This window comes from Anguilla rostrata, chromosome 18, assembly GCF_018555375.3.
Source record: "Anguilla rostrata isolate EN2019 chromosome 18, ASM1855537v3, whole genome shotgun sequence".
Taxonomy (NCBI): domain Eukaryota; kingdom Metazoa; phylum Chordata; class Actinopteri; order Anguilliformes; family Anguillidae; genus Anguilla; species Anguilla rostrata.
In genome coordinates this window covers 20,343,367-20,447,605 of record NC_057950.1, presented here as the reverse complement: position 1 = coordinate 20,447,605, position 104,239 = coordinate 20,343,367, and the positions used below count along the sequence as shown (strand labels likewise).

Here is a 104,239-nt window from a genome sequence, read left to right as displayed (position 1 = left end):
CCAGAGAATCCATATGGACCAATCCTTCACAATCATACCTGGAGATTACAATGGAAATGAATTGGAGAAGAAGCTATTCCATCTAATCTCCAACAATATTCTTATTATCAATTTGATGATACTCCAGAACCAAAATAGGTGGACAAAAGGTTAGCTTCCAGTTCAAACCTAGTCTACTTTGTGAACTCACCCAGAGCTAATGAAGAGCATCTATTTAGACAAGTGTGTTTGCTGAGTCTGTTCAGGTTAAGTACTGCGTGGATGAGGTTCACCATCACCTCTTTAGCAGGGAATTTAACCTGAAACCATTTCTAAGCACAGCTCCTTAACCACAACAACCCCTCCTGCCGTTTGACGGGACCACTCAGCGATAAGCACCGTGTCCGCAAATACTTCACCGAGAGAAAACGCCGCATTCGCATGGTGAAAGTAAACAGTGCGATCTACCCACGTGCCATCGGGAAATCCGGAGCTACATCAATTATCCAGTTTGACATGGCAGGGCTGTGATGGTTGGAGCATAACCAGGACCTCTGGGACCCAGGAGGGAGGTAATGAATGAGTCCCCTTCAGCAGCTCGGCAGGAGACACAAGAGTAGTTAATATTTCCTCTGTGACAGACCTCCTATGGGGATCAGACAGAACAGATGTACCCAGAGATTACTTCCAGACTGATGTCAGGCCCAGTTAATGGAGGTGGCAAGCACTTTGTTAATGATTCACACTTGAGTAGCTTTGGGTCAATGTTACCGAGGGGAAACAAAGAAATTAAAAAATTGTGGTATCACATTAGAATCAGATTAGTACCCCCAGTGGGGCAGAACCCTATTTTGTGACCTCTCTCTTTGCAACCAGGCAAAAACGAGCTTTTCATAAAACTTATGTTTATGGCGTTTCTTGGTAAGGAGTTGGGAGGAAGTATGACCTCAGAGGCTTCGCTCATGTTATCTAATCACCTTTCAGCAAGATGGGATCAGCTACATCTCCTTAACCTTTGTGTTGTCCTCAGAGAAAAAATTAACCCTTTTCTGAGTTTAACAGCAGTGGGAAAACCCCTTAAATAATTTTAAAAATAATAAATAATATTAAATAATTTTTTTTCAACATGAAATTTATTGACTTTTCCTGGAGTGACCCTACCATTAGAAAATGTTACATCACCCTTTTTGTGTTTTTATAAAAGTGGCACACCATCAAGGTACAAATTTTGTTAACCCTGCAGTTGAATGAAATTAATTTATGATGTTTTTAGTAGTAAAAACAAGTGGTGAAGACTGAAAAAAATACAGTCGCTCTGGACTGTGAAGTAGGAAAACAGGTATTCACCAATTTATTGATGAGCGACAGGTTATTAATACATGATAAATAATGATTCAGGTTTCAAAATCTAATGAAAGGCTTTTGCACAGGGGGTCTGCTGACGGCGGGTCACTTTTGACACTGTGGACATAGGGTGCATGGATAACATGGAGACAACCCAAGGGCTAGGACGTTCAGTTAACCTTCTTAGAAAAAAGTATGAATGACAGGAGAAAACGACAAGAGCAAAAAAAAAATAAACAACGAGAGTTGGTCTGTTTTAGGTTTCCACGACAACAATTATTTAATTAGCTGTCTCAGTATTGGATTTGACTCTTTTTTTTTCTATGACGTCATGAGTTACAGTTTCTTGGTAAAAATTTTATTGTGGTCTAATGCACCTTAATTATTACCAAATGGAAGGATTTAAACTCATGGACCTTGGCACTGATTACCAAACAGCGGGAAAGCATTGACAGCCCCCTAGTCAAGAATAAACTTTCACTGAAAGTTGAACAGGTTCTGATCAATTGCCAGGCTCTGTTTTTTTAGAACTGTACTCACATCATGGAAAGACAAAAAGTCAATCTCTACCGCTGAAATTGCAACTGCAAAGTCCAGAGGAAGGGAGTCAAAGCCCCATCTATTGGTGATGGACAGCCTCTGCTGAACGCAAGAAGCCTCATCCCACATATATACCCTCTATGTCTGTCTATGGCAGTAATCATACCCTGTCTATGGCTGTGCCAGGCTCCATCTGCCTTGCAGCATGACACATCTTCAGTGCTGAAGAAACATTCAGACTTAGTCGTACATTACAGTGCTTTATGTTGTCGGATATCTAGTTTTCAGATTACCTCCTTTAAGGAGCAGGCAATATAATTTGATCCGACAATCTCACTCTGTGTGACCACAGGAATGTCACCTGTGTTATCTCTTTCTGTCCCTCTCCCCTTCACAAACACCAAAGGAATGCCTTTGGGGCAATTAAGGTCAAACGACAGGTCTCTAAAATGTGTACAATGTCCTAGAATTTTCTGCCTTGAAAGTTTTCTTGCTTCAGTGTAGGCCAGGGACCCAGTCAGTTAAAGAATGCCCTTAAAAAGATCATCTTCCTTTTAAATTTGAATGCAATTTGTGACATTTAATTGACATTTGATTGAAAATCTTAATGTCTAAATAGATAATGGCTGTTGAGGCCTGCTAACTAATCAACATTATTTGGAGTGGTTACAGTTTAAAGCAGAAACTAAGGCGGTGGTATTTGGATTTGTTGCATGGAAGATACTTTGTCTGATGGTGAAGATTACAACTGGCATGCTTTAAAAATGATTTGTCTACAAAAATTTTCTCTTGGCTGTTAGAAGCAGAAGTAAACGTCCATGTTTTTGTTTTTGCTGAGCAACATTACGTTCTAACGTTCATATTTGGTCTCATTATGATAATGATATCATAGTGCTTAGCCCAGCTTCCAACAACATAAGGCCAATTTTATACGGAAATTTGCCTTCAGAAAAGACATTTCCTCTCTGTCCCTCCTCCCACACCTCCCACATCTGTGCTTAACTTCTGCCTGTTGTGGTAGACATTCAGGGGTTGATTTCTGAGGTTGCCATCTGCGGATTCAGAATCAGCAGCTGGGCCTGGTGGGGTGTTTGGTACACTCAGGATCTGACGTTCTTACAGCTCATCTGGCTTTTTTACATTTTCACCACTGGCTTTTAGGAATATTCAGCTATCTTTTGGTTTTTGGACTAATCTTGTATGGGACTATTTGTGGAGAAAGCTGTGGTTTGGTATTTTCCTTTATTAATATTTTTTGTGTGACTGTAACCTGTCCATCTTTGTAACATTTATTTGTTTAAGGTAGCTGACCTTTGTCCTTAGATTAGACATTTTTAGGCCTTAGGCATTTTTTTGTTTGTAATTTAAAAATTTCTTCATTTTAATCCAGATGTGAGTTGTACATTTTAATGAAGGTTGATCCAACAGGTTTCTCTGCCTATCAACACATTTGGGGACATAATTGATAATTAATATCTTTAAAAATAATTGCCAAATTAAATCAAATAAATACATTATATATGTTGGATAAGTGAGAAGTTCTACCTGTTGATACACTTGTTCAGTGTTCAGAGTGTTGGGTGTTAAAACCACTGGATTCAGAACATAAACGCAACCCTCACTGAGCTGACAACGTGCATTTAGGAACAAAGACTAAAAAAAAATTTTTGTCCTTTTGGTTGGAAAAGGCTGCATAACCACACAATCAGATAACAATGAGTCCACTTGTAATGTGTGAGCTTTAATTTAACTGTCAAGCTTGTTAATTGTGCAAAGCAATTAGAAACCTTTTTGTGATGATTATCAAATTTTTAAAAAAAGCTTTCTATCTAATCTTTCAGGTATGTTCAGTGTGAACCTGTAACTTGATGATTCACAGTGTCATTTTTCACAGTATGGATGCATGGTATGCACCAATTGGCTGGCTTTCCGCACATACAATTCAATTTGTTAAAATGTGGTGGTTCCGTTCTCCCAAACCCCAGATGATCAGCAAGAAGTCTGTTCCACCCACATAAAATAAATTTGTATTAACAAACAAATGCCTATTCAGAATATATTAATGAACAAATGCATCTTCAATATACAATAATGAACAAATGACTTCAGTTTAGAAGGAAACTGAAACATTCCTGAACAATCAGAAACTGAAAAAAAGTTTTATAAATCGAAAGACTCGTTTCACATTGGAAATAGAAACGATTTACAGTAAAGATATAGGCCTATAGAAAAATATCCTTCAGTTGAAGGGGATATCTTAAATTCCAATGATGCTGCGTACGCGTTTCTTGATGTGTTAACAACCTATTTTTACAGATAAAATGCCAAATTAAATGAAAATGACAAAACATATTTAAAAAAGCCTCTGACACGCCCTAGCTATAACATTTAAGAAGCAGTATGTAAAATTATGTAGCTGTATCTATTGTTAAAGTTGAGATAAATTGAATACCCTATGGGCAATATACAGTTTTAAGAAAATGGCTGTCAATGCACAGTCCATATCCATCGGTTTGTATTTTTCATCATATCTGTGATATCCTCCTTCAGTGTAAAGGTTTTACATGTAGCCCATGGGTGTATGCTAAAAGCTGGTGATGTGTTTGTTCAGGTTTACCATATTGTGTGTATTGAACGGGCTAGATGTGCTTCAAAGGATATGTGAAACTCTAAAATTCACAGAGGATGTAAGAGGTCCCCCATGGGGACCACACCCAGTGCCGAGTCCAGCACCCCAATTTAGCTCAACTCTCCTCAGATTGCAAGCTGACTGTATTGATGTCTTTAGCGGAGGTAACAAAGTGGGCTGGCACCTTTCGCCAGTTATAAAACTTGGATGGGAAAGTGTAAACAGTGATCACTTTGACGCCTGAATCATCAAAAATGGTTAAGGTGATGGCTGCATAATTTGGCAGTTGTCAGCGGTGTTTATTTTAAAATGGCAGCCCTACCTTTTTAGTCAGTGTGCCCTGTTTTCAGTCACAGCAGCTGGTAGCTGCCAATTACTTTGTTTTGCACGCTGAGAGGAATCCGTCTATATGTATGAGCAAATCCAGCCATGCTCCCTGCATTGGTCTGCTCGCACTGTGATTGCCAATTCAAGCTGTAAGTGCACAAGGATTTCATAATATATAACCCCGACACTTCACCTTTTCGTTCACAATGTTTGATTTTCTTGAAGTTACAAAACGCTGACATAAACTGTGCTTTTCAGGCCAAGCCCGCAAAATGTATTCATTTTGAGAAATAGCATCTGTCAGTTTTCCAGCATTCTAATATAAAGTGTTAGGGGTCAGAGAGAAGTGCATTATGACACAGAACTTCATCCCTTCTGCAACATAACACAGCGAAAAGGTCGTTCTGCTTTACAGGCACTAAAGATATTTACTGCACTGAATGAAAATCACTGTGAGGGAAGTAACTGAAGTTGCACAGAGCACAGGCTTGCATTCTGTCTGCAAGCTAAGAGGACACAATGTCAGATTTCAAACTGTAACCACATAAATCCACAAATATATCCAAGTAAAGTGATCCGCAAATCCGTGTGTAAATTTATCCTGTCATGCACAGTAATCATGCTGAGAAGGAGCTGATCACTTTACTTGGATATATTTTTAGTCCTTTTAATTCATGGAGCCTATTTAGAAAAAGGAGAACATATGCTTAAAATTAACATTTAGGATATCTGTTATAGTGAGATTTGGTCAGGTTTGTTCAGAACAAGAAGTTTATATTATATTATGTGGTTAGTTTGTTGAATCAGTCTCATAAAATAAAGTTTTAGCAAGGTGAGATATGGACGAAAAGTCTGGAGATACTTGTTCCTCAGAACAGCTGTTGAAGGGGAATAAACCAGCTTTGTTTACTTCACAGACGGTGGCAGGTGATCAGATCTCTGTCTCGATGATCAGACAAGGTGCTTCGGGTCAGTTAGACAGTCTTTGCCCTCAGAGCAAAGTTGTTAAGTTTTTGTTGAGCTTTTGCACTCAAATATCACTGATGCGACGGACCCCACGTGCGTTCATTAAAATCAGATTGGTAGATTATTTTGGGCACCTGAACATTTGATTGGCTCTTTGTATTGGAGCTGTCCATCAAATACTGTTTAATGTTTAAGCATACTAAATTGGGCCCTTCATTTTCTTCTCAAAAAGAGGGTGTTCCTGCCCCCAAACTGGTGCCTAATTGATCAAACAGTGAGCTTATTGCAGGGTCACAAGCGGAAGGCACAGGCACAGAGGAACAGGCATTTCATTATGCCTTGGTTGACCGGAGATGATAGTTGTGAACGTGACTCAGAGGAGGGTCAGTCCCATGGTCAGGAAGCCAGAGGCCACAAATGTCCTCTGTGTAATTACATTTTTACACTGTTCATAATGTTACTACAGTTTCATACACACACTATACAGCCAAAAGTATGTGGATGCCCCCATCTAATTAACGGGTTTGGCTACTTCAGCCGCACCCATTGCCAACAGGTGCATAAAATCAAGAATACAGCCATTCAGTTTCTATAGACAAACATTGGCAATAGAATGAGTCGTATTGAAGAGCTCAGTGACTTTCAATGTAGCACTGTCATAGGGAGTCACATTTTCAACAAGTCAATTTGTCAAATTTCTGCCCTGCTAGAGCTGCCCTGGTAAACTCTATGTGCATTGTGGGAATGTCTAGGAGTGGTGTAAAGCACACTACCATTGGACTCTAGAGCAGTGAAAATTTGTTCTCTGGAGTGATGAAACACACTTCACTACCTGGCAGTCTGACGGATGAACCTAGGTTTGGTGAATGCCAGGAGAACAATACCTGCCAAAATGCACAATGCCAACTGTAAAGTTTGGTGGATGAGGACTAATGATCCGCCCATTGGTCTCATCTTCTATTAGAGCTAGCCTGTCCTCTGCCCAGCCTGTGCTAGCCTGTGCCCATGCCTAGCCTGTGCTCTGCCCAGGCTGTGCTATTCTGTGCTCTGCCAAGCCTGTGCTAGCCTGCCCTTTTTAAATCCACTCGAGCTCCCAGAGCTTTCATTTTCAACAGCAACCACACGGTGCATCTGTTTCTTCCCCGCAAGTTTCTGCCAGCTCTGAACGACAATAAAACAACAGAAACATCCCCAAGCCGAGGCCAGAGAACCCTCCAAACCCTCATCAAATGTGCTTTGGGCTTTGCCACCAAGTGCAGGCTGTTCACACACCTTATCAAACAGGCTGCTGGCCTTTAGAGACCAGCGCATCTCCCACAGACTGTATCTTTCGCTAATCTGCTCTTTTTTTGGGATGGCTGAAGCTAAGTGGATTAGCATTTGGCTGCGGTTCCTCTTGGGAAAAGCAGGGTGTTGATAGGGAAGCTCTGACCGACTGTGCTCATTAGATTTCATGGTACTTATTGCGAGGAACAGGCTGCTCACTGGTGCAGTGACCACAATCCCAGGATGCCATCGAATCACCTCTGCTAAATAAAACCCCATCTTTCCTCCTCTGCTGGTCCCCATAGGATTCATTTAATAGCAAGACATGACATTCCAAGGGACTTTTTCCCAGAAGTCAAGTTAACTTAAAGTACATACCTGTTCACCTGCTTAAGGCATAGTAAAAGGTTTAAGTATTTTTAAATGTATTTTTTTTTAATATCCTCTGTACTGCCTGTATTTAAACTAAAAATACACACAACCTTATATTTCTGGAGAATATCGACCAATATTCTAATATTAGCAATACAAGTGCCTATATTTGCCATGTAAATAAAGCATTTTTTTCATTTGAAATTTGATTGATGAACAGACAGTAATGTTAACTTCTGTGAATTGATAAAAGGTGTATAACCAATTTCATACCAATTTCAAACAAATGATGCTACACTTTGTGATAAATATCCAAATAATTTATTGATAAAAGTGTGTTGATCAATTTCCGTTTCTTGTCAATCAAAAGACATTGAAATATGTTGGTATAAAAAGGTGAGAGAAAACTTCTGTTGCTCAAGACAGCAGCAGCTGGGTGTTATCTCTGTAGCCTATCCATCCATAAACATGCTGAATATCTTCTATTACTGCACATCATAATCCATTTACTGAGAGCTAATTCATTCATCTTATTGATTAATGTCTGTTTAGCAGTGGCCCAGCCAACGTCACTGGGTGACATCAGATGTCCAGCTGGAAACTAGCAGATGATGGCCTTGGTCCTTCGTACTTCGAGGTCAACAGAGGGACAAATTTGATACCACAGCAGCAATAAGTGGCACATCTGTTGCAAAAGTCATTTTTTGTTTAAATCTGGAGGAGAGAGAATGTCATGTAATCGTGCAAGAGAAAATCATTATATTATACCAGTATAGCTTATTAATTGAAAACAACTACTGTTCCACATTACATGTAAGGCACTTATCATTAGCATACACTTGTAGCCAGAGCAACATAGACAGCTAGCATGTTTGTACAGTATCCATTTAAACAGCTGACATATTCAGAGGAAATTCAAGTAAAGCTCATTTCTCAAGAGTATAAAAACACTGACCCACATCAGAATCAATCCTACTACCTTTGGATCATAAGCCCAGTTCTCTAACCATTATACTACACTGCCAACTTTTCACAAGTGCCTTTTCATTTTTTAAGTGGGTTATAAGGCTGTAAATGTAACATTTTCATGTTCTTATCACTTAAAAACACACAAACACATTCTAACAGATTCCTCAGTCACTGCACTCTATTGTGTATACATGGCAGTCTTAGACCCACATATGTGACTATGGGATTTAAAAATAGCCTTTGGGAGTTTAAAAAGTTGTGCATTCAGGAAAAAAGAGCATCAGGTCAGTACAAACCAAACATATAGCTGCTTTCCATCTGTCTCCTGTGGTAAGCTACAATATTTAGTGCATAGGTGAACATTATGTTTCACCAAGTAATAGTTCCATATGAAAATAAATCCTTTCAATGGATGCTTGTTAATTAGAACAGCTGAATATATCTAATAAGATGAGAGAGGTCATCGCTGATAACCGTTCACTTACTATAAATGTTGAACACATTTTTCTTGTAATTAAGATTAGCAGAGGTCAGTATTAAGCTGATGAGAGCAGACGTGTGCTGGTGTGTACAGTACAGCACATGGGGTTAAAGCTGATATGGTCCACACTGTGGAAGAAGAAGACGAAGAAGAAGAAGACGACATCATATTGCTGGACCACAATGCGCAATTTCACTGTATTGTGAAACAGTTACAATATCATTATTTTGCACTTTTATAAAGGAAGTAAGATCAGATCTCCTGCTGCCTGCCCATATCTGTTGTTGAAGGGAAGTGATTTAGTCCAATAGCAGTTATTCACCGGCAACGTAACAGCACTTCTGTTGAATATATGGCATACATGGGGATCATCTCATATATGCACAGTGTTTGCTGATTTCTGATATCTCACCAGCTCAGATCCCATCAAGTTAATCAGATTTATCAGACATATCAACCAGGAGTCCAGAAACGACCCCTTGTCCACATGTTGAAACCCAATCCATGTGGGATTACCCCTGGTGTGATCTATCTCCAAGGGAACCACAGTGCAGTCATAGAGCTATAGCATTGGTTTGTCTACTGGCTTCTCTTGACTATTAAAACTTTTTCAATCAGTCGTAATGCAGGCAAGATACTCGTCTCAACTGTGACAGCTCTGAGCTGAGAAATTAGAAAGGCACGCAGTGAACAGCCTTGCTTGAGATGGGACGAGCGCTGGCGCCCGGATGGAGCAGCTGGCGCCCCATTCATTAGCGCAGAATAGCGAAAGGCCCACCGCCAGCAAGCACACAGCTCCGCTAATGGAGGCAAAATCTCAAATCAATGCTTCACGGTTCAAGCAGTAAAACGGCATACTGCGTTTAAAAAAAAGTGTCAAGGTCGTACGGCGCTTCCTCTCGACCCACAAACTGGAGCGATCGCAACGCTGTGCCATCATATGAATATACTGTCATTATAAAAGATTTTACACAGCCTTTTGAGCCTTTTAACCTCGCTCAATCTGTGAGTGGATCGACTCATTTAAAGGGCCACACGCTTGGCCTTGTACTCTTTTTTGGCCAGCTCCTAAACAATGTAGAGACTAAAGACATTTGTGCGCCTGAACACAAGGCAGTTCTGTGACATACCTCTGTATCACCCTACGCCGACATACTGTTCACCCGTCCGCGTTCATATCTTTAACTCCAATTCTGCAGCCAAATTCACTGAGGCCTTTTTAGCAAGAGACCTTTCTTCAAAGCTATCCCTAAACCACACTGAGGACTTAATTACACACTTTAATTAAGCGTGTTCACCTATAGTTGGCTCTATCGCTCCTCACATAGATGGCAAGTCAAAGCCAAGAGATCTACAGTGGATTAATGAAAGTACCAGGGCTCTTAAAAGGGAATGCAGAAAAGCAGAATGTAACTGGAAGTAAAATAAATAAAATACAGACTAATCATGATATAAAAAAAGAAACTAATGCATACTTGGTTGAAGATGCGTGAGTGGAATTCTTTTCTGACCTTATATCAAGGGACTGCTACAATTCAAACACCTTGTTTAAAGTTGTAGACTCAGTCATCTCTTCTCTGTCCAGCTCTTCAATTGGAGCTACCCCAGAAAAGTGTGAGGAGTTTAATCCATTTTGTCCAGAAGGTTGAAAATATTAGTCAGATAGACGCTTACGATATTGAAATAGCCATTTTATGTGATAATTCTGCTGTTTCAAAATGTTTTCTACTAATTTCTACTCAAGTTTTTAAATGATACCATCTCTCATCTGAGCTGCACTACATTTTTTATTTCTGACACCGTAGAGCCCAACATATTATCTATCACTAATTATTCGTTGGCCACAGGCAATTTCCCTTCTAGCTTTAAGAATGCCATAGTTTTTCCTCTCCTGAAAAACCATGCAAAAATTGCCATTCCTTTCGAAGAATTATTATTATTATTTTTACCCAATTAATATCTTATCTGAATAACATTAACAATTCCAGTCAGGGTTCATGACATTACATAGCACTGAAACAGTCCTCCTCAGAGTGCTGAAGGATCTCCCCTTGACAGCTGATGTGGAAGAATGTTCTGATTAACTCTACCACAACCCGCTTTTATTAATCTATGGTTTTATCTTTTTATTGTCTTGCGGAGCAATTTGTAACTCTGTTTTGATAAGTGCTATACAAATAAAATTATTACTAGAGTAATGGTAGCAGCGTAGTAAAATGGTTGAGAACAGTATTACCGTTTGGCCAAAATGTTATTAAGTCCTGAGGTGTCATCGGTGATGTCTTTTTTCATATTGACTGAGTAAAGTGACAGAAACTACCAATATTTCAATGTTAACCAGAATTTTCATAGTTCTTACTATGACATGAATAACTGAAATAATATCACTCTATTAAACAAAATACCGAAGCATGCAAACATATTCTTTGGAATATACCTCTTTTTTTATACGTACATACATATATACATACATATCTGTATGTTCCATTTTTCATAAAATCTGTGGTTCATAATTCATTCACTAGTTTGCGGTCACAGTGAAGCCAAAACCTTACCTTTTCGAGTCACTGCAAGACTAATTTTTTATCTTTCAGTTATGAAGGACATGAATAGGTTAAACTGTGATTTATAGACAGAAGAAGGCACCACCACAACTATGTCTTTATAAAGAATTCTAATAAAATAATGAAAATGTTTGCCAAAAGAAAAAAAAAAACACAATGAAAAAGCAAGTATGTCTCCCAAACAACAGAGCTAAAAGGATATTTCATGCATGTCTTTTACAGGGTTTATTCGGGATTTAGGAATATTACCAACCATCATATTTCACGGTTCATGTAAAAATCCTATTCAGAATATGAACCAGGATTAAGACCATGAGCAGCTTAAAAAAGAATAATGAGCATAATCAGGATAAAGACCATTACCTGGAATACTGCGTTCATGTAACAACATTCAGAGAAGCGCTATAGATCTCTCTTACCCCCAGTATCATAACCGGAGAACTACTCTGACATGCTTGACTGATTCATCTCCAAGGGTCGGAGAGTTAATTACCCGAAAACACAGCAGATGTGTAACTGCAAGTTATCTTGTGTTATGCCTTCCATTTCAAACCATTAAATTTTACTGATATGGTTACATTTGCAAAGATAAAAATGGCATATAAAAAAAACTTTTAGAACAAATAATTATTTTGAAATGGTGACACTGATATATGCTAGTTACCACATAGCCATCTGTTTGTGGATGATTCAACACCAAACAAATTCAATGAAATCCAACAAATACACTAAAAAAAATGTAGTGTTCTCATAATCAAACCATCTGGCGTAGTCAGGTATTTCTAATCTAGAATTCAATTTCTGCTAAGAGAACAAAGTCTGCGGCATGTTGGGGACATGCAAGACTGACATGACCGGTCAGACGGCCAGAGGTCTAAGCCCTAATGAGCCTCCCTCTGTAAATGGACTGGGGAAACTAGCTCCCTTGGTCCAGGGCTATTTTACAATATCAAAGCCAATCGGGATGTGGATCCCACTTCAAATTGCCCCGTCTCCCTGGAGACCAGCAGACATCCGGCCCTGGCCGCCCTCTTCATTTGTGCTGCCAACCAAGCAATTATGATCCTTCCCATGATCCTCCCACCCAAGGTCTTGTCCTACTGTCGTGACTCTTCTGTAAGAAGGACTGAAGAGTTCATTTGAGGGGGGATGTTCCCTCAGCAAATGGGAGTAGTTCTTTCAGGAGAACAGTGATGGGGGGGGGGGCAGAGAAATGGAAATGGGATTCAGGCAGCGGTCTATGGGGACAACTAAAAAAAATGGCCTCAAGCAGCGCAGAGATCCACCACTTTGAAATGTAAAACTGAATTGACTGGGAAAATGTGACGGTGGGTGACTTTTAAAAGTTTAAATTTGTACCTGGAAACGATTCGTCATTCTATCACACGCCACACAGTTTTAACTTTTACCTCAGAAACCAGTATTAATTTTTTTCCCTGACTAAAAATAGTCTTTCTTGTAACCTGGGATCTGAAAAGACAAATTTAGCAAGATATATGTAGCATTATAAACACAATAAGTCTCTCTATGTATGCATTTTGCCTTTTGTGTGGTTAAGTATGTGGGAACTGTTGATTTTGATTGAATTGTGTGGTTAGTGTTGCAAATTGTGCTTTGTTTGTCTTAAATGGGGGCCCCTGTAGGGCCTGCAATTCTGAGGGTTCAGGTAAAGTGAACAGCTCCTGGCAAGGGCTCCAATCAGGTACAGCCCATGCGATCATGTGATCAAGAAAAGCCCAATTACCACATGTTTGCAGGGCAGTGAACTCCTGATTGAAGTGCTACTTGCTGCAAGAAACATGAATTACTCTCCCCGGACTTCACAAAAGGAAAGAGTAAAATCCAGAAATGGCATGATTCGTTCTGTGTGATGCACTATTAATTTTGATCTCTCAGAAAATCGGCATACATGTTTGTAAGAATTATGCTCTTTTGGAGAATTAATATCTCAATTACAGAACATGCACTGCTCAAGATAAGACATTGTTGCTTTTCAGTTTTTATCAACTGAACTGAAGCATTATGAACTTCATGGAGATATTTAGATATGGGTGTTTGATGAAAAGTCAGAGACCAAAATATGAACGTGTGCGATTTCCGTTTTGATTTGAAAGCCGTGGGTGAAAGTAGGGGTGTCATTAAATTGGGGTATTTGGGGCAGGTGTTTCTGTCAGGGAGTAAGGCCATACACACTGTCAACCACACAGCGGGACAAAACAAAACATCTAAATCAGGTGCAGGTTACTGGGCAACTTTTCCATTTTTAAACTTCACATTATTTCCATTACATTTCAGAGGCAATCTACAATGTTACCATTGAAAGTACTGTACCAGATTTAGCCAGGCATCTTTTAGAAGTTGTTCTCATTGAGTCTGTGTTCTGACGTCAATGCTTTGGAGAGAGTGAAGCATAATTTTAAGGGATCCGGACATGCAAATGAAGCAGCAGGGTTTCTTCCCAGGTGCAGCACAGCTGTTACACCCTTGAGGAAGGAGCATAACCTAAACTGCTCCAGTACATATCCAGCTGCATAAATGGATTATACATTTATGTTAAAAAAGTAAGCTATTCTTGATGAGAGTGTCGGCTAAATGCCTAAAATGTAAATAGAGATTTCTGAATGACTTAATACAGGCGATAAAATGTAAATACATATGAAATGAAATACATAAATATGCTAAATTTGATCTAGGACCTCATTCATCATTCTGAGTGTTAACCACACATAACCTTTAGCTTGGCATTACTTTAAATCAAATGACATTTACAGAATGCATTTGATAGTCCGTTGGAATTTTGAATTTTAAATACCTGCTCAGTGTTCTTTTGTTCGTTATTCCTTCAGTACTTTCAGAGTTTTAAATCTTTGATGATTTTGCTAGTAATCTGTATCAGAAAGATAGATGACTGATTTGAAGCACTCATCTCAAAGTGAAAGTTTAGAAACATTTAGAAACATTTCACACTGCCCACACATTATTGGTTCTAAACAACCATCGACTCATCCTAACACGGTCGGCAAATCTGTACTGCCATCTTCCATTTTCAACAATACTCCAATGCAGAATATAAAGGTACCGCATCAAGCAAGCTCTCATTTCATTTCCCTGCAGTTCACACACACTTAGCACACAGCAGACTGATGTCAGCACTACGAACAAGAGCCATTGCATTTGTATATAGATTACAAGTGTCTGTGTGTGCGAATAGTCTTCTGATCCATAGTTACTCCCAGACCGTACTTCAGTGCGTAATGTGCGCTGGCATTGCTCAAAACTACAGGGCTCTGTGATTACTTCTGAATTTTCTTATGCATCAGCGGGTGTCACATGATCTTCAGAGGTCACATGATTATTTCAGGAATCTCCGGGACTTTCTGAAGGCAAAGACCACGAAGCAACAAGTCTGGAGGGGGGAGTGAGACGTACGCGGAGTCCCCACGGTAGTGAGTTTGAGGGGGCACATTCAGTGACTGCTGTTCCTTTATAAAAGCCTCCGTGGCCTTTGAAGCGTGTACTCTGTTCCATGCTCCTTTGAAACGGCACTAGGTTCTCCTCCGAGGAACTCAGTGGGGGAAAACAAAAGCGCTCAATTACTCCCTGAACTGTCAAACATTTAAGGGAACAAATAACTGAATTACGGGGTTAGTGTCTGAAAAGGCAGCAGATAAGGAACGAGGCTGGGTACCACCGCGGAGCTGAAGCCAGCCTCCCTCCCTCCCTCCCTCCCTTCCTTCCTTCCTCCCCTCCCTCTCTCCAAAAGGACCCTGTATTCAAAAGAGGCAGTAAAACGGAGCAGATAGGGACGGGGGAAGCGATGCATTCTGGGAGCCGCGCTGCCGGCAGGCTGGGTGGAGCTCTCTCTGCCGTACTCGGCTCTGAGCAGGCTTCCTGGCCCGCGGCCGCCGGAGCGTTTCAAAGCGGCTGCCGGGAGGAGGACGGCAGATGCGGAGCCCGTCTCCGGCGCGGCGCGCGCTCCGGCGGCGAGGCCGAAACGCAGAGCGCCCCTCTGCAGCAGCGCTCGCTCCAGCGGCGAAGCGTGGAGACGAAACAGCAGAGTAAACCCGGCAGCTCCTCAGCCCAATGCGCGCAGACAAACAGAAAACTTTTAGGATCCTCAGGGTACTGTAAATAAAGGTGTAATAGAACAGTAAGAGGAAGTGGCTGTTCCTCTCAGAGTGAGTAAAGGCAAGAGTAATAGAAGAGCAAGAGGAAGTGGCTGTTCCTCTCAGGGAGAGTAAAGGTGCAAGTAATAAAAGAGTAAGAGGAAGTGGCTGTTCCTCTCAGGGAGAGTAAAGGTGCAAGTAATAAAAGAGTAAGAGGAAGTGGCTGTTCCTCTCAGAGTGAGTAAAGGCAAGAGTAATAGAAGAGCAAGAGGAAGTGGCTGTTCCTCTCAGGGAGAGTAAAGGTGCAAGTAATAAAAGAGTAAGAGGAAGTGGCTGTTCCTCTCAGAGTGAGTAAAGGCAAGAGTAATAGAAGAGCAAGAGGAAGTGGCTGTTCCTCTCAGAGTGAGTAAAGGCAAGAGTAATAGAAGAGTAAGAGGAAGTGGCTGTTCCTCTCAGGGAGAGTAAAGGTGCAAGTAATAAAAGAGTAAGAGGAAGTGGCTGTTCCTCTCAGAGTGAGTACAGGCAAGAGTAATAGAAGAGCAAGAGGAAGTGGCTGTTCCTCTCAGGAGAGTAAGGTGCAAGTATAAAGAGTAAGAGGAAGTGGCTGTTCCTCTCAGAGTGAGTAAAGGCAAGAGTAATAGAAGAGCAAGAGGAAGTGGCTGTTCCTCTCAGAGTGAGTAAAGGCAAGAGTAATAGAAGAGCAAGAGGAATTGGCTGTTCCTCTCAGGGAGAGTAAAGGTGCAAGTAATAAAAGAGTAAGAGGAAGTGGCTGTTCCTCTCTGAGTGAGTAAAGGCAAGAGTAATAGAAGAGTAAGAGGAAGTGGCTGTTCCTCTCAGGGAGAGTAATAAAAGAGTAAGAGGAAGTGGCTGTTCCTCTCAGAGTGAGTAAAGGCAAGAGTAATAGAAGAGCAAGAGGAAGTGGCTGTTCCTCTCAGAGTGAGTAAAGGCAAGAGTAATAGAAGAGTAAGAGGAAGTGGCTGTTCCTCTCAGGGAGAGTAAAGGTGCAAGTAATAAAAGAGTAAGAGGAAGTGGTTGTTCCTCTCAGGGAGAGTAATAAAAGAGTAAGAGGAAGTGGCTGTTCCTCTCAGAGTGACAGCACACCGGAGCTGCTCTGCTCTGACACGAGACCGAGACCCCAGACGTGTCCCACAGCCAGCACTGAGGCCCACACAAACCTGACAGGGCTCCATCCAAAGTGGACATTTCCTGCTTTGATTTCAGTTTTAAAGTGCTCCACAGCCCATAGGGGAAACAGGGCACGGCTCAGCAGGGAGCTGGTGAAGTTAGCAAACCACAGGGGCTCAGTCACTCAAAGAATCGCACACAAATACGAGGAGGGAACAAGGGCAGGGCTCCAAATAAACGTCCAAAATGTGCTACTGTGCTTAAATGCTAGCAAGCTAGCAATAACTCAGGGTCACGGTGATAAAAGTAAATACACTGAATAATACTGTTAATAATATCTTATCTGGTCGAAACAGTTTTCAGAAGCACCACTCCTCTTATGCTCGACCTGAGTTAATGGCACATAAGTCTCTCCCTTTTAAATGAGGCCATATTAATTCCCTCCATTTTAATGCCCTCCAGCCAAGCCCCTCATTTCCTCTCCTGCTCTTAGGAATAATAAATCCACAGACCCTGTCGGGGGGTGGGGGTGGATGCTGGACAGGTATGGAACCGTGTATGTACCATGACCACCCCTGCTACCGTAGTGAGGAGTTTAGATTCAAAGAAACCCAACAGACTCTTGCATCTGCACATTAATCACAGACCCCAACAGAGCTCGTGTGCAAGCTGCCGCCCCCACTGAACTGCCGAAATCGTGACTCATTCACTCGATCACCAGGCTCACTTGTAACATTGCATTTAATGACACTAATTGCCATCCACAGGCTTTAATTAGCCTTCTGCAATCTGACCACAATGGCATTGTGGAGTGTGAAAATACAGAAGAGATGCATGAGGGAGAGGAAAAATCAGTCACATGATCTGCCGCAGACGTGACTAACGGACAGGGTGAGTTTAATGCCCCTGGGGTAAAAGAGAGAGGCCAGGCCTGCCTCCCCTTCTGTCAACAACATGGCCGCTATGTCACTTCCTCCAAAGCGCCACTCCAGCTGCCCCCGGCCGTGCTCTCGAGAAACACTGCGTGTGTGTGTGCGTGCGTGTGTGTGTGTGTGTGTGTGCGCACGTGTATAGGACTGCAGCGGTACTCTCTCTCTCACACACACTTATTTACTTCATCACTCACACAGAGCTCGGTCCACCTCACCTTTCAGAACCTCCAAGAGGTCAGAGCCCACGCAAGCCGGCTCTGGCGAGACTTATAATGGCACAGGAGCCGAACACACCACTCAAACACCGCTCTGCCACTAGTGATTATAACGATTGGTGGGGTGAGGGAGGTCAGAGTTCAACCACACACCTGCCAAGCTAGACTCAATTTACAGCAGCAACAAAGGGGTTATTCCCTTTCCAGCACCAGTTCCCCTCTGCCCTCGAGCTTAAGGCAACAGACATCAGTCACAATCCCGAACCGCGCAGGACCTAACGTCCAGAGAGGAGTAAGCGCTCTGGGCCTTTCCTGAAGGCCACCAAGAATGTAATCCAACACCTTAAAACCAGTGACAAACCAAATAAAATGTCTCCATGTGATGCATGATAAGCCCATTTGGGATAATTAAGGCAGCACATTTTAATTTTAAGAGCCAGAAAAAACAACCCCTCCCCCCCCTCAAAACAACCCCCCCCACCACCACATTTTTCAGCCCCCAAGAAACACAAAATGCAAAAATGCATGACATGGTACTATGATTAAAAAAAAGAACTTGAGCACACATTTCAGATAACTGTAACAAGTCACGCATACATTTTGCATGCAATTATTCTCATCGCTCAGGAATTCTAAAAAACATAATGTTTTTGTTTGTTATGAACATCTGTGCAGTGGGAGATTCTGGGGACCCTGATAATCAATCCCAGATATCAGCCGCAGAAACAAGCTGGGATACTTATTCTGTCACATTAAAGTTCAAAGGATAACAACATATAAATGCAAAGGTGGCCTAGACAAGGTAAAAACACAAACATTACTGTACACTGACCAGATGGCTGACTTTATATTCTTAACACTGAAAAGCCTGTCTGTCAGATTGTAGAAGTTCTACCAAGAGTTTCTTCCACCCATGAACTCAGCCCTCTCATTTCACTAATTGATTCTACTTACTGGTTGAATAATTGAGCTAATTAACAAATCCAGGTGATTGGAACAAAATACTGGGGAGGACTTCTAATTTCTGAGTGAAAATAAGGGGATAATTGGCATCTGGTTAGTCCACAGTAATATCTGTGGTAATAATAATTAGGAGAAGGAAAACAGCTGTTTTCTCAATGATTTCTCTTTCTCCATTTCTTCTGCTTGTGAGTCTGAAACCCTTCGGCCATAACCAGATTTTTCATTAATGTGATGTATTTCCACAGCCACTCAAATGAGTGGCTCTCACTACATCATAGCACATGACTCACAGAGGCAAGATGAATACAAAATGGCAGCCAACACAGCGAGTTTGGTGCAGTGATCTTTATTAAGGTCTCAAACAGATCCAAACCAACAGGCAAATTTCCTAGATCAAACCACAGTCCGCTGTGTTTTATCCTCCTTTTCATGTAAAGTGCATCTCTGATTAAATCCGTTCAGTTCATTTTTTATATACAATTTTGCAATAATTATATTACACATACAGTGTAGACACATTAATAATTATATAACAGTATATCCTCAATTCTTACAATATTGCACAAATTATACAATAGAAAGACACGTGAGACTGCAGCAGGATCTTGTGTAAGGTTGATGAACAGGAAAAATGACGTACTCCCTAAATGCAGTAATACAGTATGGGATCAGCAGGGGTGCGATATTCTAAGCTGCTAAAGCATTTACGGAGGATTAGAACATCTCGGCTGGATGTGGAGGTTGCGTGTTGCGAGTGTGTGAATCTGACAGTTCTCTATGTGTGAGCCATGAGCACCTGTGTTAGCCCTGAGAGCGTGAGGACTCAATAACATTGAAGCGAAGCATTGTGGGAACCGGACACAGTATCTTAACCCAGTACTGCCTTAACGTGTTTTACACGTCACAGACCGGAACAGGACCCGCTCACCCCAAGCAACCCTTTCCCCTTCTTCTCTCTGTAAACCTTAAAACATGAATCCATATTAATAAGCTCCGTGCTGATAGAGAATGCATACAACCTGCGGCCCTCCCCTCTGACTCTGTAATAAAGCTGTGGCTACACTGGCACAGGAGCACATTGCTGTCTGCCAGACACAGGGGCACACCAGTCCGGGCCGGTTGCCCACGGCTACGGTGTGACTGACAGGCTCGGGGGCGGGGTCAAGCCACACACGCTGGGCTAAATGAACGAGAAAAACAAAGAAGCTGGCGAGGAGCATTGCATGATGGGGCCTCCTGCTGCTTCAGGTGTTGCATTTAACCGGACAGTTTGGCTGCTTTCTCTCTAGTTTAAATGGGAGGGAAAAAGCAACCGCACATCGCGGGGGAAATAAGAAGGGTGTGAATCTCACGCTGGGATCGGACGAGGAGAAGCAAGAGATTCATTCGGATGACGGAACGTCTCTGGCACAGTCGGGGCTGTCTGATGTCACCTGACCTCTTTCTGATGGAAACTTCCGCACCCACTCCTACACATACACACATACACACACGCACACGCACACAGGTACACTCGCACACATACACACACAGCAGGATGTGTAAAACCCAAGCTGAGCTCATTTATCACCTTTTTGGGCCAGTCAGCAGGCGTGTGGGTGCCCCCTGCAGGGCGGGGATAATGGAACGCTACAGCCGTCTCATCATCAGAGCCACCATAACCCACAGCTGCCCTCCAGCTCATGGTGTCTGCCCCCTCCCAGTCCAGGCCCGCCCCCTTTCAGTGCAGGCCCGCCCCCAGCACATGCAGACCCGCCCCCTCCCCATGTTGAGTTTAACACCAAGTTCAAATCAGCCTGGGATTGGAACACTGAGTTATGCATATAACATCTGAGTAAATATCTTTTCATATTGAACAATATATCCAGCACGAATGGAAATGGAATTGCAATTACTCAATATTTCAAGTTCCATTTGATGTTCAAAAATGAAATTTCACCATTTTCTGTTTTAGCTAAATACAGTACATAAACTCTTGTGACATGGTGTGACCCTAATATACATCTTTCCATGCATATAGATACTGCAGCATGCCTATAGTATATGAATCTTAATATTGCACATGTCTATTTCAGATACTTTTTAATTAGCTGGATTTGGCAATTACCGATTAATTATATGATTTGCTTGACAGTTAACATTTACCAGAGTAGTCAATTAGAACAGGATCAGAATATTTCCTAAGAAAATGGCAGGATACAAAAGTGATTATGTATGTTTATGCGAATAGAAAGATGCAGTCGCTAAAGGTTTACCTGAGATAGTTTTGTTAGTATCTGTCACTGCTTATACCGGCAATATGAATAACTGTAGATCAAAAAGTTTTGTTCAGTAATAGTGTATTATTTATGGAGCACACAAGAACAAAATGGTGTTATAAAAATACTTAATTCCAATGCCACAAACACCCTCCCAACCTCAGTCTTTCATGCATAGCTTCACAAAAGTAACTGTCAAACTTAATCTTCAACTACAATCTGAGCTGGAACAGAAACCAGAGCACACACAGTGCATCTCCAGGACAAGGATTTAAAAGCACTGCTTGAAGGTCTCTGTTCTCATCCCTATCCCTGTCCCCTGCATTAATGTCAAATCTCACCGTGGCTTCACAGAAACACTTTAACACTGAGTCATAATCATATCTTCCTCAACCAGTTTATTAAACAGTTCTGTAAATGCCACCCAAAATGTGCAAAGATTACATAGCAAAGAGGTACTTCTCATTCATTAGATCAACGAGAACCCACCCTTTCCTACACACATGTAAACCTAGCATTCTTGCCATTAAGAATGAAACACACACACGCACATGCACAGGCAGGCACGCACGCACACACACACACACACACACATACACTGCAGGTCTCCACAGTCTGACACTTGGCAGGAAGGCTACCCAACACCGGTCTCAAACCACCATATTGAAAACAGCTTCGCACATATCCGATTGTAATTTCTTTATGAACTCGTCTGGGCAGAAACATCTGATCCAAAAACTCTTTTCAGAGCCTTGCACCACAAATGAGTGGCCTGGCATTGTAAAATAAAACGTAAACCAGACCAAAGATTCTATATTATACATGCATTTCTACAGGAAAGACTGACTCCATTTTAGAGCAAGAAAGCAAAACATATAAATACATAATTTAAATAATAAATAAAACTAGTTTCACTTAAAATTTTGGAAAATAACTGGATGATCTCATTTTTGTCAGCCTCGGGCCTAGGAAATATGGCCTGTATTTTCACAGGATCCTGACCGTTCCTTTTACAGTAACTCAGAGCTACACAAAGCCATGATTAAATCAAGGGCCTTCTAATAGTGCTACACTCACAGCTGAGGAAAATATAATTCCACAAAATAAAGTTTCTCTTTCCTCGCAAATTTTCATGTCTCATAATAACTTATGCAACTTTAAAAACAAACTTCACGACTTGAAACAAGAAGAAAATAAATTCAGGGCAAGTGGAAGAGGATTGTGGGAGAAGTGCTTGATGCGTGGGGGAGAAGGCAGGGATCCCCAGGGCCGCATCCTTAAAAGCGGGCTTGGGGAGATTCGGGGAGGCGCGGCCCCTCCCAGAGGAGGCCCGGAGTGCTCCTTCATCCCCCTCGCTTAATTGCTCCTCCTAACGGCTCCCTGAAGCCGACTCTGCTAAACAGGGTCTCCCCTCCGCACTGTCAGCTACGCCGGCGTGCCGACACCAGGGAGTCAGCGAGCGCACGCGGGGCTGGACGCGCTCGCCGTGTGGCCCGGAGAGCGCTCAGAAGGAAGCGCGCCTCGGGCCGGAGGCGGAGCCGAAGGGGATTCACGGCGCGGTGGAGACGCCAGCGGCGGTCAGTTGGGTTTGAGAGCTTTCGGAGACGTCGGTGGTGACAGAGAGGCGGAGAGGAGGAACGGCGAAAGCCGGCTCCCCGTTCCCTCCGGAGGTCCGAGTATCCCATCAGGCCCTGCGCGGTAACCGCTACCCTGCGCCCCGTGCAAAGAGCGCTGCAGTATTTGCAGGATTTGGGCGTGGTGTCGCTGACCTGGGCGAGCGAGGGAGTTTTAAACGCGGTGAGCGAGCCGTGGCTGCTCCACTTGAGGGCCCACTGTACCCGCGCCGGAGAGCCAGCTTCTCAAAAGCGCTCGCTCATTGGGATGTGAGCCGCAGCCTCTCTGCAGAGAGGAGAGAGAGGCGCGGGCCTCCGCTTTACTCCACCGCGGTCTTCAAATGGCGGAATGAGAGTAAAATCACCCCTAAACGCGCAGCGGCTCCCGAACGCCCTCATCCGAGACGGAGAGCTCGCGAAACGGAGCGGACGCCATTCAGCCGAGCGATCTGCCACTCAGCCCCTCCATGCGGGCTCTGCGACTCTCAGCACCCTTTAAAGGATAAACGTCAGGCGTTTCCAAAATTATTTCACTGCTACGGTTGTCAAATTCTGATACTTTCTGACACGCGATGCTTTATAAATATTTTGCGTCCCCACGCACTCGCTCCTGTCCATAAACGGTAGTCACCACTAACTCCTGGTACGGAGCTACATGTGAAAGTCTGCAAGCTCATAATTAAAGCAACTACCGTCCCCCGATTTCATAGTAAATGACAGGTGGCACACATTGTTCTTGATCTGTAACATTTCTCATGCTTTCAAGATTGAAGAAATTCCTAATTTTCAGGGACAGAGAGCCATCAGTCCCATGTGTCACAACCTGTCCAGGGTGAAAATATTTCCAGACTTTCAGGACCGTAGTAGTCCTGGGTACTGGTGGTGAGATCCAAGCTGGAAATAATAGAGGGGGGGGGGGCTTACCTAACTGATCATTGTCCTCCAGCACAATCTACAATTAAGAAATTAATTGGGCAAATAAAATCAATACCAATTAGGCCATTTATGCGAGCGGTAGCGATCTTTTACTTCGCATTACACGTTTGGCCTTTGCCAGAATCCACTCATCTGAGGTTGCAAATGAACGGCCTCTGTTCCCCACACCCGGGGAATACTGATGATTTAAAGATCTTAAACAATTCCACAGAAGCACAGATGGGCTGTTCTCCCCCTCGTCTTTACTGCACACTGTGCTGACAACCAACACGCTAGTCAGCAGGGTTTCATCTTTTCACATTAGCCATGTTATTTTCAACAATTGCATATATTTTTATTTTAAATTAATCTTATAACCTATAAAAAGACAAGAAGGGGAAGGTTACTGGTGACAGAGTATAAGTAAACCTGGCATTACCTGTCAGTGGATGTCACTATTCACTATTGGCAGCCTGTTAAACCAGGTGTAATGAATGAAAACAAGTTGAGAGGGGTGAACATCGGCCCCCCTCCACCCCCTCCTCACCTGGGACAGGTGTGTTTTCCAGGGCCTGTTCTCTGGCTCTCTGGCCTCAGAGGGGCTGTGGTGTGGGAGCACGTGGTCTGGTGGTGGTACAGAGGAACAGGACGTCCCGCTCGGGCGAGCGAGGGAGGGCGCGAGTCGCCATCGCGCTCGTCGCGGGGAGTCTGCACCGCTGTCCCCTCCAGGAGGACGCCAGCGCTCCGACGGCAGGGTTGCCAGGTGGGACACACTTCAGGTGAGAGACTGCCTGGCAGGTCTGACGCTGTGCAGCGACAGGGCCCAGGGAGGGTCTTAAAACGGAAAGCCAAAGAGAGGCCCGCGCCTCTTCTCTCCGCAGCCCTGGATTAAGGACTCATTTGTGTGCAAATCAAGCACCCTGCTGGGAGCTCTTTCACCACTCTGAATCCCCTCGTGATACCCGCGGTCTTATCTAGCCATTCCTTCCAAAACTCTTCAGTCTCAGGAAGAGAGCGACAACCTGCGTTCTCCGCCAGAGTAAATTCAATTTCTTACAGCTCCTGTGTTTGCACAGGGGTTAGGGTTGCTTCTGTATGAGACGTCGACAGGGAGGAACCCCCGCCTGTGACTGACAGGTCAAAAGCCTGGCTGTGAAGTGAATGCAGAGCAGAGTGGGATTTAAACCGAAACAGTGTTAATCTACCGTGCTCAGCTGTATTTAAACTGAAACAGTGTTAATCTACCGTGCTCAGCTGTACTTAAACAGAAATAGTGTTAAGCTACACTGCTTAGCTGCTGATTGGCTGTGTCCGGTGACCACATGTGCTCTCTGCAACCCACCTGGGACAGGTGCTCTAAATCCAACCCGACCAGCACCCTTCACACAAATGGCATGTGTGTGTGTGTTTGTGTGTGAGTGTGCGTGTGTGTGTCTGTGTGTGGGTGTTTGTGTGTGTGTGAGTTTGTGCGTGTGTGTGTGTGTGTGTGTGTGTGTGTGCGCGCATGTGTGTGCGTGTGTGTGCGCGTGAGCATGTGCATGTGTGTTTATGTGCGTGTGCGAGTGTGAGTGTGTGTGCATCAGGGGATCTTTGGTGTGGGAAGACGCAAGTGGCTCGGGGTAACTAAACCTCTGGTGTTGGGCAGACAGCACTGGGATTCTCTGGAACCTTCCGGGTGCGTTTGGGACGGAACTTGTCCGAATCGGGCACGGGGCAGGGAGGGGCTGAAGCAGGGCAGACCCCTGGAGGGAGGCGGCAGAGTTTTGGGCTCTTCACCCCTACCCTCCGACCTGCCCCGGGTTACTCCGGCGCCCTCTGGTGGTGGGGCGCGGAGAGGAGCCCTCCTGTGGAGGCGGGGGGTCCACGGGACGCGGGAGGGGGAACCACGCTCTGCTGAGATGCTGCGGGCTGCAGCGAGCGAGAGCCGGGCCCCTGAGGCCCCGGGGGGGTCCCCCGTTTCTCCAGTTTTGAGGTGCGGCCCCTGGAGCAGGTTCTCGGCTTCCGCCCGCCCAGCTGGCGAGGCGTCGGGTCTGGGCTGAGGGCGTGGCCGGCCCCGGGGCGGGGTGTTGTCACGGGCGATGGAGGCGGGCTCACAGCGGTCCTCTGAGGGGGCTGAGCTTGCTAGTCTTTGCGGGGTGTGGGGATCGCTGGGGCAGTGCTTGGCAGGCTGTAGTATTTGAGGCTGAAGCAGAAGAAAGAAAAATGAATTATTTAACATTCCTTATTCACATCCTCACCTGTGTCACCAGCAGGTCCGTACTGCCAGAGTCCGCTCTGCACCCACACATACACACACATTACCCAGCATCCAATATGAAAATGGAACGGTGCAATATCCTCTAAATGTACGGCCTTTTATAGTTTATGCTATATATAGTGTGATATCTGAAAGAAGCAATCATTTTTCTGCCTCGTATCTTCATGATATATTTACTGTACGTTTCACTTCTGCTGGGGCGGCGCAGTAGCCATGTCTGAACAGTAATTCACAAAGATAGTTCAGTAACTCCCCATTATCACACAATGCTGCACTCTGTACAGTCATTCCTCATTAAGACACACAGAAGCAGTGTTCATTAACTCCTCATTAACACAGAGCAGCAGTGCAGCTCCCTAACTCCTCAACACACAGAACAGCAGCGTTCAGTAACTCCTCATTAACACACAGGGCAGCAGTGTTCAGTAACTCCTCATTAACACACAGGGCAGCAGTGTTCAGTAACTCCTCATTAACACACAATGCTGCAGTGTGCAGTAACTCGTCATTAACACACAGGGCAGCAGTGTTCAGTAACTCCTCATTAACCCACAGAGCAGCAGTTTTCAGTAAATTCTCATTAACAAACACAGCAGCAGTGTTCAGTAACTCCTCATTACCAAACAGCAGCAGTGTTCAGTAAATCCTCATTAACACACAGACCAGCAGTGCTCATTGCAGGGGTGTCCATCTCTGTCTGAGCTGCTACACAAGCAAAGGAAGGAGGGTGGAGCTCATAAAGGGCGGGGCATTACACACAAATGTCTAGTCAACCATTGTTCACTGAGTGATAAAGGACAGAGTGAACCGGCATCAACTCAATGAACCAGGCCAAGCCAAACTCCTGAGAACTCGGACTCGCTTCCACCCAATTACCGAAAGGCCACCCCTAATGGACAGGTTGAGGGGGACTCAAAAGCGCTCTGACATTTAGTGTACAGGGTCACACAGAGACTCCTGATGTGGTGCACTTCAAAGGGAATAATCCCAGCAGACCACTCTTGTCTATTTGCCAGAACTGTGAGTGGGGAAGGTAGCACCCCTGTAGGAACACTGAGGGTATTGTGCAGGAGAGGAGACAGCCTGGGCCCTGTGTTCTGTTCTGGTACCAGTCATTGGGTGATACTGGCTCAACAGGTGACATTAAACATGACAGCTTTACCACCAAAAACACCGACTCAACTGAATGCTCACAGCTCCAGACAACACATGAGTTTCATATTTCTGCTTCTGTTTCTCTAGTCTTCCGTTCAGTCAAATCTAAGATCTGATTGGCTCTTTGAGCTCCACTTCCCAGACTGTTTCCAGAGTTGCTTGAAAACAAACAGACAGGGGCGCATTATAGGTAACACTGACCCAGGAGATTCTGGGAGCACAGGTAAGCGTGTTTAAGGCCTCAAATATATTTTTTAGCATCTGTACTATGGAATTCACAGTCTTGACTTAGTTTTTCCACAATTTTAAATGAGTAATCACATGTTTTCAAAAGTTCCTATGGCTTCAATTACGTTTTAGGGCTCAACTTAGGGTTAGGGTTATGAAAACGATAAGTCTGAGGGTCGAGGCAAGTTTACGGCTGTGTTCAGCAGGTTAAAGAAAGGTTAGGACATTGGTTCTTTTTTGATTTTGGACGAGCCAAAAATTTTGTATATACTAGTACAGGTACCTATGACCATACCAAGATATGGAATATATACATATTTGTTCAGGGAAAACATTTTTTTTTTAAGGCCTCAAATATATTTTTTAGCATTTGTACTATGGAATTCACAGTCTTGACTTAGTTTTTCCACAATTTTAAATGAGTAATCACATGTTTTCAAAAGTTCCTATGGCTTCAATTACGTTTTAGGGCTCAACTTAGGGTTAGGGTTATGAAAACGATAAGTCTGAGGGTCGAGGCAAGTTTACGGCTGTGTTCAGCAGGTTAAAGAAAGGTTAGGACATTGGTTCTTTTTTGAATTTTGGACGAGCCAAAAATTTTGTATATACTAGTATAGGACCTATGACCATACCAAGATATGGAATATATACATATTTTTTCAAGGAAAACATTTTTTTTAAGGCCTCATATATATTTTTTAGCATTTGTACTATGGAATTCACAGTCTTGACTTAGTTTTTCCACAATTTTAAATGAGTAATCACATGTTTTCAAAAGTTCCTATGGCTTCAATTACGTTTTAGGGCTCAACTTAGGGTTAGGGTTATGAAAACGATAAGTCTGAGGGTCGAGGCAAGTTTACAGCTGTGTTCAGCAGGTTAAAGAAAGGTTAGGACATTGGTTCTTTTTTGATTTTGGACGAGCCAAAAATTTTGTATATACTAGTACAGGTACCTATGACCATACCAAGATATGGAATATATACATATTTTTTCAGGGAAAACATTTTTTTTTAAGGCCTCATATATTTTTTAGCATTTGTACTACGGAATTCACAGTCTTGACTTAGTTTTTCCACAATTTTAAATGAGTAATCACATGTTTTCAAAAGTTCCTATGGCTTCAATTACGTTTTAGGGCTCAACTTAGGGTTAGGGTTATGAAAACGATAAGTCTGAGGGTCGAGGCAAGTTTACGGCTGTGTTCAGCAGGTTAAAGAAAGGTTAGGACATTGGTTCTTTTTTGATTTTGGACGAGCCAAAAATTTTGTATATACTAGTACAGGTACCTATGACCATACCAAGATATGGAATATATACATATTTTTTCAGGGAAAACATTTTTTTTTAAGGCCTCATATATATTTTTTAGCATTTGTACTACGGAATTCACAGTCTTGACTTAGTTTTTCCACAATTTTAAATGAGTAATCACATGTTTTCAAAAGTTCCTATGGCTTCAATTACGTTTTAGGGCTCAACTTAGGGTTAGGGTTATGAAAACGATAAGTCTGAGGGTCGAGGCAAGTTTACGGCTGTGTTCAGCAGGTTAAAGAAAGGTTAGGACATTGGTTCTTTTTTGATTTTGGACGAGCCAAAAATTTTGTATATACTAGTATAGGTACCTATGACCATAACAAGATATGGAATATATACATATTTTTCAGGGAAAACATTTTTTTTTAAGGCCTCAAATATATTTTTTAGCATTTGTACTATGGAATTCACAGTCTTGACTTAGTTTTTCCACAATTTTAAATGAGTAATCACATGTTTTCAAAAGTTCCTATGGCTTCAATTACGTTTAGGGCTGCAACTTAGGGTTAGGGTTATGAAAACGATAAGTCTGAGGGTCGAGGCAAGTTTACGGCTGTGTTCAGCAGGTTAAAGAAAGGTTAGGACATTGGTTCTTTTTTGATTTTGGACGAGCCAAAAATTTTGTATATACTAGCATAGGTACCTATGACCATAACAAGATATGGAAAATATACATATTTTTTCAGGGAAAATTTTTTTTTCTAAGGCCTCAAATATATTTTTTAGCATTTGTACTATGGAATTCACAGTCTTGACTAAGTTTTTCCACAATTTTAAACGAGTAATCACATGTTTTCAAAAGTTCCTATGGCTTCAATTACTTTTTAGGGCTCAACTTAGGGTTAGGGTTATGAAAACGATAAGTCTGAGGGTCGAGGCAAGTTTACGGCTGTGTTCAGCAGGTTAAAGAAAGGTTAGGACATTGTTCTTTTTTGATTTTGGACGAGCCAAAATTTTGTATATACTAGTATATGACCTATGACCATAACAGATATGGAATATATACATATTTTTTCAGGGAAAACATTTTTTTTTTTAAGCCTCAAATATATTTTTAGCATTTGTACTATGGAATTCACAGTCTTGACTAAGTTTTTCCACAATTTTAAATGAGTAATCACATGTTTTCAAAAGTTCCTATGGCTTCAATTACGTTTTAGGGCTCAACTTAGGGTTAGGGTTATGAAAACGATAAGTCTGAGGGTCGAGGCAAGTTTACGGCTGTGTTCAGCAGGTTAAAGAAAGGTTAGGACATTGGTTCTTTTTTGATTTTGGACGAGCCAAAAATTTTGTATATACTAGTATAGGTACCTATGACCATAACAAGATATGGAATATATACATATTTTTTCAGGGAAAACATTTTTTTTTAACCCTCTGGGGCCGAGAGCTCCGCCAGCGGAGCTCGACAAGATGAAATTAACTTTCGTTTCTATTTGGATGATTAACTTCACGTGCTGTTATCATACAGACGCAAGAAAAACAGACAGAAACCTTAGAATCGCGACTTTCCAATGCGCCCATTGGCAAATAATATAAATTGTTTTAAATGTTCCAAATTTGATTAATTAGATCATGTATGCTTCGCTAAACTTTACTCATTACTATGTGAATTTCGCTCAGCAGGAAGTCCGCCCAAATCGCATTCACATGTTAACAACATTATAATTACTCTCCATAGAAGGAGACTAAAGGAGGGGCGATGCAGATCCATGTGAGAAATGCCAAGTTGCGAAAGCGGATAGATGTCACAGAGTGTCGCCTAATTCACTTCTTGTGAGGTGAAATTTCGTTTAATTTTGGAAAATGGTCCGTCCGGAAGCCGACACTGATGAAGAGCGTGTGTCATTTCGAACAGCGAACTGATCCAGCTGAGGATCAACTTCATGCGTAAGTATATTTCTTATGATCATATTGGTAAATATGTGTACTGTATTGCAACGTATCTGTGTGTTTGTAGGAATATCCAGCAATGTGTGCGTTTGTAAATTCCCACACTACGAACGATTCGAACTATTGCATCTCAAATTTATAGGCTAGGCTCTCTGCGTCTGGTTGTGTTAGAAGTATCAGGTAGACTGTATGTTTTTCGATCATATGCGTAATAAATAGCTCATGCCTGGCGTGTAGTGGCGTGGCTAGGATTCTAAAACTGATGTCCTTGCACAATCGATATTAGCATACTCTAAGTAAGTTCGGGAAATAGCAATAAAATAACCACTTAGCTAAACAGACCTAGGCTAGTTCAGATTGAGGCATTGTTATTGATGAGTTGCGTGTAGTTTAGTTGGAATATCACTGTTTATTTAGTTAAGCTAATGTTTTTTCATGATAGCTTGCATTATTTGTAAATGTGTGCTGTATTACATTCTCTGTGTGTTTGTAGGAATATTCACTAATATGTGTGCTTGTAAATTCCCACACTACGAATGATTCTAACCATTGCTTCTCAAAATTATAGGCTACCTCTCTGCGTCTGGTTGTGTTTGTTTGGTTCTTTGTTTGTATATGATGTCATATTTCATAAATTTTGTTTTCATTAGTTAGTGGTTTGTCCCTTTTTTGTAAAGCACATTTAATTTTCACCTGTTGAAGGAAATGTGCTATATAAATAAAGTTTGATTTGATTTCACATTTCCTAACAATTTTGTTTTTATTATATTTGCAGAGATGTTGATCAGGAAACACGGCCTAGTTCACCACTAGCTAAGAGGCCAGGCAGACGTTGCAAGAGTACACCAGTCTCATCTCATCTTCCATGCAGTTTACTTCAATAAATGTTCTAAAATCAAAAGTTGTCTTTGTTTCTGTCTTCTAAATGGCTCACTGAGTCTTTGTCTTAGTGGTGGGGTACCCTTAGACCCCAGAGAGTTAAACCCACCACACAGCCACCTGCAGCTGAACAAGCCCAGCCTTGCCTGGGCCACAGCTCCACCTACTGGTCAGCACTGCAACTGCAGCATTTCCTCACAGCCCAATCTTTCCTTCCTTTAGCTGAATCCAGCAGCTGTCCTCTTTTCCTTAAACTCCGCTCTTCCTTCCTGTCAGCAGGGCGGGTGGAGGTGCGGGAAGGGAGTGTGGAGAGGTAGGGGGGCGGGGCCGGCGAAGCCAAAGCTTTTCTGACGAGTGCTTCCTTTCCGGGTCTTTCCGGAGAGCCGGGGTGGGTGCGGTCGCGGGGGTGCGGTCACGGCGGTGCGGTCGCGGGGGTGCGGTCGCGGGGGTGCGGTCACGGCGGTGCGGTCACGGGGGTGCGGTCGCAGTGATGCGAGGCTGTGAGAAGGGGCCCCTGATGAGGGTTTGGTAATTAACCGACAGCTCGAGGGACTGAGACCGAGGCTGCTGTGCAGCTGATGACCGGTTCTGAGAAGGGGGTCACCTTGGTCCGCACGCCCCCCCCCCCCACGGGCAGAGAAGCGTCGTCGTGACGCAGGCCGTCTCCCGGGCGACCGTATCGCACCTCTCCACAAGCCTCTCCCGGCGTGCAGACGACTCCCGTTTTAACTCCTTTAAAATCGGCCCCCAAACGCAGAAGCATTTCACCACAGCGGACATCCGAAGGCAATCTGGACGATGCACGCGGCACTAGAACTAACTGTGATGACGATTAAAAAAAAAACAAACAAACAAAAAGGATTAAAAGAAACAATAATCCCTTTCATTGCGAGGCACTGGAGTCGAGCGCGAGCGGTTGTGATGAACCTGTGGGGAGTGTCTGTTCCCCGGGGGAGCAGAGCTGCTCTCCACGCTGTGTGTTTGTGCGGGCCCGGCCGCTTTCAGCGCACGGCTCGTAAAAGAGGCAGCCGAAGGAACGCGGCGGCGAGGGGATCCGTCGCGTCGCGGGTCGCCGAGCACGCCTCGCTCAGCCTTCGCTAAAAACGATCCGCGCTTTTATCGCGCCGCGCCGCGCGGTCTGCGGCTGCAGCCGAGACGAAGAAATTACGCTCGGTTCTTCAGAGATCACCTTCGCCGCGGCGTTAGGAATATTTCCAAAGACAGAGCTTGCCGTTGGTGTTCATTACCGATTTAATTGGTATTTAGGCAAACATTCAGCTAGTTCAATTTAAATTGGATTCATATGGCAAGCCGGGCTGTAAAATCGACAGAATATAATGCAATGAGTAAGATGATGGCACTTTGTGCCGTGTGAACGGACACAGAACACTGCGCAGAGACTCCACCAGGGCACGAGAGACCTTCCCTTCACTGATGGGTAAAACTGCACTTAGAAGCACTGTGTGCATCCACTGTAAATCACCCAGAGAGAGAGAGAGAGAGAGAGAGGGAGAGAGTGAGAGAGAGAGAGAGAGAAAGAGAGAGATAGAGTGCAAGCGAGAGAGAGACAGAGAGAGAGAGAGAGATAACTGAAGAGATGCAATAAAGGGCAAGAAGAAAACAAAATGAAAGGATGAAGAATGTACCCAGGCTGCAGTCGTTAAGGTGCCTGAACTGAAGAATAGAAGTGAAGAAAAGAAGAGCAGCACAAAAGACAGAAATGACTGACAGAAGCCAATACATGACACACCTGCACTGTACCTGAACACAAGAGAACTGCAAGACATTCAGGTGCATCAGAAAGCAAAATCACAAAACACACTGCGCATGCAGTCTCACACACACACACACACACCCAGGCCATGCGGCAGGCGTTGGACGGCGCATGCGTCATCGTGCAGGAGGGGGCGGGAACGTTAGAGAATCTGAAAGAGTACCGTACCACGCTTTATCGCGGAAGTAATGCACTAGCTGTTCCACTCCTTGCCAAGGGCATTATGGGGCAAGCAGAAGGAGAAAAACAAGGACAAATACAGTCACACACAGACACAGGCGCCATGAGACAGACACACTGACAGGACACACAGACCAGGGAGAGAGAACTGAGCCCATTCTGCCACACACACACACACACATAAAAACACACGCACGCACACGCACACACGCACGCACGCACGCACGCACGCACACGCATACGCACGCACACACACGCAAACACACACATGCACGCGCACACATGTACACACACACGCAGTCTCTCACAAATACATGTAATGTTTCTCTCTCTCTCTCGCTCACACACACACACACACACACACACACAAATAATCACTCTCTCTCTCTCACACACACACACACACACACACACACACACACACTAGGATACAGACACAAGCATGCATACACTCACTCACAGAGCTGGATAAATCGGTTGCCTCTGATACAGCAGATCACTCAGTTCTTTGTTCTAACTTTGTGAAATCCCTTCCAGTTGTTATGCTTGTTTACCCTCTTACCTTACTGAACCTTCTCTAGCGTACGAGTTTTCACAGCTTATCTCATTAGGAGTGCCCCAAGGCTCAGTTCTGGGTCCATTGCTATTTTTTTGTACATACACCCACTCTATAGGTCAATGGCTCTCATGGCTTGTATCACTGTTTGCAGTAATTTACCTTCTTCTTTCAAGAATCTCCTCCTGGGTGCTGATCGACTGTCTTTAATTGCCCTACCAATCTCTTTCTGATACATCGTCCCATTCAGCTGGCCTCTTGCCATAAACGAATGTGAAGTGAACATGAGTTTGGACCTTCTACTGAACACTAACATTGTTCTTAGACATCTCACTGTCCAGCCTTGGGTTATTTCACGCCTTGAATATTATACGAGTGCTATACCAAAAAACATGTTAATCAATCCAATTAATCAGCTAATGCTTTGATCATTAAGCAAATTACTCTCGGCTTCAAGTCAACAACACTGCCCGCATCAAAAATGAAATCAATTACCAACTCAACAGCAGTCTGGATTGCATTAAATGGCTGAGTAATTACCATGGCTGAGGATAGGGACTAAAATCAGCCTTACAGCTAGCCTGGATTCCACGGAATATTTATATTAATATCAATATTTAATTAACTGATTTAAAGTTTCCAGAGTGATCTAACAATTAATTCACATAATGAAGGAAGAATGAACAAAATAATTATTTTAATCAGCTGGCAGCATAGTAGCAAGTAATTAGCCATTTGCTGAGCCTCCCGTCATATTGCCTGCCCTCTTCATCCGTTACAGACCACTACAGCTCGCCAGGGCCTTCCCTTTCTTTACCGCCATGGTTCCCATCATGCTCTACCACATGCTGCTTCGGTTCCCTTCATAGCTGTTGTTCTTGCTGACAGAATAGGATAACAGTGACGAGGAGGGGATGGGAATAGAGCCAGATAGTCTGAAGCAATGAGCCTTCAGTCTGCATCTGATGATGGCAAAGGATTCTGCTGTTTTGACCAGAGTGGGAGGCTCAATTCACCACTGGGGGGGGGGGGGGGCAGCATAGACACTGAAGAGTGACCATTTGAGAGGGGGCGTTTGGGGGATACGCGCTCTGAAGATAATGACTGAGCCTAGATGGTTATCAAAGTCATCATGAAACCCTCCAGTTCTGATTTTCACCCACCCCCACACACACACACACGCACACAAACACAAGCGCACACCCACACACACACGCGCGCACACACGCACGCACACACACGCCATGCACTCATACACCTGCCATGCACACACACACACACACGAACGTGCACACACACACCCACACACACACGCACACACACGCAGTGCACACACACACACACACACACACACGCAGTGCACACATGCACAGACACACACACACACACACAGCAATGCTTGTTTCTGAGTGTGTGGACAGTGTGTTAGCATGGTTCAAAGCCATTAGACATGACTGTTAATGAAGTTTCTCCTCAGCCCATGGATCGAAACTATAACTGCAGTCTGCAGCAAACATTCACAGTATATACTGTTGCTCGACTGCAGGTAACATCTTAAAACAGTCCTGCAGACCTTTGAGAATTTTCTGGAGGCATCTGGTCTACACTGCAGGAATCTGGCAGATGTTTTTTTAAACATCTGCCTTGTAAGTGTGTTTAACATGATAAGCAAATGGCACTACAGCTAAGCAAAGCTAACAAATAAATGCCATCGTTCCTCAAGATTCACACTGTTATGGACAGTGACTGTAGTCTGGCTAAAGGCTAAAACCAGGCCAGGCCCTATCGACCTGGCTTTGAGTATGGCCATGCTAAGCTAACAGGCGGCCTATGACTGCTTTAGTAGGCTCAGTAAAGCTAAAACCAGGCCAGGCCCTATTGACCTGCCTTTGAGTATGGCCATCATGCTAAAGGCTAAAACCAGGCCAGGCCCTATCGACCTGGCTTTGAGTATGGTCATAATGCTAAAGGCTAAAACCAGGCCAGGCCCTATCGACCTGCCTTTGAGTATAACCGTAAGGCTACAGCCCAAAATAAGGCCAGGGCCTATTGACCTGAGTTAGGCTGAGTAATGTTCTGAATCCAAACAGCACCACAATAAAGGCATAATGTATAATCTGTGGAGTTACAAGCTGTTCACATCCGCCCATGACAAGGCCGACTGCAGAGCCCATAAATTCCGCGCTCCGTCGGCGGGTGATGGACTGGCGCTCTGCTCCGGGACTGACGGATCGTCCCGGCTCGCTCCTGCCTGCTCGGGAATGAGGAGGTTCCCTCTTCAGTCAGGGGAAGGACACCGGTCACCTTCCGTTTGGATTTAACTGTCCGAGGCTCGGGTTCGAACCCAGTTCCCTAACCTCTGCTCCACCCTGCCCCCGGGCTCTGAGACAGGGGGGATAAACTGAAAGTGGCGTAGCGGCCCATACTGCTGCACTGGGGTACAATGCAGAACGAGAAAGACTAAATCTCACTGACAACTCACAACGCCTCCGTCCCGGCATTGAACAAAGGGGTTGTCATAAAAAAGGGGAATATGTATGCTTATCATTGACATGTATTATTGTTATTATTATTTTTATTATTATTTTCTTATAAACACAGTGTGGGGGGGGTTTCAATACTCGATCAGTCAACGACTGACAGGAAGATGATGAATTAATCCTATTCTGTATTTCCACCGAAGCAGTTCATTTTAAAGCCGGCTGCACATCTGACATATCTCGAGGCTATAGCATAGCGCCCGGTTGTCATGTCAACGGGAGGAGAGGATGGAGAAAGGGAGCAGGGAGAGAGGGGGGGGGGAAGCGTTTGGGGTTTGGGGTTAGTGACTCACTCTGTCTGCGGTGAGCCAGGCTGGCCCGCGGTGTCCCGGGACACAGGCCCTGGCGGGGGGAGGAGGGGGCAGGCAGCGCACCCTGTGCAGAGAGAATGCAGAAGACAGAGCATGACACGCGCCAGCACACGGACAGGTTAGTGGCACACGCACAATGGCAGCCCTGCGGAGAGGACATATCAGCACACGCACACACACACGCATGCATGCACGCGCTCACACGTGCACATACACATGGACACACACGCACACATGCACATACATACGTGCACACGCACACAGGCACGCACACACGCACATACACATGCACATGCGCAAACGCACATACACAAGCATGCACGCACACACACAAGCATGCACATGCGCGCACACACACACACATACACAAGCACATGGACACGTGCACATGCACACACACATGCACACACACATGCACATACATACATACATACATACATACATACATGCATGCATACACCATACCAAGGTCAGATACGCATTTGTTTTGATTCAAATACTTTTCTACGCTTTACTGATCATGTCTAGTATATTGGAACCAATGAAATAGTCTCAAAAATTGCAAACCCCACCTTCTGGTCATATTGGCAGGCTCAATTACACCAGGCAATATCAACAGAGCACAGAAAAGTATTTGAATCCAAAACAAATACGTATTTGATCCAGGTCTGCCATGCACACACACACTCACACGCAAATACACAAGCATGCACACACAAGCAGCCACACACACATGCGCACACACACACCAGCAAATGCACAAGCCTGCACACGCACATGCAGGCACAACCACACACACACAAATGCACAAAAGCACATGCACACGCACACACACACACACACACAAGCATGCACACGCACATGCACACACACACACACACACAGACATTCACACAAGCAGACACACATGCAGGGGCACATACACAAACATATGCACATATGCACACACATACATGTGCACACACACACACTTGCACGCGTGCACACGTACATGCACACACACACACACACACACACACACAAATCAGCAAATACGACAAGGACACAACCCCATACACCCAGCGAAAGGGATCATCGGTCGGCCGGAGCCGGGAGAATCCCGGGGAAGGATTCCGTTTGTTCAGTCTTCCTCCCCCAGGGCAGGACGGCGGGACGGCGGGACGGCGGGACGGCGGTGCGAGGCGCTTAATATCCGCCCCGCAGACTGAGGCATAGAGCCGCTCCGCTATCAGCAGCGCACCCCGTCAATAACACCCAGCGGCCGGACCGCTGTTCCCCAGCGCCGCCGCCGCCGCCAGCCAGCCCCGCCCCACCCACGGCGCGCGCCTTATTGGAAAATGGCCCTGTTTGCCGCTGTGACAGAGATGACAATCAACAAGTAATCTCTCCTCTGGATGTTTTGTCAGCTTCTTAAATTGACCAAATCTGCTCCGTGAGAGTGGAGGTGGCGGGTGCGGTGGGTAGGGGGGGTGCGGCGGGCAGGGGGGGCTAGCGGTGGGGAGGTGGGGGTGCGGTGGGTGGGGGGGGCTGGGACGGGGACGGGTGGGGAGGGGGACGGAGGAGGAGCTCCCTGAAGAGCCCAGGCTATTTCCCACCTCCTCGACCCGTCACCCGAGACCGGGAACGGGATCCGACGCCTCCCTGTACAACACAATTACATTCAACACGCTCCCCTCCTCCTCAGGAGCTGGTAGCCATGGTGTCATGTGCAGGGAGTGGGCTTTGAAGGGGGGGGGGGGGGGGGCATGTGCAATGAACAGAAAGCCCCCACTCACTTCAGCGACAGGCAGACAGTGATTGAGCTGTCAACGGCGCTTTCAAACTCCCCTCCCCCACGGACAACGTGTAAAAAGCTTTAATATTAGGACACATTCCAGCCTGGCCCTACTGTTACCACCACAGCTGTCCTGCATTTTTACCAGGTCATAGTCACTGATATACCGTACAATCAAATTACACAGGCAAAACAAAACATTAGACCCAAATAGGACGGAGTGTAGCACAGTGGGTAAGGAACTGGGCTTGTAACCGAAAGGTCGCCGGTTCGATTCCCGGGTAAGGACACTGCCGTTGTACCCTTGAGCAAGGTACTTAACCTGCATTGCTTCAGTATATATCCAGCTGTATAAATGGATACAATGTAAAATGCTATGTAAAAAAGTTGTGTAAGTCGCTCTGGATAAGAGCGTCTGCTAAATGCCTGTAATGTAATGTAATGAAAAATAATTCAACCGTTAAACAGTAATGCCCCAGTTGAGATTTGAACCCGTAACCTGTTGCTGACACGCTCGGTTTCCGTAAAGACTATATTGCGACACCCAACAACCCCTCCCCCCATTTTCTGCAGCTTAACGTAAATGAATTCCAAAAATGATGAATCTCTGAAATTTACGACTCTCCTGCTTCATCACCAGGTCTGCAGGCTGTCAGTCACTCCAATCAACACACCAGCAGTAAAGGATGGGCCAGGGAAAAATAAATAAATAAATAAACTGTCCAGATGGGTAGATTCACAGCAAATAAGCAGACTGTAACCCTCTGAATGAGAAAGAGGGGTGCAGTCAGCTATGAGGTAAAGCTGGACTCACTGACTCGCACCGGAATCAAGCTTTGACCCGGCTCATGTCCAGGTTTGTGCTCAGATTGAAGCTTGTTGGGAACATGGACACTGGGCTTTGAATTCTGATCTCAACTGCGTATGGAGATATTAGCGCTGTGACACAGGACAGTGCGCGACACCTAACCTCATCAGACACGCTAACCTGGGACCGCTAAGCACCAGCACTGCTAAGCACCAGCCCCGCTAACCACTAGCTCCACTAAGCGCTAGCCCCGCTAAGCACCAGCTCCACTAAGCACCAGCTTCACTAAGCTCTAGCTCCACTAAGCACCAGGTCCACTAAGCGCTAGCCCCGCTAAGCACCAGCACCGCTAACCACTAGCTCCACTAAGCGCTAGCCCCGCTAAGCACCAGCTCCACTAAGCACCAGGTCCACTAAGCGCTAGCCCTGCTAAGCACCAGCACTGCTAAGCACTAGCTCCGCTAACCACTAGCCCCGCTAAGCACCAGCACTGCTAACCACTAGCTCCGTTAAGCATCAGCTCCGCTAAGCACTAGCTCCACTAAGCGCTAGCCCCGCTAACCACTAGCTCCACTAAGCGCTAGCCCCGCTAACCACCAGCTCCGCTAAGCACCAGCCCCGCTAACCACTAGCTCCGCTAAGCACCAGCACTGCTAAGCACTAGCTCCGCTAACCACCAGCCCTGCTAAGCACCAGCTCCAATAAGCTCTAGCCCCACTAAGCACCAGCTCCACTAAGAACCAGCTTCACTAAGCTCTAGCCCCACTAAGCACCAGCTCCACTACCCGCTAGTCCCGCTAAGCACCAGGTCCGCTAAGCCGATCTATGTTTCTGCTCACCGGACAAAGCCCTGTGAGCCCAGCTCCTGCTCTAAACCCTGCATACAGGCATCACACTCAGTCCCATCAGGCAGGGGACAGACTGGCCTCTCCCCCTCTCAAAGAGCAGAGCACAGGGGAGAAAGGGAGGGGGAAAAGAGGACAGAAAGTGAGGGAAAGGATGAGAGATATATAGAGTGAGAAATTGGAGAGAGACCAAGAGAGAAAAAGGGTGGAAGAGACAGAGAGAGAAGCAGGGAGCGAGGGAGAAAGTGGGAGCGAGAGAGAAGATAAGAGTGTGAGGGAGAGATCAAACAGAATTACAGGTAATGCCCAGAGAGACGCTGTGAAAAACACAGCTCTGACGCTTTAGAGAAAGAGTTTGGGGGGTGCTCTCACCGCAATTCAGTATATTACACAGCACACTGTTTATATTACACAGTACACTGTTTATATTACACAGTATACTGTTTATATTACACAGCACACTGTTTATATTACACAGTATACTGTTTATATTACACAGCACACTGTTTATATTACACAGCACACTGTTTATATAAACAGTATACTGTGTAATATAAACAGTGTGCTGTGTAATATAAACAGTGTGCTGTGTAATATAAACAGTTTCTGGCCTGTTTCTGCGGTTATTTTCCCTTATCTAAGACAGTCATTCGCACATTACCTTCCCTCTGTGAGCAGACGCGTGCTGCAGACTGAGCAGCCATTTCTGAGAGGCTGTACGTGCGTTTCCCTTCCACTGTTTCTGCTTAACGCAAGAGGACAAAATGGCTGCACTGAAAGCAGGTGAAGTCCAAGCCCGGTTAAGGGGCTGTGGCACTTCAGCTCCTGGGCACCATTACAGGACGGGGCGGGGCTGGGCTCCCTCTCTGGCACCCAAAACAGGCCCTGGGCATCGCTCCTCGGCGTAGTGCGAGAGAACTTTACTGCCCCCTTCAGGCGTACGCGAGGACTCCCTAACAATCCGAGCCCTCCGGGGTAAGGAAAATAAATTAGTAAATAAAAACTTCCTTCGAAAATCAATAAAAACAGATGTGAGCACAATCAAAGCAACAGATGAGGCGCAGTAAAGCGGACCCGCGCTCGAGATTAAGCATGCAGGTCCGCTGCTTCTCTGTTAATAACACAGTGTGTGTTCGGAGCAAAGCTTTGATAAAAATCAATACGTGTGCGCGCACGAAGCAGAGCCTTTTTAAGAAGCAAGCGGGACGGATGCCTTTCCTCGGCGAAACGCGCTGCCCATTCGCCGCGGTGCACCCGACCAATTTCTGTTCCGGCACCGCCGCTTTGGCGTCCGACGACACGTCGGCTGCGTCCACCGATCACCGACCGGCCTCGACGCTGGGCTCCGCCCCCCCGCAGGCTAATATCTCGTCATCAGCGCCGTGGCATCTGATTCACGCCGCCCCCTGGCCAGGGTGCAGCGGCACAGTCGCAGAACTGGGCTTGTAGCTCGGTCCGCAGTTTCAATTCCCAGACGAGACCCTGACGTCGCACGCCTCAGCGAAAACGCTCGGGCTGAATAGCGTCGGTAAAAATATCCGGCCGTATAAAAGAGACTGTGTGCCTAAAATATAAGTAGAGGAAGTCGCTCGGGATAAGAGCAGCTGCTAAACGCTGAAAGGTAAAATATAATTGAATACGTTTTTTTTTTTAGAAAAGGGTAATTGTATCGCAGCAGTTCCTGTCGCGCTGGGAACAGCTTGTCCTGAAAACAGGCAGACAGTAGAGTCTCTGCCTTCTCAAACACGCAGTCCATCGATGCTGTCCTAACTCCAGAATACAACGTGTTCTGTGGTGTCAATTCATGAAAATACAACACATTCCATTTACCTTAATTACGTATTGCAGGGAAAACAGCTGGAATTCAAGGGCAGTATGGATGATCTTGGTGTCACGGTATGTTATAACCTGAGACAGAATATTAGAAGTACTTGATTGATGGCTGAGACATTGGGGTCAGAGGGAGTGATCCATCTTCTGTTAAACTCAGTCTGCGGCATAATGCAAGAACCTTCCCATATCGAGCTCTCACACTGCTTTCCCCTTCAGAACAGTAAGGTTTACTTGTACAAACAGGGGAGGATCAACTCACAACGGAACACGTCTGCTGTCAGGTTTACATGGGTGTGCAAAATTACATATCAGCACACCGGATGTGTGTGTCTATGGACTGCACAACATACATACCGCTTAATTTGTACATTTTTCTAGCCAAGCGAGCAACCTTCGAAAAGTCCTCTGAGAATGAACCTACTCTGTATTTGCTGAACATTTATGTAACCCTTTGCTAAGCACAAATCGTGAAAAGTTTTTGAAAAACACCAGTTCATTTCAGCTATTCAAAGTCACAGACAATCAAGATACTATAACACTTAGAAGCACTTAGACCAGATGCTCATTCTGCCAAATTCACACTTCCTTAAGATTATAAACAGTCTGGTATCCATTTTCCTTTCCAAAGAAAAGTTGCGGTGAGTAGAAACAGCTGGCCGGGTTTTTCACTGGAGCTGAACTCAAACGAACTCTTACAGGAGACACAGACAGAACTCTACACACCTGCTGTAAATCAAAATAACTCATACAGGAGACGCAGACAGGACTGTACACACCTGCTGTAAATCAAACTAACTCATACAGAAGGACACACAGACAGGATTCTACACACTGGCTGTAAATCAAACTAACTCATATAGGAGATACAGACAGAACTGTACACACCTGCTGTAAATCAAAATAACTCATACAGGAGACACAGAGAGGACTCTACAAACCTGCTGTAAATCAAAATAACTCATACAGGAGACACAGAGAGGACTCTACAAACCTGCTGTAAATCAAAATAACTTATACAGAAGGACACACAGACAGGATTCTACACACCTGCTCCAAATCAAAATAACTCATACAGGAGACACAGAGAGGACTCTACAAACCTGCTGTAAATCAAAATAACTTATACAGAAGGACACACAGACAGGATTCTACACACCTGCTCCAAATCAAACTAACTCATACAGGACACACAGAGAGGACTGTACACTCCTGTAAATCAAACTAACTCATACAGAATGACACACAGACAGGACTGCACACACACCAGCCGCAAGCCCCTATGATCTGCAACCACTTGTGCAGGTAGCACTGTTAATACCTGTGACAACTAATCAGCAGACAAGAAACAACACAGTGCCGTTTTACATGTGTATTCAGCATTATCATCTGCATATTGCTACAGAGCTCAGGTATACATATTTCATAAGAACAAACAAACAATATATCCAAATGGCCAACGGTCAGGAACAAGTGCCGAAGTCAGTAAAAAGCAAACACAGGAGGAGAAGTCGGGGCAGGCTGTTCGAGGCAGGGAAAAGACGTCATTCCTACGGGAACAGAAGGTACTAGAAGCATAACTCACAGCATGGCCTCTCCACGGAGTCTGTGTGGCCTTGTCATGATGCAGTCTCCGCTCTCCCCTGGACACTGGCGCCCTCTGCTGGCACTGGCACCTCACGGCATGGACGGGCACAGACTGTGGAAAGGGAAAGGGAACGGCTTGGTTTTTAAAATTATTTCTGTATCTACTCCTTACACAAAAATACCGCACTGTTGGGTGAGTTCTGAAAGCCAGCGTGCGCAGATGCAGACGAGCGTTGTGGTTTCGCTGGTGGGCGCGCCCGTTAGCGCGTTTGTGTGCATAAGCTAATCGCCTCAGACGCGTTCGGCAGCTGCGCTGGGACATGCGACGGACGCAGGAAACCCTGCGTAGAGGCACTCCTGAGAAACCGCAGCGAGGCTTATCTATTAGATCCCCAATTAGCTTCAGAGACGCACTGATGTGTCATTATTCCTGAGGTTCTGCTGCATTAGCACAGCGATACGGGAAAGAGAGGATCAGATAAAAACTAGTGCGGAAATCTAATGAGATAATAAGCCGCAGGCGGTGACAAATCTGCAGACACGCACGCGTGCACGCACATTCAGATTTCCTCAAAGGACAACCAGACCACAAACAAGAAAAGCTTGTTTAATAATATTTCATAATTCAAAAAAGCTGTAACAAAGGTCAATTTGTAACATTATCAGCCAAAGGCCATGTGCAACATTACATCTGTCACATCTACACCTATCCCTGTCACATCTACATCCATCCCTGTCACATTCACATCTATCTGTCATATCTTCATCTACCCCGTCACATCCACATCTACTTCTTTCACATTCACATCTGTATCTGTCACATCCACATCTACCCATCACATCCACATCTATCTCTGTCACATCCACATCTGTCACATCTTCATCTACCCCTGTCACATCCACATCTATATCTGGCATATTCACATCTATATCTGTCACATCCACATCTACCCGTTACATCCACATCTATATGTCACATTCACATCTGTCATATCCGCATCCACCCATCACATCCACATCTATCTCTGTCACATCCACATCTACATATGTCACATTCATATCTATGTGTGTCACATTAGCAACTTTCATATCCACATTTACCTCTGGCACATCTATATCTGTCACATCCACATCTGTCACATCCACAGTTTCTGCCAGAGTGGCGCATCAGAGCTGAGCCGGATGCAGCTCCAGCCGCCAGCGCCCAGCTGGCTAATTTTAGCGCCCGCGCCAGAGAGCGGGGACGCGTAATAAAGGTGTTAATTTTTAAACGCTGACAGAAAAACTTCCACTGCGACTACGGCGCAGACATAATTACACACTGTTAACACCCTCGGCCGATAAACGGCCCCTCTGTACGGAGCTCGGGGCCATTATGCGCACGGCGCTCCGGCTCCCAGACTTATTTACCCCATCAGAAAGGACACAGTCCTATATCATCACGCAGCAAATGAATTGGAAAATTGAAGCGTGGGGAGACGGATTCACGGAGCAGGTAATTCACCCCCCGCCGCCGAGCCCTGCGTTAGGGAAGCCAGCAGAACGTCTTCGTATTTAGATCCGTCGTGCAGAATCAGCATACGCCCACGCCGCCACGCTTTACTCTCCTAACTTCTGTTCAAAAGAAGGCAAATGTGACTTTGGGTACGCTGTTCTTCAGTGAAAGAAACCACATAAAAATGTTGGAATGTTGATTTAGCTACAGCGGCGTAACTTGCAGGTGTTCGCACATCTTAATTTAACATGGGGGTCGCTCATAAAACAAGTAGAACGCTAAATGAGACAGCAATTACAGCCTGCCCTGGAAAAGCGAATGCGGCGGCGGGAGAGACTACACGCGTGTGTGAGGAACGGTCACGCGTGTGTGAGGAACCGCGTACGAGCGCGCGGTCCGGCGCAGGGGGGCGAGGCGAAGGGCGGAATGTTCCGGGTCGCTCACCGCCTGCTGGGTCAGCTGAGCGATGGCTTTGTCCTTCCTCTTCAGCTCCTCCCTCAGCTCCTGCACCTCCCTGGTCAGCTCCTCCACCTGCTCGAGACGGGAGCGGCGCCTCCGTCAGAGAGACCGCCTCTCGACCCCGCCCACATCCCTAATTCTTACGTGCAAGGGATGAGGAGGGCAACGGGAAATCGAAAGGTCTCAGCCAATCAAAAACTGCCAGAAACCATGTCACATAGGTCTCAGCCAATCCCAGTAAAAGACTCATTAGCGGTTAGCAGCATAGGTTAATGATCTGTTCTGGGATTGTTCTTTTCTCCCTGAGTAAAAGGAACCAGTGCTGCTTCAGTGAATAATGAGATGTGCAGAAGAGTTAAGAGACTCCACTCCATTTTACTTTTTTTTCTCACTTGGGACTTGACCCAGGCTGGTGGTACTAACATCAGCATTGCTGTGATTGCCTTTATTACCTGCTTGTTTCCCATGATGCAGCCTGTGATAAAGACAGCTCCATGTCATGCCCTGCGCAACAGGAGATTTAATGTTTGATCTGAGCAAACATCGTGTTATCCTTTCTTCCTCAGAAAATCAGGTGGAGAATTAAGACAGACATGGGAGTGCAGGGTGGGGAGGTGGGAAGGGATGGGGGGGGGGGTTTGGGGGTGGGAGGGTGATGCTTACTGAGCCAGCCAGCCAGTAACAAGCTGCTCTTATGGGTGTCTAACTCATAATATATTTCACCCGTATCCTCAGATATGTTTCAACAAAAACATTCTCAAATATTTGTATAATAAAGAATTAGATCACACAGGCATATTCATGCCCATGGTGACTGAGGGAAAAGATGCAGTGAATAAAAAAAAAAATAAAGAAATTCTAAAGATGAAAGAAGCACCTTCAGAGCTACACAGTTTGAAAGCAGAAAAGAGGCACTTAGGTCTTTGATTTGGCTCTCGCCCTCTAACACCGAAGACTTAACCTGGCGAGGACCTGAGACTGCTTGGGTATTTGATTGAGGAGTCGTTGACAGGTCTGGGGACGTGTAAAAAAACGAGTCACCCTGGCCCAGAGCAGCGTGCTTACAGAGCGAGAGAGAGGTGTGAAACGGAGCGGCCTCGCTTCTCTGTGCGGTGTGGGGGGGGGGGGGGGCAGAAGCAGGCAGGTAAATAATAGATGGGCGCGGTGGAGCCGCTCCATGCAGCTTTAATGAGGCCGGTCCGAGCGCTCCGGGAGGCCCCGGGGTCCGACGTGCCGCCCGAATGCCAATCGCGTTCGGCCTCGCCGGCACGAGGGACCGGCCGACCTGCAGGCGCGCGTTACCACGACGACCTGCTCTCCGAGGAGGTCACCGTTAACAATGAATGCCGACCCTTCTCACATCTCCACCAAGCTCAGAAACGCTCAAACACACCACTCCTCTCCTGTACAAATAATAATAATAATACCTTTACTTCTACAGGAACAGCAATGGAGTGGAGAAAACTCAGCTCAACCACCACCAATGGGCAACACCCGCCCCCAAATCTCAACACCTGCCCCCAGAACTCCTACACCCACCCACAAAACTCCAACACCTGCCCCCAGAACTCCTACACCTTTGAGAATACAGCATTAGATGTGGCATGGGTAGTGCTAGCAAAGCCCTGTTAAATGAACAGTTGAGCGCTAACACTTTTATTTTTAGTTTGCTGATCACCGATATAAAGTAGACTGGCTCCAGGACTGTGCTGCTCTCGTTACTCGTAGGGCGGCAGCGTAGTATAATGGGTAAGGAACTGGTCTTGTAACCTAAAGGTCACAGGTTGTACCCTTGAGCAAGGTACGTAACCTGCACTGCTTCAGTACATATCCAGCTGTATGAATGGATTCTATGTAAAAGTCGCTCTGGATGAGAGCGTCTGCTAAATGCCTGTAATGTAATGTTACTGTATGAGTCTGTCAGGGGCATGCTGTCCTTCCGGCCTTCCTCCTGCTGCGGTAATCACGAGCTTTATCTCTCATCAGCTGAGTACATCTGTCTGTACCGCAGGCCCCAGCTGCACACAGGCTATTAGCCACTTATGCATCTCATCTCGGCTCGTACAGTTTGTTCTCCGTTAAACGGAGTCTAAATATATGTGGAATTAAATGAACCCATGCAAGGTCATTCACCTCCAGCTATGCAGGGGGGCTCTCTCTCTAACCCGTGCGTCAGGGACGGAACATTCTAGAGGCTCACCTGTAAGGACGTGTTTGTGCCCTCGCTGGATTCTGGACTCGGGACTCCTGAAAGCAGCTCCTCCTGCCCCACGCCCACGTCCTCTAACTGTACGAGGAGAGACAGACAGGGGGGAAAGGAGGGTCAGATCAGCCCGGGTCCTGGAGAAGAACTGGATTAACCCCTTAGTCCCCCAGTGGCCAGGATGCCGGCATCCTGAGATCACCACCATTGTCGCGTAGTTCCCATTTAACAAACACCCCACGCCCAGTCTCATCTGAAAACAGCGTGACATATTGGACAATAGTATCTATCAGGGAGTTCATAAAAATTATTCCATTATAGCAACAACATAAAGCAACAGCCCGAATATATGTCAATACTGTTGTGAAAAATGCTGCTCACTAGCAATAGCAAAATAAACAAGAGGAATTCTTGTGTAATTATACCACATTATTCTACTATCAATAACTGGGACTAAATATGGAATAAATATACAATATTACCACAGGTTTTACACATAGAGATGTGCCTTTCAAGATACAGTGGTCATTTATTGTCTTGAGCAATCCGAGAAATAAACATATTTTATTGCAATCTCATTGTACATAATGTGGGGTGTTAGTATCTACATGGGCTGTACTTCGTATAGGTATCGGTTAAGGCACTGTTCCAGTGTGTGGATGGGCCCCAAGCTCAGATATCTGTTAAGGAACTGTTCCAGTGTGTGGATGAGTCCCACCAAATTCGGCTGCTCCAGTGCCGACCGTGGCAGCTCTGAAATGCGACCCACTAGTGCTGGAGCCGCCCAAGGATGAGAGGGCTTCGGCATCTCACTCACTGCCCATTCCGTTATTAACACAGCATTGCAGCTAAAGCAATGAAACCAGGAGCAGAGGTTAAAGGTCATAAACCCCGCCAGTCTTGATTAGTACTGTCGTATTGCTTGTGATTATAGTTAGGTTTCTTCCATTCCACCTCATTACTGCAGGTATTTAAGCAGTGTAGCAGCCGCACCTAAATGAAAAGCTCCAATGCCAAGCATCCAGCACTGAAGCTCTGACAACTGCATTATGGGAAGTAGTCTGAAGCAGAGAGCATGGCAACGGAGCTTCTCTGAAAGGGCCCTGGATTGTAAAGAAAGTACGCTTGCTTAGATGAATAGGTGTGTGTGCACCCGTGTGTCTGTGGACTGTTGCTGACCACTAGAATGCCAGACCTGTACGACATATCCACAGGGCAGTGAGTGGAATCTGCTTGCTAGCAGCCCACAAAACAGCACAAAATACTGTGGCATTAAAACCACACACACAAACACACACACACACTCACGCACAAATGCACACACACACACATGCACACACACACAAGCGCGCGCGCACACACACACACACACGCACACACACACACACACACACACACACACAAATGCACACACACACAAGCGCGCGCACACACACACACATGCGCGCACACACACACACACACACACACACACGCAGACACACGCAGACACACACCACACAGGGCAGCACAACTCAGGGGCACTCCCCACTGGCTTCAAGCAATTTAATGAAACCAGCCTCAGGATGACAATTTCCAGAATCTTCCTGAGAGAATAAAAGAGAACAAAGGGACAGTTGGAGAGAGACACACAGGCTGTTGTGTTTTTCAGTGGGGGACAGTGAAACAGCAATTACTGCTTTGGCCAGAGTCCCCCCTCCCCGCCAAGCCTGGGAAAGCAGAACAGCAGGCAGATATCACTCCTCTGCTGATAGAGGCAAGGACAACGCCTGCAGTATTCATTCACTGGCCACCAAGCAGCATCAGCAACATCAACATCAGCCAAAGTAAACTGATGCCCAATATTACTACTATTATTATTACTATTATTACAACACCTTTCCGATAAGAAAACAAGCAGCATCACACGCACTCAAAGTGTTTCAGTGGGATCTATTTGGTAATTTTCCCAAACCAACATTCTGTCTAAATATTCCCTGAGCACTGATAATATTCTCTGTGCACACTGATCATATCCCCTGTGCACTGATCGTATTGCCTATGCACTCATCGTATTCCCCACATGCACTGAATGTAACCCCTGCACACTGATCATATTCCCTGAGAGCTGATCATATCGTATTCCCTGCATACTGAGTGCATTCCCTGCACACTGGTAAGAAAGCTACCGGCCCACCTGCATTTGCACAGAAACAAAAGCCAAAAATAAATGAGACACATCGTGCCCACACACCTTCCAACCATCTCTGCATTTCACAAAAGTTTTATTTGCGAAGTTCACCACAACACCGGCACTTTTAGTCAATACTTCTGCAAGAAGCGTCTTTTCCCTCGCCCGAGTTCTCCAGACTGAGAGCAGCCCAGAGCTCGTGTTCTCCTCTCTCTCTGCGCTGCTCAGTATGACAGGACAGGGAGGGCGGGGAGAAGCTCCAGAGGACGGAGACACGGCCGCCCCTCGCACCTCGAGGCTGACGCTCCACCTGCCCAGCCGCAGAACAGAAGGGGAGGCCTGCTGGCCCGCTGCCAGAGAAAGCAGTTCTACAACCCGCCCGCAAACCCGCCGAGTTCTCCTGGCTTCAGAGCTGTGAATTATTCAGAGGAAGCGGAGAGAGATCATGGGGTGAGGAGAACAGGCGGGGCGGGGCAGCAGATTTCGAGGTGAGTGTCGGGAGGTGCGGATACTCCCCCCCCCCACAACATTACCCTCCGCCGGCTCCACTTCGCGGCCGGCCTGCACCTCTGCAACGCGCCCTGATTGGAGGGCTGAGACCGTCCAATCAGGGCTCATTAAACCTGAACGACTGCCGTTCTCTTTGAAACACGGGACACTCAGAGCCACTCATCTGAGACAGAGGGTCCCAAACAACTCCCCTCAATTACCTCTGCTTTTGTGATTAAACATTATTTAAATACAAATCTTGAAGTTTTTACATTTAGAACTCACCTGATTCCACCACTCACATCACACAATAAGCCACCAAATTTAACCTCCATCTATAACTCTCACTATTTAACGTGGAGCACATTACAGGAAATGGAGGCATTAGCAGTCTGATTGATTAGTCAGCCCATCCATGAAACGAAACAGTCTTTTTCATTACACCCATAACCAGGCAGGTGCCCATTTCAGACCCAATAACAGCTCATTACAGCTCAGCAGAAACAGTCAGGCTGTAGGACGCAGCTTGGGAAGCTCTGATGTAAGGGGGCTGTCGTGTGATTGGCTAAAGTTCTCATCAGTGGGCGGAGCTTCAGCTGCCAGTGTCAGCACTCAATGAACCTCCTCACTTTCCAGTCCCCTTCCACCTCACCTCTTCTCTACCTTTTCTCCCCTCCTCTTCTTCTTTCTCATCCCCTTTTCTCTCTCTCTTCCGGCTCAAGCCCTGTGTAATGGCAGAGAACAGCTCAGTCCAGCTTGTTCTAAGACCACATGCCTGTGTCTAGGATTCGGTAAGGGTGGGACCTCTCACAACCCACGGGACATCCCGGGGAGGGTCAGAGTCAGGGGCCCCCGCTGCAAGGCCCCGCTGCAAGGCCCCGGGAGCCCGGCACGGACGGGGGTCAGTTCCCGTTCCTCCTAAGGTCCGGGTGAAGCGGCAGGACGTGGCCCCGTAGCAGAGAGGGCGGTAACGACCGCACAATCGGCTCGTCCGCGATCGGAGGGGGGGCATCGATGAACGCCACAGACTCCGCGCTACACTCACTCACCATGGAAACGGCCCCGCAGGCCAGAGGCAGCCGCGCAGGCAGGCCCCGGCGCGTCAGAAGCGCATGGAATAACTGTGCCCGCATTAGACAGCAGCCATTTCCAACACCTGCATTCGGCAGCCAGGTTAGCGAGCTCTCCACACATAATTAAGCACAATAAAGCCCCCGAAATAGCACAATAACAACACGGCGGGAGCTCATTCCAGCTCATCAGACAGGATCACCGGAGAACACGCTTCACAACAGCGCGCCACATCCGGCTGCTGCTCGTCACGCAGGAAAGGGAGAAATGAAGACCCCAGGACTCAATTAATGCAGGCGGCGGTAAGACCAGGCAGGTGTACGAAACAGTGTGCGTGTGTGTGTGCGTGTGTGTGTGAGTGCGTCTGTGTGTGTCAGTGTTAGTATGAGTGTGAGTGCGTCTGTGTGTGTCTGTGTGTGTGTGAGTGTGTGTGAATGTGAGTATGAAAGTGAGTGTGCCTGTGTGCGCGTGTTTGTATATGTGTGTGTGAGTATGAGTGTGAGTGTGCCAGTGTGAGTGTTTGGCGCGCATGTGTGCGTGTGTGTGTGTGTGCATGTGTGTGTGCACCTGTGTGAGTGTTTGGCGCGCATGTGTGCATGTGTGTGTGCACCTGTGTGAGTGTTTGATGCGCGTATGTGTCTCTAACCTGCAGCAGGCTCTTCAGTTTGAGTAGCTGGGATTTAACGGAGGTGCAGTCCTGAGCCATGAGTCTGAGGGTCACCTGGTCCAGCGCCCCCATGTGGCCATCCGGCCTTGCTGCAGGCCCCACGCGGCCCAGCTGGAGAAGGGCTCTTCTTCAAGACAGAGAGAAGAGAGAGGGGGCGGGCCATCAGACCCATTCCTGCTTCCTGTTTTTCAGAGTCATGTGAGCTTTACCTACTGAACTGCCCAGAGACTACCAGGGATGCCATGAAATATCAATATATTAAATACTGATCAGCACTTCATTATATTGAGAAATATTTGAGGCATCAATGCAGTAAAATTATAGTAAAATTAATTTTTTCAATTTTTTTTTTTCAATTTGCTTTTGCAATGTAATACAACGGGCGACCACACAGAGGCGACATAACACTCGCTGCACACCACAAGCCACCACCTGCAAAACCCTCGTCCACTGTTGTCAGTTTGACATAATTAGACAGATACAATGCCTTAGTCTGATCAGACTATAAAGAGGCTAGAAATCTTTTGTCTTGACTTGTACGGTAGTAGCTTATAATGGGCAGTGGGGCTAGCAAATGTTTTGAATAAAATATGAGTTAAGTGCTTTCTGCTTCCTAATCCGGCTCTGATGATATGTACTCTATGTTTTTACTTGTATTCTACGTTTTTTTTTACTGTATTTTATGTTTTTCCTTGTATTCTATGTTTTTACTTTTTATTATATGTTGTATTTAATTGCCTTGGGGGTTTCTGATCTTGTGTTATTACTGTTTTCACTGCTGCACAACCAATTGCCCCTCTGGGGACAAATAAAGTTCTACCTGACTTGGCTTGACTTGACTAATCCTGCCCTGATGGTATTTACTTGAGAAAAAGGGTAGTTGAATGCAACAGAGTTATGTTTGTTCTCTTCTATGCAAGAGTAAGTCTCGCCAAATCAGCAAAAACAAAAACAGAGCACTTGAGGGGCACAATGTAGGCTAAATGTCTAAGTTATTTCAATAAAACATTTACATTATGTGAGATTCTATTGCCTTTCGTCTTATTATGATTATGAGTATTATTATGATCACTATTACAGGCTGTTCAGCAAGTTTAAAAACTGGTCTACAGCCTGTATTTTGATTAGAAATTTGGCAGTCTATTGATAATCACTGTGAAATCTTCCCAATTACTGATGCTTGAAAAAGGCACCAATGCCAAGCCTGGAGCCTGCAGAGGTGCAGTCTGGTGCTCTTAAAGTTTGGAGTTTCATAAAACGGCGCGTGCTTTTCTGAGATTAAACTATCAGCGAGGGGATTGCAGTGCAGAAACAAGTGAATTCTGTTCTTTAAAAAACGTAACTAATAAAAGCTTAATAACACCCAGTTAAAAACAGACGGCGCTTTGATGATCCTTTAATAACAGGGCAGGTGAGGTTTGGGTTGTGGTAGTCGGCAGTTCTCTCGCCCCACAGAGCCGCCCCACCTTGGCTTACCTGTTGTCATTGTGGAAGTGGTCCGGTCCGGACCAGCGATGCTGTCTCCTCCTCCAGTGGCCCTGCCTTCCACCCCTCTCCGAATTCTCAAAGTGGGACATCCCGTCAGGGTCTGTGGGGAGCACAGCAACAAGGTCTACCTTGTCATACCATAAAGCACAAGGGTTGGGGGGGGGGGGGGGAATTAAGTGCATGAATCAGGTTAGGATAACAACAAAGGCCTGCCCATATCGAGACCATCAAATCCAGTGCAATAAGGCCTTTTTATACCACACAATCATGTCTGCTCTATCTATAAATGACTCCAATAAATGAATATGCTTCAGACCCAGGGAAGCTCTCTCTGTACTCACAGACAGGGCAATGAACAAAAAACACAGAATCAGGACATAAAAAGGCTTCATTCCATCTCATTCAGAGTAGAAAGCCCCTTCAGAGGAAGAGAAGTTCTATTCTGGCGCACTGCTCTCAGTGCTCCTCACAGAAGCTCAAAGCCCTTCTGGCACGTTAGCCTTCGCTATCGCTTGCTTATGCGCTCCGCGTAAAGCAGAGCGTGAAGCTGCCCCAGCAGCCAGAATGAGCCGTCAGCGCTAATGAGACGCTAACACCCTGTGCTCTCAGACCCAGACTGCAGGTCCCAGGAGTGCGCATTAACACCGATGCTCCAGTACAAGAGTCCTCACTATGCATATGCGCACAGACACACACACACTCACACACACACACACACTCACGCACTCACGTACATACAGACTCACACACTCTCACACACATACATTCTCACAGACAATCTCACGCACACACACGTACACACACACACACACAAACAGACACTCACACACAGACACACTCACACACATACACTCTCGCATACACACTCACACACACACACACACTCTCTCACACACATACACTCGCACACACACACCCACACACTCACTCACACTTTACATTTTTACATCTATAATCCATAATCTATCATCTATGTTGTAAATAGTTTCATTATGTAACCTCTGCTTTTTCAATGCAAATGTCTGTATTTTTCATGCCAATAAAGCACTCTAAAGTTTGAAATCTGAATTTGAGAGACGGAGCTCGCCCACCCCTACATTCTGGTACAACAAGTGCAACTCCAACACAGCCACCCACTTTCCTCCTGTCAGTGTCATCTCTGGGGACCTGTGTCCCCTCTGACGTCAGAGAAACAAGCAGCTTTAGTAAAACAGTAAGAGGCAGAGGAAGCAGTTAGACTGCCTGTGGCTACCAGAGACCATTTGTGACTATCTGTGTCTATCTGTGTCTATCTGTGACTATCTGTGTCTATCTGTGACTATCTGTGTCTATCTGTGACTATCTGTGACTATCTGTGTCTATCTGTGACTATCTGTGTGTATCTGTGTCTATCTGTGTCTATCTGTGACTATCTGTGACTATCTGTGACTATATGTGTCTATATGTGACTATATGTGTCTATCTGTGACTATATGTGTCTATCTGTGACTATATGTGTCTATCTGTGTCTATCTGTGACTATCTGTGTCTATCTGTGTCTATCTGTGTGTATCTGTGTCTATCTGTGACTATATGTGACTATCTGTGACTATCTGTGACTATATGTGTCTATATGTGACTATATGTGTCTATCTGTGACTATATGTGTCTATCTGTGTCTATCTGTGTCTATCTGTGTCTATCTGTGTGTATCTGTGTCTATCTGTGTCTATCTGTGACTATCTGTGTGTATCTGTGTGTATCTGTGTCTATCTGTGACTATCTGTGACTATCTGTGTGTATCTGTGACTATCTGTGACTATCTGTGTCTATATGTGACTATCTGTGACTATCTGTGACTATCTGTGTCTATCTGTGTCTATCTGTGACTATCTGTGACTATCTGTGACTATCTGCGTCTATCTGTGACAATCTGCGTCTATCTGTGACTATCTGCATCTATCTGTGACTATCTGTGTTTTTATGTGACTATCTGTGCGAGTTCCGCTTGCTGTAACTCACCAGGAGTGGAGGAGCTTCTGGTCGCTTGTATCAGGACACGGAGCCAGCTGCACTGTTGTTGTTTGTTTTTGGGCCTGGCCTGTCAGGGGAAGTGGGGGCAAACAGCAGGTCTTCCCCTTCCTGTCTCTCTGAGAGAAAGACCCGAATCTGCCCCCGGCTCTGCCCCGCGGGACACCCCCTTCCCCCTTCAGTGCCCCGGAACTTTGCTGCTATAAATACTGGCGGCATTCATTCCCAAACGGGAGCGCGGGGGGTGACTGGAGAGCCTGGCATTCCTTTGGCTTTCAGATCTGCGCATGCACGCTAGCACAGCATGCTAACACACAAACACGCAAACAAGCTTTCCCACTGCACTCAGCAACATCTGTCTGGGTGACGCAGCACTGGCTATATCTCAACACAGGGCCAGAGCATGTACGCGTTAGTGTGTGTATATATTGTTTAATAGCCAGTTTGTTTTGTGCAGAAGGGCTGAGGAGGAGGAGTCACAGAGAGGAGGCGGGACCAAAGCTCACCGCTTTGCAGTGAGACGTCCTCCGTCAGATCCACATCTAACATGAGGTCATCATCTTCTAGGTCACATGACTCCAGGTGGTCCAGAATGTCCTGCACAGGGGGTGGGCGGTGGGGATAGAGAGAGAGCCAGAGAGAGAACATCATGTTAAGAAATGTCTGGGTCCAGTGTTTTCTCCTGCTTGCCAGTCTGTCCAGTGATGGTTCGTTTTTGAGATCAGCGATCAACTGATAAGTGACCAATGAAGAGATGTGAAAGTTGAGGGAAAAGGCTTTCATGTTCTCAGAACGGACTTGAACTAAACAAAATGCAGCCAATGAAAACACAGTGCCATTATTATTCACTTCTTGGAAAAACAAACCAGCAGAATCACACATAAAGAATAAAGCAAATAGTGATTAAAGGGGAAAGAGTTGGTTGCTGTAGTGAGACCAGACATGGTCCAGGGTTCAAAGAATAAGGTCAAAACTTCAAAAATAAAAAAAGAACAGTAACTTTTTGTAACAGCTTTGTTTTTGTAAAGTAAACATTACAGCCCATTGTACTCCACCCACTGCACACTGCCACACCTACTATACACTGCCACACCCACTACACACTACCACACCCACTGCACACCACCACACAAATCACACACTTCCACACCCACTACACACCACCACACCAAAAAACTATGAGCACAAGTTCAACAAGCATCACCCACAGACAGACCTGACATTTAAGCACAGCTGCAGGATGCTTGCCTAGGCCGCGTTTAAAATTACTCCGCTATTGTGTTACACACAGTGCGTTAACAGAACTAATAATCATAACCGGAAAAACCATAAATATATAGTACGTAAATCTGGATCTTTATGAGCAGAAAAAACCTTCCAGCGAACAATAAATTGTCTCCTTCGAAAAAAGACGGAGAGAAATATTGAGCTTTTATGTGCCGTCTGCGTGGGCTCTTCCACGTTGGTGATTTACTCTGGAGCGTCTCAGCGGGCTCTTAAGAGCAGCCTCAAAGGATTACTCTCACACCAGCTCAGTGGACACACAGCTTTACCTGCCCCATCCCAACGCTGCTCACAGATCAAATACAGCCATCGGCTTCAGCAGCACGGGCCACAAAATACAAATAACTATTCCGAGGGGCATCTCAGCCGTCAACCAAAAGCGTTTTTATGTGTTTTTACTGGGCCTTCAGCGTCTTCAGAACAGCACTCCCAAAACGAGAGGGGGAGACCACGCTCGGAATTCAGGCTCTCACCGGGATAGCCCACAAAATGCCTCGCTCTTTTCAGAAGCATGCATTTCATTACACTACATGCAGGAACACACAGCTGCAAATTAAAACAAAGTGGAATGTATTCAATGAAAAATATGTTAAATTAAAAATGATAAACTGTGTAGTCCGAGTTGTCAAGCTGCCTTTTTAAAACTATTCTCTGCATCAAAACTTCACGGCAAAAAAATAAATATAAATGCAGAGCAACTTTCAGGGCACACATCTGCACTGCAGAAAAACGAGTCTTTGTTAGGACTTTGGGAATCGAGATTCTGCAACAGCACAAACTCACACCAAAGCAGCAGTGCATTCTGGGAAGGCATACTACCTGGAATGGAATTTGGAAGTTATTATCGTGTTTAATTGAGCATAAACAGTGACTACGTGCAGTGCAGCCCCTATGGATGATCCATGCAGTTTAGAAAGGAAGTCAGACGAGGACCGGATCGCGGTCAGCGCCCTCTACTGTCCGAACAGCGCAGAGTAAAGCCGCAAGAGCCAAGCTAATGACCAGGCTGTCAAAATGTTGGCTTAAACAGAAATGAAATAAATGAGTGAGCTGGAGGGAGTGTCTGTGTGTGTTTGATCTGGGAGAGTGTGTGCAGGCTAAAAAAAGATCTTTCCAGGTTCGGTGTGCAGACTTGAGAAAACAGCGATGATGCAAGGCCGTGTAAAATCAATAAAACATCATTCAGGTGGACCCAGCGGCCCATCATGCACCTCAGGGCCTTACAGCACACCTGCAGCTGGCCTTGTTTTTTTTTTTGGCCTAGCATACGCCCTTCTCCAGAGAACCCTGCTATCCTTCTTTTATCCATTACCTACCCAACTTCTACCCTAAACACAGAGGAAAATGCACAGGCTGAAAGAGTATACTTCACTGATAGAAAACTTCTGAGACTAACTGAACTCTTATAAACTGATTTGAATTAGTACTGAACATTTTACCATTCTACTGTGTATTTACATAGACAAAATGGAATGACAGAGGGGGGGGGGGGGAGAAAAAGAGAACTGGGGTCTCGTAAAATTTATAGCAGGTGAAAGGTTTTTTTCCCCCCACCAGTTGGTAAATAAGAATTTTATCACCACACTACCCGAGCTGAGCAGAGCTGAGTCATGCAGTCATTAAAAAAACGGACTGTACACCAGTAGAGTCAGCAGCAGCGGCGGCGGTGGTGGCTGCCACAGCTGGAGCAGGAACACCAGAGGTCCCTGCAGGCTCTCTGTGTTTGAGGCCAGGCCTCAGTGTTCTCTGCCGTGACACAGGAGCTGATTGGACGAGACAGAGGGGGCCCTGAGGATGGAGATGAGCACAGGGCGCTGTCTGCGTCTCCAGGCTAAAAACAGACTCCAGGTCTCTACAGTGGAGACACACTGCCACCTGGTGGATAGCACAGGGATATACTCATCTTCACTCAAAATATCTTTTTTTTTTAAGGAAAAGGTGTCACACCCGATTTCACGTGGAGACAAGACAGCTAATTATTTGGCTACATAACGCTGTGAACACGACTGAGCAATCAAACATGACCGCATTTGACAAGAGGCGAAACATAGCACACTTCAGCAACTGAAACGGCTAGCAGGCATCAGTAATGCTAAACATCACTCCTCCACTTCACTGGCCTGACATAACGCAAGCAGTCTCTTTCCCCCCAACACACCAAACACAGGATAGCCCAACCCACCAACCCTGATCTTCCAGAGCCGCCTTCCCTAAAAAATCAGCAAAACAATCAGAGCCAAGAGACCAGATTAACTTTTTAATGATCAGTTAGCTCTGAGAAAATATTTAAACCAGCAGACCCTGTGGCTCTCTCGGACCAGGGATAAGGACCCCACCAGACCCTGTGTCTTTCTGCTAATTGTTTTATTTGAATTTAATTACATCATTGTAATTATTTTATTTCACTTATTTTAATTATTAGATTTTATTTCAATTATACTATTGTAATTATATTATTGTGATTATTAAATTTTACTAATTTAATTTTAATTATTTTATTTTCAGTTAATTAAATATTAATAATTTTGCTATTGTAAATACACTATTTTATTGCATGATTTATTATATTTTACGTATCTCCTTTTAATTTGTTTAATTGTTTTAATTATTCTATTTTCATTATTTTATTTTATTTGACTTATTTTATTATATATTATTCCCCCTGAAGCTCCCCATGGGGAAATAAAGTTACATATATGGCTGAGTTTCTTCCTTTCCCTACAAAGCATGCCTGTGACTGCACACCTAAAATTTTTGACATCATTAATTTCACATAAATCTCTGCAGGTCCAATAAAAAAAAAACAGTTTCTTAAAGTTTGACTGGTGCAGACAAAAAACTGTCACATTGGTAGAGACAAAAAATTGTCACATTGGTACAGAAAAAAAACATTCAACATCCCTCTAAAAATATAAACAAATCTGGTCAGAAAGTTATATCAGGTGCAGAAGACTGTAGGTGCAAATCTGTGTGTGCTATTCATGGATCCAATATCACCAACACTAAAGCTAGAGATGAGCTCAAATAACATCAAATCCATGAACACATGAATGACAGATACTCTCTGTCATATTTTCCGGCTAGCTTTTCTCCAGCAAGGGGTATTAGAGAAGCATGTCTAATGACACTCAAAGTGTGACGTAAATACACGGCTTATACATAGCGTGGTATTGCCTGTTTTTGTGTGGTTTACTGTACGCACTGTGCAGCTGGGTAAAGCGTTATTTTCTGTGTAAACTTCCCAAGCCTCTCCTGCACTTGACTCTCAGTGAGACTGAACTGGTTAAATAAAAATAAGACGGGCCGCAGAAGGTAGCAGAGAGGTTCGCGGGGGAAGGACGCGGGAGCAGGGCAGCGCTTTGTCAGCAGCGTATAAACACCGCCGCGCAATCAGCGAAAGCCACGCGGCGTCCGGGCCCGTCTTCCCGACCCCCCGCCCCGCCCGGCTCCATCAATCACGCCCATTGATCCCGAACAATGACAAAATCAATGGAGCCCGTAAAATTTACCGCCTTTTTATCGGCGGGCGGGCGCTTTTATCGCTCCTGTTAGCGGCGAGTCCCCCGGAGTCTCCTGGGTCAGCGTTTTCAGCGCGCCCTGAAACCGCGTCCCTGCCCCTCCCCCTCCCCTGGGATTACATCATCTTCGCCTGCGGCGCGCCTTCCATCGCCGCCGCGCTTAACGGGCACGTGGCCTGACCGAGGGGCTCAGTTCTCTCCGTGGTTTTGCGCCGCCTATAATCGGCCTGCTGTATGTAGGCATGTCCACAGGGGGGCGCCAGAGGCTCACAAGCGACTCCTGACAGTTCCTCAGCGTTCCTCGTAGGCTCTTGTCAGGGGGAGTTTGGTCGCCTGTAGTGACACACCAGGGTACGTGAGAGAGAGAGAGACTCGCGCTGTGAGGGATTAGCGTTCAGCTGCTTCCCCCGTCAGTTTCATCCCCACCCCAAAAGAATCCCCCATAATCAGGTCAGGGAGGCTCCAGGCTCCAGCGTGAAGGAGGGGTATAATATTTACCCCCCCAGCAGACACCCCGGTCCTGGGGAAGGCCAGGCTTCAGAGAGGGCAGACGACGCTGGGGCCAATCGGAAGGCCAGGCTGCAGACAGGGCAGACGACGCTGGGGCCAATCAGAAGGCCTGCCTGACAGCAGGGGGTGGGATGTGCTCTCGCCCTCCTCCCGCTGCAGCAGATGGGCAGCGTGACTGCGGCAGTAATCTCGCCATGGAAACGGAGCCAGGCTCACGCATGCCATCCCAAGGTCAGCGAGTCACACAGACGAGGAGGAGGAAGACACAGCTGCCCCGCCCATTCAGGGATGGCAGCATTCAGGGAGTCCCCGCCCTCTGAGACATGGCAGTGGATGAGATTCCCCTGAGCAGGGATGTGATTGACTGCAATGACTGTCAGTCAAAAGAACGGCCAGTTAATTTCTTTACAGATGACACCAGTCACCAGCTAATCTTTGAGCCCCCCTCACACCACCAAGGGGAGATACAGGTCCCCACACATCGAGTGCTTATCAAGCCTAAATCCAAATGCACATTTGTACCCCCCGTGAATCCGAGAATACCTGCGCTGGGGTACAGGGTCTGTGAAAGCTTACTACAGAACCAGAGAATACCTGTGCTGAGGCACAGGGTCTGTGAAAGCTCACTTTAGTGTAGCACAGAATTATAAGTTTCAAAAGAAAAACCTGTAGCACTCCGATTGTTATTTTGTCCACGAAATGAGACCTCATGCCATAATAAATCCATCCATGAGATTGTTGCTGCTATTGATCGCTCGGATGTCACGTCTGGTGACGGTGTTCACTGGACCGCGGTGCATGGCTGAGCACCTTATTTAAATCAAGTATTCTTTTCCCCTGGAGACTGCTTTACATTCCACACACCAAAGGTTTGTGATGCGATGAGCTGCAACTGGCGACTATTCGGAAAACTCCAAGGTTTGAAAGATTCTACAACTGACCTGTTCATATCAAAGCAACGAGATGAGATGTTGCTATGGTTCCATAGCAAAAATTTTACCCTCTTCCTTGTTCATAGTTAGCCTACTTCTTTGTTAGTTGCAATAATCATCTGGAAAATATCTATAGATCAATATAGCAAAAAACAGACAAAAGCAGCAGTGATAGTGAGGCGCTTTCTGTAGCAGCAGTACTGCTAATAAAGCAAGGCTTAGTAAGAGCCTAACATCCAGTCCTTGGAGGTGTACCCAATGTGTGCTGTCACCAGTGCAAACACCACCACCCCCCACATGCCTCTCATCCGCACTCCCCCCCTCGCCCTGTAGTCCACACCACCGCCCATTAAGAAAAATGTTCCAGGGGAAACAGTGGAATGGCTTATGAGCAGGATCTCTGTGCACCAGTATCCCCTGAAAAGCAGCATTAGGATCCATGAAAGATCCATTAGTAGGACGGCAAAATGTGGAAAAAAATCTGAGCTGAACCACAACAGGTCAAACACTACGGTGACAGCCGAGGCTGTTTGCTCCTGTGCACAGCACGCAGACCGCACGTAAACCACAATCAAACAGGGTGCATACGGCGTGCAGAGACCGTGCACACAGGTCTCTTTAGGACATGCCGATTACCGGGCCAACCCTGGGATCTGTGCAAACACTTTCAAACTCGGTCATCTGGCTCAAAAATGCGGCAGCAGCGCTGCGTACAAAGACTGGAATCCACGCCTTTCAAAAATGAGTCAAAAGGATTTTCCCAGAAAGAGAGGGAGGGGCTCTGCAGCACAGAGCTGTCAATCTAACATCCGTCCGGGCACGAGTCCCAGCGCAAACAAGACGGTTTGGATACCAGGCACAGACCTGGCATTGCCCCAACACTGGAGACTCCAGATACATTACATACAGCTGTAGAAATGGCAATGCGTCCAAAAACGCAACATGTGGAATCACACTGGTCAAGGCTGGGTGAAGCAAAACAATAACACACAGACAGACAGACAGAGTAAGATGAACAGACACAAACATTTCCCCCCCAAATGTGTCGTAGTCCTGAACAGTCTCCTGTTCGATATCTGCCCCGTGAGGTCAGTAGTTGTGTATACACCTCCCAAACCTCAACACAAAAGATTATCTCAAATCTTGGTCATTAATCTCTTTAGCCACTGTACACAGCCTGCATCTCTGACTTCTGTAAGACGGACAGGCTAATCCCAGCCAATAGCGTGTGTGGGCCAGTGAGGGAGGGGATCACAGACCTGGCGGTCTCAGCCTCTAAACCGCCCCTCGGGAGCTTTTGTTCCCGCTAATCCTTTGTTAGCGCCGGTGTTTGGCAGCAGGGTCGGTTAGGAGAATAACATGAGATCAGCTGAGAGGAAAGAGCGGTACGACACTCCGCCCCCCCGCACTTCTCCCGCTAACCTGCTCCCTGCTGGCGCTGCGCTCCACCAGGGCGGTTTAGCTAGCGCTAGCAAAGCTAGCAAAGCTAGCACTGTGGCCAGTGCTCCCAGAGATGTGCAGATCAGCCTGTCTCCAGTTTGAGCCTTCTCCCCACGGATACCTTTTGGCTTCCGTTTAGACATTGGCTGCTGTTGTTGGTTCTATTTGAGTTTACACCATACAGCACTGTTTCACCACACCTCACACATCCGCTCACCTACACTACTGATGATACTGACCTTCACACCCCACATTTCTCCCCTTTTTTTGTAAATTTAGAAAATTCAAAAATTTGAATTTGCTTTTTTAAATGCGTCCGTGTGAGTCTCCCTTTGTGCCATGGCCGTTGAGCTTCAGCCAAGCTGTGACAAACTCAATTTCAATTCATTTCCTTAACTGACTGAATTGAAATTTAATTCATGGATTCACAGCTATTACTATATGTTCAGTGCAATATAGTGAAGTCTCCCTTCCCTAAACACTGAAACATTCTAATATGACGCATTTCCTCAAAGGTCACAGTAGTTTCCATAGGTGTTCAAACCAAATCACCAGAAACTCCTAACCAGAGGCTCCTGTAATTAAGGTAAATGAAGGCAGGAGGCGGCCATCTTGGTCAGTCCACATTAATACCTGTGACTGAGCCCCTATCTGAGGTTAGTTTTTCTGGTTGTGGGCGGCTCACCGTGCTGTTGATGTCCGAGTCGTAGCTCCCACAGGGGTGGGTGCAGCACAGGGGCTCCAGGCCCTCCTCGTCCCACATGTAGGTGCCCCCCGAACTGTTGGAGGGGGAGAGCTCCAGGGAGGAGCCGTGGGGGAAGTCCACCTCCGGTGACAGGGCCAAAGGGCCTGGGTCATCCCTGCAGCCTGTGGGAGAAAAAGAGAGAGGAAGACAAATAGGGAGTGTGAGAGAGAGACAGAGACAGAGAGAGAGAGAGAATGTACTTTTCTCACACTCCCTGATCCACAACACAAGTGCATTCGTCATCCATCAGGAACACTTTCTGTTCCATGCAATTTATGACATAACTCTACACAACCCTGTAGAGTCTTACTTACACACATCTGTAGTCTCTCTCACACAACCCGTACAGTCTCTCTCACACAACTCTGTAGTCTCTTCGTCACACAACCCTGTAGTCTCTCTCAAACACGTGCCTGTAGTCTCACCTGACAGACTAATCCCCACCCAGTCCACATCGTCCGGCAGAAACTCGTCCAGGGGCATCTGGGTGGGTGTAACCTGCCGTCTATTGTCAGGAACAATGTCATCGCCCTGGGGGTGTGGCCTGGATGGCTCCTCCCCGTTGTGGGCGGAGAGCAACAGCATCCCGTCGCCCAGGTTGTCGAAGTCGTCCAGGAAGTCCTCACTGGTGTCGTTCCTGTCCAGCGAGGAGGCAGAGGAGAGGGACATGTCCTCAAGCCCCTCCCCCAGGCACCGCAAAGGGGCAGGGCCTGTCACCACAGCAACGGGCCCCAGATCCCCCTGAACCCTCTCGCTGACGCCCAGAGGATCAGACCTGACGGGCGACACCACAGAGGAGTCTCCGCCCCCCTGTCCCACCTTCGGGCCGCCCGGTGGCTGTCCTGGGGCGAGTGGGCGGGGCAGCTTGGCCAGAGTTGGCCGGCTCAGTCTGTAACCTAGCAACGAGGGCTTGCTCAGGACGCAGTTGGGCATGAGCAGCTTCTTTATGGGCGTGGGGGGGGTGGAGCAGCCAGGGGCCACGCCCGGCCTGCCCGCGCCCGGCAGCAGCGGGTGCTTGAGGACGGGAGTTTTGGCGCGCAGCTGGGTGTCGGCCAGCGGCTTGGCCAGCTCCACCGCCCTGTTGAAGGAGAAGGAGCGGGGGATGGGCAGGCCCGTGGGGGACGGCAGCTGCCTGACCAGCGTCAAACTCTGCGAGCGCACCATGTTGTCCAGCGGCAGGGTCTTCAGGCTGTCCTGGGACCGGGACAGGCTGTCCCGAGAGCTGCTGGGGGTGGGGGTGGAGCCGGAACCCGCCCGGGGGCGGGGCAGACCCGAGCCGAACCGCCCGCCGGCCCCACCCCCGGCCCCACCCCCGGCCCCACCCCCGCCCAGCCCATTCAGCGCCGGCTTGGAGGAGCCAGAGGGGGGGTTTGGTCCCGGTTTGAGGCCCACTCGAGGGGGAGAGACTTTGGGGATCTGGCTGACAGGCTTGGAGCTGGCAGGGGTTGTGGAGGAGGCAAACCTCCCTGCCTTGATTGTGGGGGCTGAGGGTTTTTTGATCTCCCTCGTTGTCGGTAACTGTTGCCGTTGGCAATGGGGGGCGGAGCCATCATTGCCCAGCCCCGCTTGTTCATCATGGGCGGGCGGGGCAGCGAGACCCCCATTCTCTTTCCTCCACCTCATGGAGAAGGAAGGCAGGCGGAGGATCCCGTTCTGCCCCCCCTGGGGGGCGCTCTTTCCCTCAGGCGCAGGGCCAGACTGGACTGGCTCGTTTGCCACGGCGATGGCCCCGCCCTGGGGACGGGCCCCGAATTTGGGCAGCCTGGAGACCATGGTGGACTTGGTGAAGGCCTTCTCATCCATGAGCCTCCCGCAGGGTCATGGGTGGGCTCAGACCTGGAGCTACAGAGAGAGGAGAGAGGGTATGTTACAGACCAGCCAATGACAAGCTTCTGTACAGACAGAGGAGCGGAGGTGTCTTACAGATCAGCCAATCACAACCTCTACCACTCAAAACCCCAAAGAATTATCCTCAATCCTGTCCTTACTGATTCTCAAATGATCAATCAAAGCAGCGGATTGCAGTTCACTCACATCAACGGGCTTCTTGGGTCTGAACTGGCAGCGGATTTTAACACAGAGCCTGTGGCTCTCTGAGGACCAGCGTTGTGAGGACCCCTCCTTTAGACTTACTACCAGAGGCACAGAATGATCACAGCTATGATTAGCCAGCGGCAGCCCAGCGGCTAGCTGTGCCCCTCACTGCCACACGTACCAGAGCCCAGAGCAAATAATGAGATAAAAACTCTCACAGTCACTGCCTTCAGAAAAACGTTCTCATCTCTGCAGGGGGAAAAAAACCCAGGAAACATGATTGTTTGGACTGTTATAACCCAGAAACACACAGAACTGAAACACAATTCCCCGGATTTCATCCCAAAATACTTATAAAATTGTTCAAGGAAAAATAAAAATTTTAAGTTCCGTGTCAGAGCATAAAATGGTAACAGCACGCTATCTGAATTTCACACAACTGGTTTGAGCATGGCGCAGTATTTTAGAGGTCATATAAATGTCAAGGTCACGTGAGGAGTCCAGAATGTTGGCTGTAAAGATACGGGAAGCCGCAAGGCTAGGAAACAGATAAAAGGGCGGTGCTGAGCAGGGATTACACCAGACAATGAACAACAGGGACCCTGCACTCACGCTACAGTTACCAGCATGTGACTGAGGGACTGAGACCGAGTGGAATTCTGTACTGTGCAGAGACCAGAGGGGAGGAGGCCATGCTGTCTGCACTGGAGGAGTCAGCTGCAGGAAACTCAACAAGCCCCAACGTTTCCGACGGGATGAAGAATAGCAGAAGCATTTCCCCTGGATGGAATGACGGGATGAAGAATAGCAAAAGCATTTCCCCTGCATGGAATGACGGGATGAAGAATAGCAAAAGCATTTCCCCTGCATGCAATCACAGCACGGTTTTAGAAGCCACTCTGAAAGACGCAATCTACCCGTCGCCGAAATGTAAATACAACGATTTTCAATTCAACTATAAAAACTATTTTAGTGAATGGGAAATTCATGGGGTATAGTTAGCCTACCTAAAATGACACAGCAAACTCTGAACGTCTATTACCTTCGAAGTTCCAGCTGTACAGGGTAGCAGGAACTTTCTGGCAGGTCTACAGTTTCTTATTTAAGCCCAAACCTCACAGAATCAGTGATCACTCAGCTTAATGCATTTCTGAGGGGCAGCAGCACACTTCTAAAGCCAGTTTCTACTGACAGGAGTGGAACGGCCGATGCTGAACGGATGCATTTGTTATCGATGTAGAGCAGAGCATTGTGGGACTGAAATTCAAACAGTCCTGCAGAAAGCTGCCCCTTCCTTCCCTGACCCCCTCTTACCCTCATAACTGTCCAGCACTCAGCCAGTTAAACATAAATACAAACTTATTAATGAAAAGAATGTGACTAAACAGCAATGCCCACCAACCATATCTATACATCAGTCTGAACATCATTCCCCTCTGCAAAGGTCCCACATAACTCTCCCTCCCTCCCTCTCTCCCTCCATCATTCTCGCTCGAGTGGACAAAGCCTTCCCCTGCAGACTCCATATTTAATGTGTTTAAAAAACCATTTTTATTTGAGTGTTTTAGACCACTTCTGAGTCGGTAAACAAGACCGAATTTAAGCTTCCATTCAAATAGACATTTAGCCTAAGCAGTTCAGTGATTAGCCTAATGCAACACACAGTGTTTACTGCGAATGGGACATATGCTACACTCCAGCGGTGTAAAATGTACTCTATATCAGAATTAACTGTACATTCCCTCTCTCTTCAGTAAGTGCACTGAGGGCCTCTCTGATTTCTGTTTATAAGGCACGGGTGGGAGACCAGTGACTGGTGAGGAGCCGCTCCGTGTTTCTCACCCGCAGCGCGGGCCCTGGACAGCACAGCTGGGGCCCGCCATCTGTGCGCCACGCTGACCCACATTCCGCCAGGGCGTCCCGCAGCCGGGAGCCAACCGGAGGCGTGACCGCCCCCCGCCCCCCTCCCCCCCGGAGCCCGCTGACCCTCCTCCGCCGCGCGTAATCAGGTCACCCGCTTTAATCCCACCGACCGCCACCGCGCAGAAAACTGCCTCAACACAGACTCCAACAGCAACATTTACCAACAATCAGCCAAAGCAAGAAAACTAAAATATCTGCTTCAAAAAGGCCACTCCACACCCACTTCAAGGAAATTCAATTACTTAAATATCATCCTGGCCATAACTGACCTCCTGCACTAAGAAATGGCGTAATCCACAGAAATGAGTTCAATAACAGTCTGTGTTAGGAAACTAATAGCATTAGCTAAATGATTCTGCACTAACGGCCAATCGTAAGCTTTTAGCTTCCCCTAAAAAACAGCATGCAACTCCACTGCTGTACCTCTCATTCCTTCCCATAATGCCTTGCTACACAGATGCAGAGACAGATATCCAGTAAATCTCTCATTAGACATCAGACGGCCAACATCAGGGCCTCCTGCCTCTTAGTCTCTGTTCTCCAGCAGTAGCCATCCATTACCCCCAGACAAGACAGACATTTTGAGAAGAAAAGCCGGGTGTAAGTTAATAATGTTTACTGGAAGCCACCAGTCAGTGCACCCCCCCCCCCCCCCCATGGGCTATGTTATGCTGTCAGACAAGGGTACGGGACCCGCCTCTCTGACAGCGGCCAGCCCAGACTCTGAGAATGTTCCGGCATGCAGGGGAGAGAGCACTGATCATAGGAGCGCCCTGTGACTCCCGACAGCGGGCTTCCAGAAGCATCCGCGAGAGCGCCGCTACGGCAGACTGCAGCCAGATGTGCGGGTCCGCCGGCCTCTCCTCTCCCCCCTTTCGCCCCTCTCCCCAGTCTGCCAAACATGTTCCGCTGTTTTCCAGGAACTTCCACATCTGCCTTTTCCTGGAGCAAGGGGTCATCCTCCCATTCCCCACCCCGGTTGGCACGCACACTCACACAGACACGCACACAGCACACACAGACAGACACACACATTCGCACAGACAGACACAGACACACACATGCGCACAGACAGACACACATACACAGACATATATATGCACGCATACACTCACACACAAAGTTTTTCATGCCAGCCTATCGCTGACTGTCACATGATGCAGCACCTCCCAAACTGCTTCCCAGGCCAAGAACCCCGCCCAGCTAAGAAATGACCCAGCAGCACTGACCCCTTTTCCAAATAATAGCCCTCTTGTGTTTGAACCACTCTCTTTCCTACACCATGTTTTTCCTGAAAATCAATTGGTCATAATTCATCAAACTGGAAAACTGCAGTAGCTGCTACCCTTCGGTACAGCACAGAGATGACAAAGTAATAAAACAAACAAAATCAACCACAGGTAAGAGGACCTGCTCCAGTAAGCTTATAGGAAAAACACATTTCTGAAGCTTGTAGCTCACAGGAGCATAGCCAGGTGATCTTTCCACAGAAAAACCTAAATAATTTATATTTGATTCAGGGCAAACATGGCTATACAATCTATTCATGAATTCATACACAATTTTATTGGTGTGCCCTACATCAGAAATCACTGTATAAAAAGTGCTATATAAATAATGTATTATTAGCACACCAGCAAGCGATTAATATGAATAGCTATATTCATGCAGCACAATGCCCCAGTTTTTATTTCTGATGTTATAAAGCTCATATTTGAGGAATACATTTGATATAATCTGGCACTGTTCGGCAGAAGGTAGCAGAGTCTATTGCGCATTCATAAGAGCATGCCATTGTCCTTCTGACAGAAGATGATTATGCATAATTCCCTTTCACTTCACTTGCTCTGTACACCACAGGGTTCCACACAAAATGTTCCAGCTTAACCCATATGGAAATTGAACAATTGCAGTAAATAATAAGATATATTCAAGATAATGCAACATTTCCCAACAGGCTATAGCTGGCCTGATACAGTCAGGAGGAATACACACACACACACACACACACACACACACACACAGAGGAACTAACAAAGTTCGCAATTCACTATGGCGGTTCAACCTGCAATCCCAAACCTGCAGGCTTCCAGAGCAGCCTGACTCGGACTAGCAGGACTCAGGAGAGCCCTGTCGCCCCCAGAACCCCTCCCCCCACAGGCCACTCACCGCCACGCCCACAGCTGCCAATCACCAGCTCCACATCCATCCAGAAGGTCCTAAACTGCTGCAGAAGTTATGCACAAGGCCTACGTACCAGAGGCGGGTCATTCCCACTTCTGTTCAGTAACACAGCGTCGTCATGACTACCCTCAGCTTCCCTTTCAGGATTTCCCGTTCGCATGGAGGCGTCCGGGGCTCGCTGGTGCTAACGGGATTAGCAGCCTCCCCCTGCACAGTGTGGTTAGCGTCCTGGTGCTCGATGATGCTAACGGGACTAGCGTCCTACTCCTCCTGCTCTCTCCAGCTCTGAGACCCCCAATGGAGAGGCCGTCTCCCAGAGGAGGGAGAGAGGGACAGAGCCTCGCTGCCTGTAACCGTCTCCTGTGGTGTTATAGCAGACCCGCGTGGCTCGTTAGACAGCGCTAATTTCATAAGAACAGGAAGGGAGAAACAAACGGGTGGAAGGCACCGGGGTTTTCAGCTTCCTCTCGCAACACCAGCGGCCCTGTTGTAGACTGGGAATGTCCTGCTGCCTAAACATAAAAATCCCCAACGCAGCTTAGCGTTAGCATTATCCTAGCGTCCTTCCACCTGCAAAGCTGCCACCTCTAACGCAGCGGGCTGAGGTGTTTAAGACACCCACCCCTGTGTCTTCTGCTCCGGTCTGCCTAACAACGCTCAAAGGGCTTTAAATATTTCATGGGGCCTCTCTGGTCTCTTTCTGGGCAAGTTCTAGCTGTGGGGGGGGGGGGGTCTGGAGGCAGAGAGGCCCCCCTGTCATGGAGGGGTATAAAATCACCAGACCTGAGGCAGACGTTACAGAGGAACAGAGAAGCCCCAGACCTGAGGCCAACATTACAGGGCAAATTTATAGCATCAGGTGGATGTTATAAAAATGCAAGTCCATTTCTACCAACAATTAAACGACTTCAGTGTCAATATGCATTCATAAAGAGACCCAGAATGATTCCCAGTCACTCCCACTTTTCCCAAAGTTGCATTCTCTTTTCAGTACTTTTGATTCATGACTGCAGACTTCAATAATTTTCTGTTTAACTTGTTTTAAGCTTCTGAAAGCGTTTTTAAAGGCATCGTTTCTCATCGATTGCTGCCGAAGTCAGTGAACTCTGCCTGACCTCAGACTGCAGGGAGGGACTGTGCTGGTGTGTGTGTGGAAGAACGACAGGGAGACAGAAGGCGGAGCTGTTATTGATGGCCTGCTCCCCCTCGCTGATGGAGCTACAGATCAATACGGGGTGGTGTGGGTCTCTGAGTCGCCTGGAACAAGGCATATGGATCCTCTGAACACGTATACCATTACAGACAGCCCCGCCCACTGTACACTCAGCGATCGCATATCACAACAACTGTACACACAGCTACCACAACACATAACTGTACATACAGCTAGCACAACACATAACTGTACACACAGCTACCGTAACACAACTGTACATACAGCTAGCACAACACATAACTGTACACACAGCTACCATAACACAACTGTACACACAGCTAGCACAACACATAACTGTACACAGCTAGCACAACACATAACTGTACACACAGCTAGCACAACACATAACTGTACACAGCTAGCACAACACATAACTGTACACACAGCTAGCACAACACATAACTGTACACACAGCTAGCACAACACATAACTGTACACACAGCTAGCACAACACATAACTGTACACAGCTAGCACAACACATAACTGTACACACAGCTAGCACAACACATAACTGTACATACAGCTAGCACAACACATAACTGTACACACAGCTACCGTAACACAACTGTACATACAGCTAGCACAACACATAACTGTACACACAGCTAGCACAACACATAACTGTACACAGCTAGCACAACACATAACTGTACACACAGCTACCGTAACACAACTGTACATACAGCTAGCACAACACATAACTGTACACACAGCTAGCACAATACATAACTGTACACAGCTACCACAATGCATAACTGTACACACAGTTACCATGACATACATCATGACTGTACATGTTAATTGAATCAGAGTCAAATTTTCTCACAAAAGGATTTTCTGATATAGCCTACATAAAATACCAGTTCATTAGAAAGAAATAACTACATGAATCCAGATTGCATGGCCTAAATTTTGTCATGACTTGAAAAACTGGCTGGAAAACATGTAGATTAGTTTCTGAATTGACTTAAATGGATATTCCACAATGGCTTATACTGTAACCATGAGTGAACATTAACTTTCAATAAAGACTGACACAATATCAATAAACAAATTATGATACTAATCCGAGCCTTAGATACCATCTAATGCATAACTAACTGATTTCCTCTCATGCATTCAGTTTTACGGAAAGAGCAAAATAGCGGTTTATGTAGCCAGCCACTTAACTAACACATGGGTACCACAGATTGTCTTCGAGCTACCCTTTTGCGTACTTTTCAAGTGTTCTGCTTTTGTGTGACACAGTGCACACTGCATACTGCTTTAACCTTGAATGTGTTTGATTGGCTGTTTGACAACCCCTCTAGCCTTTTATTTGTAACCCAGTGTCCTAAGTTGTTTCCAGCGTGTTAATAATGCAGGTCAATAAACACATGTTGAGTTTTGTTCAGTTCTCGTCTTGCGCTTTAATCAGGCTGGCTAAAGTCTACATGCAAAGATCCTATCTTTTTAGACCAAGATACAAAACTGAGACAAGAAAGAAGAGAGATTCGGGCACTATTAGCCTGCAGTGTGCAAAGCCAGAGAGAACCGATGAGATACGAACATACAAGGGAACTCACTGTCCGGCCTGCTGCCCGGGCCCTATAACAAACTCCAGCACAGATCCATGAAGTCAACAGAGCTATTTTAGCAGCTGTGTGTGATCGGCTTTCCCACACCATCAATGAACTCATGCCTCATGTCCATATGACCAAACAAAGTAAGTGTATTATTTTCAGCATAATAATTCACAAAGACCTGAGGGAAACAGGACACTGATACAGACAGAATGGCATCTTAGTAGCTGGTCTTGGCAGATTTTTATCAGAGATCCCTTTCAGACATCGAGGTGAGGTCGAGACAGATCCCTTTCAGACATCGAGGTGAGGTCGAGACAGATCCCTTTCAGACATCGAGGTGAGGTCGGGACAGACCCCAGCCTTTCTAACAGGGCGGATTCCATCCTTATCAGCGAGTGGATGAAGCCGGCAGACTGAATCCACTTCAGCAGGAATGCTCTGTGCTCATGGGGCAGATCAACTGACAAATGAAGCCAAAAGTCAGGCCCGCCAGTTTGAAATGGCTGCCTTTGAACACATCTAAGTATGTTTCTACCAGTGCAACTTCCACAGAAACAGGAAAGGGAGTACCACACCAGCATTTCCACACAGCACGGTTTTTTAAACAGTATTCCCTCTTTTTTATTTTTCTGCCCACAAACTGTCATCACCAGAGCTGACTGAAAGGGAGGTGTGGTTCTAACTGGAATACCGTGGGCACTGGGAGGAGCTAATGCAGGGGTAACCTGAGGAAAGCTGAACTCCTGGTTACTGTGCACTCCCAGTGACAGTGCACCCCCAGTCACAGTGAATGCCAAGACACAGTACACTCTCAGTCCCAGTACACTCCCAGACACAGTACACTCTCAGTCACAGTACACTCCCAGACACAGTACACTCTCAGTCACAGTGCATGCCGAGACACAGTGCACTCACAGGCACAGTGCACTCTCAGTCACAGTGTACTCCCAGGCACAGTGCACTCCCAGTCACAGTGCACTCCCAGGCACAGTACACTCCCAGTGGACGCTTCACAAGGTACTCCCAGTGAGCAGCAGAATGCCTAGCCTGGGAATCCTGAGGCTGGGTGTCCCTGTAATGCAGATGATGAAAATTTAAATATGATTTCCATCTCTCTGCCAGAGGCCTCAGACAGTAGGTGAGCCACGCCTTTCAACGCTGATTGGTCAATACCACCATCATTCCACCTCTGAATGACATCACCTATACGCAGCAGCCCCTGTCGATTCTTACAGTAATACAGACAACTGCAGACAGAAACTGTTGCACACACAAACAAGTCCTGCCCACTGGTACAGTGTGTGCGTGTGTGTGTGTGCGTGTACGCAGTGGGCCTGCCCCTCGTCACATTCCACTGCAACAGGATCAGTGGTATAAGTGACAGTTAAAGCTGCAGCTAATCATCAATCTCATTACCAGACACGGTGAGACGGCTAATCGCGTTTCTCCACTGATTTACAGCCAAACCGGGGAAGCTGGATCTGCCGGTCCCTCATACGGCTATCTGGATACCAGCACTTCCTCACAGATTACCATTCACACTACTGACTACCAGCAATTCTGCCCTTAAGACTGCCCCAGTGACTATTACTGCCCCACAAACTTCCCCTGTTACTATTACTACCTCACAAACTGCCCCTGTAAACATTGCTGCCCCATAAACTGCCCCTGTTAATATTACTGCCCCACAAACTGCTCCTGTTACTATCACAGCCCCACAAACTGCCCCACAAACTACCCCTGTTAAGATCACTGCCCCATAAATTGCCCCTGGTACTATTACTGCCGCCAAACTGCACCTGTTAACACTACACCACAATCTGCCCAAGTTACCATCATACCATCTCTTTCTCAGGAAGAGTTAAAACTAATAAACTGCGGTAAACTGGGGCACAGCAGCCTAGTCAGCACATCCTCGCATTAGACAGCTATTCAGCATTAAATAAAATACACAAATAGAGCCTCCTCAGCCGCTACAGTGACTGTGCGGTGTGGGCGAAGCAGGTAGGCAGTTTGACAGTTGTGGTATAAGAGTCTCCCGGGTTCTCCAGTAATCACAGTGATCTAAAACTGGACATCCACCACAGCTAGTGTCAAACTGTCCTGAAACTGGCAGCTCCTGACTGTGCACAGCTGCATAATTACACACACGGGCTTCCGTCTGCCACTGTAACTGCTGTGTGTGTGTGTGTGTGTGTGTGTGTGTATGTATGTGTGAGAAAGAGAGAGAGAGAGAGTGAAAGTGAGAATGAGAGTGAATGAGTGAATGAGAGAGAGAGAGAGAGAGAGAGAGAGAGCTGACACTCCCTACAGACCTACACAGCTGGGACCACACTGCAGCAGTAGCTCTCAGCTTCTTTGAGCTTAAAGCTATAAATTAGTGATTGTCATGTCAGCAGGGAAGGTTTGCTCCACGCATCTCTCACACACCCAGCCCTGCAGACATAGGTCCACAGCAGACACTGTATCAGTGTAAACCCGCGGGTGTCAGACAGCCATGCCAGCGACTTCCTGCAATACAGACCTACAGGTGCAGTGCACTTTGGCCAGGTTACTGTTACCAGGGCGTTTCTGGCACACAATGAACTGTGTGCTACTGGCTTTGCACACTTGTAAAATATTTTATAATACTCACGTACATACTATGCAGACAAGTGTGCTTCACTCAAAGGCCTACAAGCTGCAGAGGGACAAGTAAACACCCATCACCTGGAACCATCTAACGAGAGTGAGTCAGCAGCTTCTAAAGACTACCCCTCTAAAGCCTCTGCCAAAGCCATGTCCACCAACAAGAATGAACAACTCATAGCAGGTAGAGTTCACATACGCCAGAAAATGAGCATTTACAAGTAAGAGTGAGATCAGCCTCCCTAGCTGGAAGCCTTGATCTTGAGCCCAGCAAGGTAATCATATCTCTTCATTCGAAGCCAGCAAAAGACCCCACCTTGTTATGTAAAAATACACAAAAAAATAAAACACACACACAGTGCGTTGTGAGAGCACACAGACTGAATGTATAGAAAACGCACCACTTGTATTACTTCACCTGAATTAGTAAACTCAAAAAGTTCTGAATAGACTGAACTCGAATAAGGCCAGATTGGACAACCTATGCTGACAAAATTATACAACACAATGGGTGAAGATTCCCGAATTTACCGACCTCTCTAACGGGTCTGACCAGGGTCCCATTTATGCAAACCGCACCACTTTCTTATGGGACAGGAAATCTGCATTATGTTAAAAGTCGTCTAAATTAATTAATTCAGAAGAAAACATTATGGTTACATAGCTTTAAGATCTTATTGTTATTACAGTGTCTGTAGGCTTAAATCACAGAGAATAAACATTGGTCTTGGCACCAATTATTTGCTAACTCTGAATCACGTCCCCACAGGCTTTCGGTTTTACATCAAGAGCCGTAGGCCTTGCCTTTCCAAGCGCAAAGAAACATCAGGGCAAAAAGGGCAGTTACCAAGCGTTTTTACCACACTAAACACCGCACAATAAACAATATCCACCATCAATGTGCCCCTTTTGAAACCGGACTGTGACTGAAACGCATCAGTGGGTTAATACAAAAGAAAAAGAAGAACCAGACCTGTGTTCAACAACTCAGCACTTACTGTACAGTAACGCAGCTCTCTCATGCACAGGGAGCAGTGAAGGATGCACTGGTATAAAATAGGCCTATGTCATCAAAAGTGTTGTTTGTTAGCTCTTCATTTAAGTCCAGTCATACCATAACTGAAATAATGGCATGCCGAACATTAAACAGAAGCTGATGATGAATATCGATAGTTAAAGTTGCCAGCAGGCAACTTCGCTGAATGTGCCTTTTAGTACTGACAGTGGTTTTTATATCTTACATATCATGACTAGCGAAACTAGCGAAATCCATAGATCACAGTGTGATGCATGATACAGCAACACTGGCAGAAAGGCCTGCACAGAGAGTTATTTTACAGAATCACAGAGTTACACAGCGAAAAGTCATTTTACTCGCTTGCTTTTTGTTACTGATAGAAACGATACGATATAACATATGGGTATCTAAAATATCTATTAAATATAAGACATACAGCGGCTTACCTCAATAAAGTATTTGCAGACAATCGTGCTCATCACATCACAGAAGCCAAGGAGAAGAGTTGCAGTAGTTCCTTGGACAGAGGCTAGCGGTTAGCTGACCAGCCACAGAGAAGTACGGTTGTTATATGCGCTTCAGTTCTGCAAGATCGCTACCCAGCTAACGAGCCGTTTGCAAAAGGCAGCTCATCCTGGGAGGCCAGAGTTTGTTGTCCACAATCCGACCGTTTTCGGCTATCTACATAAAGCGGAAAAACAGCCTCGAACAGCGTACTTACTCGCTACCGTTACTGTTAACTCGCTAAACAATCCAGCACATACTGTACTCGCTGTAGCTACACGGGCACTTCCATGCGATCTTAATGGACAAGATAATAATTATGAAAGCAACGGAACACATCCAATTTGCTGCATTGTTCCTTAGACAGAATAAACGTATACAAGTCCAGTAATTAGGTCACACGGCGATAAAGTAAGCTGTGCCTAGTTCCACCGTCCTCTTTCTCTCTATCAGTAATAGCGTTAGCTGCGAAAGCTAGCTAACCTCACCACAGGGCGGAGCAGTCAGCATCACCTGCATTTCAGCCTCTTCATTTTTCCATTACGGTACAGCTAGCTAGTTTTCTCCACATTTTTTTTGGCGCTCATCGCTAAAATGTCACCCCTGTCTCCCCATTTTGCCTATCATAAACTTCACAATAATCACAACCTTCTAAGTAAATAACTGTTTTACAATCTTCCTCCACCTTGCACCGGTGTGTCCCAACCCATCCACTCCCAGTCATTCACACACAACCACAGCTGACGCTGACGTCACTGCAACATGCTTCCGCCCCGTTGGAACGGGCGCGTTCACTCGGCTCACACTTACGCGCACGCAATTTAAATATATTAAGGAATAAATCCTTAATTTCTTGAATTCCAGGTATATAAATGGGAAATTTAAATCGGTGGTAGTAAAGACTTTTATCCATTTAGTTGGTTAATATAAAATAAGTAAAGATATTTAGCAATTATAGATACGCATCTGGATATATCCCTCAATCTCTTAAATAAAATAGAATGCATTCGAAAAGCAATAAGTAAATGTGCTGTTTTATCGAGCTACTACACCTGATACTTCTTTTTCCTCGCTTCTCTGAGTTCATGCACACAGATCAATATCCATTTCTGTATTCACAGAGGGTTTTTTTTTTTCTTAGAAGGAATTTGTATAGGTCTATTACAAATTAATATCATTGTTGTTGCTGTTGTTTTAATCCACAATATTAATTTACTGGGACTTTGAGGTTGATGGGTATGCTTATCAGAATACATAGTTTTAGATGATAATATTATTTTGGTCTTCAGTTTGACATTAAACAAAACATAGGCGTGGCTCTTTCTTATTTTAAGATGCGTCATAATTTTAAAGCTTAGTTTTTCATACTCAAGATATATGAATACCTAATCCATTCATGGCAATGCATTTTAGACCACAATTGCCTATTTATCTTATTCATTTAAATCAATAGATTACTCTTGTCAAAGGACCCTTAGAGCTATTAATGTCAAGGTATACAAGAATATTAATCGTATTCACTCTCTCACCACAGACGCATAAGCGCATGCACACACACACACACAGAGAGAGAGAGAGAGAGAGAGAGAGAGAGAGAGAGAGAGAGAGAGAGAGTCCCCAGTCTCCTGTGCGCTAATCTGCTCTGGTCTGGGAAATGCTCTGACAGCAGGCCATGCAATTTTAATCATTTGGGAAACTTGAGCGCTTTCTGCTTAGGGAAAAACAGACTAAGTATAAGAAAGATAATCTTATTCAAATGAAAGAGGAGTTTGTTTTTAAGAGTGAAGGGTTATTTAAGGATCCAATATGTAAGTGTACTTATAGAAGCAAGATGAAAAAAGTTTATTGGATCCAACTTTCATATCCTGTTTTTCTCACGTAAGATATAACTGTAAGTGTTAACATTTTCAAGACCACAAGGTGGCAGTGTTTAATTATTTCCAGCCCCAACAAGTCATAGATATCTATACTAGGTTTGCGTGTGTTATTGTTTTTTTAATGCATTCATTATTTTTGTCTGCATGGTCCCTTTCCAGAGAAGCAAAATAAATATTACTGTGAGGGTAATTCATCTTTCCTCATTCATCGCTACTACATTCAGAAATATATAGATCTATCAAAGTCTTAATTCACAGTACTACAAATATTTTCATCATCATCATTGCATCATCATTAGCACTACCACTGCAGTGATTTTTAGAACCTGACTTTTCTATCACTGCTACATCCCACTATTGCACCCAGGTTGTGCAGCAATCTGATAGGCGACCCCTCTCACGCCTCTGGACAGGAAAGCCGAAAGCTCAGGTGAGTCCTATCACACTTCTGGACAGGTGAGCTCTCTCACACCTATGGACAGGAGAGCTGAAAGCTCAGGTGAGCTCTCTCACACCTACAGACAGGAGAGCTGAAAGCTCAGGTGAGCTCTCTCACACCTACAGACAGGAGAGCTGAAAGCTCAGGTGAGTCCTATCACACATCTGGACTGGAGAGCTGAAAGCTCAGGTGAGCTCTTTCATACCTACGGACAGGAGAGCTGAAAGCTCAGGTGAGCTCTCTCACACCTACAGACAGGAGAGCTGAAAGCTCAGGTGAGCTCTCTCACACCTACAGACAGGAGAGCTGAAAGCTCAGGTGAGTCCTATCACACATCTGGACAGGAGAGCTGAAAGCTCAGGTGAGCTCTTTCATACCTACGGACAGGAGAGCTGAAAGCTCAGGTGAGCTCTCTCACACCTACAGACAGGAGAGCTGAAAGCTCAGGTGAGTCCTATCACACATCTGGACTGGAGAGCTGAAAGCTCAGGTGAGCTCTTTCATACCTACGGACAGGAGAGCTGAAAGCTCAGGTGAGCTCTCTCACACCTACAGACAGGAGAGCTGAAAGCTCAGGTGAGCTCTCTCACACCTACAGACAGGAGAGCTGAAAGCTCAGGTGAGCTCTCTCACACCTACAGACAGGAGAGCTGAAAGCTCAGGTGAGTCCTATCACACTCTGGACAGGAGAGCTGAAAGCTCAGGTGAGCTCTTTCATACCTACGGACAGGAGAGCTGAAAGCTCAGGTGAGCTCTCTCACACCTACAGACAGGAGAGCTGAAAGCTCAGGTGAGTCCTATCACACATCTGGACTGGAGAGCTGAAAGCTCAGGTGAGCTCTTTCATACCTACGGACAGGAGAGCTGAAAGCTCAGGTGAGCTCTCTCACACCTACAGACAGGAGAGCTGAAAGCTCAGGTGAGCTCTCTCACACCTACGGACAGGAGAGCTGAAAGCTCAGGTGAGCTCTTTCATACCTACGGACAGGAGAGCTGAAAGCTCAGGTGAGTCCTATCACACATCTGGACAGGAGAGCTGAAAGCTCAGGTGAGCTCTTTCACACCTACGGACAGGAGAGCCGAAAGCTCAGATGAGTCCTATCACATCTCTGGACAGGAGAGCAGTAAGGTCAGGTGAGGACTCTCAGAGTCTTCTCCTTCCCTTTCTTTCTTGTGTAGTAGCAGATCTGCTTCTTGTTGTGGCTGGCCCTGTTCCACAGGCTCAGGCTTACTGGCCAAGAAGAGCACATGAGCTCGACATAACAGCTCTAGTTCCCTCCTTCCTGTTGAAGAAAAACACACCGCAGAGCACAGGTCTTTATTTCATCATCAGTGCGTGTTTCCTCTTGTAGTATGTGCGCTTTTTTAGCTGCACCGTCTTTGTGTCAATGTGTGAGCTTTTCTGGCTCTGCGTTTTAAGAGGATGGGGGGAGAAGTAAATCAGCCGGGGTCTAACTTGGAATGAACAGACTGAGAGAGGAAACGTGAAGACATGAAAAGAATGCAACGGAAAAAATCATTTGAAAAAATTTAAAATCACGCAAAAGGAACGATAAGAGGAGTGGAAACAAACGGAGGAAAATATGTGTTTGGAATAAGAAGGAGAGAAGAAACAGAAAAATAAAGAAACAGGCAGCAAAATAAGGAGACGTCCGGGTAAGTGTCCCCTGTAAGATTGTTTACTTTTCCAAAGCTGGCCAGTCCAATCCAATCTAGTGCAATACCCTCCTTTCTTTCATACTGAATAGAGCTATTTTTGTTCAATAATCAGATCATTGTGCTATGGAGTCTCTCAAGGACATTAATATAATCTGTATTATTACTGATTTAATAAATGCATCAAAGTAGAAGAAAGGTGTTCTGTACGTGAAATTATTTTGTTTTACCTGTTTTGAATCAATTCCTATAATTGTTACTGGCAAACGAAATTTTTTCTCTTTAGATTCATTTAAATCTCTGCTTTTAATTGATTGCATAAATCTGCTTAATTTCTTTACCTGTGTTTGCAAATAAAAAAATGAATAAAATTAGGGGTTTCCAAAAGTTGATGTAATTGGAATGCTTAGTTTGGATGGCAATGATAATGATGATGGTGGTGGTGGTGATGATGATGACGATGGTGGTGGTGGTGATGATGTAGATGATGATGATGACAGTGGTGTTTGTGATGATGATGATGATGATGGTGGTGGTGGTGGTTATGATGGTGATGATGATGATGATGATGGTGGTGGGGGTGATGATGAAGATAATGATGATGATGATGTTGGTGGTGGTGGTGATGGTGCTGATGATGAATACCACAATGATAATTGTAATGATGATGATTATGATTATGATAGAAATTATGGTGATGATGATGATGATGATGCTGATGAAGAAGAAGATGATTATGACGGAAATGATGACGATGATGATAATGATTCTAATGAAAATGAGATTGATGATGACGATGATGGTGATGATGATGATAATGATCATGATGACAATGAAGATAATGATGGTGATGATGATGATGGTGATGATGATGATTATGTTGAAGTAGAGTAATGACGTATTCCCTGATGCTTTGTACACAGACCTGTATACCCTCTGCAGGGTTTGTTGGGAGCCTGGCATTGTGCTGAGAGATGCCCTGTATTCTGCGCCTGGTGATCCTCGTCACATTGGCACTGCGCCCCGAGGCGGGCATGGTGAGAACACAACCGCCCATATTTTTAAAGAAATCCCACCCATGTTTTAGGCACAACCACACCCACCTTTTAAACAGAACCCCACCCTTATTTTAAGCACAACCACACCCACCTTTTAAACAGAACCCCACCCTTATTTTAAGCACAACCACACCCACCTTTTAAACAGAACCCCACCCTTATTTTAAGCACAACCACACCCACCTTTAAAACAGAACCCCACCCTTATTTTAAGCACAACCACACCCATCTTTTAAACAGAACTCCACCCTTATTTTAAGCACAACCCCACCCATCTTTTAAACAGAACCCCACCCTTATTTTAAGCACAACCCCACCCATCTTTTAAACAGAACCCCACCCTTATTTTAAGCACAACCCCACCCATCTTTTAAACAGAACCCCACCCTTATTTTAAGCACAACCCCACCCATTTTTTAAACAGAACCCACCCTTATTTTAAGCACAACCACACCCACCTTTTAAACAGATCCCCACCCTTATTTTAAGCACAACCCCACCCACCTTTTAAATAGAACCCCACCCTTATTTTAAGCACAACCACACCCACCTTTTAAACAGAACCCCACCCTTATTTTAAGCACAACCACACCCACCTTTTAAACAGAACCCCACCCTTATTTTAAGCACAACCACACCCACCTTTTAAACAGAACCCCACCCTTATTTTAAGCACAACCCCACCCATCTTTTAAACAGAACCCCACTCTTATTTTAAGCACAACCACACCCATCTTTTAAACAGAACCCCGCCCTTATTTTAAGCACATCCACACCCATCTTTTAAACAGAACCCTGCCCATATGTTAAGCACATCCCCACTCAAACTTACTACAGGTGGAAACAGCTCAGCATAGCGGTCCCAACCCCTGCAGGGTGTGATCAAAATGGCAGCACTGCTGTATAAAACCTGCAATGATTTTTAATAGGCTCTGTGAGCAGCCTGCAAACAGGTGTAAACACTCAGGGACAGACAACAAACTGCAGTCAGCAATAATAGCTAAAACAGGCTTGGATGGCACAAATCACCTATAGGATTCTCTCTGTCTCTATGCGCTTGTGCATAAATCTCATATTTGACATGATTTAAGTGTTTTTTACGCAAGCTGTATATACCCCTAAGGTTACTGAAAGGAGATGGTGGCAATAAGGTCTATATGAAGTTTAGCTAACAGCTCCCCTCAAAGCAGGTCAGAGAAGGTCTGTTTTTCATCAGTGTAAAACGGGTCCAGGACAGATGTGGGCCTGGCACCGACTACAAAGCAGACAGTCTTTAGAGTTCAGCCATTCCAGTGGAAGAAGAGCACAGCAGGATAGACCATGTACGGGGAACAGAAATTAGGCCAAGCACAAATATCAGCATGTTAGAAACTGGTGTGTGGAGAAATAAACATCACAATATACCGAGGGACTCCAACGGAGTTCAAGAGGAACAAATGTGCATGGTTTCTGTGTACGGAAGCATATGTTTGTTTATGCACATGTATGTGCGCATCTGTGTATATGCACGTGTATATGTGTATACTGTATGCATATGTATGTGTGTACATGTGTGTATCTGCATGTACTGTATATCTGTGTATGTGTTTGTGCGTGAGCATGTGTGTGTCTGTTTCTGCACGTACATCTGCGTTTGTGCTAGCGTGTATGTATTTGTGTGTGTGTGCGCTTGTGCACATTTGTGTGTGTGCATGAGCTCAAGTTGACTCTGTGTATTTTAGGGAGGCAGAGCCCAGCGTAAGCAGCGATTGGCCGAAGAGAAGTTGCGTCCATACCTGGGTCGGGTCAGTCCAGGTGCGAGCTGACATCACTCACTGTGTGACATTGACATTCCTGCGTGCACACTGACTGATATTAATGCATCACATATTCATGTGTTTCACTGCATCTTACATGAAGCAATAATGGCTTTTTGAGTGGCACTTCAATATTGAAAGTGGATGGGAGAAAGTGGGTGGGGGGCGTGGGGGGGGGGGGGTGTACAGGTATGCCAGGTAGGTTCGAGCCAATTTCTTTATTACTAATTCTTCACAATGAGGATAATTACATGGAAGAATTGAATATTTATATGAATAATCTGTAACCTTTCTGTTGTGATCCAGTCAAATTTAACCGATTTGCACCTAATCTGTATTTTGCATATCTGTAGTGTTTCTGATGAAATATTATGAACACACCCAAATACACACACCTACACACACATGCACACACACTTGCACACACACACAAAATGGGAATTTTGTTCATGTTACAAAATTTACTAAATAAATGTGACTCAACTTGGGCATGAGATACACTCAGCCATTTCACAGGAGAGACAAGAACATAGAAAAAACGGCAATAAAGTATGGTCTGCATCTGTAAGACCATACCAATTACAAATGTACTTGAACGTGCAAAAGTTTTGTTTGGGACTCCAACATTACAAGGATTCTAATGCCTTGGGCGCACTACAGAATAATCGGGCCAGTTTTAGGCCTGATTCAGTCTTCTGAACAATCATTAGGATGTTCCTTATTTAACGCTGATCCAAACCGATTATCTGCCAAAATGATCCTGTAGTGTGGTCTTAAACGATCTCATATTGGGCCCCACTATGCCAGAAAATTCTAATATTCTTGAGGCCCCATCAGGGCACTTGGAATTGTGTGATGTGGAGTGAAGTGTTTACAGACAGATCTTAACCCTCCTGATAAGCACGGGGTAACCCCAATTTGGAATCATAAATATCAAACGCATTTGATATTTACGACTCAAAATTCTGTAGTGTGAGGGGAACAGCAATGGAGCCTTAAACAGCAACCTGCAATAGCCAATAAGAATCGAGCTGACTGATGAAGCAGAATGTTTGTTTTGCTCTAGAGTTACATTGCATCATGCACGTTTCTGAGAGATCTTGTGTTGCGAGAGTCACGACTCTTGATAATGAGCATTAATGTTGAGTGTGTGATACTCCGACTTGATCAAATCTTCTGTGTGTGTGTTCTAAAAAAGATCTGTGAAATCTTTCTGCCGGGTCTCCCACATTTTCAATATTGGTTATGATTTGAAAAGTTCTGTAGTGTGCATCAGGCATAAAGTATTTTTCACACCTGTTGGACGTTAGAGGACGAAATAGTCCCAGTAGTCTCATACTGAGAGAATGTCTCTCAATAAATTAGCATTGGTCAGTTTTGACTAGAAACACAACAGATGTCATTAATTGGTACCATTGCAAAAAAATTTAAGTGGTTTCAAAACAAGTATCCTGACTTTGACACATACCATTCTGTAATAATCACTCGACATGTTTTTCCTTACTAAAGTCAAAATATACATAAATTGTGTTTATTTCACTCAAAAAGGAGTGGACAATTTTAGGTTAATGATGTGGGCTAGAAGGTGCGGCGGTACATTATGTGATCACTTATGCTTTATGATTGCTTTATAAACAGTTAAAATGGACCACCCAATTTAAAATGGGAACACGAACAACATAAAACATGGTACAAACATAATGCGAGAGTTAAAGTTCTGTTTTATGACTTTTCTTTTTTGATCAGTCACCCATTGTTCCTCAAAGTTTTATATGGGAAAAACCATTTAGACTGCCAGCTCCACACACCCCTGTGCCTGCCTGAGGATTATGGGGAAATTATCGGTGTCCTAAAGAGCAGGAATAGTGGGTAAATCTGGGAATAGTGGGTGAATCTGTGTGGTTTGTGCTGCTTCACACTTGGCATGTGTCTCTCACACTTTGTGGGGAAGTGCAACTCTGTCCGTATGTCTGTCTGGTCTATGTCAGTTTGTCTTTCAAGTCATTCTTTCCTTTAACAGATGTGACATGGAGCTTGCATTTAGTCATTTAGCAAATGCTCTTATCCAGAGCAACTTAAAGTCACCTTTAATATGCTGTATAATTGTATTTTTAGAGCAGAAGCCATAGTTTTAATGTGAGTCCCCTACACTCCTGTTTATTTTGTCCTGCTCGGCATGTCTCCCAGTAGATGATGTCATGTTGTTTTCCTCGCTGTTTGAAGTAGTTTATTGGCTTCTCTGCCTTGAATTGGAGCTGTAAGCTGGTTTGTTTTCCTGGACCATATTGGTGATCATCCTCCTTTTTGGGCTCATGTCTTGGGATTTTACTACTATACGGGTGATCAAATCAGGTGGCAATTTTTTTTTAGGTCAATCCAGAATTTGTTGGCTCTCTTTTGGATGCTAATTGATGACTGTAACTGGCCTAATTCTACTCTGCATTCAGCACTGGGAGTTTCTGACAGCGAAGGACCTGCCTACAAGGTTCACTGTACATTGCCAGTATGTCCAACAAAATCTAATTCTCTGAGAGGACACCACTGTAAATGCTGATTGGAGGATGGCTGATTAAATAGTTCAAACCATATCCGCATGTTTGTTTGTGTCGTAGGAATTCTACTGTTGAATGGAAGTTAACAAATTTTTTTTCTGTTCCAAGCAAATGTGGTGCTTGCAGTATTCCTGTCTGTTTTCCGAATTTTAAATGTTTAAACACTTAAAATGTTTTTGTGGGGATTTCAGCCAAGACACGCTCTCCATCTCCCACCTCCCCCCTCCCCCCCCCTCCTCTCTCTCAGGAAGCCTGTGTGATTTGCTGAAGTGTCACAGTCCTATTGGCTCCTGGTGTCAGGTGGTAAGGGACAGCAGCGGCATCCTCGTCCCCAAGTGTGTGTGTCCCCAGAAGTGTCCTCGGTGAGCCTCCACATGCCTCCATCCATTTCTGCTGAACGAACACAGTCCCGTTCCCACATCCAACTTCACAGGAGCATAATAGCTCTTTCATATGGCCGAGACTGCGTGTCGTCAAAGTGCCAAGTGTAGTAAACGTATCTTGTTTCATAGATATGAGGTTTCAGGTTTTGGAAATTGAGCAAATGTCTTCTTTAGGGTTTGCATATCTTGGTTGTGAAGATGAATCATCTTTCAAATTCAAAGCAATTGTGAACTCGCTCTGGTACTCACAAACACACACCTTGTTCTTCCAAAGAGTGTGTCTGGTAAGTCTGCGTGCTGTCTACTTCTGTCCTCAAAGACACAGGATAAGAAATGACACAAAGACAGGAAGAACAAGCAATCCATCATAAAAATGAAATGTTCCTCTTGGTGCCAGAGTAACTGGAACAACCGAATATCAAATTATATATCAATATTTCAAGAGGATCATCACGCTTTTATCAGATAGTCTGAGCACTAAACTGATGACGGCATCGAGGCTGTCATCCACAGTGGAACACATTTAACCCAAAATAAAATAAGTGTCCGTACAGAAACTTTAGCCAACACAATCGTGTTTTACCAGCAGAACTTCAGGAGAGATCATGCATGTATGAAAACACACAGCATATAAACAGAGAGGAATATCCATCATTTTTCTGTTAAAAAATTAATTCAGTGAAACAGAATAAATAAGGCTTTGCATATTTTAACAAAGGATAAATATAAATAGACCATTGAAAATTCCAAAATACACAGAGAGATTTATAATCTCTCACACAGTGCATAATTAGAAAAGTATTATAACAGCAAAATATTAAACAGTGATATACGATGACATTTTTATATTGCAGAAAACTATAAAAGTCTTACATTTATTAATAATGTCATAATTTAACATTTCAGTGCTTTGGAGTATCGAGACACATTCATTGTGTGTCCATAAAGAGAAATTAGCACATTGTGCACTGCATAAACCATAAACAAATATCTCAGTTTTTGACACACAAAAAAGAAAATAAATGAAAACAGTTCATGTGCGTGCAGCGATGTTTATAATCATGCGCAGGCATGTTTGTTCATCTGTGTGCAGCAAGGGGGCGCCAGTGTGCAGTGTACTAGGCAAGACCTATGCAAGTGAGTGCCTACTGCACAAAGATTCCTGTCGGAAGAGGCGTCGGATTGGGCTAGCCCACATGGGTCCCTGCGCTGGTATGGACTCGCCTCCCTGCACACTATCACCCTACACATGAACTTCAGTCTGTGACTGAACTCATTTCAGTTAATCTCAGTTGAGTTGAGTTGAGTTGAGTTGAGTTGAGTTGAGTGGAGTTGAGTTCAAGTCAATTCAGTTCAGTTCAGTTCAATTCAATTCAATTCAATTCAATTCAATTCAATTCAATTCAAATCAGTTAATTTTAATCTATTATTTAAGATTCCTGTTGCATGTGAAACAGTAACTACTGAGGGGGTATAAGGTCTTTTAAAATGGCATCCTGATGGTCAGGGCTGAAAGGAGCCACAGAGTAAATCAGAAAATGTAAAAAGTGTTGTTTCTGCTATAGATAAAAATCAGCAAATGTTTTTCATTTTTGGTTGCTGGCTGTGCTTGCGGCTGTGCTTGCGGCTGTGCTGTCCTGCGTCTCTCAGTGCCCAGGGCGTTGTGCACAGACGTGGAGCTGGGACAGTTCCCCTACAGACTGCTGGACTGGTTTCTGCTGCTGAGTCGTATGGGGGAGTCCTACCAGTCCGCCCCCCCACCCCAGAGCTGCCTGAGCCACGGCCAACGCACAGCTCTGGCCGAGGTATGGGGGGGGAGGGGGGGCGTGTCGACTGCATCTCTGAGCGCCTGCGGATGTCTCTGGTGCAGGAGGCAGTAATTCTCACCATGGCGACAGAAATAGCACCCGTAGTGTGCTGCTGTAACTCCCTGATCGTCCTGCCAGGCCACGTTACTACCAGCCCCCCCCCCCCCCACCCCCCAACCTCCAATCAGACCGCTCGGTTACACCCTCTCCTCACCTCTGCCTTTCTCCTCTCCTCTCCTCTCTCCACCCCCCTCCCCCCCTTCCCCGCCCCCTCACGCCCCCCCAGCGGTGGTTCGCCCAGCTGGATCGGAACCGGGACGGGAAGCTGAGCCGCCGGGACCTGAGGAAACTGCGCTACAAGCGGATGCCCCTGGAGCAATGCGCCCGGCAGTTCCTCCAGTGAGAACCCCCCCTGCACCCCCCAAACTGCCCCCCCGCCACAGTCGTAAAGTGCCGTCTCCACAGTTACAAGCCTACAGCGGCGAGCTTCGTGTCTGCACGAGCCTGAATGTCACGATGTCACGTCCTGCTTAAGGACGCCCTTATTTATCGCCTGTCCTCTCGCTGCTCCCAGCGTTCAGCCAAACGGAATCCCTAATTCAAATGGAAGGAGAACACAGTGACACAACTGAATACATGGCAAGAGGGTAGAAAAGAATGATTCCGTAAGGATGTAATGAGAACATTGGGTGCATTATTGTGCATTTGTGTGTGCCTGCGTGTGTGTATATATATGCGTGTGTGTGTGTGTGTGCGTTCAGGTCCTGTGACACAGACAGGAACAGGAAGGTCACCCTGCAGGAATGGTCTGCCTGCCTCGTGGACCGGTCAGAAAGATGGTTCCAGGATTTCATGTGTGAGTGTCCCCCAGTCAGGCTGCACGCCCCTCAGTACGCCATTCACACATCAGCGACCGCAACCGCCATCAAATTTGATTGGCCATTTTAATCTTCTGTGAAGTATTAGACATACATCATTACCCTTTTTCAGATGTATGTCCGCCCGTGTTTTAATGAGCGCTCGCAGATAAATCTGCCTCTTCTTTCTCAGCAGTGAAGATGGGGTCCCATGAGCTATGTCCTGTCTCGAATCCTCGACTTTAACCACCGGTGAAGAGCAGCCGCCTGTCATTCTTCTCCGCCATCTTTGACAAGCTGAAGCCGTCGGCGATCTCGCAAGCGAACGCTGCAAGCTTGGCGCCTCCTGGTGGATATGTACAGTACTACATGTTATTACTTGTCGACAGCAGTTTTCTGCTTTTGTGTATAGCTGCTTTCACGGCAGTGTATCGCTGCCATTATTTTTCTAATAAATGTCTACCTGGCCTTCTTCCTGTGGCTGACTGTCGGTGTTTGTTCTTCATGGTGTCCCCCGACATCAGGAGCACACTAGTGAGAATACACACTCAAAAGTGTGTCGGATGGATGGGTAAATGGGACCCGCTGCAGATACATGATTAATTTACACACCAGACGCTCTTATTCTAGGAAGCTTACCTCACTGTAGTTTTACATATTTATGCAACTTGCTGTTTCACCGAATCAGCAAATTACAACAGCGGTCTCCCACTAAGGATTTGAGCCTGCAACCTCTATTCCATCGCTGCATGAGCACAGCGAGAGCCCCGCACGCAGCACTGCCAAAGGGGACGGAGAGAGTGCTGTGGGAGTGAGGGGAGTGGGCGGGTCAGTAAATGGAAGGAGGGAGAAGGAGGAGAAAAGGAGCGACAGCATGCTGTGACAGAGGGAGCACATGGTAATGCACTCTAAATGGGTGCGAGTGAGGGTGGGGGGGCCATGCAGAGTAACTCATAAAACATTGAAGGAGAGGGAAGCCAGGCGTGAGCGCTAAGTCCAGGTGTAGAGCAGCAATGTGGAGAGATCGGTTCATTCAGGACAAAAGTAAGCGTGTACAGTGCACACATCCAAACTGATTACAAAGTATCAGTGATAAAGCAGATGGTACAGGAAGAAACGCCTCCACACTGCTCTTCAGAGTGATGTGTAATTGTAATAACACAGAAAAATCTTCAATAGCAGTGTGTGGGTGCTGAAGGATCACTTCACCTACAATTGGTGCACAAAACACAAACACTATAATATATATAAGCTGGCTCCATACCCCGCCTCAGCAGCAGACGAGGCCTGGGGAGGCTGGCGATGGGTCTGAAAGGCGTCTCATTAGCCCTGGCATTGGCCTTGCCAGGAGCCGAGTGATAAAGAGTGTCTAAATATGCAGCGTGACTCTGAGACATGCACAAACTACAGAGCATCAGAGAGCGCATCCGGGGAGCATTCGCATTCTAGTGCCCCTCTCCCCTCTGCTCATCCTCGTCTCTGTCCAGCCTCACCTCTCCCCTCTGTTCAGTCTCACCTCTCCCCTCTGTTCAGTCTCACCTCTCCCCTCTGTTCAGTCTCACCTCTCCCCTCTGTTCAGCCTCACCTCTCCCCTCTGTTCAGCCTCACCTCTCCCCTCTGTTCAGCCTCACCTCTCCCCTCTGTTCAGTCTCACCTCTCCCTCTTCAGCTCACCTCTCCCCTCTTCAGCTCACTTCCTCTTTCAGCTCACCTCCCCTCTGTTCACCTCTCCCCTCTGTTCAGTCCGTCACCTCCTCCCCTGTTGCCCCTTCAGCTCACCTCTCCCTCTGTTCAGCCTCACTCTCACCCCTCTGTTCAGCCACCCCCCTCGTCAGTCCCTCTGTGTTATCTGCAGGCGCTCTCCCCTCTTGCTCCTGTTGCTGTCGCCCTGGGCGCCCAGGTCCCGCATGTGGGGCGCTTGGCGTCTCGGGGCCAATAGAGACGCAGCGCGGCGGGTCCCGGCGGAGGAGGACGGGAGGGTGTGATGGCGCACAGCGGGTACGCAGTATTTGGCTAATGAGCGACTAGCGGAGCAAGCTGTTTGCACAGCCTGTGTGAGCGGGGAGTCTGTTAGGAAGGGCTCTGAATATTAAGCTTCCTCAGGACTGGTGTGTGTGTGGGGGGGGGGGGGCTCCCTCAGAGGTCACCCCTGACAACTCTTCCTCCCTCCCGTTAATAGATTCACATTCAGTTCCCTGGGACACCCAACCCCCCTCCCACAATCTCCCAATACCTCAATCCCCAGTTGGATCGTTCAGCCACCAGCCACCTACCCCCTCCTCAAACACACACACACACACACACACACCATCCTTCCCCCACGCCCCCACCCCTGCCCCCTGCTCTGAGATGGTGAGATATCGCGGTGTCCCGGGAGACCAGCCGGCAGCTCAGGAGCAGATGGGCCGCCGCTGATGATATGCTGTTAAAAATAAAGATTTCTGTTAACCCTTCGTCCGCCGGGGAGAAGCGCAGAGCGCTCGCTCGCCGACTGGCTCTCTCTCTCTGCCCCGCGAAAAAGTGATTGCTGTCGGATCACGTCGATCTGAAAAAAAAAAAAAACTCTGCTTGCGTTCGCATGAGATCTCACCCGGATAACACGATATTTAATACATGATCATAATAAAGACGGCCTCTGCATTATGCATGCAATGTAACGCGCCATAAATTATGAATAAACGGGTAATTTGGAATTTCTTTCATGAAATTATTTAAATTAAATTTGCTCTTTTTTCCTCGGAGGTTCGAGGCGTCCAGTAACCGCTCGCTCATTAATTATTAACGAGAGCACAAGAGAAGAGACGCAGCGTGATCAAAAGACACATCCAGGCCATCTCTGATGGCACAGAAAGAACAGCAGAAGAGAGAGGCTGTCAATGTCCAGGACACCCCAAGGCCAGGAGGGATCATGTGGGAAATATTTCTTTTCTGGGTGTGAAATACCTGGATGCTGACTGATTTGGAGGGAAAGTGGGGGGGATTGGACGCAACGTCTTCGTACTTCACAACTTGTCGGTAAAATAAACGGAATAATAAACGTAACGGTTTTCGTTTTTTTCCGGATGCAAAAAAGGCAGGCTAACGCGGCAGTTAATTAGCATCCTTCTTTCAGGAATATCAGCATCATCGTTTGATGGCTTGACAAGCTCTTGCAAACTTCGCAGATGCTGCACGGTGGGGCAGATCTGAAACTTTTAAACAAACATCGGGTCCAATCCGGCGGTTCGAGCAGTTCCTGTTCAGCAACTTGCCAAAAACCTTGTGCGCGATCACAAAGTTTCCCCAGAACAGAGAGCGAAACATAGGATGACATTCTAGCAGTCAGAAACATGATGAAAGGACAGATGAAAATGAAATTTTCATATAAATCTGGTACATCACAAAGACACATGTGCAGAAATGTTGCTTTAGTGCATTGTATCCATCAAATAAATAAATAAATAAATAAATAACAAATGAAAGAAAATTGTAATAATACAGTCAAATGCAGTATGAATTATGCTGAATGCTTCCTTCACAGCAGAGGGAATATAGAAAGACGTGGTGATAAATGACTGTGATCACTCAGGTTGCCTTGAGCAGCAGGCAGGCATAGCTAGCCTCACTGCTGCTCTAGGTGAGATTGGGGGGTTTCTGGGAACCATATTGATTGGCCTGGGCCCCCTGCACTCCTCAAATCAATCAACACTGTGGCACGAATGCAGTGACCCCCCCCCCCCCCAAAAAAAAAAAATAAATACAACTCATCCATTTCCTTGTGAGGTCCACTCTGAGTCAGGGGAGGGTGATCTTTCAGGTGTCTCATAGACCCACGCATGCATAGGTGCAGCCCTACCCTGTCTTCTCTCCAGTCTCTCACATGTCAGCCTCCACTGAGTGGCAGGGCACCAGATGCATGCATGTGTAAAATTCACAGCCAATGGCAAGTGCATGAGGGAAGAAAGCCCCGCCCCTATGCCCCAGGGTCCCAATTCCTGCCCTGTTCTGGCCCCCACAAGCATGGAGAGCAAGCAGTGAGTTCAGTACACCCCCTCCCCATCTACTGTCACCAGCCCTAACAACGACCCCCGCCCCTCCTCATATTACTATTCTCACCCTCCCACTTGCTCGTTCACTCACTCGCTAATCCACTCACTTGCTCACTCAGTCACTCACTCGTGCATTTGCTCGCCTGCTTGCTCACTCACTCACTCACTCAGTCAGTCAGTCAGCCACTCACTCACTCACTCTCTCTCTCTCTCTCTCTCTCTCTCACACACACGCACACACACACACATGCACGCGCCTTTCTCGGTTTGATTTCTCCGGCTCACTCTCCAGACGGCTCAGATCTGAGCGGAAGGCCAGACAAGCTGTCAGTACAGCTCTCTCTCTCTCTCACACACACACACATACACACACGTGCGCGTGCTCCGGACAAGCTGTACAGCTCTCTCTCTCTCTCACACACACACACACATACACACACGTGCGTGCGCTCCGGACAAGCTGTACAGCTCTCTCTCTCTCTCTCTCTCCCTCTCTCTCTCACACACAGACACACACACTCCAGACAAGCGTCAGTGCAGTGCAGACAAGCCTCAGTCACTCCAGCTCCGGCTTCAGGACAGGGGGGTCGGGACGGCCTCCGCGCGCTCGTGTACACTCACCCGATTCCAGGGGCCCGTGTGCGCCTCAGAGAGGAGACCCTGGGGGGAAGGGGGACTGGCCCGTAGCTCCTGGGACAAGGACCGGAGAAGAGCCTCATTCTTCTGCTCCGCGGTGGATGATCCACCAGGTCAGAGAACCAGTGCTGCTGCTCTAAAGTTGCTTTGCATCTCTTCACTTCTCTGATGTCTCTGTTTTAAGTTGTTTGCAGTTCCCTGTCTGTTTGTGTGTGTGGTATGTGCATGCATATACACGTGTGTGCGTGTGTGTGTGTGTCTGCTTGCGTATGTGTGCATGTGTGTGTGTGCATCTATGTGTGTGTGCATGTGTGTGTGTTTGTGCATCTATGTGTGTGTGCATGTGTGTGTGTCTGCTTGCGTACGTGTGCATGTGTGTGTGTGTGTTTATGTTTTCATTTTGTTGAGATGGCTGTGTGCATGGATACTTTGTTAGTAAAGTCTTAGAGTGGACTGAAATATTTTTCTTGGTTCTTATGATATGTTCTATGCCCTTCTCCCATCCAAATGCCTCCTTTTTTCTTCTCTCATTTAATCTCTTTTCCTATTCTTTGCTCTCTCCCCCTCTCCCCCTCTCACTTTCTCCCTATCTCCCTTTCCCTGCTGTACTGTGGACTAAACTGTCGGGCTGAAAGTGAGTGAATAGGCGGGGGAAAGAAAGAGAGAGAAGGAGAGAGAGAAGGACATGAGACGCGCAGGAAAACGAGGGTAAATCAGGCGTACCAAATCCCATAAAGACTCGACGGCACCCGGTCCGTCTGCGCTCGCGGCTCTCTGAAGTTGTGGAGAAGGTAGGGCTGAGCAGTGATAAGGCTGAGCCCAATCCCGCTGGGACGCCGCTTTCTTCATAGCATTTAATCTCTCCACGGCACTCATGATGGGGGGGGGTGGGGGGGGCAGATTGGATCCCTTTGAGGACCGGGCGCAACTTGACACCCCCCCCCTTTCCCTTGCGGTCGTATCCGAAGAACATATCGACAAGCTCCGTACGCGCTGACGAAGCGATGGTCTCTAATGGAAGGGTCTCGGTGACACACGCGCTCTGGGCTTCACCCGCGCCTCACAAAGGAGGTTATATATAGACTTGTTTAAGTTAAGTAAGCCCGCAGCTGGGTCTTCGGCTTATGAAAATTCAATCGGCAGTAATTACTCGGGAGCCTTGCGCATATTTAACGCGAGGCGCGTTTCGAAAAAAAAAACAAAAAAAAACAACCGTGACTCAGAATCGTGCCGGATTCTCTTCAACGAGGGTAAATACACAGACCTCTCTCATTGCTTTGGCAACATGTGTGCGTGGTGTTTAAGTACCCATTCACTGTGGGTGGGAGATAAATACTAATCAGCTGTGTTTGTTTGCTTTTCTACCTTGCTTTTACTTACACAGCCACTCTCAGTTGCACTCTCTATTCCTCCTCTCTCACTCTCTCCTCCCTCTCTCCTCTCCTCTCTCTCTCTTACTCTCTGGCATCATCCGTTCAAGGGTAATGACATGCTCGGTAACTTGTAATCACAGCTGCTATGAGCTGTGAACTTAGACTGGAACCTGAGGGAATTAAGCTGTGCCAATACTACTGTTTGTGCAATTGGACAATTTGTTTAACCTGCGAGCGAACAGCTGGAGTGGGTTGGGTGTGCAGAGGGGGGTAACGCCTGCGACTTTGAACCCGTGTCCTCCGTGGAAATATGCATCGCAACCTGCGACAGTCTTTTGAAAAAAAAAAACAACAAAGGGTTTTTCTAGTCCTTGGAAACCCAGGCAGTAAAAACTCTGTTTGTATTAAGTCTGGCATCTTTCTTTTTCAAATAAAAAGCATATACTTTGCTCTGATAACGAGGATTGCTGACTTGAATGCAGCTGGGAAAAAAAGTTATATTCGGAGTACAAATCTTGTTGAGCTCCATTGCTGTAAATAGATTTATTTTCAAAGGAATTTACTCCTGAGTAATAGTTCACCCGGTTGGCTCCCTTTGAAAGTTGTCTTGTGAGTAAGTCTCTCCAACTGGCAAGCTGTGTTATGAAAATCCCAGAGAAATATAGAAATTTATTCCCTGCATGAATAATTCTCTCTGAATAAAAATAAGCCTTTTCTCATATGAGTGAATCATCAGCCAGAGACAAGTCTCCATCGGTCCCCAGACAGGAGGTGATGTGTTGGGATTGTGGTGGAGGTGATGTGCTGGGATTGAGATGGAGGTGATGTGCTGGGATTGTGATGGAGGTGATGTGCTGGGATTGAGATGGAGGTGATGTGCTGGGATTGTGGTGGAGGTGATGTGTTGGGATTGAGTTGTAGTGTGAAGCTAATGCTTAAGATACAGTCTTGTCATCTCCTCCCTGGCCTCACCTGTCCTTCGCTCTCTTGCAGGTCACAGGGATGGCTCTGTCCTGGTGCCACTGCCTGGCCGCTGCCCTCCTCTGTGGCCCGGTCTGGGCTCTGGCCCCTGAAAACGAGGTGCCCCTCAGGGCCACTTCCTGGTTACCTGACTCCCAGGTAACTTCCATCCATCTTCCCAAGGACCGGACCCGGAGGTAAGGGAACACAAGTACAGAAGAATGGCTGGGCAGTTAAAGACCCAAGGACTGGACCGGACTGAATTAGTCTGGACTGGACTGAATTGGACTGGACTGGATAGGCAAAGGTTTCCCTAGTGAGGCTGTTTACCTGAAAAATATAGTATCCCATCAGTTCCAACCTAAAAAAAGAGTGACTGATAACAGAAGCAAAAACAAACCAACTAAAGAAATCATTTGAAGACAACGCAGCATTGGTAAAAAAAAATACATCTTCTTTTCTTCATGGCAATGAGTTAATGTCATATCTGGATAATATTGACTGATAGGTCAAATAGAGAAAGCCAGAACTGCTGAGCAAGTTGAGAAAGAAACCTCCTTTGGGAACCTCTGCCCTTTATCTCTTTAAGAGACAGAAATGCTGTTCAATTCTTGAATTTTAAAAGGACCAAAACGCACTATGAGTGAATTTCCTGCAATGGGTGAACTGACCCCAATCATGCTGGTTGTGGAACTGCAGAACAGTAACTGGGTGCGGAAATGAAACAGCGTGTAGAATAGGGCAATTTGACAGTATTAGAGTGTTAATATGAGTACTGCATCCCCAAGAGCCGAGACAGACGACCTCCTTATTGTTGATCCAGACATGATCTAAATCCACTGGGATTTAATCTGCTGAAAAGATTGATAGGTCTTACCAGGGATCAGTCAAGGGCCTCCCTAGGCGTCTCAGCCCAGATTGCTTGGACGTAGCGACGCACGTGTCAGTGTTGGCAAAGGTCACAGAGCCCGGGCATTTAAGCTAGCATTGAAGTGTGTTCCCCCCCAACAGGCTGTACTTCACCCTGAAGAAGAAGACCCCCATGATGTCTGTCACTGTGAGCCCCTGTGACGTACCCATTGAGTGGACCCTGAGCGCTAGGACACTGAAGGACAAGCCCCTGAAGAACCTGCACTGTGAGTGGAGGGGGAGGGGGAGGGCGTGACACATGGAGAGCACTAAATACTCTCCATCACATTTCAGCTTTCATCTCTATTTAGCACACTTTCATATCTGGATTTCCTTCCGTCCAGGGAAGGCCAAGCAATAGGGTATTATAAAGTCCTGGACTTACCTGCCACTCAACACATAAAAAGAATCCTTACTTTCCCGAGTAACTCTACTACAGCTTTCCCAGGAATAGTGACTGCGGTTGGTTAGCACGTGGAAGCTCTTCCAGTACGAACGAAGTATTCTGCAATTTCCAGCTTCAGAGATAGAGTTAGAGATTTATAAATGACATGGTACCATGGAACATTTCAACATAAGGAGAGATAAGTTCTTCCCAGGACCGTTTTGAAGTGTCCAACTATGCTATGCTTCCTTGCCTTCATATTAGGTCTACTTTCACTTTTTAATGTTAAGATGATGGATGTGCTGTGCACCATAAACCCATGTGATAAAAGCCTTCCAGTCCCGTCTCACTGAACACCTCAGACCTCAACACCTCGCGAGTGACGCCAAGGTCGGCAGGTCATGGGGGAGCGGGCCGGCTTAACACAAAAGCGTTGGTTTTGCAATGCGATGACTTGGCATGCAATTCACCTGCTTAACCATCTGAGCGGTAATTGGAAAGCGTGGAGACAAACTCCCACAAAGCGCTTTATCGCACAACGCATTCATCTGCATAAATATCTCATTATAAGCCAAGTCACGCTTTTATTCCAAATACGTTTTGAGGGGGGATAAACTCTTCAGAAGAAAAAACAGCGTTACGATGACATAAATCTTTCAGGGAGCAGCGTCCCCATTAACAGTATCAATAATTCACTTTGATTGCATAACGTTTGCTCCTTTCATTTTTCAAAAAAGTGTGACAAAATTATCATTGCGAAAGAGAGCGAGCCCGTGTGCGTGTGAGGCAAAATGGAAATGTGAGCGCCTCGTATAATCCTAGCGAGGATTACTGAAGGGAGTAAACACAGCTCTCTCCCAACAGGGAGCTCAAAGAAGAGCATGCCGGAGGTGTGGTGGAGGGGGCCCGGGATGGAGGTGAAGATGCACAGCTACACGGGCAACGCGGTGGAAACTTTCAGAGGCGCGGCCTACGCCCCGGCGTCCATCTACATCCTCAGGCTCAGATCCCGGGAGCAGGACACCAGGGCGTCCGTGTACCTGCAGGAAGGGGCCGGGCCCCCGGGGGCCTTCCCGGAGCTGCCCCCCGACCCCCGCGTCCACACGGTGGGGGTGGGCATGACCAGCGTCACCCTCAGCTGGTCGCCTAGCAACTCGGTCCTGAGGCTCCCGCCGGGCGGAAGCGGCTACCGGTACTGCGTGCTCGTCAACCGCAAGCACAACTACAGGAGCCTGTGCGCTGCGGAGGAGGCCGCCAAGGACAGGAAGAAGAGGGGGAAGAAGGTGACGGCGTGGCCCATCCTCAAGGAGTGGTGGTGGCAGCAGTGGGACTCCTTCGAGGAAGGGGAGGAGGGCGCCCCCCTGCCGGACCCCCCCGCGGGGCTGCGGTGCGCGTGCGAAGGCGCGGAGAGCGTGTGCACGGTGTCCGAGCTCACCCCGGACACGCAGTACTACTTCGACGTGTTCGCGATGGACACGCGCAACGGCACCAGCTCGGCGTACACGGGCACCTTCGCCCGCACGCACGAGGAGGCCCGGCCCGCCGTGGCCCAGCTGAGGGAGGGCGAGCGCCGGTGGGTCCCGCTCCGGGGGGAGGGGCGGCAGGGCGGCCCCCTGTTCAGCTTCCACCCCCAGGGCTGGCAGCAGAGCGCCCTGCTCACCCTGCAGAGCTGCGGAGCTGAGGGCGTCCGGCTCACCGTCTCCAGCAAGGGGCAGGTCCTGGCCTCTCGGCCCGTCGGCTCGGAGGTGGCGCAGGTCTGGCTCCAGGGAAAGCCCTCCTACCTGATACACCTGGAGGGCGGGACCCCCGCCCCGTCCGGCTCGGCCCCGCCCGGGCCCGCCGTCAAGCTGCAGGTCTCCTCCGCCTACCACCGGCAGGCCCCGCCCTCCCTCCCGCCCACCCTGCAGATCAAGTCCTTCAACCGGCTGAGGGGCTGCCGGTCGGTGACGCTGGCCTGGCTGGGCACGGAGGAGAGGAGCCTGTACTGCGTTTACCGCCGCCAGCTGGGCGAGGGGGAGGGCGCCGCCGCGGACAGGTGCCTGGGGCCCGAGTCGCGCGGCGACGCCGAGAAGGTCCTCTGCAAGTACTTCCAGGAGCTGAACCCGCGCCGAGCCGTCACCACGGCCACCATCGCGGGCCTGGAGCCCGGGGCGGCCTACGTGTTCGATGTGTATCTAATGAGACGCTGGGGGATCCCAATCAAATACCACAGCAAGACAGTGCGCACAAGGAAGGACTGCTGAGCGCCTCCCACCGCAGTCTCGCCACATAACAGACTCAACAAGCAAAGCAAAGTCACGGAAGGGAGGAGACTGTTCTCGTAACTGTTTTCGTCTTTATTTTTCTGACCCAGTTTCGGGCCCTTTTCCCCCTCGCTGGTACTGACGGCAGAAGGAGCGGAGGGCCAGGGCGGCCGCCACGCCGCCACAGTGGACCGTCGGCTTTTTTTTGTCGTTGTTATTGGTGTGCGTTACTGTCGCAGTTCTTCATGTTCACGCGCCACCTCTCTGAACTCACTGTTACTTATTTCGTGCCTGAATCCAACCAACAAAGAGAACGTTAGAGCTGCTCAGATCAAATACAGGAGTGCTAAAGTACAGTCTCAGCCCGCGATAAAACAGAAGAGAGCTGACACGGAGGAGGCCGTGTCACTGCAGACACGAGGCGTGATTTTATTACCACACGTGTCACGGATGAACCAAGGTCGCCATACAAAGCGAGACTGATGCAGAGTTATGACCCCTGTGGCAAGTCAGTATGTGTTCTCTGTTCTGCTTTAGCATGTGGTAGAGCAGGAGGGACAATCATCAGCTTTGCTGCCATTGAGATCACTGTGTTACATTTTAGTACGCCAATAAAACCCATCATTTACATTCCAACATATCGAACAAACGCAATCAAGCTTTTATATCAAGTAAATTATAACATTTACTGACAAATAAGCTAAAGTCCTCTTCATGGATGATATTTCCTTTGTTTAAATCTCAATATAATGTTAAGAAACTTTGTAAATATAGGCTATTATAAAGAAAATGTTACATAATGAAAAGCAGATAGTATGCTATATGAAAGACTAGTACATTTGTACGTTAGAAAATTGTAATACATCTCACCTTTTAAATGTCAAATATAAATAGGCAAATATAAAACACGAGTTCAATGCATGATACTGTTACTGCTATTATGTCAACTTGTTCAGTAGTTGTCCCAACATCTGTACTAGGATGTTTCCATGTGCTATTTTCTTACTTAAAGTAAAGTACCTAATGTTGTAATGTCCCTTTACATTTATTAGTCATTATAATTATTTTTGTAGTTCTAGTTTTTTATTATGGCTTAATTCAGGTTTTATTATTATTTACCTGTATCTTGTGCCATTTAATTGCACAGATTGTGTCTGTGTGTCTGTAAAGCCCCTTGGTCCTTCCTATTAAATATAAATATAACAAAGTTGTGGCAGTTTTATTATTGTTAGTGTCTTTACCGTGTGCATTCCATTATACTGTTATGGATCTTGCCTGTGAACAAAAACAGGCACATCAGTTATGATAAGCTGATCTGAAAGCAGCATAAGGACGTGATATGCAAAATTCATTGAACGTAATTTAGGACACTACATTTATTTATTTGTTTGTTTGCTTGCAGCGCCTGTGTCTCCCCTAGGGCATACAACATCATGATTTACTTAGGTGAATTAGACAGTTCTACTCTGAAACAAAGGCTAAATTGGGAACTTCTATGGTCTGAACGGGAAATCCACAAAATTAGGTTTTCAAATGAAACAAAATAAAAAGCAATTACAGCAAGCAGAGAATGTATTGCATGGCCAGGATCGATACATTCGCCAAAAAGAGATTGGCATGTAAGTATAATGTAAGAAATATTATCCGAAATCCATTATCTTCAGGTATTAAAGTAACCCCCCTTTTGCAAGCAAGCTCTCATTTAAACATATTATTAAAACTTATTTTAGCATGTCCTCTCGTTGCACCTAATAACAGTGACACGAGCTAGCTAATGTCTTGAAAACTGTGTGTTTTGGCAAATAACTAACGTAAGCTGGGTAGTTAGCATTTCAGTTGCCAGATGGATTATACTCGATTTGTGTACCTCCTAGCAATAACAGTACAGATCGTGTTTAATTGCTTTACTAGAACGATGCCAAGACCTGTTCAAGACATCCAACCTGTATGTGCTGGACGTCGCAAAGGAGGCGTCGGAGGCCGAAGTTTTATAAATTGTCTCTGCAGGTCCACCCTGACTGAGCCCCCGAGGATCATAAAGCTACCGAGAAATTCCAAGTATGAGCGTAAATGTATATCCTGTTATTGAAATGCACGTATTAGTATGCATTCTTTAAACTGCTTTAAAATAGACCTACTGCCTGCTGTTCTGACATGAAAGCTCCAGATTAACTGACACGTCCTCTGTGCCTTGGGAGAGATCGTGTTGGTGTGCAGCTGGTGCTAAAAATGTGTCAATGTGCACCGCAATGAACACAAGCATTTTCTCGTATTAACTCTAATAAAATTAACATTATTTTTGTCGCTTTACATTTTGAGTAGACTTTTGTCTTTTTTTTATTTTTTATATATATATTTTTTTTACATATTATACATAATTATATATTTAAAAATGATCTAGTATTTTCCCCACAGCACAATTTCAGTGGCATCATTATGCAGATCGGGTGCAAGAGAAAAATACTACCCCAAGGCTCATCTTTAATTAAAGCCTGAACCGAACTAGCACGGATGAAGTCATATTAAATGCATCGTAAAGCCTATCAGACGCATCATAAACATGACTGCAGTTCTGATGGGGTCTTGAGCACAGGTCCAGGCTATTGCGTTATCTGTGGACATTGAGCCACAGGCTGTGCTGTGCTGTGCTGTTGGCGGATGTTGGGCAGGGTGTACTCTCTGCATGGCGACGTGGAGCAAAGGACTGTGTAGCAGTGACGAGCAGGGGACTGTGGACGAGGAGACGGACCCCCCGGGTCAGAACCGGTCCTGGGGGGATTACTGGAGACAAAAATCTTCCCTGTGGTGACCATCCTGCTTGTGCCTCTGAACCATGTGCCCATGGGGGTGTGCTAAACTGACCACCAGAAATGATCTAATTATATTGACAGTAGCTCAGTCAGTAGCTTAAAGGTGTTCAATGCAACAAGGCTGGGGTCAAATCCATTTCAGTTCAATCATTTCAGGGAACAAAGGAAAAAACTTACGCAATGTCTGTTCAAATCTGACATTTTCCTGAACTGAGCGATTTGGATGCATCTGATCACAGCCGTGCATTGCAGGGATGTTTCTGAAATGAGGTGTTCATTCCTGAAGCCCTGTGGGCTTTAGAGAGTCCTCACTGCTAGAAACTGACTGAATGCTTTGCATATCATCACTGTTGGGATAACAGTCTGTAGCAATTTAATCCTCAGTATGCTGCAGTTTTGCTGGCATTCTTAGCCTGTGACTTTGAGCTGTGTTGGCACTGCAAGTTGAGTCCTGCTCTGTGGCTGAGGCCTAAGATTTATTCGGCATACATCCTGGACTTTGAGATGAAGCACAAAAGCAGTGAAGATGAGCGGCAGGATGTGAGCCAGCTCTACCTGCAGACATGGATGACGTCATGGCGTCGACAGTATTCTGCGGGCAGAAGGATGAGCCGTGCATCGCCAGCCTGATCCAGGCTGCCATCGATGCCCGCGAGCTGTCCGCCTTCCCTGCCTTCACCCACGAGAGCGACAGGAACAAGCAACGCAAGCAGAAGGTATACCCATCCCAAACTCAGCCCCCATGAGCAGGTACTCTGCCCTAGACTCAGCCCCCATGGGCAGGTATTCAGTCCCAAACTCAGCCCCCATGGACAGGATAGAGAGCAGGAGACACCATACAAAGGCAACAAAATGGCAGATTTCCCTCATGACATTGCACACTTTGGTTAGTAGGGTTGTAACAGAACTCTCAAGGCATCTGAAGAAGTGTTCTCGGGTGTTATAAAGAATGGAAGCGTTTCTCATGTGCTGCTTGTGTTGCCAGGCTGACAGAGAATGAAGGGAGGCAGAGGAAATGCAGGAAGAGACGGGGGCGAATTCCACGGACAGCTTGGTGCAGATGCTCATGGTGAGAAACTGACATTCCGAGAAGGGGGGTGCGGGGGAGGGTTTTCAACGCTTAATATGACACTATTCCTCCCTGATTCCAGAGAGCAGGGGTTTGACGCATTCCCGTCTGACCTGGAGGCGAAATACTCCAGAAAGGGAGGGAAGGTCAGCATGGGAAAGAGAAGGAAGAAGTGAAGAAGAAAGGCTTGATTTAGTGAATAATGCACCAGCCTCACATTAAGAAACCTCTTGTCACCCCTTGGCTGCAATCTGCAGACGGAATGTTCTGGATTGAACGGTTAAAAATTTATCAGCATTAAATGTTCATTCAGCCCCGAGTCATCCCGAGACAATTATGCGGTTCAGAC

The 104,239-nt window shown here is 46.3% G+C and overlaps 3 protein-coding genes and 1 long non-coding RNA gene across 13 annotated transcripts; 2 read left to right on the top strand and 2 right to left on the bottom strand.

Moving 5' to 3' along the window:
* Positions 1 to 19,108: 19,108 nt before the first annotated feature.
* ccser2a (coiled-coil serine-rich protein 2a) lies at positions 19,109 to 77,812 on the bottom strand. 7 transcript variants are annotated; one of them, XM_064316754.1, is made up of 12 exons: positions 76,995 to 77,812; positions 64,405 to 65,821; positions 63,920 to 64,101; positions 56,057 to 56,147; positions 53,529 to 53,640; positions 52,032 to 52,179; positions 47,653 to 47,739; positions 45,438 to 45,527; positions 43,497 to 43,610; positions 36,637 to 36,718; positions 33,236 to 33,275; positions 25,547 to 25,746 (listed from the first exon to the last, which is right to left on the bottom strand). In XM_064316754.1, the coding sequence occupies exons 2-12, from the start codon at positions 65,780 to 65,782 to the stop codon at positions 25,686 to 25,688; spliced, it is 2,385 nt and encodes a 794-aa protein (XP_064172824.1). In that variant the 5' UTR covers positions 65,783 to 65,821; positions 76,995 to 77,812; the 3' UTR covers positions 25,547 to 25,685. The 7 variants fall into 7 exon arrangements, with proteins under 7 accessions (XP_064172822.1, XP_064172818.1, XP_064172821.1 ...); XM_064316755.1 differs by lacking the exon at positions 33,236 to 33,275 and having other exon boundaries at positions 25,510 to 25,746; positions 76,995 to 77,811; XM_064316752.1 differs by lacking the exons at positions 33,236 to 33,275; positions 36,637 to 36,718 and having other exon boundaries at positions 19,109 to 25,746; positions 52,032 to 52,176.
* On the bottom strand, positions 35,442 to 36,630 carry LOC135244456 (uncharacterized). Its single transcript, XR_010326969.1, has 2 exons — positions 35,687 to 36,630; positions 35,442 to 35,593 (listed from the first exon to the last, which is right to left on the bottom strand). It is a non-coding gene; the product is annotated as an uncharacterized LOC135244456 (long non-coding RNA).
* Positions 77,813 to 80,597: 2,785 nt separating the features above from the next.
* sparcl2 (SPARC-like 2) lies at positions 80,598 to 89,958 on the top strand. 3 transcript variants are annotated; one of them, XM_064317755.1, is made up of 9 exons: positions 80,598 to 81,024; positions 81,948 to 82,061; positions 83,804 to 83,876; positions 86,678 to 86,792; positions 87,883 to 88,025; positions 88,464 to 88,618; positions 88,908 to 89,020; positions 89,383 to 89,477; positions 89,675 to 89,958. In XM_064317755.1, the coding sequence occupies exons 2-9, from the start codon at positions 81,999 to 82,001 to the stop codon at positions 89,722 to 89,724; spliced, it is 807 nt and encodes a 268-aa protein (XP_064173825.1). In that variant the 5' UTR covers positions 80,598 to 81,024; positions 81,948 to 81,998; the 3' UTR covers positions 89,725 to 89,958. The 3 variants fall into 3 exon arrangements, with proteins under 3 accessions (XP_064173825.1, XP_064173824.1, XP_064173826.1); XM_064317754.1 differs by having other exon boundaries at positions 80,601 to 81,024; positions 89,672 to 89,958; XM_064317756.1 differs by having other exon boundaries at positions 80,603 to 81,024; positions 87,907 to 88,025; positions 89,672 to 89,958.
* A 3,647-nt stretch (positions 89,959 to 93,605) lies between these two features.
* ndnfl (neuron-derived neurotrophic factor, like) lies at positions 93,606 to 101,218 on the top strand. 2 transcript variants are annotated; one of them, XM_064317632.1, is made up of 4 exons: positions 93,606 to 94,254; positions 96,508 to 96,671; positions 97,486 to 97,610; positions 98,633 to 101,218. In XM_064317632.1, exons 1-4 carry the CDS (start codon positions 94,243 to 94,245, stop codon positions 100,009 to 100,011), a joined length of 1,680 nt encoding a protein of 559 aa, XP_064173702.1. In that variant the 5' UTR covers positions 93,606 to 94,242; the 3' UTR covers positions 100,012 to 101,218. The 2 variants fall into 2 exon arrangements, with proteins under 2 accessions (XP_064173702.1, XP_064173701.1); XM_064317631.1 differs by lacking the exon at positions 93,606 to 94,254 and adding an exon at positions 95,091 to 95,391.
* Positions 101,219 to 104,239: the final 3,021 nt, after the last annotated feature.

Excerpts from the sequence above, each read along its gene's own strand:
- ccser2a (XM_064316748.1), bottom strand. The coding sequence starts at position 65,782 with ATGGATGAGAAGGCCTTCACCAAGTCCACCATGGTCTCCAGGCTGCCC. Across the intron at positions 56,148-63,919 it reads ACTCGGACATCAACAGCACG|GACATTCTGGACCACCTGGA; the intron begins GTGAGCCGCCCA and ends CCCCCTGTGCAG. Across the intron at positions 53,641-56,056 it reads GGACGTCTCACTGCAAAGCG|ACCCTGACGGGATGTCCCAC; the intron begins GTGAGCTTTGGT and ends TGCTCCCCACAG.
- sparcl2 (XM_064317754.1), top strand. The coding sequence starts at position 81,999 with ATGCCCTGTATTCTGCGCCTGGTGATCCTCGTCACATTGGCACTGCGC. Across the intron at positions 86,793-87,882 it reads TGTCCCCAGAAGTGTCCTCG|GCATGTTTGTTCATCTGTGT; the intron begins GTGAGCCTCCAC and ends AATCATGCGCAG. Across the intron at positions 89,021-89,382 it reads TGCGCCCGGCAGTTCCTCCA|GTCCTGTGACACAGACAGGA; the intron begins GTGAGAACCCCC and ends GTGTGCGTTCAG.
- ndnfl (XM_064317631.1), top strand. The coding sequence starts at position 95,266 with ATGAAAATTCAATCGGCAGTAATTACTCGGGAGCCTTGCGCATATTTA. Across the intron at positions 95,392-96,507 it reads CCGGATTCTCTTCAACGAGG|GTCACAGGGATGGCTCTGTC; the intron begins GTAAATACACAG and ends GCTCTCTTGCAG. Across the intron at positions 96,672-97,485 it reads CCCAAGGACCGGACCCGGAG|GCTGTACTTCACCCTGAAGA; the intron begins GTAAGGGAACAC and ends CCCCCCCAACAG.